Raw genomic sequence first — 144,179 nt, 5'->3', positions numbered from 1 at the left:
GACAAAAAGAGCGCAGACATTTTCACTTACCTTCTATTCATCCAGCTGTCACTTCATCCCTCCATCCACACCTCCCTCCGCTCTTCACTTCCTCCGGCTTCAATGCCACGCTGTGTGACAGATTGCTTCTGGGTTTAAGGGCCCGCACCGAGGTTCTACCGAGGCGACATGGGGCAACTCTCTGAGGAACTGTAAATGACTTCACCTCAAACACACCCACCTTTAGCCTGGTCCTGAACCCCTGCCAAGCCTCACTGATGACTTGTTACACCTCAAGTTAGTTTGCCAAAACCCTTCATCTCAATCTCACCCAGCCTCGCCAGCCATGGGAAATCCATGTTGTAAATTGAAAAAGGTCCCGAGAGAACCGAGTGGCTGGCTAGATTAGCTTTTTCACACGGCTGAACAAAAAAGTGACAAGGCTGTGCTGGACTGGGAATGGATCCTTCCCCACAACAGCTGCTGGTGCCGCGAAAGACAATAGCTGACTCTCAAATTGTTTCACCTAAACATCAGGAAATTTGTGACAAGTAGACAATGCAAAAAAAAAACAAATACACAATTAAAAATCTAACCCCAGTGTACCAGAATCTCTAGTCATTTTTTTTTTTACATCTGGCAGTAGCAAGAGGGGCACATCCATGTGCTTTTACCTACTGTAGCTGTCTGCAAACCTGTAGCCATACAGTGGAAATGTGTAGCCATGCAGTAAATATTAGAATGAGAACCAGAGACCAGCACCATGGCACCACAGCCTGTAGTGTGAGGGCTTTCAAGCGGTTTATCTCCCTGCCTGCTCTCCTGTTCAAAGACTTGCACGGTCCAGCCTTCACACGCAACCTTAGTTTGAGCGATACATACTGAGCAAAATTCAATTTCAAGGCCATGAGAATAGGAGAAAAATAGCATCGAGTACGTTTTGAATACATGGAAAAAAAGCACTAGACAAGCACTTGATTTGTGTTTATCTTTCAAGTGATGTTTAATTGCTTTTGAGGATGTTTAAGCTTCCCAGAATTTCTTTGGAGTTGCCCCAAAGGACAAGATTACTGGTCGCTGATACATGTAAGCAACCAGAGAGCATCATCAGTCTTCAGATTCCACTCTGCAGTTACAGTTATTTATTCTGGATGACCCCTCCTTCATACAAGGCCTCTCTACTTGTATAGCTGACTGGGTAAGAACTGCATTTACACTGGGCAGTAAGCTGCATCAGTTGAAATCCTCTCACACTCCCTCGCTGGATGAGTGGCATGTTATGTTCAGCAAAATTGCAGCTTATGAAAAGCTATCATTCAACCAAATTAGATAGGTTCCTTCTAAAATGGAAAAGGCTGAACTTTTGTCATTCTCTTTATTTGCTGAGTGGAAAATGTCCCTTATTGCCACAGCGTACAGCTTTTTTAAAAAAAAAATCCTCAACCCTAATACATTGAGATTAATGGGTGAATAATGTATATTGTATATGACTACTGACATATTTAGGCTGCATGCTGCATATAGCTGTCGTTCAGGCTGAAACTTTGATTAGTATTTATCTCAGCATGCTTCACCCCCTCCGAATTTAACGCCGTTCTCTTCTAACCACCACTTCAATTAGCATATAAAGCAGGGCCATCCCATCGCTGCAAGTATGTCAATCATTCCCTCTAGGCATCTACTGAAAATGAATACATGGGTACACATGCAAATTATTCAAGAAGATCACATCTAAATCATCATTTAACTGCTGCCAAAGGGTTAAAAATGCATATTATGTGTGTTGTAAGTGTAACCACATTCACACAGATGCAAGCAAAGCCACACAAATTTAAATACATCAATATTATGACAATTAAAAGTTTGCGTGCGCATGCGCATGGCCAATATTAGTACAATTAGTACAATCCTACACTTATGCCAGGCTTCAATAATGGTCTCACACACACAAACACACACACACACACACACAAACACACAAAGTGGCCCGCTCCATCAGCAAACGCTCCAGTGCCTACCTTGGCAGAGTGAGTAAGTAACTCGCAGTGACTGAAATTCAAATGAGACGTCTAGCTTTTTCCAGGCATTTAAATGAGGTGAAGTATTGGTAGTCAATGCTGGCTAATGATCACGGCGCTAGCTTAAGACATTTAAAGGAAAAAGAAGTGAAGTGCAGGTCTTACTAATGATGCTGATGCTGCAAATGTTGAGACCTTGGAACATGGCTGTTTACATTTCAAATTCTGGGAGAAAGATACAAATCTGAGTGTAACAGGTGTAACATTAGCAGCAGTACAGAATATTAACGCTATCAAGAATAGGAGGTTAGGGCAGCTTAATGATTAGAGAGGCAGAATGTCACCAGTGTAAATCCCCAGACTGCCCGGGACATCTGGGCAGAAGACGTGAAGGATACACTCTCTCCCCTCCGTCAGCAGCTGGCATTGCGGTGCCCTTGAGCCAGGCTCTTATCACCTCACTACTTCAGTGGAGCCGCTCATTCCTAGGTGGTAATCCTCTCTCTGCCAGCAGCTACCCCTCCAGGTAATTAAGTGAGAATGTGACCTTAGCCGATGTGCCTGGTTAAAGGAGGGTTTAGATTCCCCTTAGTGGGAGTCCTTCAAGCCATTTGCCTGACAGCACAGTAGACACTCACTGCACCTGCCCATTAAGTTAATTCAAAAGAGCACACTTGGATTAGACAAAGGATAATATTTGTACCAGAGGAGTGAGATTACTATATCTCTGTTGTCATGTGAAAACCTTGTAACTCATTTTCATGTCTTAACTCCAACTGAAGGATTACATGCTCCTCTATGGGCTGAAGAAATTATACAATACTTGGGTTTGTGAAACCTTTCCAAAACCCCATTGGATTTTTCTTCCACCCTGAAAGGCTGACATTTTGGAGATACAAGGTTTCCCCGACAGCGACGATATCTTGGAAGTTATTTTACAACCTTTGAGACTTTTTTAATTCCTTGTAAAATGAGCCACATGCCACGCGGAGCAGTTAAGATAAACGAACGTGTGTTCAAATCGATTCTGGGCCTAGTAAAGCTGTACATGGTTCGGAGTTTGACGGCGACCGTTGAGGCTGTTGGCTGTGATTTTTAAACAGCCAATATCTGGATGGAAGGGATTGAAGGAAGGGAGTGACGGAGGGCTGCCCAGAGGCCAGAGGAAAAAAGGAGTGATAGCGAGGTATGGACTCGCTTCAGCAAAGGGGAGCGTTTTGTATGCGTGTCTTTGGGGAACGGCGCGCTAGATAGCGTTTAGGGCTTAGGGCTCAAGTGCGGATGGGCTGTGCTTTTTCGCGATGCATTTGGAAAAAGTAGTCCGCACAGTATACGTCCAGAGGTGTGAGCCAGCCTGCGTTGCTGTATTGTGTGCTGCTGTCTTGTTCCACTACCACAGTTTGTGTGTTAATGATGAAAACTCTTCTGTCTGAGCCAAAGCACAGTACCTGCACACTGCGCTCAATGTGTTGTGCCGAGGTAAACATCTCCCCCAACACAACACAAGCATCGTTTATCCTGCCAACTCGCTGCCAGGTTGACGCGCCTGCTCGTTAAAACGGATTGAGTGTGTGTGTGTGTGCGTGTGTGTGTGCGTAAGTGTACCATTGGAGCTAAAGACAAGCTGACAGCAACTAGCAAATGTGAATTAGCTGCTGAATAGAGTGAAATGAGTACAGGTTTAATTTTATGGTTGTTCCCTTGCTTTGTTTACAGGAGACAGAGAGAGAGACAGAAGAGAGAGACACGCGCACACACACACACACACACACACACACAAACCCCCCCCCCCCCCCACACACACACACACACACACACACACACAGTAAGAGCTCTGTGTGTGTTCCTCCTGACAGGCAAACAGGAAATGGTGGCTTGTGTAAGTAATTGGGCTCAGGTGCTCATCCATGGACAGGAGCATGACTTGGGTTTTCCCCACCCCACCACTCCACACACACACACACACACACACACGCACACACAAAGACAGCCAAATACACACAAGCACACACACATTTCCATCTTAGCTCCATTCTTTCCGAGTCTCTCCTACCCTTCCCCTTCTCCCTATCACTCTCTCTCTCCCTCTCTCTCGCTTCCCATTGTGCTCGCCTTAAGCCTGCCTCTGTCCATCTCGTTCACAAGGCACATGTCTTTTCTCCCCCTCTTCCTCATCCTCTTCATCCTCGGCAATCTCTTTCTTCCCCCCCAGACTCAAAGGAGAGTCTGAAAAAAAAAAAAAAAAAAAAAAGACAGAGAGAGTGAAAAAAGACAGAGAGAGTGAAAAAAGACAGCGGTGGACAAAGGCGGAGTCGTGTAATAATAAATATGGATGAGATGGCGCTGTGAAGGTTTGGACTGCTTGAGCTTCCACATGAGAGGGAGAGGAGGGGAGGGAGAGAACGAGGGAGGAAAAAACAGAGAATAGAGTGAGAGTGAGAAGTGCGTCTGGTACATGGTGTGCGCATCAGGAGTCTACTGGTTGAGTGAGAGAAGGGAGATAGGAAGGAAGGATGGAAAAAAAAGAAAGACAATCAAACTAAATAGGAGCACAACTTTTGTTTGCACGACTCCCTTTGTGCTGAGAGAGGCAAGGGAATAAGGGAAGAACGAAAACCAGATCCGGGTGGAATTTCAGCTAGAAGCAACGCATTACGTAACATCGATAACCACTCATCTCCTGAAACATAGTGATGAGACATTTCATTCAAGGGTAATGGAAGCGGAGAGATGTAGTCCCAAATGGAATTACGTCCAAATCACTTTTCTCACTTCATCTGCTCCCTTCACTCAATCTCATTTTCCTCTACGGCAGCAGGGGAGGGGCAAACTGTGCCAACTAACTAATGGGAGAAGATTACTCTGCAATGAATTACAAAAACTCAATCTCATCTTCTCGTTTCTACTCTCTCTCTCTCTCTCTCTGCCTCCCTCCCTCACATCCGTCACATTACTTCTCCCCAAGGTTCTTGACAATGAGAGAGCATAACGCATAGTTAGTGCCTGGGTTTAACACAGTTATGCTGAATTCAGGACGAGACAAAAAGCCGACTGGAAAAGCCGTCGAACAACGGGAGCAAGGCCCCCCGCGAACGAATCCAGATTCTTCTCCAGTCTACTGAAAGATTCAGCAGTCAAGTCTGAATGGGAGACGGAAAAAGACAGAAGGGAGGTTCTGCAAAGGTTACGCTGTCCCCCGCATTGATTCAGCTTTAGGGGGAGTTGTAAGGAGTTGCCTGTGAATTGCTCGGCTTATCTACCGCGGCGCAGCGTGGGCACTCGTCTGTGTCAGAGTATCTGTCTGTCTCTCTCGCTCTCTCTTTATCTCTCTGCGTCTCTGTCTCGCCCTCTCTTGTCTTTCTCTCTCTTTATCCCTCTGTGTCTCTCAGTCTCTCTTTCTCGCTCCGTCTTCCACTTTATGCATCATACAGTCTCTTATCGCAGTCGCTCACTGACACTTCCCCTCATTTGCAAACCGCACAATGGAGGAAGGAAGGAAGGAAGGCAGGACGAGTGTGTGGGAGCGTGTGTGTGTGTGTGTGTGTGTGTGTGTGTGTGTGTGTGTCTTAAAACTAATGATACTCTCCATTGCGATACTCAGCATCACTAGGGAGTCAACACATTGTCAGTGGAAAGATTACTTCCAACCAGCAACCTGTACAATATGTAACGTGTAAAACGTCAACAAGACCAGTGCACATGCTCAGAATACATCAATTAAAGGTGTGAAAAGGCTTATATAAAGACAGAATTCTCAACATTATGAGGAATGCATTGCACACGTTCTACCAGAAAGTGGAACAGTAAACCGGACTTCCTCACCTCTAACTGGCCTTGCAATGACCTTTTTGACCTCACAGCAGGCAGGCAGCCAGCGCCAGGCTCATCCTGTGACACACACACACACACACACACACACACACACACAGATTGTGGTATTTTCAAAGGTTATATTGATTGACAGAGAAGGCAGTAGCAGGGAATAATGACTCTAGAGGTTGGCTCTGCAGGAGGTCTAAGTACTGACATTTTAACAGACAAAAGCTTAGCTCTCAGATGCAAAGAGAGTGGACATAAACACACACATTCATGCAGACATAAATGGACATGCATGCAGATTCTCTTCCCCTCCTGCATGTACACACACATACACACACACACACATTCACACATGCCACACACCACAAGTGCACAGCTGCAGAGAGGAAAATAACTTAATCCTCTGCGCTGCACCATGAGAATTTATGAGAGCCAAATTGCTCCTGCCTCTCAAAACACCAAAACAAACCTGAGAGCATCCACATGCAAATGCAAACATCTGCAGAGTCCAAGGATACATAAAACTGCCTCATCAATATGTAAAACTGAGAGTAGCTCTGTAAAAGACGCACTCAACTAGTATGAGGGAATTTAATCTGCTTGATTCCATGTTTTCACAGGAATAAGCATGCACTTGTTATCTGGACTCGTTCCATGGGAGAATGGGAAGTCATGGTGGGAGAGGCCAAAAAGTTTTTCAATTAAGCACCCGTGAATAATTGAGTCCAATCACTTTTAATTTACATATTCAAATACTGGCATTATGTTGGCACAAGCTCAGCTCATCTAATAGGATTAGCAGCTCAGTCTAAGGCATCCTCACTTGTGAAAGATAAAGGCACAATCAAATGAGTGGGTTTCCCCTTTATCTGCTCGCCTCCAAAACCCCGAAAATTGACTTGACACCGCCCAAAAGGTGCGTTTCATTTGCCTGTGAACTCAGAGGATCACTCACTTGTTCGGCGTTAATTTCACAGGCTTTGTTGTTGATCACTGGCAAAAAGGAAAAAGAAAAGAGAATGACTTTCCGGATGATGAAAGGAAAAAAGAAAATTCTCCCTCTCTCTTTCTCTCTCTCTCTGTCTCTCTCCCTCTCTCTCTCTCTAATGGCCTTTATGAATTATTTAATCTGTGTTAAACAAGATGTAAAGTTTAATTAACTCGGGCTGCCCCTGCCGAGATGGGAAATTAAACTTTTCTACGACTTCCTCTTTTGTCTTCTCTTAGTCGAGCTCAGATTTTCCCCCGGGGGGTTAAACCTCGTCCCACATGCTGTAACGATGAGACAGAGGACAAACAACTATACAGCTCCATGTGCTGTGTCTCACTTCCCGCCCTGTGCAACACAGAACTGACTTCACCACAGTTCAAAGTTACACAAAGGCATATAAAAAAAACGGCAAAATTTTGCTGGAGGGTCAAAAGACGTCCATTAACTTTATAATCTCATTTAGAGCGTGGCCAGAAGAAAGCATGTGTGAAAATGACACTGCGCTTATACTGGATCTGTCTTAAATTGGATCCACAGATGTAGTGCACCAGCAAATCCACAAACACTGTAGTAGATGAAAAATTATGATTACTCTGTAATGTCTATTTACTTGTACTCTGGGAAGTAGCAGAGTCACCAATTTCGCCTTCCAGAAAAATCCAAGGTTAATAAACCGCGTCTCTAATTCTTTGTGCAGGGATTGCAGGCTTTAAGAGTGGGTCCACAGGTTCAGCTGGTGATTAGGTTCCTGGAGGGTGGGTTCCCCCGGGACGGAGGCAGAGAGGCGGGGAGGGAGGGGAGACAGGTCGGGGACGGAGGAGCTGGAGCCCGGGCTGGTTTTTATGACAGTGTACAGCACATTGGAGAGTGGGTGGAATGATGGGGAAAAGATGTCTGGTAAAGGTCAGTGGTCATGTTTAAGTACAGTACAAGCTATTGCACTTAGACCACTAAACCGGCAGAATGTCCCTAATGATTCTCTATTATCTAAAAAAAAAATGCAATTAAGCTACCGAATCAATATTCCGAGCACAAACATGTGCTTGATCATAGGACCCGTTGTAAAAAGCTCAGTGATTTCAATGACAGACAAAGGCCACTAAAATCGCTTAATCCAGATGGGCCATTCATGCTTTACCTCATTCATTCATTGTCTGCAATCACTCACCACTCCATCGTGCAGGCTGGCACGTGGTGTGGACTTTGGGGGATTTTACACCACTCGTCAACAGTGTGACACTCAGCTCATTGGGACATACAGTGAGGGGAGCCGCCTACCATCCAATCAAATCATTCAAAGCATGATCTACTGTAGGAACCATGGCATTGTATAATCATGCTCTATTGGAGTGTGTGTGTGTGTGTGTGTGTGTCTCCAATCCAATCCTTGTTGTTAAAGAAATACACCAAGTTTTGGGGAAATTGGCTCATTGATCAACTTACGACCATTAAGTAATGAGAACATAGATTCATATGAGAACATAGAACCAAAATCATTCAATGCACACTGCTTCGGGGAATTATGGTATGCACTGTTTAGGCGGCGCAGAGCCCTAAGAGCCCTGCATAAGGAAAATATAGTGTGCGCTCATACACCAGGCAGTACGGTAGAAGTCAAACAAACAGTCAAACAAGTCAAACAAACTTATTGGAGGTTGGTGCGCTGTACATCCACATACCAGGAAGTAGCTTGGTGATTTTCTATGTCAACGCATGAATTAAATATCCTGTTAAGCGATTTTTTTAGTAACAACAACACTGTGCTACGTCATCGTAGTTTCACTCACTCCAATCATGCATAACCCCCCCCTCCCCTCCCCCCCTTCATCCCTCCCACCGAGCACCAACAAAGTGCTAGTGCTCTTGTTCAGAATATCCTCTGTTCCCTCACGCGTCAATGGAGATGTTCCAGTGAGAAACACAGGGGAGATTTTAAACCACATCAAAGAGGGAAGTGAAGTGCGGCTCCTCTCCACAAACAGAGGAAAATAATATTCGAGTTATTTATATTGAGTATTGGAAGTGTCTTTCCTCGCAGCTAATTCAATTTCCCAGGCTTGGTCTCCAGGTCCTGATAAACATAACAACGCATTCAGAGGCATTAAGAAACACTCATTACACGCTTTCCTCTACTTCCCTCACTGTCTGGTTCTGGCCTTCAAAGACAGAGAGACAGAGAGAGACAGAAAGGGAAGGATTTTATGATAATGAGAGGAAGGAAGTGAGAGAAGAGGAGAAAGAGAGAGGGATGACAACGGGGAGAGAGGATAAGAAGGGCGCTGTCAGTGTCTTGTCGCTCGTCCAATCTTATTTTCGGCAGCGGTAATTATTTTTCATTAGCGCTCATCACAGTCCTGTGATTCACAGCCCTGCGCTACCTCTCCTTTCCTGTCCTCCACTCAAATCCTCTCTTCGCCTCTCTCCACTCCTTGCCCTTTTCCCCTTCTTCCTTCATTGTCATTGTCTCCCCCCCCTTCCCTCTCTCCCACCCTTTCCCACTCATTCTGCAGCCAAATTTAATCAACACATAACAAACTCCAAACTCTCCCGTGGGAGAAAAAAAATAACTGGTACAGAGCAGCCTTTTAATTATCCACATAGAGATGTCCAGAAATAACACAACATAAATTTGTCAGCTTATGTTTGTGTGGGAGTCCCCACACTCAAGTTATACAGAGACCCTATGGCACGCAGCTATTAGGTGAGACTGAACAACAGAGAAGAAGCCACAGTCTATATGGAGCAAAACCCGTCAGAGGAAAGTAGTTGGAAAACTTCTAAACAAGAAGCCAAGTGAGAAGGCAAACACATGAGAAATGGCAAGCCAAGAACCCAATCACAGCCACATGCGGAGCCATCCATAGTGATAAATGGCACTGGATATGAGTACAATAGCACAGTGATAGCAAAAACTACTGCAGCCACTAGATTCAGCCACTGTTCACCCATTCCCTTGCACCAACACATAGAGGCATGATGCCACGTTTTACATTTTTTACACTTTATGAATTTAACTGCCACTCTTATCTAAAGTCGTAGGTGCAAAAGTAGAAGAGGTTTAATTCTAAGCTTACCAAAATTGCAAACAATTGTCAATAGTAAGGAGTGCCAGCAATATTCCAGCAACCATAGAATGATCTTGTAAGAGAAAAGTGCTACAAATCAAATAAAATGAGAGCTAAGGAGAGAGGCAGATGGGTTTTGTTAGAGCTTTTAAAGTAAGTAGAGGAGAGGGCATGGAATTTAATAGGGAGGGAGGAAGGTGATGTGAGGGTGCCTCTATAAAGTTTTCTCAGCCTTTAATGGAAGACGGGGTGTGACTGCTGTATTGATGGGAGAGGGAAGGTCATCCTACCATTGAGGAGCCTGGAGGGAGAAGATTCTTTACACTCCATTTTATCACTATGCCGCCATAGTGATAGTGATTATAGTCAAGCAATAACTGATTACAATCATAATAACACATGATTGCAATCCAATGATGGCCACAGCCAGTGAGCTGTGCCTTGATACGAGAAACATATGCAACATAATGAGAACACTGGGAGGTACCTAACATGATCTACCAGCCGGCCAGGTCACCTGCGGCTCAGCTAGGTGTAGATACTAGCGACTCACAGCAAATCGTCCCTGAACACTCAGCTCCACTTCCATTTAATCATCTCTCAGGCCAAATGACACCTACACTGAGAGAACACCTTCATAATATTGAGTTGAAACCCCTTTTGCACAAACCCTGTCCTCATTATCTACATCTTCCCCTCCTGAGCGAAATGGATTTAGAGTAAAAGATGAAGGCTTTCACGTGGATTCACCCCGGCAGTCAATTTCACGGAAAGATGATATGATAAGAAAGAAAATACCTGCAGAGGATCAGTGTGCAGGCTGGCATGCAGAGTTGGGCTTGGAATAATGTGAGTTAGAAATAGTTTTGCAGTAGTGCTGAATCTACTGTATGACTACGTTTAATCTTTGCTCGACTGTAGGCTAATGGTTCTCAAAGTGAGGTTTGTGGACCCCTAGCAGTCCTGGATTTTAGGCAGTACCCCCACAAAGTGAAGTAATGTTTTATCTCACTATCATTTAATCTTTAATTTAGTCCAGTGAAGAAATGTATTTACAGAGTGGGTATTCTTATCATGATTTCATCTCACTATCAGTATCTCCCTGCTTTGCTTCCACTCTCAGATGGGGCTCACTTGTATTTGGATGTCCTGAAAAAAGTTCAGCAACCCCCGAGTAAATTGAGCAAAGATGATGTGATGAAGCGAACTCCTGAGCAAATGGAGCACAGATGATACTACAGCACATGGGAAAACCATGCTATTTTATCACATATCTAATTGCTAGTCGATTGTTTGGGAGCGCTGCAGGCTACAACACTGCTAGACCAGAGCCAAAGCTAGCTGACTGTCTCAATTATTTTTATCATTCATTAAGCATGAAGAGTCATCAAATATGGATGGGTTATTGGGCAGGGTTGTACAAACAAAACAAGCATTGCTTGCTACTCATATTAAAAATGTGTTCATATACTGTAGATAACAAGTCAGCCTGGGAAAGAGAGAAAGAGAGAGAGAGAGAGAGAGAGAGAGAGAGAGAGAGAGAGAGAGAGAGATAGAGAGACTGAGGAAGGGAGAAAGAGTCAGCACAGTATAACTGGACTTAGTTACTCTGTGTGTGTGTGTGTGTGTGTGTGTGTGTGTGCATGCACGTATTCATGTGTGCATATATTTGTTTGCATGTATTCTGTTTGTAGCAATCTCTACAACAGACGAGTGTGCCTACCAGATCATTAAAACACACCTGCACCAAATTATTTCCGTTGCCCAATCTCCGTGGGTCCCCTATGAGCCTAACGCACATTGTAAAGCATTTCCTTGGAGACGCCCTGGCTCCATAGAAACAGACCAAGATCATCCAACCATTATGGCTGAAACTAAACTCCCAGACAATGTTTCCTTCTCTGGAACTTGTTCATTAGAATGTCACAAAGACTAGAACTTATTCATTAAAATGTGACAAAGAAAACCCAATTAAGAAGTGGAAACAGTAAAAATGTGGCTTCCTTAGTGCTTTCACAAAATGTCAATGAAGGCTATGCTTGTATGAATGTATGTTATGGGTGTCATTCATGCTAGGAAGGATGAATGCTTCCACAAATCCTGTGCCTGCCTGCATTCTTACAAGTTGAGTGAGTTTAACGCTTCAGCTGTGTTCCATCAACAGCGCCATAAAACACAAAGGAACAGGTTTACTGAGATGAACTGAGCCTCTTCTTACAGAAAAAAAGAAATCTCTCGGTGAAACTCGCCGCCCGGGCCCGTCTCGTCTTGCGTCAGCTCCGTCTTTCTCATCGCCGGGTTTAATATCATTTTAGTATTACATCCACACGAGACACAAATAGAGAGGGAATGAGCGAGATACAGTCTAGCAGAGAAGATTAAAGGGGTATATCTCCTGATTTGAAAGAGAGAGAGTGAAAGACATCAGAGCGCAGCATCAGTATTACCAATTACACCCCCAGGCCCCTCATTTCCTCATCACAGCGCTAATGAAGACGAATGCGTAGCCGGTGTGTGTGTGTGCGCGCCAGCTTGTGTGTGTGTATGTGTGTACAGGCACATATGTTCAATGTGTAGGTGAACTTGTATGTATGTGTTCACATTTATAAATTGTACCTGTTTGTTTGTACACAGAACAACATATGGTTGTGTTTGCCAGTGTCTTTGCATGTTAGTGTCAATTTGTGCACATTTCCATGCGCATTTACAAACTGTCTGCGCTCCACTTCTCTGTCTATGCATGTGTATGTGTGTGTGTGTGACTACATATTGTTCATTTCCTGTATGCATATGTGTGCACCTTTGCTGTGCTGCATAACAAAGCAGTATTCATTGTGAACAACAAGCAGCACTTCCTCTTAATAAGCTACCACACTGACACAACAGTAGCCCTGAGGGAGACGTATGAGCGCAACATATTGGGAAGCTATTAAATGTTTAGACAACACAAACAACAAAATGTCAGCTCAGCTCTATGGTTAGGGTGTCATGGCTGCTGCAAGGTTGACTTAATTCTTATTAGTTTACTGCTAATCTCATGTAGCCACACCTCCGGCGTCTGGAGAAATGTAAACACAACAATTGGAGAGGAAAGGGCAGCGACGCTGGGCTTTTGTGATAATTCAAACCAGGCAAAGTTCGCTAGGGCAGAACCTGGCACTAGTGCTCACTTGTTTACTGTCATAGGAACAAGGAAGTTGCTACAGTTAGCTAGCTAGCAAAACAAAACCTTTGGTGAGGAATGGACAAGAGACAACAAATGGCTCAATCAACAGTAAAAACGGCATCTAATCACAGCAACAAAGTGTATTCTTCAGACAAAAAGAACAAGCATAACCTTTTGCAAGAGAGAGAGAGAGAGAGAGAGAGAGAGAGAGAGAGAGAGAGAGAGAGAGAGAGACAGACAGAGAGAGAGAGAGAGACAGAGGGAGTGCAATGAACACACTAAACTAAATTACAGTGCTTGTTGGTTGTGGGAAATTGGCCTTGATTATAGCATATCCAATATCATAAATAAACCAATTGAATCCTTCTAGGAGACTGATCTGTTATGGTACATTTACATGCTCCAGATGGCTAGTCATAAATAAATAACATCAAAACGTAAAACAGCCTGTCGGTGTGACAGAGCGATCGGGTTTGTAACCTCATCATTCACTGGCAGCAACATGGAGGGAAAGCGGCCAAAGGTAATGGCAAACATAACCAGGAACTAATGAAGGGGCGGGCACTGAGAAACACAGATATAATATGAACCATAATATCCGGACTGCTGGAGACCAGATGCACCTGGGTGGATGTTCCCTTCACACAGAGGTCTGAGGAAAGTACACAGGTAAAGGACACACACACACACACACACACAGAAACATATCGCAGCGACGAACATGCATGTAGGTTATAGAAGAGACAAATAGCATGTGCACACACACACAGGCGCACACACAGGTACACACACTCAACTGTAATAATTTGCAGGTCCTCATAAAGCCCCTAGGGAGCAATATAACAGCTGATTAAACCAGCTTTCAGCCCCTATAAAGACACACAGCTAATTTATGACAGCCATCATCACCGTCAGGTAGCCATTACACACACACACACACACACACACACACTCTCTCTCTCTCTCTCTCTCTCTCTCTCTCTCTCTCTCTCTCTCTCTCTCTCTCTCTTATGCACAGCAGCTAAATAGAGCAAACACAGATAAAGACACTATATTAGTGTCAGGTTATTACCAGATAGGCAGTAAAGTCTGCAAATAAACTTTACAAACTAACCTTTATTCAGCACCTTTGTATGTTAAACTGATTAATGGGCTGCCGACACCCCAAGAATACAGCCTAGTTTCTTCAACCATCTTTGGAAAAATGATGTTAGACAGGCTTCATTTTTCTCTGTGGGTTTTAAAACATAAACACAATTTGTCTACCTTGGCTATGGAACATTTTGCATTTCATTTCAACTTATCTCAGGCAGCGTAGCGTAGTCATCGCACACTTCAAACTTAAATGACCTGACTCCACTCAAAAGCGCAGCGCCATGAAACTGCTGGAGGCAACTTCAGTGTAAGCACTTTAGTAACCCCTAAAAAATCCCTAAAACCCCTTTCATAGCTGGTGCGCTGTGACAGTGAAAAGGTGGTTACGGCGGTGTGATGTCTCATCCCATCCAATATCAATTTGCAGCAGCCGCCTGGGTGATGATGCACGATTGCGTTGATGACTTTACAGTGGGGGGGGAGGATGTGCGTAGGTGTAGATTTATCTCAATGTACTGTGGTCCTGATACACACACACACACACACACACACACACACACACACACACACACACACGCACACACGTTTGACTTACTATATTTGTGAGGACTACATTGACTACATTCATTCCCTGACCTCTACCCCTAACCTTAACCCCTTTCACTACATGTCTTATCTTAATCATCATTAACCTAATTCTAATTCTAACCCTAAACCCAAGTCCTAACCCTAAAATAGTGCCTTAAAGAAGAAGAACCGGTAAAATGTCCTCACTTTGGATGATTTTCCTCATTTTTCTATGGGAGGTAGGGTTGTCATGATACTAGAATTTCTAACTTTGATACAATACCCAGGAAAATATCGATATGTGATACCATTTTCGATACCACGGGAGAAAAAGATGAATTTTAACATGAAAACAATATTTTTTAAAAAAAGATTGAATTAATTAAAACAATATTTTAAAGTTGTCTGAGATCAAACAACACATTTTTGGTTGACAGGTGTCGATCGCCGTCATGATTTGCTCTTTTTTATTGAGGGGAGTGAGCTTATACTGCACAAGCATGTGAAACATCATATTGCCTCCTGGCCTCTGCAGCAGAGACTGTAAAGCAACTAAGCAAAAAACACAGACACAGAGACCCAAACTAGTCCCTTAATATCCAAGTGGTGCTCACTGCAGAGCCAAATGGGTAGAGCTTGACCTAGTCCAGCTCCACCTCTAGGTCCAGCTGCACCCCAGGTCAGGTCCAGCCCCACCCCAAGTCACTCATACAACTTGGTAGCGCTAGTTCAGTGAGCACCACTTGGAAAGATGCAAGTGGTGCTCACTGCAGAGCCAAATTGGTAACCTAGGTCAAACTTTATTACATTAATTAATCAGATATGATTGAGATTAATTCACAAATAGCGTACATCTTAATGCAATGGAAAAAAGAAGGCAGGGGTGCACACATAGTAATCTCTCACATTGCCTACATGTAAATCTAGTCGTTTGTCACAGAAACGATGCTGAACATGCTGGTGGTATCATGAAAAATATTAGAGAAAAGTAAGGTAATATTAGCTATGCCAGCATCTAAAGTTCCATGCAAGTCTTATGGTTACTTTGACCTAACCTTTGCGCATCAACAATAAACTTAACAATACATTTTTTCCCATTAGGTTAAAGTACGATCTGACGAAGGGCTTGCATTAACGTTAACAGCCAGTGGGTGGCGCTTGACTAGGTCCAGACTTGCATTAACGAGAGGGGTGGAGCTGGACTAGGTCCAGAGAGGTGGAGCTGGACATTGGCTCTGCAGTGAGCAGCCTCTCTTAATATCCGGCAACGCAGGGGGAAATCCCGATGCAAACGAGACAGACGGACGGACAGACAGACAGACGAACGCTTCTCCATAACGTAGGCCCGATAAAACTCAATGAAAACTTTGCACTTACACAGCAGATTACCCTGCTAGTCATCAGCCTATCAGAACACTTTTAGCTTGTTGAAGCAACAGATACCCACCAATGATAGGGAAAAATCAGCAGGGCTAGAGTTAGTGGATTATTATTGACAGAATGATTTTAATCGGACATTTCAACGTCCGGTCGAGCCTACTGACCGGGCCCGGACAATGCATCTGAAAACCGGGCATCTGGCAAACTATTTGATAACGTTAGCTAGCTCTGTAGCTAACATTTGGTTTGCTAGCTAAACTAAAACGGATGATGTGCAGGGTACGTTAACGTTTGTGATAAATGTTTAATGTTTCAGTGATGTTGAAACGGGAGCTTTCGCTAACCTCTCGAAATTCTTTATACAGACTGGTGTGTCGGTCCTTAAGGTGCTTCGCCAAGTTTGACGTGTTACCCCCCTTCGTCGGCACCATTGCAACAACCCAGCTGACTGCTACTAGTGAGAGGAGGGGCTGTGGGCAGCGGTGCAGGGTGTGTGTGTGTGTGGCTAGTGGAGGCGGAGAAATAATATGTTTGATTTTTCATTAAGAGAAAGCACTGCTGGTATCGATACTGTTGCAAATGAGTATTGTATCGGTTTCATATTTTTAGTATCGATACTTATCAAAGTATCGATACTTTTGACAACCCTAATGTGAGGACATATAGTTCCTTATAAAGAACCACACACATGAACCTCCTTCAGGACATGCTCAGTTGTGTCCATGGCATGGCCAGGTTTTGTGGGGATAAATGAGATATTGTGTGGTGGGTGTTGTCTTTGTTGGATTGATGAGACCATTGTCACAGCCCTCCCACTCTGTTGACAACCTCAGAGCGGCCTGACAGCTAGAAACATGGACACATGATGCTGTTGTGTAGCAGTCGGCTCATGATGACTGACAAGCCTGTCACATCTGCAGGAAAAAAAACACACATTCCTGCAGGTGAACACACACATGACACTTTGTTTTTCCCTCAGTTTGGTCAACACAGAGGATGCATTTTATTTGTGGCAACAGCAGGGAAGCCATGTCCCTCCACCCCTCCTCACCCAAAGTGCTCCCCTCCACACACTCAGTCTCACATACTCCCACCTAGTCACCCACAAACACACACAAACACACACACATCTATAGGCAGTCACACTCATGAGCGTCAGCAACATAGCTCATTTCAAACAGTACGACAGCAGCAATGCAATATAATTCACGCTACATTTGCCTTAAATTTCCACTGTGATGGAAATCAGAGACTTTTCCATTTCAGCCCACAGAGAACAATCCTCTGCTGGACTGAGCGGGATGCAAGTCAGCAACAATATGACACAGTGCCACCACTTACACTGCAGCTTGCAAAGCTAATGCAAAACAGCGGCTGTGGAACGGTTGTATTTTACATATTTTAATAAGTCTCTGAATGCTTTGGATGAGACGTCAAAATATTTTCCTGTGCCCAACAAATCAGCTTTGATAAAGTGCCATATAGGCCAGTGATGATGTATGGGAAGATTCCTGGAAAAAAAACAAAACTGTTTCCTAGTTATCATTTCCTAATTATAAGTCAAGTCACTCAAACATGACATACACAGAAATACACACACACATAACAGGCACAGATACACACACACATGCATGAATACACGCACCTTCATACACATACAGAGACACACACACACACACACACACACACACACACACACACACTCTTTAATCAGCATCTTCTCGGATGAATGGAATGATCAGTGAGTGGAAAGCTGGAGCAGCAGCAGAATATGAGACTCAACCAAGAATGTGTCTTATATTGGCATTCATAGGCTGGGGCTGCTCCATGAAAGGCCTCCACACACACACACACGCACACACACGCACACACACGCACACACACGCACACACACGCACACACACGCACACACACGCACACACTCTGTGATCCACAGACAGGATTTGATACAGTTTGTTTTTACCCATTTTATTCTTGTAATTGCCTGCTCTATTCTGATATATCCCTATTTTTCATGTCATTTTTATCGCTGACAGGTTTTTATTTATCGTGGTCTTAGTTTATAGTGTTTATAATGTGCTTTGCAACATTGTTTTCTAAAAGTGCTATACTAGTAATGCATATTACTCTTATTAATAAACTGTAATATTCCATAACATTTTCATATAGGTAAATGTCCATTTTGCTACTTTCTATTGCTGATTGATTTAACACAATAGTGATTCAACCTGTACCCAGTTCATGAAAGCTTTTACATTTGCTTTTCTAAACTCCAGCAAGTGCAGTGCAGAAACACCACAGGAAAGACCGCTTAGCAAAAAGATAAAAAAGAACACAGATTTTGAGGATTACCATTTTAATATTACTGTGTGACCCGGAGCCTTGTTTTTAACGTCTCCGGCGGTCTGAAATGAAGAGTTTCAAAACTGATACCTAATCTCCCCGAATCATTTCCTGCGTGAAAATGAAACACATGAATCATCTTAAGACCTTTGCTTGAGCAGCAGTTTTCCTTCTGAAAGTAGAATGTATTGAACTGTATTTTTTTAAATAATGGCTAATGAATTTCAAACGCTCCAAAATGGATACGTTTTGGAATGAAACCCTCCAAATGCATTGTGGGACTTTCCTCAGGGGGATGTCATTTCCAAAGCGCAGGAGTAATAGAGCAATGGCGTTGATGGGGAAACAATGGGTTGATGGCTTATTTGAGAAATCTGCGACTGTTAGCGCCCTGCTGAGATAAACCCACACTCAACACACTGAGAATCATATCCACCACCTGCTTTATAGGACTCACTCTAATGTCTCTCCCACTATCAGCAGTTTATCCCCGATTCCTCACTTTGTCTCTACATCCTTATCTATCTCACTCTCATATTCTCCTTCTCTGCATCTCCAGTCGTCTGTCTCCCTCTCTCAGTCTTCTAATAATGTCATTCCGCTGGGAGTAGATAAGTGTGGCTGTCATGATAAGGAGCCGGGAGAGGGAACGATGCAATCTGTCCCCATCTCCTCCCACTGTCTCAGCGGCTCTGATCCACCGGTGGATAGGAACGTCAGCTCCACTGATGTGCGGCGTACAGTCTGCCTGCTATCTGTGATCTACGGAGGATGCGGCCTCTCATCTAGACGCTGATGTTATCCCCCCCCCCCCCCCCCCCCCCCTCGCTTATCCCCAGTCTGTCTAATCGCAGTGTGGTTGGAGAATGAAAGGATTTACGATGGCGGTCAATGGAACTCTTCGAGGGGGTTTTTGCGATATAACATGTGACATGCTTCTGCTGTCGAGCGTGACCCTCGTAACTCGACTTGTTGTGTCCTCAGGGTGCATGAAACTTGGTCAGAAAATACAGGATTGTGTAGCTAAAAATAACTTATTCCACTTTGAAGATGCACCGTTTGCATCCAGTAGCAGTGATGTGCACGATTCCAAACCTAATTAGTTATTGATCTAATTATGTTGATATAGATTCAGCCACTTTTCTCGTATTGATTAATCTTGTCTATCTGAAACGCATTGTTTTGCTTGAAAGTGCTTATGTGACACATCTTGTATGCCAGACATACTAAAGCAGATGGCCCAAAGAAATTGCAATCATTATTATTAACTCACTCACATTACAACTGATTATGTCTTCTAAATTGTTACTTCTTATAAGCAAAAGCCTTAAGATAACTAATAACTTCAACAATGTCTTGCTAAAACTTGCTATTGTGTGTCTTGTGCTTTGTTCTGCCTTGTGTTTGCCTTACATCATTCTGCTACGATTGATTGTTGATCAGTTAGATCTAATTAGGCTCATTCTCAGTCCTTTGAGACATGCTTGTGATAATGGGCTATATAAATAAATGAACGTGAACGGGAAACTGAAATGCAATCAAATTCTAATACAATCCAAAGAGTAGGATGGTACAATGTAGCTTATATTTCTTGGCAAAAAACGATGTTTCGGAAAGAAAAACACAACACTGAAGGCATTAAAAAAGTTCCCCTCACCCTCCTGACTTTTTAAAAATACATGTCTCTGCTCTGACCCGTCCTGCTCAAACTTGGGCCGGCTATATATATTTAACACACAACTTTGCCTCAAGTTTTCCGAGAGGTCCATCGTTCCCTCGCTCCATCTCTCATTCCGTTTGGACTACCGGCTAAGAAAGCTTTCTGCCTGCCTGCCCTCCTTTTTGGACGACCAGCGGGCCCCGCGCCACCTGCTCTCACCACCTCTGACACCGCGCCTTATTCATCTATTTGTGGTGGAGGTATTATTTTATTTATTGGGGCTTGAAATTGAAGTGCATTGCCAGATCAGAGATTTGATCCCCTGTTCCTGACGTGTCCTGGGAAAGGCCAACAAATCTTGTCATCGATTGGATGACAGCTGCTCCGGGGATAATTGCTTTCAAAGAGGTCGGTGTCCCGCTTCACTTTCCCTCTCTCTCTCTCTCTCTCTCTCCTTAAAAGAGAGCAGAACCTCAACTTATAACATCTCTCGCTCACTTTTCCTCTCTTTTTCTGGGTCCCTGAGTCTGTGATACCTTGATACCAAGCCAGGTATGCAGCTATGGACACTTATGCTTCCTCCTCTCTCTAGACCTCTCTCAACTGTCCTCTTCTGTTTTTCTCCACCTCTCTTTCCCCATTTTGATCCCGTCTTCACACACACACACACTCTCCCATCTGTTTCTCTCTTTCTCTCGCTCCCTCTCTTTCTCCCCTGTCCTAGAGTACCGGTACCACGCAGATGGTGACAGTACAAGCTCCAACTTTAACAGTCTCTCTCTCTCTCTCCAGTGTGTTTTAATGGTCTGGCAAGCACTCTTCCTATATCTTTTCTTTCTCTTTTCCTCCCTCCCTCCCTCCCTCCGCTTCTCCGGCAGCCAGAGGAGAATAATGTAATTTGCCGTAGCCTTATGTAGGTGGTCAGTGTAGTGCAGCGGCTCCAGCCTTAAAGGAACAGTTCACCCCAAAATGAAAAGTCTGTCATTAGCTGCTCACTCCCACATCAGTCTCATCCGGTCTCATCTATTGGCTGGTGAGTTGTAAACAGATGTCGTTTCAGTAGAAGTAGTTACTGTTTACTCTACCTAGAATAACACGCCATAATGAGGGAAATACAGGCCTTCTGGAATCACAGTGCAATCGTTTGGCTACAAAACACTTGGATTATGCCGCAGGAGTATTTAAGAGAAATTTGATGGATGTTTTCACGCCCTTTTTGGACCTCAAAACAACCAGGCCCCATTCACTGTAATCATTCTGGAGAAAGTTGGCCTAACTTAGCGGTCGTAAAACTTCAATGGAGTTTCGGGCTGACATGGCGATGAATAGATAATGACAGAATTTTCATTTTGGAGTTAACAATCGCTCTCTTTTCCTTCTCCTCCCTTGCCTTTCTTTACGATCCTCCTTTCGTTCCCACCTCCGCTCAGCTGCTCTTCAGAGGCTCGGCACACCGCACACCGCCACGCGACGGGGCCTCTGGCAGCAGACTGCAGGAGAACAGACAAGAGTCCCTGAGGAAGCCCCTCGCCGAGCCCGACATGAGCCAGCCTTTTAGCTGTTCAGTGTTTTTTAATCTCCCCACGGGCCCGTGTTTCATTCCTCTTTTCTCCTGCTATCTCCCACCATCTGTTTTATCTGGAGAGCACTGATATCAGCTCTAGCTAAGGCGATATCTCGTCAGTGGAAGCGGAATTTGTTCACAGTGGGAGATTTGACCGCAGATTTGAGCAGGGTAATTATTTGTGCATGTTTTTCGTAAAACCCACAGCTGACAAAGGAGCTGCATGCCCCTTTAAAAGTCTCCTGTTTCCAGCATCTCTGTCATACCTGCTGTTATTCATTCTCTACTCATCATATACCCCCCCTGTACTGTCACTGATATACTATGACTGTGAAAATACAAGCAATATACATTCTGAATACAGGTGAAAAATTGCACTTGGAGCTTATCAGGATTTCAAACCAGCTTTGCAGGTGTTTATGGGTTGGGAGGAATAGAAAAAAAACAACATACTCTTAGTGTCAAGAGAGTATATAAATCCAGGGCCAGGCACAACTGTGAGCCAAATATAAAATGCTTTTATTTGGAGGGCAAAGATATATATATATATATTGATATATATTTATAAAAAACACCACCTATCTAGCGTTTTTACACCCTGAGGAAGGCGCAAGCTTAAACGTGTAGGTGCTCTATAGAAGTATATTTTGTCACTGTTTTGTTTTATATCCACTCTGAATACAAAAAAAAGTGAGTGATCTGTCCACTTCCGAGGCTGTAAAAGTCTGGCTAGATATTTAAAGTGCTTTTTTTTTCAATATTCGAAACCATAACTCAACCCTGTGTGTTTTCCACTCGCGCCGGTGATTGATATCTTTCTTTTGGCGCCGTCTCTGTTCTGTACTGTTCTCCATCTTCTGCCTCTCATCTCCCTGCTATTGTTTGGCTGTCAGATATCAGACTGCGAGATGAGAGATGGTGACGCTCTCTGTGTGTCTGGATCTAAGAGAACAGGGAACGCTGTGGCGCACGTTTTACATCAAAGTGTCACACACACACACACACAATCACACTCACTTATATCGGGAGAATGCAAGAGAGAGGGAAATAGAGGAAGGCAGAGAGAGAATAAAAACGTGTACAAGAGCTCTTTCGGTAGCCTATCATTACTTACAAAGCAAACACAGTGTCAGTGCTGCAGCATATAATTCCAGTGGGCCCGCAGCCGCATGTGTGCTTGTATGTTTGTACATTGGATGACATTGAGACGGAGCATGCTGATCTGTAAACTCCAGAGTAATTAAGGAGCCCACTGTGCGTCGCAGGGACGTGAAAGGGAGGAGAGGGAGACAAAAAAAAAAGAGGGATGAGAAGGAGGAGAGGAGGCAATGAGGAAGCAGTGTTTAATTAGACTCATACGGCGGAGTGGCCAGGTCCTGCGGGACCAGCCAGTCCCTCATAAACTCTTATACCAATTACCCCTCTGCTGCGAGAAGGAAGGAGGGATGGAGCAAAAACAAAGGATGGTAAAAGTGACTGGGAGATTGAAGGTTTAATATCTTTGTTTGTTGAGAGCAAGAACAACTGGGAGGCGTGTCCTGGCGGCTCAGGCACACGTCACGGTCCCACGACATCCCGGGCGCGGAAGAACATTTGCCAAGTTTTATTATCTCATTAAATTCGCAGGTTCATAATGAATATATCACCAGGTGTGGTTGTAACTTCTTGTCCCCCTTCTCTGCCTTTGGGGATTTTTCAAACGTCTCAAACATCTTGCTTTTATGCGATCATTACAAAATAGCGCTTTTATTACGGTGAAAAAAAAAACACTTAACGCAAGAGTGGAGCGGAAAGGAGCGTGGACCGGCGGAGCCCCAGAGAGGACGGGTAAATTGTGCCGTGCCGACAGTTCCAGGTGGTTAGCTGTGAGTTAAGGTCTGTGCTGCTCCGATACGGGCCGGGCAGCGCTCAGCATCCATCTGGCAGCCAAGCGCTCACAGATGGAGGGGGCTGACTGGCCGTGCAGGCTCTGGGGCCGCCGTTCCTGGATGTCCTGGAGCCTTTTGAAATGGTGTGACTCCGAAATCACACCGTGACTGAGACTGGGAGGGGGTGGGAAGGGGGGCGACAAGGGAGCAGGAGTGAGGGACCGGTGCTGGGAACGGATCCAGATGCCCCGAGCACCGTCCTGGTGTGTTGTCCTTCTCTCTCTCTCTCTCTCTCTCTCTCTCTCTCTCTCTCTCACTCTCTCTCTCCTGCAATCTTTCTCAGCAGTGTCTCTCACCTGATTGCAATCTCTCTCTCACACAAGTACAGGTCTCTTTCCAAGCAGGTATCTCTCTCTGTTCAGGTCCAGAAATCTACACATAGCACCTATAACAACCCAGGCATCCTATCCTTTCCCTCTCACACAGACACACACACACACACACACACACACACACACACACACACACACACACACACTGATCTTCTTCTCTCTGCTCATCCTTTCTAATCTCCCTTGTCTTCTCCAATCCTGGATTCTGTTGGTGCCACAGACAGGCTCCATTTCTACACAATTCTAGTTGATTCCTTCCATACTTCCACACCTTCCTTACTTTTACCTCTCTCTTTTCTCCTCTCTCATTTCTTCACCCATTCCCTTTACGACCTAGTTTGACAGACTAGGAAGGGATGAATGAAATGAGGAATGAAGGAAGGGAGAGATGAGAGGAGGAAGGAAAGAAGGATGGAAACAAAAAAGGAAGCAACAAAGTTACAAAGGAAGTATGGAAAGAAGGAAAGAAAGAAGGAGCGAAGGGAGGAGGAGGGAAGGAAGGGAGGAAGGATGAATGAAAAGGAGAAAGGAAGGAAGGACAGAAGTTGGAAAGGAAGCATGGAAAAAATAAGTAAGAGGATAGGGAGGAGGGGGAAGGGGGGGAGAAAGGAAGGATTGAAAGAAGGAAGGAAGTAAAAGGAGAGATGAGAGAAGGAGGATAGGGAGGAGGAAGGAAGAAGGGGGAAGGAAGGAAGGAAAGAAGGAAAGGAAAGAAGGGGGAAGGAATGAATGAAAGGAGGACAGTGAAAGGAGGGGAGACATGAAAGAAGCAAGGAAGGAAGTAGGGGGCAGTAAGGAAGAAATAAAGTTAAAGAAGGAAGGATGAAACAAGAAGGCAAGGACATCAAGATGGAAGGAAGTTATAAAGGAAGCATGCAAAGAAAGAATGAAAGAAAGAAGGAGGAAAGGGATGAGGAGGAAGGAAGGAAGGAGGGGAGGAACGAAAGGAGGGAAAGGAAGATGGTAAGGGAAGGAAGGAGGGGGAGTGAAAGAACTGAGGAAGGAAAGGAAAGAAAGTCAGGGGAATGAAGAAAGGAATATGTCCTCCCCTCCAGCCACCTCTCTCTCTCTCTCTCTCTCTCTCTCTCTCTCTCTCTCCCTGTCCAGTCCAGTATAAAGAGACTTGTTGGTGGCTGCTGCAACAGATTGTCATCACAAGCCATCGCCAGGGGAGATGGTGGCCACTCTGCGTGACTGATAACAAAAACGTCGCTCACACACGCACACACACACACGCACAGACACACACGGACACACACACACACACACACACACACACACACACGCACAGACACACACGGACACACACACACACACACACGGATGCATGCACACCAAGTGTACAGGCACTTGGCCTTCGAAAAGAAAAAGACAAGGAGAGCGGAGGAGAGACAGAGTGCAACCGAGAGTGGAGAGCAGCAGGAAGCGGCGGAGAACGCGAGGTGACAGAGGGCGGTTACCCTGGCAACCAGACCTCTGGTGACAGCCGCCCAATCAGTGGGCGGACAGTCAGACACCCAGGGTGATTCCCCAGAGTCGTGGGCTCCTTCTCCCAGCAGCTCACTGGAACTATTTTACATTAGTGATAAATGTGGTTTTTCACATCAGCCCTCAGTGGGATCTTGGCAAAGAGAACAATGCACACTTCGTTTAGCTGCCACAAACTAGCTTTGCACCCACCTTTAGCCGCCTACCTGCATGGGTGGTGTGAGTCTTCCAGTTCACACGTTAAATAAGGACAGAGCTCTCTCCAAAGACACATAAGCTACACTTCAGTCTGGTATAAATGAGGCCAGTGGCATGATCCTCTTTGTTCCACAGTAAGCAAATAAGACCAAGAAAATCCTATTGGTTTTAAGAAATGAGGCTCAGGTCGAGCGTGTGCAGTCAAACTCCCACAATCCCCAGCGGGCGCGGTCCACTGGGAATCACAGCATCGCCTGAGCACGGATCAATGGAAGCCTCTGATTGGTTGGAAGCAGGAGGTCAGTCTGATTTCTAGGTGTTCGCAGTTCTGGGGATTAAAACGAGCGGATTCAAATGAGCTGACAGTGCAGATGCATGAAGGGAAGCATTAAACAGTGCTAAGTAAAGGTCAAAGAAGAAGAACGCTAAACAAGATGGCTTCCCCATAGGTTGGATGTTCGAACATTCCTGTCAGAAATCTGTATGGCTCTTGTCAACCTCGCTAAGGCCCCTGATGGCTTTTTTCTGACCATCTCAATGGCTAAACTACGGTCCTGGTCATAACTGGACTAACCAGGTTTGAAGGACACATGGGCCGGGCTCGTGGCCGTGGTAACCGTCTCTCTTGACAGCGGGCGGGTCAGCGGTCCTGGCCCTGAGTGACAGGCCATTTGCCAAATGAGTATCATCCAGATCCCCCTAATGGGGTCAATGCTGACGGGGTCAACACTACGTCACGCAACATCCATCATCTGGGTGTGTGGAAAAGAGTGTGTAAATGTGGGTGTATGTGACTGAGGAAAAGATGATGTTAGTGTGTGGAGAGAAGCGAGGCGTTAAGGAGAGGGAGAGAGAAAGTTCAAGGTTTTGATGCAAGATGCTCTGTTTGTGTGTGTGCACAACAGTCCAGCATGCAAACACAAGTAAGTTAAAGTGTCATTTTTCTCTCTTTGCATTGTGCTTTTCTCAGTCCGGCTCTCCCCAGCACAAAGCAGCTCACCTCGCCCTTTCTCTTTCTTCTACCAGCAGATCATATCTAATATCTCCTCCTTTCAGCTGCTCTCTCCCTCTCCATTTCCTCTCCTCTGCTGCCTTTGTGTCTCAGGCACACTGTAGTCATTAGGCCAAGGAGATATCTGATGGCAAGCATAGTGCCACAGAGCACACACACACACACACACACACACACACACACACACACAGCCTGACCCACAAATGTTCTTAGTGGCACTCAGCAAACACACGCATGCATAATAGTAACATTAAGACACTGGCTAGAGATGCATACCCTTGTCCAACCATCCACACACACACACACACACACAGACACACACTCATGCAGGTAACCCAACACACATGGCCTACCTCATGCCGCAAGTCATTTGCATGAATCTTACTGTTTTACTACTTAAAAAGCTACAAAAGTCTACCTGTCTCCCTACAAAATGTGACAACACAGGCACCAAAAATACATGATAAAGTTATCAGTAAGCAAGCAGATACAGTTCTTGTCAAATGTCACTGCAGCAGCGCGGAGATTAAACTATGCATGGAACTCTGTCATTACTTCTCCCGCTAATACTGTTAATGCCTTTCAGCGCTTTCCTCTCCATCATCCAATCACACACTCCAGCACCCCATCATCTGCAATTTTACTCCGTGTGAAGTGTGTACACGAATTTCACACTCACACAGACACGAGCCATATGTCCTATATTATGCGCACCCATGTACATAGAGACATTACACGTGGTACACTGCGCACACACACACACACACATACATCCTGGTGCGTGATCCCATAGAGGGGGGATGTGAGCAGGATGGTCTGGTTTGATGTGCTGTCAGATTAAGGATTACCAAGGAGCCCCATTAAAACTTCCAGCAGCACAGTTCCACTTTCCTCCCCCCCATCAGCTATTTGCGAAACCTGTCAGAGAGAAGGAGAGGGAATCAGAGAGAGGGCAAAAATAGGATAGAAAGAGTAACGAGAGGAGAGGGACGGACGGTGGGCGAAGTAAGGCCTAGGAACGGATAGAATTACGAAGAAAAAGAGAGAGGAAAGTGCAATGAAAGTAGTGGAGTAGAAGGCGGGGAGAGAAAGGCCGGCGGATAACCAGCATGTTGTCGGCCTTGATTTACCGAAGTGTGTATTCAGCCATGAATGGGCCCGATACCTCAGCTCCTTCCATTCAGCCAGAGTGAGCCAACACTGCCCTCTACAGGCTGGAGTGGGAACTTCTCATTAGTGTCCTGACTAACAGCCTCTATCTCCAAAAACACAGCTCAGAAGGAAAAAGTGGTCCTTGATAGTGAGGCATTTCAAACATTTTTTTTCCAAATACTGCAAACACCAAATTAAAGTCTGAGAAAGTCGCCCTTTTAAGGCTGCTAAAAGTAAAAAATAGTCACTAAAAGGAAAAACAGTCAGTAGCTAGACATAGCTCTTCAAGCCATAATGGCCCGTTAGGTACCAGCATGTCTCCTGTTTTTATTGTTGTGCTGCAGCTTGATGGATAAGTAATACACTCCTTTGTCATAATGTTAGTTTCTTTTTGGGCCTTAGCAACAATAACCAAAGATACAAGACTAGAATTAGTAGGCAATAGCACTTTTGTTACTGTTGGGAATCTGACATTAGATGGTAGTCTAGGGAGAACACACCAATAATAGTCGACCATTTATTCTGTGAATTTACGTGTGTGTGTGTGTGTGTGTTAAAGCTGTAATTCTTCTACATTTACTGCACTTGGTGAGACTTGGTGTAAAAGTGAAAGTGAGTCGATAAGCCAACACAAAGTGTTGACACCAAGGACACACTGTCCTACCTGGCAAGTGTTCACAGTTCCCCAGCCCCACCCCCCAACACCCACTCACACACACACACACACACACACACACAAACACACACACACACACACACACACACTGAAGACTACTGCATTCAGTGACCTTTTTAAGACCTTGGCTGGGTAAGGGAAGCATAGCAAAAACAGTGCTGACCGAAGGCATTGCTGGGAATGGGAAAACTGTCCTTGTGCAGGATTGGGCGGAGGGCAAACCTAATCAGAGTTTACATCCCATTTTAACCCTTCAATTTGAAGATGTGAGCCTGGAGTAAGAGGGACACGTCAGTCTCAAGGAGCTTGTCCAGCTGTATTTCCCTGATATCAAAAAGACAGATCATAGCACTGCTTTCAGGACAAGGCGACTCATCCAGGTCAAGGTTTTGTTTTGACATGACAGTGGATGTGATGCGGATAAACATCTTCCTGTACAACCTGTTCAATCCACCCAGTCCAACCTGTAGCAACTAATCAAATCAATTGAGTGTGTTGACACAGATATGAGGATTCAATGACCAGAACCAGGAAGTGCATATTCACAAGGAAAGTAAACAAGTAAGAACCTGGTAGACGGGATTGTCCAACACATCAACAGTCCCATAAGCAAGTACCGTGTGAACGACATGTTTCATACCACTATTCTGTTGGACGGCTGCCATCTTGGCGAAGAGGATTCCGGCTGAGTATGGGAATGTGCGGAAAGTCCCTACAGCCCTGATGTGGTATTCACATAGTTCCCTGTGACTCAAATCACCATCAGAAATGAGAAGCACCAGGAAACTACAGAGAAAGCGGAGCTCATTTGCACCCCGGGGAAACTTTCCAACTGTGCGAGCGAGCTGACAGCGTGCAGCATTGATGTTAGTCAAAATCCAGAGCTTTGAGGCTTGTGTACACAGATCTATAAACAAGAAAGCACATGAACGCTACAAGAAAATGTTTTTGCCTCGCATGCAGGGGCATCCAGAAGTTTTTTGGTACCTTGAAGCCTACATTCATCATCGTTGTCTAAATATGAATCACATTGTGCTGATGAGGCAGAACGGTAGAAAGTTGGTCCTAATGGATCAAAGTCCCCCGAGTTCAAAGTTCAAAGTAAACAGTGTTCAAACCAGAGTAAGAGTTTATTAGAGTTAGTTCCTCATAAGATCTTCTCCCTGCCCTTCACAATACATCCTTTGATACCATGAACCATATTTTTTAAGGTGCTGATGAATGCTTGGACCACTTTCTCTGCTTCCTTCTTAGCTTCTCCTTTGAATTCCAACCAGAGATTTGGGGCCTATTCCCACACAGCTGCTGTGACTCTCTAGAGTCTAATGTGAAGGAACAATATGGATAGGTTGAAGGGAAAATCTTGACTGGATGTCTGTAGAGGACAGTCAACTCGGTCCTTGGTAAAAATGTAATAATGTAATAATTCATCAGTCAAATTCTCTTTTTAGGAGTTGCTAGGCAAGTTTGACTTGATGACTATCAGAGAATCTGAATCTTCACATTTCCTACTTATATTTCCCACTGAGCAGTTACAGGGGGCTTTCCAATGCCCTGTGTAATCCATTCTTTCCATGAGATTCTCACCTTGTCAGTCTGGTGGGCTGCAGCTCAAGAAGAGCCTCTTTGCAGTGCGGTCTTCATTCTGAGCTCAGTCATCTACTGCCCCCTGGTGGACCTGCATCCCCGCTGCAGCGTCCTCAGGTGTAAGACCTGTGTAGAGACTGAGTTAGAGTGACATAATGTGTGCGCTACCATGATTTCATCCATGATTGCCGGGCTTGGAATGAAATATCTGACGCTAATCTATAATACGCTTGAAATGAGATTTAAATGAGCCTGAAATATTGTTGCTGCCACTGTGGTCTACATTATCATTATTACTATCACTGCTCTCATAATACCACCTTTATTACTCTGCCATCAACAGCTCATTATGAAAACCATTATGTTTTCCCTCTTTCATCACCCTCTCTCCCTGCAGGCGGTCTGGGGTTGGAGTGACAGAGTCGAGCTGTTGAGCCAGGCATGTCTCTCATCCTGCAGCCAGGCCAGTACAGGATGAAATCTGGAGGAACTGCAGGACAGAACAGCCTGCAGGTCTCAGGCCTCATAGTGATCTGCACAGCTACACTCTCCTCACACTAGAAACTGAAAAGTCCGGTGTGAGTGCATCTATAATTCATTGACCTTTTTACTCCATTCAAAATAAATTAAAGCCATTTCTCATGCTCCATCATGCTTTAATCATATCTCGTGAGAGGGAAGTTTAAAACATCTTTCAACACATTTATTCAGATGCATCCAAACTTTTGTCATTAGAGTCTTTCATAAAGTGTGAAGTCCCTTATGAGTCCCTTTATGAACAGCATCAATAAATTCTGTTGAATCATTTTAGCTTCCTGGGGAAGAGCTACTGTTTTGTTTAAATATGGAAGGACATGGTCTGTGAAATTGATGCACTTTTCCAACTGAATGGAGACAAAGGAACTTCGAATATGTGTCCAGAGTCCTGAGGTCCACTTTGTCCATCTGACAGAGCTGCTCACTGCTGGACTGGAGGTACAACATCAATGAAAATACAGAATCCTGCAAGGCTCTCAAAGTGTGGCATGAATCAGATGTGTGTCCTAATGGAGGCATGGTGATTTATTCATGGAACTATAGCCCACCTGGATTTCATCTTCAACTCATTTGCAATTTGTTGTCGAGGTAAACTTGATGTTAAAAATAATGATGAGTCAATTTATTCTGGACACAGCTTCTACTTATAATTCAGCAGTTGCACATTCCTAATATTAAGTTCCCTGCTCTGAAACTGTTGTAATGCATCAAGGGCCTCCAAGTCCTGGAGAACATCCTCAAACTGCACCTGATCTACCACAATAACACCGTTTTGTCTTTGGTAAAATATTGCCACATCACACAGGATCACGGCTGACTTTATCACACATGGTCAGAAAATAGTTTTTGTGTAAATCTAGCTGAAAACTCTGTTTGGGGTTCGGTTTTACAGATAGAAATTCTGCCGAGTCCAAGACAAATATTTGCTTTTACATCAAAGATTGTCATAGGGGAAAAATATTAGTCTTGGGCCAATACACAGTTCTCTGCTTGTTCAAATCCTCTTTTCAATCTTTGAAATAGAACAGATAATCTACTACTGGTTTTTTGGGTTGGTTTTTTTTTTACAGCAATGTCCTTATCTTTACTGGCCACATGGTTCAGCCAGCAACAAACAAAAGTTATTTAATAGGACAGAGAGCTTTTACACCAGACAAATAACAATCAATCAAATCAATTCTAATAATAACTTTCGAGTGGCACTGGAGTTCCTGTGTCAAGAGAGTGTTTTATAAAAGGTAGATACTAAAAAGAATAACTTAAGTAAATGTAAATCACACCTGATACTTAAAGTCTTTAAAATAAAATCTCCAACCAAAATGGCATCCAAACAAAATGACAACTCAGGTTCTGATGGGTAATGATAGTTCCAAAAACTGTTTTCCATTTCAGCATTGCAGCTTTTATTTCAATAAAATCTGAACCTTTGTCACTGGTCTGCATGTTATTCCTTTGGTTTCTTTAGTTTCTCCAACTTCTAGCACACTAAAAGAAAATGTGCTCATTAACTCCCCACAGTGATGGCTAATAAACTGCTCACATAAAGGCCTGCGAGAAGCTGTGAAGGCTCAGGAGATTACTACACCTTACATAACGCCGTCATTAATCTGAGACTGGTATCTAGTGACTGGAAATGAGCGAGCAGGTAGGGGTTCAGTGTTCAGCGGTGCTCAGGGACACATGGCTGTTTATAGACACCACACTGGCTGTTGTGCAAGTCACTAACAACTACACCACAGATGGCTTCACTTGATAACCATCACACCATGTCAGCTGGTTTACATAAAAAGGCTGTAAAAAAAGAAATGTGGTTGAAAACTGTTTGCTAGTGGCGTTTTCCAACCTGCTTCCAAAATCTTCAATTAAAGTCGAACACTGGAGTTCCTGCATCAAGAGTCGAGGTGAGCGCTTTAAAACATGGCTACTTAAAAAGAATAAATCCAAAATTACCATTCAAATTTACAAACTACAGCAACTGATACTACAAGTCAGTCAAAATAAAATCACCAACCAAAATGACATCAAAGCACACAAATACACCAATCAAAATGACAATGAGCACTAATCAAATGACGTCCAAGAATACCAACCACGATAACACCGAAAACAAAAGCACCAAAAGAAAAAGACATTCTAATGGACAAAAACTGTCAAACAAAATGACATCTAAATAAAACAAATGGGTGGGGACGGTTGGTTTCTATTTGTAAGGCCTGTAATCATTGTAGCAAAACAGAGCTGTGTTTAGCTCTGATGGGTCATGAATAAAGCCAAAATATAGATAGGTTTTCAAATCAATTATTGATCGTATCTCAAACATGGCAATTTGCAGTGTCATGGTAAATGACTTCCCCAAATATTCTCATGATTTTGTTGTGTGTGTGTTTCTCCCCACACTCCCCTTGTCTCCGTCTCCCGCGGTGGTGAGATGCAACATTCCTTTAAGTTTAGTCAAAATTCGATCAGCGGTGTCCATAGTCACTGGAAATATATTTTCTAGAAGGGTAGAGATGTGGGCTGTCATCTGCAAATTAGACAAGACGGAAGTATTTTGGATGGGAAGTGATTTGTGGATCAGTCATGCGATGCAGGCGGCTTCACTTCCCTGTACATCACTGTGTTATGCCATCAGCCCCCTCCCCTCCTGTGTTTGCGGCCCAGAGACGGACGTGTGTGAGCTAAAACCACCTGCGTGACTCACGGGTCAGGGGGCAACGGCTTAATCAGAGGAACCACGCGCCAGACAGCGAGCGCTGCGGTACGGGGTTTTACAGATGACTTTTAAAGGCTATTCTGTAACTTTAAATTGGCTCCGGGGAAACCTGGCGGCCAGTGTGGCATCAGATAATGGGGATTTTAATAAGGGAGAGGAGAAATGTCTCCATTCTCCTTAATCACGCTCTGATTCTCTGCACTCCCACAGTGCAGAACATGGAGGAGAGGAGAGAAGGAAACCAAGGCTGAGCAAATGTGAGATATCCGTTCTCCTCTACAAATCACGGAAATGGCCTAGTTCACAATTATATTTTCTAATATAATGACTATTTATCAATGCAAATGATGCATTAACTCCCCCACTGATTGAACTGACTCAGCTACTCATTTCTATTCATCATATACTATAGCTCGTCTGCTCTTTTACAGTCGAAGATCTTCATATTTTAATTAAAATATCAATAAAGTCAACCTCTGAGACCTAACTTCACACAGAGGAGAAAAACCATCACATCACAAACTGCTGAAAGATCAGCGCCCCCTGCTGGAGCACACCACCAAGACTTTACATCCCCCATTCAGGTCTGATTGAGTAGCATCTGTCTAAAATGCAGGACTTGGACTATGACATATCCAAAGGAGTCACCATCTAACAGAGTAAGGGTCAGATAGCAAAGCCAGGAACTAAAGCTCCACCACAGGACTGGTTTCCTCGGTCCGAAAGGTTTCTCCTACTGGGGGAGGAGAGTGGAAATCTGCTAGTCAGCCCAGGAGCTTGAGAGTGTTCCTGCGCTGGCCCACTTGTCTTTATTTGTTTATTTCAGAGAGCCATGTATACATTCCCCTTCACCTTTACAGACCGCTCTATCCAGGACTGCTCTCTCATGGCTCACACTCTTCTGCTTCCCTCTGTAAGATTGAATTATCTCAGTCAATGAGTGGAAAATCATGAAAAACAGTTTCTTTGGGGAACAACTCGACACACATTATAAATCACACCGTGTTCAGTGACTTGAGAAACTACCTTGCAGCATTCTCTCAAGTCTGTTATGTATGGATCCCAGGAAGACCAGCTGACTCCTATGGCATCAGCTAATATCCTTTAAACTAGAAGTCACAATAAATCACTCAACTGTGAATTTTCAATTGTCTTTTTGTTTTGCACAGAATACAGTAAAATTTAGTCTCAATGTCCTAGATTTCATAGAAAAGTAAAACTGATGGTAAATAAAGCTATTTTCGTTTCAAACTAGAGTCATGCACTATATACTGTATGATTCAGATAGGAGAAACATGGTAAATCATGTTGTTTATAGTCTGTGTATATTCAGCCTCCATCACAATAAGCTGCGCTGATGTTGTGCCATTTGTAGGCTGCCACTGTTTGTTGCACCCCATTATATTTAAATTTATTGGACTTCATTGTCTGTGCCATCTATTGTATCCGCGCCAAGGGTTTTTGGCAGTGTGTTCTTGTTGAAAGTGAAGACAGGGGGAACCTCTGCGCTTCATGAAATTATGTTATTTTCCCATTAGTTTCTATCAATCACATGAATGCCAAAAACTGTATAACAAGATGCTTTTTAATCAGGCATGTCAACAGGATGGTTTGTGTTTGCTCGTTCTTGTAGAAGCTGAGTTGATTTGAAAGCTGGTAGGTGGCATTTAGCTTTATTGGGAAGCATTTAAATTACTGGCAAAAGGTCAGTCAACAAAAATAGCCTTTATTGATAGGTAAAATGATATTAAGGCAAACATAATCCTGAGACTGAGAGACAGGCTGAATAAGTGAACGAGTGAATATTTTTGATTTTGGCTGTATGTTCGTGTTCAACACATTTGTAAAAAAGAAAATGCATAGTGTGTCAACAATGGATATCAGAAATGATTGGCACTGTCTCTGGCTGCATCACCAGACTTCACATCCTCTGATTTGGAGCTCTGTTGGAACACACACACACACACACACACACACACAGTAAATATACTATAGCTATATATTGTATGCTTTAAACTGTGTCTAATGCATGTAAAAGAGATAAGTTACTTTTTGCTGTGTGTTAATTTCTGAACCTGTGTCCTTTATCTTCATATGGAAAAGTTTGTTGCTGCAGAAATGTTCAAATACAATCTTGATCTTTTACATTTTCATCTCTACTAATGTTGCTGATGAACTTCAGGTCAGTACTGATCCCTGAATGTGAACCTGATCTTCTTCCTCTACCTTAGACTTGAAGAGGAGGTTGATGACGCCCTTGGAGCGTCTGTCTGCGGTCCGGTCGGAGGTCAGACAGACGGACATGCTCTTACTGTCCCTCCTGGCTCTGGGGGTGTCCGCCTCCTCGGCCCCCCCCACCACCGACAAGGACAGACCTATGGACGGAAATGAGTGTTGGTATACTGTACAGTGAAACCTCCGTTCATTCCAAGTCCATCCAGACCAATATTTCATTGCTGCTTGAGCTCTCACAGCTGTTCCACTGTTGTACAGCGTGTTTTTTTGCAACGCTGGTGGCACTTTGTGTATGCACAGTAAATCCCCCGGAGCCTGTAGTCAGCTTTGCTAATCAGAGGTAATGTATTAACACGACAGTGAATGCTGGCTCAGCTGGTTTGGTCCAAGATGGCGGCGTGCCAGCGGAGAATCAGTGAATTAAGGTCGGCTGCTAGGTTTTGAAACGTTAGTTCATTTAATTGAGATAATGAAATGTAAAACATCAAATTGTAGGCCAGTTCTGAAAAATGACTACTGAGGAGATTACTCACTTATTTTCCCACTTACATTAGATTTGCTTTAGTTTGTGTTGGGGCAAGCCACTATTGCAACATTCCCCTGAGATATTTTTTACTAAGCTTCAAAGACATGTTCCCACATTGGCCTGTGGTGTGTGTGTGTGTGTGTGTGTCTGTGTTGTGGGAGGGCTGCTGTTGGACAAAAACCTTTCTTTATATAGTCAGTTTTGTGGGCCCTTGGGTCATTAAGTTAAACTTAATCAGAATATGAATGATGTAAACATCCATTTCAAATACCAAAAAAAGAAAAATCAGAAATCAGAGTTACAATGTTTGCATTTGACAGCAGCGGTGTGTGTGTTTGTGTGTGTGTTTGTCACCTGTGATAGCAGGCAGGGATCTGGAGTTGGCGCTGGTCAAAGACACATTTCCTTGGTTGGGCTCAGCGAGGTTGGTGTCACTGCGGAACTCCTGTTTCTTAGACAGCTAGAGGGAGACAGAGATCACAAGCTCACACTCACTAGCCTGGGCTTACAGTCAGAGTCACAATCAGTATGATCAGCAAGGACAATAAAGAGGACAGGAATATGGGTTCAGTCATATGGAAGGGAAGAATCTCAACATTAATGCTTCCACAAATATTCAAAACTGTATCACTGTATACGTCCTTCCAGTTTCTCTCACTTTCTCTCTCACCCATTTTCAGTCCAATTTGCCATCTCTCTCCCTTTTCGTCATACTTCCCTCCCTCCCTCCCTCCCTCCCTCCCTCCCTCCCTCTCCATCCCACTGTCTCCCTCCCTCCCTCCCGCTCTCACCCGCTTGCAGTCCAGCGTGCTCGTCCTCTCTCTCTCCTCGGTGATGAAGATCATGCTGCTCCTCTTCTTCTTCTTCTTGCTCTTCCTCAGTCTGACCTCCCCGTCGGCCACCATCACCACCCCCTCCTCCGCCGCGCTTACGCTCAAGCTGCCACTGGAGCGCTGCAGGGTGGGGGTGCGGGGGGACGGGGAGTCCGGGGGGAGGTCCCTGGGAGGAGGGATGGAGGGAGGGAGGGAGGGAGGAAGGGAGAAGAAGTAGGAAATAGAGGAAGAGAGTCCAATGGTGATTATCAAAAATCAAGAACGGCAAGTTAATACAATAGCAAAAGGTTGTGGCCAGAGGACTGTATATGGGTGGGTCAGGAAACAGTGTGTGTGTGTGTGTGTGTGTTACCTGTCTGCGTGGGACCTGGTGGGAGTCCCACATTCGGACCCCTGCAGCGAGGAGATGGAGATGATGGACTGACGGATGGAGCGCAGCATGGAACGAGGACGAGTGGACTTCCTCTCATCCATGTCCGGCTAGGAGCGAGGGATGAGAGACGGACAAGAAAGTGAGAGAGAGAGAGAGAGAGAGAGAGAGAGAGGGTGAGAGAGAGAGAAAGACAGAGGCGGACAATACAATATGTCAAAGGAAAGTTCTGGAGAATAAGAAAATTCTTATAGCAGATAGTGAAAGTGAATGGAGCTTCTATCTAAAGCAAAGACATCATCATCATTATGGGAGAATTACAGGAGAAACAGAATGCATTAGAGCATGCAAGAATGGCAAAAGTTTCTACAACATAGACCATAACACCATCACTCCTATTCATCATTAGTGTAATCTCTCCTGACCGGGGAGACCCGAGTTACAAGATAATGACCATATTTAGCCCCAATTAGCTCGTCCAAACCCAGTTCTGGTTGCGGAGGCGGATCTGGGTACAAATCCCAAATCAAAGCTTTTCTCAAAGGCTTTCGCGGAGCACTTTGATCTTAAAATTTGGCCCGGGTCAGCTCATTTGCACTTTAATTACTGTGTGTGTCCAGCCTTGCAGGAGAGAACATGTGTAGGATTACGGAGAGGCGCCACATTTCAGTAAACTCTCATCCCCCTCTTTCTCCCCAGCTTCTCTCACTCTCTCTCTCTCTCTCTCTGTGTTCTTACCAGCTCTCTCACTCCATACTCCTTCTCCACTTTTTTCTTCAGCTGTTTGAAACACTCCTCCATGCGCTCATGGAACGGACGCAGGTCGTCGGTCACTCTCTTCCCGTGGAGGGAGATCCCCCCACCTAGTAATGGGATCTATAAATACAAAGGTTCTGTGTTATTGCGTGTATTTATGGTCAGTGTAAAGCTTATGGTGGGATTAGGCATGCAGCGGTGAGTGCTAAGTTATGTTTAGGTGTCTGAGGACGGATGTAAGTCAGTAGAACGTCCTCACAAACATAAAACAAGAACGTACAGTGTGTGTGTGCATGTGTGTGTGTGTGTGTGTGTTCAGTACCTGCCATGCGATGAGGTCTTTGAGGCGCAGCAGTTTATCTCTGTCCTCCGGGTGCTGCTGAACGTACTCCTCGGTGAAGAACGCCTGGCACAGAGGAAATATTAAAAACGACTTTAATAAATGACGGCTATAATTTTCACCTGCTCAGGCAGTTTGTAAATTAATAACTGAATTTTCCACCTGCATATGCAGTTTTAAAGCGCTCTGATCTCATCCTACGTGGGATACGGTTACATTGAATGGCGTTTGAGGGGTGAACAGTAATGATATTTAGGCTTATGAAGAGACCAGACTAACCGTTTCATTGCATTTAATGTCATTTGGACGGCAGAATTAGACTTTGATCATGAAGTGCCTGAGTAGGTGATATGGATATATGATATTAACAGGATTAAAGTCAAGACATCGGGAGAGATGAGGAGTCTCAGAGAAAGGAGACGCATCTTTAGCTCAAGCGACTTTATCCATTTCAAAGTCTAGGGTCAAAGATTCTTCACAGGAAAATGAAAAGCATCGAATTTAGATGGTGAATCATTGTCTTACAGCTATCAGAGGAGTATATAGTGCCTGTCAAAACTCCACACACACACACACACACCGACAAGGACTGTTTTCACTTCACTAAAATGGAGGTCATTGAGAAATACTCAAAGAAAGTCAAAGGAAGTGCAAACTCGAGATGGATGCTGTAAACATGATGGAATGGGTAGTTTTGTGTGACCTCTACCCTTCTTACACTATCATAAAATAAAACAAATATGATGTATTTTCAGCAATAAAACCAGTCGGGACAGTCAGTCTTTTGACATAGTTTAACAAGGAGGCAAATAAAGGCCCACTATCAAAGATTTACATGATATTCATTAAGCTCATGTTCATCTTTTATTATATTTAATAGTACAGTGTAGATTAGTCAACAGCAAAAAAGACCAAATTCACTATCCAAAAACTTCTGTATATCATTATGTGGAGCTATGAGGCGGGTGTGTCCTTGACCTCTGACCTTTTCATACTTGGCAAAGCCGCCCATGACGGCCGGGTCCACGATGCCGTTGAGCAGCATGGAGAGGGGGTTGATGGGAAGGCTCCAGTCGGCCTGGTATTGGTTAATCATGGTCAGAATCTTCTCATTGGTGGACTCCATGGTCTCTATGGCGTTCTCCAGTGGAGACAGGGTGGTCTGGGGGGGGCAGAGGGAAGGAGAACGGGAGTGAAGAGGATAGAGGAAGGGCAGAAGGGAGAGGTGTGAGAGATCGGGAAGGGAAGACGGAGAAAAATATAGGAAGGAGGTAGTGAGTCAGTAGAGGTGAGACAGGGAGGACTTTACACTGGAGGCACTAACTCACATCTAAGGCGGTAGATACAGGTCAAACAACAGACTGAGAGACAGACATGGAGGTAGACACACTCACACCAACTTACATGTTTCATGTCAGTGGCCTCAAACCAGCGCAGGATCCCTGGCAGCTTATAGACGGTGGTGAAGGTTGTGCGCTCGATCCACATAGACTAAAGCAGAGGGATGGGAAGAGAAAACAGAGGGATAACAGTTAAAAAGCATACATGTGAATACTTTGACCAGAATCTCATAACTCATCTTATATTAGAATCCGCGACCTTACCAGGTACTTATTTCAGAATCTGATACTTCATCTCATGCCTTAAATCTAATATCTTATATGGGTTCTGAATGGGTCTCATTGGCCCTATTGCCATAACTCTTGCTCTATCCATTTGAAAACTTAAATTGAAGGCAGTAACTCACAACAAACTCATTGTTGGGGTCCACAGGTCCTTTCCTCACAGGTCTGGAGTAGTGGAAGCGCTGCACGTAGTTGGACTTGTAGAAGCTACACATGGCGCGGGGAGAGGGGGACGGAGACGGAGGAGAAAGGCAAACAACGGAGGCAAAGAGGGAGAAGAGGAGAGAAATCATTTACTACGAGAGGGGGAAATGGCAAAAATATGACATAAGGCTGTTTAGAGCCACACCAATATTTAACTTGATGGAAACTGTATGAAGTAAACGGAGAGATTTGTTGGCACTGACTTGATAATCTGGTCAGGGACAGGTTTGTTCTTGAGGCGCGGGGGGATCTCGAGGACAGGCTGCACTGTGAAACACTGGATATCTGGTGCAGCGGGCTCAGGAAGACAGCATCGCTACAGAACCACATGATGGAGAATATCGCTCCATCCCCGTCTGTGTGTGTGTGCAAAGCCTCTGTGTGCTTAAGGGACGTGTCCATGTTCAAGAGATTGGGCTTTAAGCATGTTTACTTGTGTGTGTGTACCTTTGTTGTTGTGGGTTGGCTAGTGTTGCTTTTGTTTGTCTGTGGACATATTATGCAAATGCAAAGACTGGCAAATCCTCTGCAATATTAATACATGCTTCTGAAACATTTAAAAGGGAATCTGCAGATTTCAGAAAGACATGTTGAGATCTTTTAATACTGCCGTCAGTTGAATTTAAGACCATTTTAATGTTTAGGGACATGACATCCAGTAACTTACTGTGACCAACTGTAAGTGGCAGTAATATAATACAGCTTATGAAAATGCAATCAACACTGCTGCCAGTCACATTGTTTGTCACGCCATTTGCCTTATTTTGTTTGCTTTACCTTCCAACTCTGCCTTCAAAAAATAAACTTGTCACAACAAACATGGTGAAAAAATGAATACATCTAATAAGGGACCAATAAAATAAATACATAATATAACTTTTTAAGGCCTTAAAATTAGATAATTTACTTTAAGACTTTTTGTGTGTGTGTGTGTGTGTGTGTGTTCTGAAGGATACACTGCAGCGGGGAGTGCCTGATGTCGTCCCCTGGCATGGTGGTGGTGTTGAGGCGCACGGCGCTGGGGAACTGGCTCATCAGCTGGTTCTGGAAGTCCTCCCTGCGCTCATACTCCTTACCGCGGTGGATAAACACCTTGTTCTGAACCCATGGGAAAATGGACTGGAGTTAATAATATTTATAAAACAATGAAGTGGTACTTTATCCTGTCATCGCCATAGGGGAATTATTTTTCCACTTGATGTCCTCCGACAGAACAGTCCCACTAGAGCTGCTAGGGATCCATGTCTTGCTCAAGGGAAATGCTTGCCAACAAGGGGGCCTGAAGTTGGGTCGTCCACTTGAAAGAGAGTAGCCCTACTCACTACGTTATCCTAAAAAAGTGTGTCTGTAGTGTGTGTGTATCTGTCTGTCTTAGCAACACATAAGCTGTGTATTTTATACTCATTACCACAGCAGATTAACACACCCGATAACTGAGACAGCTATAAACACTGGAATATTCCATTTCTGCTGCTGAAATCCACAGATCCAGTTTTCCCTGATGGTACTTTATGTCCCATTCCTTCAACTATCTAGTTGGTGTGTTCAGGAACATCTCCACTGCTACAATTTTTCATGTCTCAGCCTCATTGCTTACAATGGAAAAAAAGGATTCTTGGACCCCACTGTGAAAGGAAGGGAGTCATTGTCAATTTGTGTGTATAATCAGTCTGTGTGTTTCTGTGTTTCCTATGTTTCCTATTCTAAGAAAAGTGTGATATTCTTAAAAAGAGATTTTGTCTTGTCTGACTCTCCATTCCCCACAAACAGTGATCATCATACAAACCCTGAGGAAGGGAGGGTAGCCCTGTCCATAGTAGCCCACTGCAAAGTAGTCTGGCTTAGGCCTCAAGATCTTCATGATGTTCTCATAGAACTTAGCCTGCTTCTCCTGCAGAGAGAGAGAGAGAGAGAGGGGGAGAGAGAGAGAGAGAGATATGAGGGGAGATTTTCAGTTATGCACTGTGCAGCCATAGCAGTTTTATCAGCCAGTGCCAATGACAATGCCACCCTCAGCAGAATGCTGGGCCTTTGAGGGTGATAGATTGAGAAAAAGATAAAGCGCACACCATCCAAGGGTAATGTCTGTCATTTATATAACCACATAAATTCAGCATTAGCGAGACAACCGCTGCCGAACACATATAGTGTGAGAGAAAGATTTTCCCATTGTTGGGAAGTGTGTAATTCTCTCTGGGGACGGGAAAAGAATAGTTGAGTGAAGGGGAGACAGAGGAGAGGATGGTGCCGAACCAGAAGTTGAGATTTGGGTATGGAGGGAATCACTCCTGATCACTCAAAGCGAGAGATGAAGGAATCAGAAAGAGTGATTGAGAGGACAAAGTAAGAGGAGTCAGAGAGAGTTTGAAGCTGCTCATGATTGGCATAAAGAAAGCACATATTCGGGGTCATATGGTAATTAGGGAATCCAAAACTAGAACTGGATTTGAAAAAATAAAAAAAAGGATCTTAAGTGTCAAGGAATTGTTCATTTTGAAGCATGGGTGACTGGAACTGGGTGCAAAATAGTGGTGTGCTGAATTTTTGGTAATGTTTGAGTACAGATGACTAATTTAGTGTAAAAACTGCATATTAGGAACAAAATACAATTTATGAAGGTATGACCAAACCCACCAATCTGACCGGTGTCATTTAATCAACACCAAGGAAATAATCTGGCTGTAGGTGGCAATAGATCTCTCAAATTTATTGAGGGTTCAGTAAACGAGGCTGCACTGGAATTGAGCTACGATGCTGCAATCAACAACATTAATAGATCGCCTGAATTCTCGTCCTTTTCTTCAAACTTTCCCTCGAACTCGAGCAAAAGTCCATGCGGGGAGCTCAGGGGAGAAGGCAGCGAAAAGTAAATGTGAAATCATAATTAATGTGTGGATAAATATGGACGTTTGAGTTTGTCATGCATTACCAATCTCTTGCTGAGCAGCTCGTAGTCAAAGATCTCGTTCTCATACTGTTCAGCCAGCTCCTTACACAGAGTAATGGCCTCCTCCCACATCTACACACACACACACACACACACACACACACCAAGGAAAAGAAACAAAAGTGAACTTCATTACACCATCTGCTAATAAATCCACAGCTGTCATGGCGGAAATTCATCTTGTGAATCGTCTCTGTTTTCAGCTCTCTGGAGAGTGGAGGGAAATATCTCTATCACTGCTACAGAGAATAGAACGTGCTCATGGAGAATAACAAATGAATATGATGCTTTCATATACTGCGCAGGCAGTATGACAGCGCGTACGCAACATCATCTATTCCTTAAAAGGTACAGAATCGGAAAGTGGAAAAATTTTGAACTAAGTTTGTGCAACACATATTGATTTCATGGGCTTTTGTTTTGCCCTAAGTCGAGGATTTATTTTGCCTACAGTGTTTTGCTCTGTTTACCTTTTGCTGCACGTAATTTAGAAAGCTGTGTCAATACACCATTAGCAAAATCATATCTTAACTGTCCTGCCAAATACTTTTCACAGCTAAAGTAAATCATTTCTCCAGAGTGTCTACGACCCATTTTTGGGTCCTGATCAACACTTGAAAAACCACCACATTACTTACCGTAGGCAGTGTCTAGGAAAGAGAAACTAATACATTTCAGAGGAACTAACTTCAGAATGTAGCATCCATTTATTCTAACCATGTATGTACGACACAGTGTAAAGGCACGCTGACCTTGCCCTTGTCAAAGTAGTCGATGATGGTGTCGTAGAGCGTTTCTTTCAGCTGCCGCTGGGTTTGGGAGCCGTGGAACTCGAACTGGGGGCTGCACCCATCATCTGACCACTGGGATGGAGAGGGGAAGGAAGAGAGAGAGATACGGAGGGAAGGACAGAGAGAGTACAATACAAGTGAGATACGAGTGGGAGTTTAGACGATTTAATATTGTTGAAACAAACAAAAGAAAAGAAAAGAAAAAAAACAGCACGCCGCCTGCTTTTTGCTGTCCCATTTGTCATTGTGTTGAAACAGATCTTAAGATTAGGGGAGGTGAAGGACTTAAAAGTGAACTGACAGAGTTTTTCCTTTGTTATAATAAATCAATATTAGCACATACGCTTGCCTTACACATAGAGACCCAGCAGTGCACAAAAACAGACAGTACAATGCCCATTCATCACAGAAATTAGATAATAGTTCATCCAATTATTATATGAAATTACACAAAATTCGCTTAGAAACCACAACAATAGAAGGACATAATGAAATCCTACACTGAATTCAGCAGCCAGATGCTAACTGGGATGAATGTTATTTGCAGATCTTTTCCTTTCATTTGTGGATGGTACATTCTGCATGCGGGGATTGTGTGATAGGTCACTGGTGATCTTTTTATGCTCCTTCTGTTGTTGAATAATAAAAAAAAAAAAAAAAAATTCATATACAAATTGTCCCGCAGCCAATGCAGCAAAAATGATTTTAGGCCATAATGACGGCTGAATGCTGTTGTAGACTGTCTAATTGCTGGAACTGTGCTAGCTGCTTAGGCTAGTGGGGAAGAGGATTACAGCATGCTGTGTGTTCCAGCTGGCTCTTTCCATTAGTGTGAACTGGGCATGGCGGGGCTGACAGTGGAGATGAATGGCGACTATAAAAGCTGTTAGAGTTCAACTGCTTTGATGTAATGATACTAGATAGGAAAGAGAGAGAGAGGGGAGAGAGAGAGAGAGAGAGAGAGAGAGAGAGAGAGAGAGAGAGAGAGCAAGAGATGCCCCGATTCCACTGTCCCTCTCTGTGAGCCTCTAAGTGTCCCATAAAAGAGATGAAGAGAAAAGTGAGGTCAAACGCACACACACACCGACACAGATACACACTGACACACGCGCGACAAGACACATGTATGGCACAGACACTCGCACACACACACACATTGCATCAATCACCATAGTGATCCGGCCACAGTGGCCGATGCCATGCAATAAACCAGCCTCAGAGCTTCATCATTTTGGAGGCCGGCGTCGTAGCGACCATTTATCAACCAATAAAAAACTCCCACAGACAAGTGATCAGGCAGACAGGAGGCCGGCACCGGGTCCAGCGTTAAACGACCCTATTCACAATCTCATTTAGTGCATGGGTGTGTGTGTGTGTGTGTGTGTGTGTGTCCTACCTTGAGCAGGCGAGAGTGGAGCAGCAAGGTGTACGCTGCCTCTGTGTAGTTCTCTCCATCCAGGTGAAGGTCCCTCAACTTGTACAGGTATCTGTATCCACACACACACACACACACACAAGGTCATAGAGGTGAAATTAATTGAATATGCAGCTCACACACTTCCCCACTAGATGCCACTGTTACACAACTTGAACAGCACACTGAACTGCATTGGCAATCACAATATTATGCCAACCAACAGTGGCAGAAGGCCTGCAAATGGAACATTTATCCCTAGTGTCTCACCCCCCCCCTCTCTCTATCTCTCTCTCTCTCACACACACACACACAGGCATTTTCATACACTCATACATACCATCAGATGTGCACACAAAATGGAAAAGTCATCCCTGCTGTCACACACACACACATACCCGCATATGCACACACAAACAACTGCACAAAAATAAGAATTCACCAAGCGTGTTCCTATGAATAAACCATTGCGGTATGACTGATGGCATGGCAAAGTGATGTGTTCATGTCTGCCTGATGTTTCGGAACCCATGGATGTTTTATAAGCCTGCCGGGGAGGAAAACAGGAACAATCGAACCCTAGCGAACCAAACTGACTTTTACCCTTTTACACTGTTTCTGTTTTTAGCTTTGATCTTTCTGTCTGTCTCCATCTCCGCTCTGTCTGACTAAAACTTTTTTGCCACGGAGGGCCCGAGGCTGGAATTTCCCATTATACATCGATTATTTATGAAACAAGAAAACAATGGCTCCTAGGTGTTTTTAAATGAGCATTTATCTGTCTGTCTGTGCGGAGTGGAAGCGTCGTCGGGTCAATCAGTCATTCTGTCAGTCTAAACGTTGAATGTTCGCGTCGTGCCTCGGCCTCGCTTTCTCATTCGCACCTCGTCTCGTCTCCTCCTATCTCTTTCCTCTCACTTTTAACCCACTCAATCACAGTCACATGTCATCCTGGCTGCAGATCCTGCTTTCCAGCTCCATCGGTTATGACAATCCCGAGTGCTGTTGACAGTGTGAATTAAGAAAAAAGCAAACATTCCGTCCCTCTCAGTCCTGCTTCCCCAACTCTTGTTTCATCGCTCTCTGCCTCCATCTACTTATTGACTTTCGTTGTTTGACTAACCCCTCGACTCTTATCTACTCATCTCTCTCTCTCTCCCTCTCCCTCTCCTCTCTCACCGTCTCTGTCACCTCTCTCTCCCTCGCTCCCCTCCTCCACTTCCCTGCCTGACCCAGTCTTTTTTTCACCAGCGCCGGTGGTCTTCAACAGCCAGAGGCAACTGGAAGAGAGCCGCTTCACTCCTCTACACCTGGGAGCTATGCCACTCTGCCATGGTGCGGTTTTGTTCAAATCCACTCTGTTCTTTATGGAGAACTATATAATTAATACAATGAAATAAAAGTTGGAGTATTGCGAAAATTTCATTTTAACACCTTAGCTGCAACTTTAATCTCCCATAATTCTCCTCATATGCAAATTAGTTTTGATTACATCACACAACTGCTTGCTGTGATATGGTGGAACATATAGCAATATAGCTAAATCTGTTTATGACTGTAAGACAACACATACTCTGGCATTTTATGATAAAGCACATTGTTGTATAAGCAGTGCTTCTATGTATGTTCGTAATATGCTGTAAGCGGTTCAGTTATTAACATTAATTAGCAAGTCAAGAAGCCTAACATTAGTGTATTCTCCATAGAAGAGATGAAGGCAGCTGATCAACTAGGGAGCCAGAGAGCAGAGATCCCATTCAAACAAACTGATAACTAATTATGTCTAAAAATGCGCTGTGGGTCTGGACAGAATCTCTACTTGTTTTTCAACCAGCCCTTCCCTCCCTCCTCTCTCTCTCTCTCTCTCTCTCTCTCTCCTGCCATCTTACTGTCTCCCTCTATCTCTCCACCTCTCTCGCTCCCATCATCTCCCTCTTTTCTCCCTGCTCTCCCTCCTTCTCTTCATGCACATGTTGCAGTCAGACCAAGGGCTGATCCTGTGGATTTTGACATTAATTCAGCAGGACTCATATAATCCCTTGTCAGATTATGGAACCACGCACGCATGCATGTACACACATTGAGGCACACACACATGCATATACACACAAAGCATAGGCATACACTGTCTGAATGTACAATATGTGGAGACTCAGTACATACATACCTGATATACATTCCTTCGCGATTGATGTCCTTGTAAAAGTTCTGAAAAAAGAGAAGTTGTGTTAGTGGGAGTCTTTGTGTGTATGTTGTGTGTGCGTGAAAGAGAGTGAGAGAGAGAGAGAGAGAGAGAGAGAGAGAGAGAGAGAGAGATAGAGAAGGAGAAAGAGAGAAAGAAATTATTTTCAGAGTGAGGCTTGTGGAATGGTTGTAAGTTTTGTGTGTTTGTGGCTGTGCTCTTGAGTGTATGTCTGTGTGTGTGTGTGTGTATGTGTGTGTTTGTGTGTGTGTGTGTGTGTGTGGTATAGTGTATGCCTCAGACTGCAGGGTGCGTATGTGTGGGAGTGTGTGCATGCGCATGTGCTAGTGAAGCAGCACAAATTCCCAGTTTAATGAAGTTTAATGACATCTTCTGAGAACGGAGGAGTGGAACGACCTGATGTAACCCCACCTCCCATCACCAGCATGAGCCAACAGACACAGGAACACACACACACACACACACAAATATATAAAAAACAAGCTCAATTACTGTGATCCACTCAGTGAGGACAAAACATATGCATATTAAAATGGTGTTGCTTTATATTTTGCAAAGAACAGACACCCCATTGTTTGTATCAATGCATTTTAAAGACACTTCAGTAGCAGCCTTTGATACCGTCCTTTGAATTAGACAACTCTCGGCTACTGTGCATCATCCCTAACTGACCCATTAGACCACAGTGGCAACTGCTTCAAAATCCCCATTACAGCCATCACACAGCAATATAGTGTGAATAATTTACCATCCGATATGTAGGAAGTGATGCCTACAATGGCAGCGGGCTTCTGTGAGCAGCTGAATGAATCCCTGGAAAGCCAAAGTCATACTGGAAAGCCTTTAGCCTGAGGTTAGCGGATGAGAGGGCATGCCAGACTGTTGTGTGTCTGTGTGTATGCATGTGCGTGTGTGCCACACGTGCATACGCCTGCACGCGTGTGCCACACGTGTGTTTCTGTGTGCTTCTGCAAGAGGAAGCATAGCAAGTACATGTGTAATTGTGTGTGGGTGCGTGTGCGTGTGTGTCCACGTATGTGTGTATTCCCTCGCTGAGCCTAGCCTGGGGTGCATGGATAAGAAAGCATGCTAAAGCCTGCCAGCCCGCAGTAGGGATTTTTAGTTATCCAAACAACTGAGAGAGAATAGCTAATGGGCAGCTACCAAAGTCTACAGGCTAAACACCCCTGCCATGCGCCAGGAGCCCATCTTCCTCTGGGGAGACCAACCCATCACAGGCTGCAAAACACAAACTCACATCTGCTTATCATTAATTGACCCTCCTAAACGGTTATGTCTCAGAAATGTCTTCAAAAATAAACATTCTAGGAAGGAATTCGAAGAAAACAAAAAAAAAAAGCAGAGATTCAACAAGGAAGAGTATGGAGGATGAATTATGGGATTTGATCTGCGGTGGAGATGATCTTATGGTGGCTATGTGATCCGTTACTAAATCTAAGAATAACGTGGGGGAGAATCTGATTAGGAGATCACATAAAAGAAAGGATGTGGAACAGACAGGGGCTGATGCAACCCTGTGCAAACAGTCACACACCAGACACAAGGATGAATCTTTTCCTTTAGATCAATCAGCACGAAAATTAAAAGGGGAAAAAAGGGAAAAAAGGGAAAAAAAAGAACTTGGCATGAAAGACAAGATATAAAATCAGTGTTTCATAATGAATCACTCTTCAATCAGTTTGGCTCCTTTGGTAGGGGTGAGATTATTGATCGAGATCTGTATGGACCAAACTCGCATAGAAGGTCTGTTCTAGGAATAATCTTTTAATTATGAATGAGATTATTGATGTGTGTGTGTGTGTGTGTGTGAGATCAGCTCCTCTACTCTGTGAAGTCTGATAGTACAACTACAAAGTAGATGAAACACAAGGTTAGTGCCAATAAATGTAAATCCACGGTGAAGCATTTCAGATGCAGAGCATATGGGAGTTTGTGGAGCGGCACCTGAGAGCGTTTTCCACCGCCATCAACAAAATATGTTAATGTTCCCCCAATACATGCAGAATGTATGCGATGGCAAATTGTTTGTTTTGGTCGTGTGTTAAGACACCTGCTGTATATTTCCTATGCTGGCATTTGGTATTTTCCCTTTGGATACTGCGAGGAGAGCTCAGCTGGCTCATTGTTGTGCATTTCCCAGGAGGAGGGACTTACCAGAAGATTGACGGTGCAGCTCATGCGGTTGTTGCGGCTGTCGTCGCTCATCACGGTGCGGTAGTCGAGGAGACGGACGAGGAGGCCCTTCACCAGGGCCACGAAGTGCTCCACCTCCGGCCTCAGCGACAGCTTCTCGGCCGCACACTCCAGCAGGCTGGCAGATAGGATCGAGAAGTTAACAAGCGCGGCCGAGAGGATTCTGTACTGATATTCAACCCCTTCAATTTTGACAAGTTCGGTGAAAGTATCGCTGAAGTTGACATCACAAAATGTGTAATGTTGTTTGTCAAGATTGAAGTTTTTCTTTTAAAAGAGAGCAGGCAGTCCACTCTCCTAAGTATTTTTACTTCATTCACATGATAGGAAAGCCCATGTGCGTCCAGATATGGTGGTTTGATCCGTATTTGTATCATTTTGTACAGTGCTTTTGCAATGCAATCATTTTAACTATTAGGTATTGGTGTGTAAATTAAGTATTATTTATAGGGATGGGATGCGCCAAAAATGTGCCAATATGTGTCATGGGGCAGAAAAATGAATCGCAATATTAGCTACATTTTATTCTGCTGTAGTAATCACAAATGAGACAGCTTGACCATCACAATTCTCTCTCCATCAAGCTCTCCATCGATATTATATTATTTGCACTTTGTAATGACATTTTTAAATTGTTGTTTACATCGCTAGAAAGATTTGTGGTTCAGAAATAAACATAATTCTGCACGAGTTGTTGTCATTGAACTTCTATTCATTACATCGCATCGTGGTTGTATCGAATTGTGAACCTCATATCGTATAACAAACTGTGTTGTGAGATAAGCATCTCGTCCCATCCCTAATTATTTCATATTATATCAAGCATTACTGGCTGCTGTGAAATGGGTGAAGGTATCATTGTGGTGGATACTAATACTCGGCTTACATGGTTTCCAGCAGTTGCATGTATCGCTCATCCCCTCCTCCGCCCTCCACCTCATGGTCCAACTTCAGAATGATCTCGTTCTCAAACTACAGAGAAAAAGAGAGAGAGGGGGAGAGAAAGGGCAGAGGGAGATGAGAAAGCAAAAAAGGGGTAGAAGAGAAGGAGGGATCAATTATGCAAGCATAATTAAGGTGGCTTTTTTACTTTTATGTGCAATGTCACAGGTAATCGATGGGTGAGCGCCTTTTAAGTGTATGCCAGTGTTTGTGTGCAAGTGTGTTTGTGTGTGTGTGCACAGTCATCAAAAGTGTATGTACATCCATCGCTGTTAGTTATGTGTATGGCTGTATTTGTGCATGTGTGTCTATGCATGTGAATTCTTCTATGGGTGTGTCAGTGCACGTTTGTGACCGAGTAACGTATTCCTGCATGTTTCTATGTGTGTGTGTGTGTGTGTATGAGAGTGTGTCTCTGTGAATCTTTACCTTGTGGAAGTTCCCGGAGTGTGTGTGTTCGCAGGTGATCATGTCGAAGAAGATGGGGATGGTGGCCCTCCTCAGCTCCTCCTCTGGGATCAGAGTCATCTCCAGGATGGGACCCACCATGCCAGGGATGAAACAGATCTTGTGGCTGCCTGCAAGACACACACACACACACACACACACACACACACAGATATGTGCGAACATGCACACAAAAACATGTGACTATCCTTATCCAAACAGAGAAGCAGCGAACCAGCCACATTTGCATGAACTAGATTGTTTTCTTACCGAGTTTGTACCACATGTCACGTATGGCAAAACCAATGAGTCTCCTCATATCTCCATACCTGAGACAGAGAGAGACACAGAGAGAGAGAGAGAGAGAGAGAGAAAGAGAGAGAGAGAGAGAGAGATACAGGAACAGACAAAAAGAGAGAAAGAAATCAACTCCTTGGTTTAGGACCAATGTCTCGATCAATAATGTTAATCTCTCTCTCTAAAAGTGAATGGCCCGATGGGAAAGATGATGCTGCACTAATCTGCCCCAACTAAATTGAATGTCTATCCATAGGCAGCACACAGTTTTAATAGGAGGTGGGTGGGTAAACAATAACGCTGAGGCCACAATAGAAATCACTGAGCGTTTCATTAGAGCAAGGGAGAGTAGGTGAGCTAAATAAGGAGCGATTATATCGCCTTTCTCTCACTTGGCTAGGATCTTGTTCCTCTTGGTCGGCGAGAAATGCTGAAGCTGCAAAGACTCCTGGGTAATAAACGCCACCGCCAAGTGGAAATAGTTATTCCACAACTAGAGAGGAAGGAAAAGAGAGGAAACGGATGATGGTAGATGCAAGTGACAGAATGGGGAACCATGTTAAGCAGCACAGGCAATAAATGGGCAATGTCAGTATGAGGTAGACCTTGTATTTAGAGACACACACACACACACACATACTGACCTGCACTTCAAAGTCGTCGTTATTTAGGAACTTGCGGTTCATAGTGTCAGCATATGTATTGATGGCTCTCAGGAACACTCTAATGGACACACACACACACACACACACACACACACACACACACACACACACACACACACACCAAATATGCAAACCAAGTAATGTAGCACTGAATCAAGTGAAATGGAAATGAATGCTGATGATATAGCACCAGAATCAAATGATGCAAAAAATAACTTGCTCATACAGTCGTTGGACCGTCGATGAATTATTAATAAAAACAAAACCACTTTTGGGTAAAAAAAAAGAAAGAAAGTAATGTCTAGGCATTAAAAGATGGGAATTTCAAATGGTTCACAAATGCTATTTTCCTGCTGTGACAGCTGCTGCAGTTCCATAGCTGTGTCTGCTGCTACTTCAGGCAAGACTGTCTGGATTGCTTTGGATTCAAAACTTCTGTCAAAGTGATAGAATAAGGCATTACATGATAATTTAGCACAGTATGGATAGTGTGCAGGTGTGAGAGGAAGTTTAGCTGCGTAGTGAGCTTGCTCCCAATCTGTTTCTGCCCCAACACTATCTATCCGTCATTGCTATCCCCGAGCCAATTGCCGTTCCCTCTCCCTCTGCTCCTTCTCTCATTTTCTTTTCAGTGGAGAGTTTCTCTCTCTCTCTATCTGCCCATCGCTCCCCTCACCCCAGTCTACAGCCTCTCGTTATCATCCTCTCTGTCTCTTCCTCCGCCTCATTCTCACTTTCTCCCGTCTGCCTTCCTCTCTCTCGCTCTGTCGCTGTCTGACACAGCTTTAGCCACTTGATAGCTCTGTCAGTTGCGTGCGCACCACACACACACACACACACACACACACACACACACACACCTACCCACCTACACGTACAGAAACACACAGGCACATACAAACACACATGCACGCACATATACACACACAGATAACCTGCTCTCCATCACAAACACACGCATAGCTTTCCCTCCTCCACTTCCCTACACACACACACACATCCGGTCACATCAGCCTTTTTTTTCGTCGTCCCAGCCTTGATCCCAGCTTTACTATCTCTCTGACTTATCCCCGCCCGGGTGTGTGTGGATGCACAAGTCACTGCAGACATCAACAATCCTTTAAAGGGCAAAACCGCCATGCCTTGTGGGCCCGACAGAAGGTCACTCCTGCCTTAATATGACTTCATAACACATCAGACTTTGATAAACACAGCGGGGAAGTTGAGACCCACGGAGGTTAGAGAAGTGGGCTTGGGACCAAGAGGTTGGTGGTTCAAAATTCTGGACCGACTGGGAAATTCTGGGTGGGCAAACTGCAGTAGAAGACTGGTTGTACTGGGAATCTCCAAGGTGTGAATGTGTTTAACTGTATGAGGGCTGAAAACCAGCATGCATGTTCAGTCAAACTTCCCTGGAAACATAAAGTTGAGAAAATGTCATAAATAGTTTGGCAGTGTAAGAATGCTTGTATCACGCCACTAGAGCTTCTTAAAATGAAGATTTAACGCAACTGATGAATTTAAGTGGACAAGCCTTGTTGGATTGCCTGTCAGATTTCTGTACTTGTAAGAGGACAGAAATTAGAAAAAAAAAGGAAAACATTTTATAAAGTTATTAGGCGCTCGTAACTTTTTTAAATAGTTCTGACAGCAGTGTAGAAATTGTCTAGCAAATTACCTCATGTCTGGACTGCAATCAACAACTGTCAACAGAATAGAATATGGATGGCATGAATGGATGGCAGCCCTGTAGGGTGTGTGTAGTGTGTGTGTGTGTGTGTGTGTGCATTATGGTACCTGTTTTGTACCATGATCATGGCCATCCAATCAGAGGGATAGACATGCTTCCCTATCAGGTCCTTGAAGAGCAGGAAGGTCTCCATCAGGAAGTCCTGCAGTAAAAAAACACAAGGCAAGGAGGATGTTCATATGTGATGGTGTGATAAGAGAGCTGGTGAGGAAGACAGCTACTACTTGCTATGCATTTGTAACTTGTTGATGTATTAACATATATGTACTGTATATTGTGTATTTGACACAGGTCTGGAGGCGTGTGTGTGTGTGTGTGTATATATATATGTGTGCACTTACCACTAGATCGGAGGTGCCAGTGAAGGTTTCTATGTATGTAGAGTAGTGACGGTCGTCCATCTGACTGAGGATAGCTGTCATACAGGCTACCACCCTGGACTAAAGAGAGAGAGAGTGACAGACAGACAGAGAGAGAGGGAGGGTTGGGGGTGTGGGGGATGGGGGGGGTAGGAGATGGCGACAACACCATTACATTTTGGGCATTGAGCAGCCGCTCTTATCCTGAGTGGCATACATTACAAGCCTTGGAAATTAAATCTCCCAAGGTAATTTGTTGCTGCACCATGTCTCTCTCGGCCTGCCTTAAAAAAAGTAGCGTAGAAACGATTCAGACAGTTCTGTGACCTGCGGACCTGTGCCACAGTCTAAATGGTAAGACTGAACATTTGAGCATGACCAGCATCACATATTTCCTATGGGACATGGGACAAGAAGGCAGTTCCCACAAACAAGGAAAATGGTTAAGAGATAGTGTTATTTTTAAAGGTGCTATGTGTATTTACATCAATAAATCATTACCACATTGGTTTTGAGAGATTGGTATAATTAGCGACCATTACCAAGAAGACTGGCAGCCTCTGTTGGCATCAACACGACATTTTACATTGTGTGCCACCAGGTGGGATTTCAAAGAAATTATTGACGGCACAAAACGACATCGCTTTATGGCACAAAACAGGAAGAGGTCACTGTTCTTCCAGCACAAACAGAGCTAAAGCTTTCAGTGTTTCTGGCAATGGCAGATGGAGGAAGGACTGAAAGGCAGATGGAAAAATCACTTCCAACATGTTTATCCTCTTCAGAAAAGCGGAAAAAAAAGAGAAAACACCAGAGAGGGGGACAAGTGACAACATCCTTGTTGCAACAGAATTGTTTCCAAACTGGCCTGTTTCCAAAACAGCTTTGGAAACAGTTTTGAACTCATATCAGAAAGATATGTATGTCCTGATTTCACAAAACGATGCAGGCAGCAGCTATGGACGACTACAAACGTCGTCTCAACGTTCATGTTGGTGCTGTATTTACACAAGTTTTCAACACTGCAGACTGTCATATCAACATCTATTCAATTGCTGGTAGGCTACCAGTCATCTCGACTATGGTCTCATTTGTTTCCAGTAAATTATACCAATTTATCACAATTAATTTGACAATGACATATTGATGTTTAACATGCTACACGTAGCACCTTTATAATAGAAGTACTGGGTAAAACCAGGGAGTATAGAAAGAAAGAAAGAGAGCTGGAGGAAGAGGGTAGGCAAAAAAAACCAACCTTCAACGCATTTCAAGAGAAATTACAGCTAAGCGTGTGTGAAAACTACTTATGCCGAGGAAAACTCCCTGAGCTGGATTAAAACAGGAAATCCGTGGAGATGTTAACGCTAACCTCTCCAGATCCAGAGGGGGGGGCAAGAGGTGAAAAGAGAGAGGGAAGGAAAGAGGGGCAGTAGAGGAGAATTGAGCAGAGCAGAAGAGGACAAAACTGAACAGACATGACCAGAAGTGGACAGGATAGGGGAATAGAAGCGGACGCGAGATCGATGGAGGGCGTGATTTGTAGGCGTGACGCATCAAACCGGCATCAGCGCGGACGCCGCCGAGGTGGCGTGGACGGCGAGGCAGTCGATATTTCTCAGACTTCATACAGGATCCTCGTTCCTGAGACCGGCGAGCGAGGACATTGTGTTCAGCCCGCTGCCGGCCCTATTCATCAACCTCCAATCACGGCAGAACATCGCTTCCTTCTCTTCTCCCCTTATTGTTAAGCACTGTTTCCCACCCTCCCTCCATCCCTCCATCCCTCCATGCCCTCCATCTGTTTGTCTGATGTTGCTCTCTCAGTCACTTCTCTCCGTGAACACTCTTGTGTCTGTAAAATTACCTATTTCTCCTCCCAGCAAACCTTTCTCTAATGTCTCTCTGTGACTCTCTCACTCTTCCTCTAGCTCTCTCTCTCTCTCTCTCTCTCTCTCTGGGTTCTTTTCTTTCCATCTCTGCTTGGTGGCAGAAGAGGGGAAGATGAGAGAGAGAGAGAGAGATGGAGGGAGGAAAAGATAGAGAGGTGATGGATGGCTAATTGAAGATGAAAGATGAACTGCATCTGAATTTTTGACGGCTCTCCTCTGATCAAAATGGGCAGTGTGAGTGAGTGTGTGTGCGTGTGTGTGTGTGTATGTGTGTGTGTGTTTGTCCTTGCCTGCATTCTAATCGAAACACATATGTTCACTAATACATACCTTCTGTGCATCATTTTTAAAGCTAAGTTAAAGTCACACATACACACACACACACACACACACACACACACACACACACACACACACACACACACACACACACACACACACACAGATTGATATTCCGCGGATGCAAGCAGCCCTCATGTGTTTAGTGAGACTGGAGTCGCCTGAAGGGTTAGTCTTTAACAATCTCCAGTCAAACACTGGCTTCCTCTGACAAAACCACACACACACACACACATAGTACTCTGATACACTCTCACAACAGTCTATCAGACATATTTGAAGATTTCTCTCTCGCACTCTCTCTCACACAATCACACAGACTCTCAATCTCTCTCTCTCTCTCTCTCCTCCCCCTCCTCACACAGTCATTTTCTGTCAGTAATCTGCATTACATAAATTTCTAATTGGGAGAGTGTGTGTGTGTACGAGAGCTCGGCGCACCGCAGGTTTCGCCCCCCCTGGGTGGAGCATGACACCAGAGACCCTGTCAACACACTCCCCTCTTTAATCTCTCTTCCCCTCTTTTCCCTCTCTTCCCTCCCCTCTTTTCCCTCTCGCTTCCTGATCACGCGGTTTCGTCCCCGAACGGGCGGGGAGATCTATTTAGTGTGACGCCGCTGCCCGCCCCGCTGCCTTTTGTCGGGGGATAAAACATTCACGTATAATCACAAATGCATGTACAGTGCATGTGAGGAGCTCCATTCCCAAATGAGATATCAAACTCTGACAGAATTACAGCCTGGGAGAGTCGTCCTGTAGGGAGAACATGTATTTTGTTGTAATACACCAGTAACTCATGTGTACGACATGCTATTGTTATGATAACATTTATAATGACATATAAAACATGCACTTAAGATGCATTAAAAGTGATGGAGAAGTTTTAACATACATATACAATACAAATCCTTTCATCAGATGGACTATAAAGTCTATATCATCCCTCAACATCCCTCCATACTGACATCAATATAGCCCTTTCTTTTTTTATTCATTAGGTTTTGTCATAATATGGCTTTTAGAAGTAACTAAAGAACTAAACACCCCTTCCATCCCAATAGAGCCCTTTCGCTCTCAATATCCTCCTTGTCGACTGTTTCTTGCTAAACTGACACCTTGCATCACACTGTCACAGCAGGCAAAGCCTCGGTGTCCCATCCCGAGGTTTTACCTAAAATAAAACTTGACTAAGGAATCTCTATCCATCATGCCTCATCAAAAGCCTGATTAAACCAAGTATGTCTTCATCGATTAGCGTTAATTTACTTGTTCACAGGAATAATGAAACAGTGCATGTGACATAATGAAAGTCAGTGCACGAATACGCCGTAACGAGGGAACAAGGTCAATTCTGTCCGGACCTGAGGCCGCCTTGTGTCTCGTGCCCTCCATGTAGTAAATTGTGTTCTTGCAAAAAATGTGTTTATTTCTCCTGCAGCCACTCCCAGGCTCTGTACAAATTGCTGGTATGAAAGGAAAACTCTGTACAGAAAATTGGTAGTTTTTGTTAGAATTGTTGGCTTTCTGAAGACTTTTATTGACATAATAGCTTTTAGAGAATGAAATCATACACATCTATGTGGACAGAAACACACATGCACACACACACACACACACACACACACACACAGCCAGTGATTTCAAACAGTTAAAAAAATCTGCTATGAGCAAAGATGACAATGGCTGATCAGAAATAGGATTAAAAACAGAGTAACACACACACACACACACACACAAACAAACTACTCTACAGTTACGTACTTTCTGGTTTACTTGTATCCACTGTGTGTGTGTGTGTGGGGGTGTGTGTGTGTGGTAGATGGTGTTTAAAGAGATTGAGAGCATAAGTCCTCAGAGAAGACCAATTACACTGAAGTAGGGCGATACATGTGATCTCCACCCCATCGCACACACACACACACACACACACAAACACAAATACACAAACACACGCTCAAATATCTGACCAACTGTTTGCAGCCTCACACACAATTGTGCTTCAACACACAAGACATATGCATATGGTATGACACGCAAAGGCATATGGAAAGCATATGTCCCTTGCATATATTAATGAATTGACAAATAGAGTGTGTGTGTGTGTGTATGTGTGTGTGTGTGTGAGAGAGAGAGAGAGAGAGAGAGAGAGAGAGAGAGAGAGAGAGAGAGAGAGAGGGAGAGCGCTCTGGGCTTGTTCAGGCAAAGGTCTTATGCAACAGTGAAGAGATTACTGAAAAAGCAGGACACAGATGCTGGCGAGGTCTGGGATTTCTCTCCCTTCCTCTTCCTCTTCTCTCATTCTCTCTCCCTCCATTCATCCATCCATTTTCTCACTCTTCCTTCGTTTCACAAAGCCAAATTGAAGACCTTTTTAATGCTACTTGGAAATGGATTTAAGACCACTTTAAAAACCATAATAAAGACACAAAAAGGTAGCAAAACGCTGACAATATGTTTGGCATATTACAGCACATTAACCCTGTTCTGTATTATTTGAGTCGACATGCATGTGGGTAATATACTGTAATACATAAGAAAATAAAACTGAAACTACTGCTGGTCCGATTCAGATCTTTTGCTTAAACTACATACTGTAATAAATGGCATTTGCCTTAATTTCCCACTCTGCGTCATCTACATAATCACTGAAGGTAAAGAACCTATTAAAACCTCTAATTTCATAGATGCATCAAAATGAAAAAATCTAAACTTAATTGAAAATAAACCTGCATAATGGTGAAAAAATGAAGACCTCCAATTACTGTATTTAAGACATTTTAGTACTTTCTAAGGCTTTCAATTTAGATAATTTGGAGAGCTTGGTATATTTCTTTAAGATTTATTCAGACTTTTCAAGGACCAGCAGACAAACAAGATGCTCAAACAGAGAAAATGGGCCCACACACATGAACAAGCGCGTTTCAATCAACAGCACAGCGGAATACCAAAGCGCCCGCGCATTCAGATCCACCCAAATACTTCCAAAACCGGTCCACGAATGTCTCGCTGCTCATCCTTTAAGTCTGTCTCTATCTAAGCCTTCCTCTCCTCTCCCCTCCTCTCCTCTCTCTTCTTCTGTCGTTCCTTTTTGTGGCGTCCCCCCCAGGTGAGAAGTCATTACGCCGCACTCATCTGTGATTTTCCATTTTTTTTCTTTTTCTTTTTTTTTAAATAGAACATCTAAAAAAAACAGTCTCATTGGAAACCCGCGGCGTCACGCGCTGTACCAACACAGACACACGCTCCTCTTCCCCCTCTCTGTGTCTAATACACACACACACACACACACACACACACACACAAACTAAACTACACATACAAACACATTTCCAACACCTGGGGGCTGCGGTGGGTACTGGAAGGGGGATGAAAGAGAGAGATGGATTGTGCGGAGGTGTAATTAGACTGTCTGTAAGTGTGTGTGTGTGTGTCAGAGAGAGACAGACACAGACAAACTATGTGTGCCTGTGTGCACGCATGTCAGTGTGTGTGTGTGTGTGTGTGTGTGTGTACGTGCATGCGTGTTCACTGTTCAGAAGGCAGATCAATGCGTCCTCAGCCTCTCATCTCTGTCAAGTACAAAGAGACACAAGAGTCGCAACAAACAAGAAAGACAAAGGAAGAGGAGGAGGGATGGATGGATGGGCAGGTACAAGGAGGAGAGAAAATGAGTGTAGATGAGAAAGAATAGCAAAGAAGAGAAAGACAATCAGAAAACAATCGGGCAGTGGAAAGAGGTAGAGAAAGACAAACAGAGAACGAGAGCCAGAAAAAGAGAAAAAAAAAATCATTTACAGGGGAATCTCACTGTCCTCAACTTTGTCTTCCACTCAGAGGTTGCACTCCTCCGTCGCCCCTCCTCCTCCTCCTCCTCCTCCTCTTCCTTGCCAATGATATGCTTCTCTTGTCATCGCCCTCCCCTTCAAAATCAAATTACTGGGAGCTTACAGCCGGCGAACACAATTCACGGCCGGGGAAGCTTGTGTGTGCGTGCATGTGTGCTTTTGTGTGCATGCGTATATAATCTTAGAGACCCTATGAGTTGCATTGCACTCTAGATGTTTATGTAACCTACACACACACACACACACACACACACACAGAAACCCTTTTGCTCATCTCATTAGAGGTCAATTGAAACTCGACACAAGGTGAGTCGACAACTTTGCAGCGGCGCATACATCACCAGTTATTTTCAGATGGGGGTCAGGACACTCGCATGGACACTTTATCAAGGGACCGCACACACACACACACACACACACACACACACACACACAGGTATTTGCGCGTTAGCATTATTCATACACACACAGACACACACTTTGATGTGTGCACACTTACCAATAGTCACAACTCAAAAAACAATTACATAAGCAAACAGGCACAAGGACGCACCTGTTTGTATTACTGTACTTGTGAGGACCTTCACATTCATTCATTTCATAACCCCTAAACCTCACCTCTCCACTACATGTCTAATTTTAACCTTTATCTTAACCTAAACCTAATCCTAATCTTAACCCTAAACCCAAGCCCTAAATCCTAAACCGGCCCCTTAAAGAAGAGAGGATCAGCGAATTGCCTCACTTTGGAGGATTTTCCTCCAAAGCGCCCACCCACACACACACACACACACACACACACGCTGCCATTTCACAGTGCGCAGAATCATGACGAAATTAATCACAAACACACAACTCCAACCGTGCACAAAAGACGAAGCTTCCCTAATTAAGCATAATTAGGACCTGTTATCATATGTGGTTTAATCTCATTTTCTTTTCATTTCATCTAATTTTCTTTTCATTTGCCTCTACAATGAAGCAGCGCCACTCTCAGCTCTCATGAATGAGAGAACGTCAGAGAGAGAAAGGAACAGAGAGAGAGAGAAAGAAAGAGAGAGGGGGGGGGGGCTGGCTAATAAATAGCCCAACACAGGAGATGAGGGAGCCAGAAGTGAGTGTGAGAGATGGAGGGATGGGGGGAAAAAAAAGAAAAGCAGAGGAAAAATGGCGTGAGGAGGGTAAAGTGGGGCAGGAAAGCAGAAGGACAGCAACAAAAAAAAGTCCGAAGGGGAAGAGGAGGTGAAGCTACAAGGGAGCGAGAGAGACAGAACAAGAGGGATAGAGAGAGAGAGAGAGAGAGAGAGAGAGAGAGGGGGGGGGGGGGGGGGCAATGGAAGCCAGTGTTCACACAGAGAGACAAAGATATAAATAAATTGAGTGATAGAAGCAAGTCTCTGTGAGTGTGTGTGTGTGTGTGTGTGTGTGTGTTGGTGTGTGTGTGTATCTTGGCTCGACTCCCGGGAGCAGACACTTCTATGCTGCCAAAGTTGCGATGGGTCTTCCACCGTGCCTGGGCCACCGCACACACACACACACACACAAACACACACACACACACACACACACACACACACAAACACACACACACACAAAACCAGGACATGCCACAGGATTAAACATCAAGAAAGAGGCAGAAAAGGGGAAAGAGACTGAGAGAGAGAGAGGGAGGGAGAGAAAGAGAGAGCAAATGAGAGAGAGAGAGAGAGAGAGAGAGAGAGAGAGAGAGAGGGGGGGGAGGGAGAGAGGGTGAGGGTTAACAGGGGTGAGAAAATGTGGGAGGTAAAGAGAGAGAGGGAGAGAGGAGGGGGTAGAGAGATAGATCAGAGAAGGACAGCGAGAGAGGGAGGGATACACCATGAGAGAGAGAGAGAGAGAGAGAGAGAGAGAGAGAGTGAGAGAGAGGAGGGAGGGAGGATCATTGGGCTCCGCGAGCGTGCGAGGATCAGCAGCAACAGAATGAGACGGAGAGATAGAGAGAGGTAAAGAAGAAGAGGAGAGTGCTACTGGGGACTAAGGACTATCACAGACGAGAGAAAGAAGAGAGAGAGAGAGAAGGAGAATGAGGGAGAGGAGGAGAGGAAAGCAACGAGAAGCATGCAGATGAAAGAGGGGGATAAGAAGAGGTAAGTGACTGAGTGAGCAATGAAGGACAGTTGTTAGCAAATATTAGTGTGTGCGTGTGTGTGTGTGTGTGTGTGTGTGTGTGAGTACATTATTGACAGCGTAAGTGCATGAAGCGTTTGCTTGGGGCAAAAGCTGCTACATTAAGAGCATCAAGGGGAATCTCTCTAACCCGTTAGTCCACAGCTACTTTTAGATTTTAGATTGAACTCACTGGCCAGAGTCTGAATGGAGGTGATGGTGATGCTATGGAGTCAGCCGCCCAGATAGCAAAATCCTAAGGTTCCAACCACCGGACCACACACACACACACACACACACACACACACACACACGCAGTCTGGGTGCCTGTGATTCATTCTTCAGTAGCTGTTGTTAAAGTCTGCACATCTCAACTTCAGCACTGCTGTTTATAGCAATTTATCTGTGTGTGTGTGTGTGTGTGTGTGTGTGTGTGTGTGTGTATGTGTATCTATATCTGGTTTACAAAGTAGTCTGATCTTAGCAATGCAACTACGTGTGTGTGTGTGTGTGGGGGGGGCAGGTGAGTAATCCTATCCATCTGTCACTGTACGCTTTGATGCAGAGTGTGTGTGTGTGTGTGCATGTGTGTGTGTGTGTGTGTGTTTTCTCATGCAATATTAATTATAACTTTTGGCTTCAACAAGTATTCAAAACCCTAATGTCATTTTGTGTGTGTGTGTGTGTGTGTGTGTGTGTGTGTGTTTTCTCATGCAATATTAATTATAACTTTTGGCTTCAACAACAACTATTCAAAACCCTAATGTCAATTTTTGTGTGTGTGTGTGTGTGTGTGTGTGTGTTGGCTGACTGCTATTAAAAGCCTTTGAACCAGTCGTCATAACAGCCCATGTAGCTTTTAATATGGGATTATATTGCAAAAACCCTTCTCTTATACACTAATGCTGCCTCTGTGCATTTGTGTATGTGTGTGTGTATGTGTGTGTGTGCACATGGAAATGTGTGTGCATATATCTACATCTGAGACAGTGTACATGTATCTGTCTAGGTCACTTAACATTTATATAACCTCACTAGTCAGTTAAGAACATAATTCTTATTTAAAACGACAGCCTGTGCGTATGTATGGTTGTGTATATGTGTGCAGGTGTGTATGTGAGTGTGAGTGTGTGTGTGTGTGTGTGTGTGTGTTCCTTCACACCAGCCACATTGTGTCCCACAGTCCCTGCCTTTCACCAGCACAGTCACGCACTCCAACAGGTAAACAACTGGGAAAGGCAAACATCTCTGCCTCTCTTTCTTTCTCTTGTCACTCTATCAATCTGTCTAGTTAGTGCGGAGGCTTACGGGGTCACCAGCTGGGCCTCCATCTTTTTTGTGACAAACGATGTATCCAATAAGAAAAGCTGAATGGAAATGAAAAAATCCAATAAAAAAACCCCTCAAAAATGTCCTTTTTTGCGCTAGCTTGAAGCAGAAGAAAAACTGTTGATAAAGAAATGATGTTGTGATATAAACCGGCCTGATGAATAGTTCAGTCTCATTGCACAACAGTTGAGACGTGGCTTTGGGTGCTCCCAGAAACATCATAGCATATCAAAGAATGATTTATGGCATTAAAGAACAAGAACAACTTGCCCAACAGTAATCAAATCACTAAAGATTCTTTCCATTTTTCTTGTGGATGTTTGTTTTTTCACATTCAAGAAGCCTATTTATTTGCTTCAACTCAGCTGATGGATCACATCTAATATGGATTTTATTTTTTGCGTCATTTCAAATGTTTGCGTGAAATTCGCTTGACAGTTGGATGGAAACATGTCTACTGATGCACACACACATATACACACACACACATGCTCACAGACCATAGGGACAGAGGAGAGAAAGAGGTAATTTAGAGAGGTATAATGCAAATTGGAAACCTAATCAATAGGTTATGACATTATACTGCATTGACTTTAACCGCATCCCTTTCCTCCAGAGAACGGACAGATGATGGAGATGAAGAGAAATAAAGGTTAAAGAAGATAGGCAGTGAGAGGGAAGGCAGAGGAAAAGGAATGTTACTTGTGTGTGTGTGCTTGTACATGCATAGGTGTGTGTGTGTGTGTGTGTGTGTGTCAGTGACACCTAGCACCAGCGCCGCTAACCAGACAGATTGAACGAGTGATGAGAAAGAGACGAGATCCGGAGAAAGGCGAAGGGGCCAGAAAGTCAGAAGGGCGGAAAGATGGATGAGGGGAGAGAGGGAGAGAGGGCAGCGGGGGCAACACGATGGAGAGATCAGAGGAGGAGAGATAGATCGGGGGTTAATGATGGAGAGATTGGACGGGACGGGGGGACAGAATGAGTGATATGGCAGGGAAGGGAGAGATGAGATGATAGGAGAGGACGGAGAGAGAGGAGACAGTAATCGGGAGGACAGGGACGGGGCAAAAAGGAGGGAGAGAACGGGACGGGAGGAGGAGATGGGGAGGTGAGACGAGGATGAGAAGAGAAGAAGAAAAGGCTAACGCAGAAAGAGAAAGAGCAAGAGAGAGAGGGAGAGAGCATGTAGTCTGAACACGAACATGAAATCCAGAGTATATCACACTCCATTAGCCATACTGATAAGGCCTGTGTGTGTGTGTGTGTGTGTGTGTGTGTGTGGGAACATGCATCTCTTGCCCCTCCTCCCCTAACTGAGAAAGTTTGTCTCCCCCTGGTTGGCTTACAGGATCTAGTTTTCCAGTTTTCTCATATTTGCTTTGGATTATCACGTAATTTGGTTGCAAATATCTTATAAATATTCAGTTTCACATTGTCTTCCATCTGCCGTTAATCTAACACACATTCCCTGGCCAGTCCCCAAACAAATGCATTAATCTGGATAAGACGTATTTGTCGAAAATACAGTCTGTGTCTATATTTCAGGGTTACAGCTACCTGAATGCTTTGTGAATAAGCACCGACCATAAAACCCGGCAGCAATTTACTTGTTGTTTCTTCGGGGGCCCATTGACTGGAATGAGGCGCATTGCTTTTCGGGCACTTCATTCCGCGCGGCAGTGAAAAGGCTGTCTACTCCAGGCGAGTCCACCCCACAAGTCTAATGAAGAATCAAGTAATCCTCCCACACGCTCCTTCTCCGTTCGTCTGACTTCTCTAAATACCACACACGCACACACACACACAACAAAATGGGCAGATGCGCGTATGTACGTACACACAGATGGGGCGTCCGGGGACAGGGGGGGCGATGCTGCTGGCTAACAGGATATTCCCCTATCAGTGCAGAACCAGTGTGGCTTCGGGGCGTCTCCTGGCTGAAACCGGGACCTGTCTACCTTCGAATATGACCCCTGAAGCGAGGCCCCCTCTGTCAGCTTTAACAAAAGAAGCCAAACCTCAAGGTCCCGAACCTTCTTAACTCCCAAACACTTCTGCTGGACTACCTTAGAGAATCGACGAATCACTTTGTTCTGGTCTCTGCTGGTTTCAGGTCTTCGGTGAGGTTAATGTTAGGGGTTAAGTTAAATTCTTCAACTTTTGTCGGTTTTTCTTCAGGATTTAAGCTTTAGCAGATGGTACACAGTGGAGAGCTGGAGGTATATTTAAGAGAGAGAGAGAGAGGATGAGATGGCAAAGGTGGAAAACCACAAAATCACTGATACACATTACACAGCACACCTTAACTCTCTCTCCCCTATTTGCACTATTCCCACTGCTCAAAACACTTTATATGGTGTGTGTGTGTGTGTGTGTGAGTGTGTGTGTCTCCTCCACTGCCAAAAGATAAACTTACAACCAGTTCCAATGTTGCAACTTGCCCAGAAAGCAACGACTCCCAGTAGCCCAACTGGCTGGCTGGATGAGACACTTGACTGAGATTCATAATATCAGTGAAACGCACACAATCTGCCCCGAACAATACGGTGCGACGAGAACCTGACATGAATTATGCTGCGCTGGCTCAGACGTTTGGACTTTTGTGATACGAACATTAGCCTCCGTGGCTTCTGGCTCATCGGCAGAAATGCTGATTAAAGTGCATTGTGCCTGAAAAACACAGTTGCGCCCAATTAAAACGCACAACAAAGTGGGCTAGGCTTAGTGTGGCATCGCTAAGCACGCTGCAGAAACAGCTGAACAGGATTCTTAGTTGTTTTGATGCTTGTTACTGCCCGCTTTCTGCTGTCGGAGGCGCCGGGATTTATGCGCTACAATGACCCTTAAAAATGGATGAAACTATCGACCAATTAAGGAAAGGGAAGAAAATATTTAGGTATTATACACACATACATTTGCAATGCAGCATGCAAGCATTGGACATCTGCAGACATGCGGTATTACTTAACAAGCAGAAATGAACCAAATAAAAAATGTAAAGCGTGGAAAAAAGATTCCAGCACTGGCACTGATACTGTCACAGAACTAGGCACAAAATGGATTTCTCCGACACTAATTCTCCTCACTGTACTTTTTAATGTCCAACATATATATATATATCTTTATTTTGCATTAGAGCTAAATCACAGGGTGACTTCTATTTTCCAAAGAGCCAAGAGATGAGCTTCAATAATTTGGCTACGAGTTTCGTTTTTGTTTACAGTGTTGTGACAGTTTGACGTTTACAGTTTCAGCGGCTTGTGAAAATCGGAGCGTAGGAGTAGCGGTAATGAAATACAAAGTTGACAGCAACAACCACAAACTACAATAGAGAACATCCAAGTCCACTGTTTGTTTTTTTTTGCTTCGAACACAGAAAAGTGGACAAGGCCTCTGGGGGGGCGACGGAGGAAAAAGTTGACTACACTACCCAAAATGCAGTGTGTGCGCGCCCCGTCTCGAGGGGCCAATAAACTGCAGCGTCCCGTCCTGTTCTGACCGTGAGTGGGCGAGAGAGGGAGGGAGAGAGAGAGAGAGAGAGAGAGAGAGAGAAGCAGTTTGATTACAGTGCGGTAAAGCGAATCTCGCTCTCCCTAACACACACACAGGCGCCGTCAATCGGCGGTTGAAAAATGAGGCTCACCTTGAAACGACAGGGGACTCGATTCGCTGGAGCATTCAGCGCTCTGTTACCACTGCAAAGGCGTGGGTGCGCACTCATTCACACACACACACACACACACACACACAAGGCCTCGCTCAGGCTTGCATTTCAGACACTTCTCGTGCGTCCCGAACCCGCCGACTGGTAAATTGAACCCATAGCATGTAAAAACAGATTTCATAAAAAGCTGCGCCCTGTCAAGAAACTCCCTGTAGTGTTTAAAGGGTGTGTGTGTGTTTACGTGTGCGTGTGTGTGGTAACAGATGCTCAAGCAGACTTGCAGTGCGTATTGATTGCTGGGAGGCAATGTGTGCAGCTCTCCTGGTCTCTCTCTCTCTCTCTGTCTTTTAATGTCTCTCTCTTTCCTCCTCTCTCTCTCTCTTCCAGTTTTCCCTCTCTTTACTCCTTCATAAACTCTTTCTATCAGGCACTTTTGGAGATTTCAACTTAGGCAACTGCGCCTCCACATCTCTTCTTTTCCTCTGACACACATATACACACACACACACACACACACACACCACTTTCATCTTGTCCGTGATCCTTCTCCTCCCTCTGTTCTCTCCCCTTATCCCTCTACCACCTTTCTTCTCCTCCCTTTGCCGCTGTCTCTCGTGTTCTCCTCTTTCTTCGCCTCCCTTCATCCCCCAGCCTACCGCTTCACCTCCCCTTCTCCTCCTCATTCATTTTGCACAGCCAGAGGTGTGATGTGGGCGAGAGACTAAGATTAAATATAGAGACAGAGGGAGGGGAGAGAGAGAGAGAGAGAGAGAGAGAGAGAGACACACACGGCAAATCAAAGACAGCATGATGGAAAAGGGAGAGGTGAGAGGAAAGAGGCAACAACATAAGTAACGATGAAAGACGGGAGAGGCGAGGGGAGGGTATAGACAGAGCGAGAGAGACAGACAGAGTAAGAGAGAGAGAAAGAGAGAAAAGGGGAAAGAGAGGAAGGGAGGTGAAGAGAGAAAGAGGTGTGAGTAATAGAAAGTGATTTCTGGGGACGCAGTGTGTCGTTCTACCTGAGAGGCTGTGGGTCAGAGGTGAAGATTGAGACTTGAGATGGCACTGGCTTTCAGAGCAGGCAGGTTGACCACACACACACACACAGGTGGTGAGAGAGTGAGAGAGAGAGAGAGAGAGAGAGAAAGAGAGAGAGAATGGAGAGGCTTTGTTGTTGCAGCAGGTGCTTGGGCGTCTGGTGTGACTGTCGGTGGAAAGACAAATGCTTGGAAATGATGCAGTGAAATTACCTTCAATTGACTTAGTCTGAATCCCAAGGCAAACTGTTAGACAACACATACGCACACTCAAACACACACTCCTACATATGCACGCACATCTGCAGTCCTCGCTCTCTCTCTCGTTGTCGCACACACACACACACAAATGCACACACACACATATACTCTCTTGTTCTCTCTCTTAAGAAAAATATCACCATCACCAGCAATTTCTTTTCACAAACAAAACATTTCAGTCCATTTCTCATCCATCTTGTGAATGCGATCTGCCTCGCAAATAGATTTCAAACACACACACACACACACACACACCACAGTTGCCTACACACAAAGTTAGAAGGATGTGTTACTTAACTCCAAGTCAAGACCTGAGCGGCCCACTCCAGGACAATGGTTACCACAGTTACCATGGTAACCAATCATAAACAGTCTTGGCCGTCAATCATGTGTGACCCCCCGATTCACACACTCGCTCCCAAGCAATGTAACAGTCCTTGAGCCAGACACCCTGTCAGATATTTACTGTATATAAATAGCAGCCATATGTCATTGAAGCAGGCATCCTTTGATCCACCGTGCCTCACAGAAAGCCCCACTGTCTGTCAGGGAAGTTCTCCAGCCATATTGTTTGCCGGGAACTCCACAGTATTGTGCGAAGCAACATTTACTCTTGCCTCAGCTAACATGTAGAAACTTTCGTATAATAGCGCTGCACACCGTGTCTTTGCTAATTTTAAACTCCCCCTAATTCTAAACTCCGGCCCATCGGCAGGCCCACCGGCATAATCAACTTTGTTCACATCAGCCTCACTCAGTTTTAATATTTTATGATGTTAAATGAAAACTGAAACTCCAAAGAATCTAATAATATTAATTATGCTTGAAGGCAGGGACATGGGGATATAAAAGCTAAAATATAAATCTTTCATGCTGATCATGCTGCCGAAACAGCTGATAGAAAATCAGTCAATATAGGTCAAACAGAGCATTGGTATGAGGACATGTGTACATGACCCTATACAGTAAGCATCTGTGCTGATCTCTCTCTCTCACACACACACACACACACACACACACACACACACACACACACACACACACACACACACACACACAGAAGTGATTTTTCACTGACTGATGAAAAGATAACATCTTTGTGAAGACAGGTGAAAAACAAACCTTTGATTGGAGACAGATTGGAGATTTGAGTCTGCAGATTGAAGCCTTGGACTATCCCACATGGGCAAACTGATATTTTGTGTCTGGTCCCTTTATCATTTGCCTTAAGCTATTTGCAATCCTACCATGGCTACAGTATATGACTTTTTATTTCTAGGTCAGGCTCCAGTGGAACATTACCCTAAATTCAAGCTGATTTTCAACAGTCTACCATCAAAACATGAGTCTTGCCACTTGTTCAAGAAACATTTCAATGCAATAGACTAGGGCTGCAGCTATCGATTATTTTAGTAATCGAGTATTCTACCGATTATTCCATCGATTAATCGAGTAATCGGATAAGAAATACTTTTGCTTTATTAAAGAGCAATAGTAAATATACAAAAGAGAAAAGCTGTCCGCACGAAGCTGTCCATACGACACTGTGATTTACTGAAAACGAGGTGAAATGATAATTATTATTGATATTTATTACTAGGCCTAAATATCATACAAGTTCATAAGACTGGCTAATGTACATTTATTTGCTATGTTGAAGGGTTGCCCTACACCTGCTGACCCTACTCACTGCAATCAAACTAAACTGAATATACCTGCTGTATTGGACTGGTGCATTTTAGGCTCCAATTGCTACTTACACCACCTGATATTTTGCTTTCTGGGGTATTTTATGCATCACTGTGAGGGGAGTAGGTGTGTGTGTGTGTGGGTGTGTGTGTGTGTGTGTGTGTGTATGTGTGTGACTATCATAATAATAACATGAATGAAGCTCAGGCTTTCACAAATTGACTGCAGCATTTTATTTTCTGTGGTTATTTTCTTGAGCAAAACTTAGCTAACTTAGGGACATCATAACTAGCCACCATATTGATTTACGTTCTTAGCTAGCCATTACATATAGCCATAATTAACGTGCATTCTTTACTAGCCTTCATCTCATCCCGTTTTAATATTAAGTGCTGACTCCGCCCACCCGGCCAGTTTCGGCGTACGCCGGTAGCAATTACAAGTGGACCCTATCCTACAGTCCCTGCTCTCAGCGGAGGGAAGGAGCTACGCTGTGTGTGGGAAGCGCTGCGACCGTCAGACCCCTCTGGATTAGACAAGCAAGTAGAGAAAACCGGCATCAGCCGAACCAATTTATTGCCAAATGCTTTGGGATTCAACACATTAACATTGCTTCCCATGGTCAGAAAAAGTCGGCAGATTTGTCGCTAGTCGCTTTTGAGAAATAAAGTCGCCAGGGGGGTCTGAAAAGTCGCTAAGTCTAGCGACAAAGTCGCCAAGTTGGCAACGCTGGATCCGAAACTTTGGACACTTTCTGTCGTTTTCTCTGGCCTGTCTCTTCTCTTCGCCCCTCGCTATTTTCTCTCTCTTTTTCCAGCGCGTTGTGCAACAGTAATAATCATCCGTGCGAAACACTGAGTGTGTATATAGTTATATGGATTAAACGAAGCAATGATTTTTAGTAATCGAGTTACTCGAGTTTCTCGAGGAATCGTTTCAGCCCTACAATAGACATACTTGCGTATGTTTACAGAACCTCCATTCACATTCTTATCTATCCTACTTTTCTTTGACATATCATATTACTATTTGCTCCTGCACTGGCCCAGTTTCCCCACAGGGATCATTACAGTTTCATCTAATTGTGGTGGAAATTTCCATCTCAATACAGGTTTGTGGATCCCGTCAGAGCGGAGAAACAACTCCTGTTGGGATCCTGCCGACAACGCCAAATTGTGGTGATAATAAATCACGTAATAATAAAAAGAGAATTGGAGATTGAGAGATGTCTTTCTGTTGATCTCACCAGAAAGACAAGTCTCACGTTCCAGTCAGCCTGGTTCTTTTCGGACTCTCGCAGTGAACCAGCACCGGGCTCAGCGCATCGGGAGGTTCCCCTTCTCCACCCACCCTTGGTGGGGAGGTACGGGATCCGCAGGAGATTTTACTCTCCGGACCCTTAACGCTGAGCCGCCACTGCTTCACATGGAGATCAATCATGAAGGATTCTTAGAAGGAGCACAGATTCTTCCCGGTGGTCTTACCCCGCCGCGTAGGCAGGCCTCACAGCCCTTATAGGACTTGTCAAATGTTCCCTCAGAACAATACACAGATCAGCTAAGCAATTACAATTTAAAACTTCAAGAAATCCTTCAATTCTCAATACAGGTTTGTGGATCCCGTTAGAGCGAAGAAACTACTTGCCAACTCCTGTTGGGATCCTGCCGACAACGCCAAATTGTGGTGGAAATTTCCGTAATAATAAAAAGAGACTTGGAGATTGAGAGACGTCTTTCTTTTGATCTTTAATGCTTGCAAGCAGGCCAATGTCTACACAATGAGTGTGTGAAACAAAGAGCGAAACAATGAGCTTTGTCCACCCTTCTTATAATCATGTAGTAGAAACAGCTGAGTCATGAGAAGTCCGGCACATTCTTATACTTCAAACATTCTACAATTAGGGTGCATCTGTGCAAGACAAAGATACTGTAAACGGGCTAGACTTTCCAGGGTCATCTTCACACAGTAGCCATTGTCTCAAGCCAGTGGAAATGTACAGAGAGCATGAGAACAGACAACATAGAAATAAGACAGACATAGAGAAATAGAATGGTATAATATAATTTCCACTACACTAATCTATTTATCTTGTTCCCTTTTCATCAGCTCATCACAGTGTCTCTTATTCTGTGAACTCTAACCTGTAAGTCAGTTCTCAACTGATCTCATTGGTTCAAATGCCCAATTCTGTCCCTTGCCAAGCAATCCAGAAATTTTGACCGAGCAAACTACAAAACCAGCTGATATGAACTATGAAACTTTGATATCAGCTAACCAGGCATATACAATTGACTTTGCCTTTGAAGTAATTACACAAAAAGTGAAAAATGTGTGGGTAACATAACTGACCAGCTATCAAGTTGCAGCCAAAAAAAAACAATGCACAGAAAAGTGGGGTAGATGGGCAGGAACAATGTGGCAGAGCTCAGCATTATGCTGAACTCATTAGACAGATTTCCTAACTACTTCCGTGAGAGATGTCAGGGCATGATGTATCATCAGTTTACATACTGCTGTGGGAGGCAAACATAACATCATTTGAAATGTGTCATACTGTGTCATCACATATAAAAAGACTGCAACTAGATCACTAGTCCTAATTTCATAAGCTTTATGCACATAGGCCCTGGGGTGTGTGAGACTAGCAACTTTATAGAGACATATGCTATTATCCTTAAGACTTGTTTCTATTCCTTCCAGAGAAACTGTTAGATGAGATTGAGAGTTCTGTCCCACCGACTCCCACCGACCCACTGGTGTAATAAGGGGTTGATAGAGTTCTATTGATTTGGTCAGTGTGTGCATTCAGTAGCGGTCGAAGCTTTTATATGGTGCTTTGCCTGCCTAATGTCAGCGTCTACTTGCCTATCTGACCATTTATTCCCTGTCTCCCACTTTCCTTTGGTCTTTCTTTCTCTGTCATCCTCTGCCTCTCTCTCTTTCTCTCTCTCTCCAGAGCAAACCAGAAATGGACAGAGAATCTATTGGACTGTCATCATCTGCGGGCCATTGGTCAGAAACTAAGCAAAGCCTTGACACTGATGTCCAATCAGGAGTAGTTAAACTAGTGAGGAAGGTCTTTTATGGAAGGACATTGAGACTTTATAGCCTCTGAACTAATGAAGCTTCAACCATTGGTTACTTTCATTGGCTATTGAGTTTCTATCTCAAGCCACCACACACAAACTCACTGACACTGCCCCACACACACATTTGGATAAACAAAAGCTGGAATCCTTTCCCTTTTCTATTGGACATAATCCTGCAGACCTCGGCTGATGTCACCTGCTGCCCCCGTCCCTTTCAGCTCCCCAGGGGGCTGAGCCAATCTGCCGAGGAGTATGGGCAGGAGGGTGGCTGATCCCACCAATCCAGTGCCTGCACTGGGGGTGCCCCTGGCAGGGGGGCGATGGGGCCCGCTGTGCAGTGTGGGGGTGCAGACCTCTCCCGGACTCCGGACACTACCCTCCATCAAACGACACGGCAGCCAACCGACCAGCGCGCAACGTCAGCTCACCAACGCAACAGACAAAACCATGACGACAGAGACGGGGGGCGTTATCGGCAGTGACAGCAAAGGTTTGCCAGTGTCCAAGGAGACGTCTCAGAACGAGATCAACAGCCTGACGCAGGACGACATGGGGTCACAGGGGTCAGGCAGCGGGGTGTACTGCCAGATCAAAGCTATACGGACAAATCCCAAGGACACGCGGGGCAAAAGGACAGCTCGATATACAAACGGCAGCGTGGTGGCCTCGGACGCGGTGGGAGGGGTTTCCAGCGAGGCCGCCGAGGGGAGGGAGCCGGTCCGAGAGAGGAGGAGGGTCCAGTCCCTACGAGGGGAGAGCCATCGCTCGGCGTTAAAGACGGGGAGCGTTTGTACGACCGTGCACGCCACCCCGCCTCGGCCCTGTCGCGTGATGACCACCTCCCCGCCCCGCCTCTGTGGGACATGCGGGAGGAGGCAGTCGCAGCTCACACCCTGCACGGGCGCATGCCGCAGGCGGGCAGCCACTCAAATAACAGCCAGCCAGACTTTACCCAATCCTTCCCGGAAACAGTCTGTGGCCCCAAACCAGTCGAGAAAAGACTCCCCCCTCCTGAACTCCCAATCCTACACCAAGAACACCCCCACGGCACATGGATCCGTTAAGACCACTCAGATACCGCAAGCGTCACACACTATACCAAAAACACACAGTTCACATTCAAACCACACATCGCACACTCACAGCAAAACAAAAGATTCAAAGCAACAAACAAGGCCCCATTCTGCAGACTTTACTCACTACAAGGATTCAGCCACACAAACAACAGACACACACGTACACAACACAGACAAGACCGCAGGTACCACACAAGCGCAACGAACGCACACGCCGTCCGCAGAAGTGACGGAGCTGTATTCAACCGACAAACACAAGCACGCCTCCGTTAAAATCCAACACACGGAGCAGCTCGCTAACGAACGCACACACCATCACCGACAGTTGTCATTCCACGTCGCCGCCAAACCTCTACCCTCTGCCCTTCTCATCGACTCGAAATCCAGCGTCACCCCGCCTCTCCCGCCAAAAAACTCCCCAAAACCCGCTCGTTCCAAACCGGCCACGCCCGTAGCGCAAACCAAACACACCCAGCAAACCGCAAACCCCTCCCAGCAAACGTCCTCGGAAGCGGTCAAGCTTGAGGACTCTACAAAACAGCCGAGCGCGTCGTCGGACGCCGGCCGCGCTCTGCCTTGCACGACTCACTCCAACGCACAATGTAACGGGGCTCCGGCGGGTTTGTTGGGGGGACATGCGGGGGGCGCGCCGGACGGGCTGGAGGGGCGGTTGCAGAGCGTGGAGGAGAACCTGCTGTCCAACCAGGAGAAGATCAAAGTGCTCCTCAACGTCATTCAAGACCTGGAGAAGAGCAAGGCCCTCAGCGAAGGGTGAGATGTGCAACACGGGGGCGAGGGAGGGAGGGAGGGAGGGAGGGGGAGAGGGAGGGAGGGAGGGAATTAGGAGAGAGATGGCGAGGTGGGGGGGTGGAAGAATGTGAGAGGAGAAAGAAGAAATGAAAGATGGGAATGAGAAAGGGAGGGAATAGATGGACATCAAACGGAGAAAAAGAGGGATATAGAGACCAAGAGAGATATAGAGAGAGAGATAGCGACTAAGATAAAGATGAAGAGACGAAGATGGAGAAAATGGAGAGATAGAGGTGCTCACTGCAAGAGCGAGAGAGAATGATAGAGAGAGAGAGAGAGAGAGAGAGAGAGAGAGAGAAAGAGAGAGGGAAAGAGAGAAAGAGAGAATCAAGGGAAGTGTGTGAACAGAGTATGTTTGAGTTTTTACTGCTATATATACTGACAAGCTTTCAACTCCAGGTAATAGATTTTAAATGTCAGGCCTGTAGAGTATTGCTGTAGTGTGCGTGTGCGCGTGTGTGTCTGTCTGTGTGTGTGTGTGTGTCCCAAACCTGCGGGGATATATGATACCTGCAAGCCTATAGTCAATAGCAGCTTCTCTTATCTCCCCTGTCCTCTCATCTAACATGCTCTATAGGGCCTGTAGTCCCCAAGGTAACAATATCCCTTAGAGACACACTCCCATCACTAGTCTCTCTCTCTTTTATCCTTATTCATCTTCTCCTGTCCCTCTCGCCTCCTTTGTTCCTCTCCTCCTCATACATCCCAATTGGCTTCCCTTATTCGTTTCATTTCCATCACCTCCCCTCCCCTTTCTCCGCAGCTTTTCACTCCGCTTCCAGCTATTCATCCCACCCTCCACCTACTCGCTTGCTCCCCTCTTTCCTCCATTCTTAATTAATGCCTTCTCTCTCTCTCTCTCTCTCTCTCTCTCTCTGTACCTCCAGGTATGAATCATGTCTCCCACTACAAACCGACTGCGAATCTCTCCTCCGCTCCAGCCTCTCGCTCTTTTTCGTCCTCTGCCCTCTCGCCATCTTTCGATCTCCGCCTGTCTCTCCTCTGACAACCTGTCCATCACTCTCCGTCGCTCTCATCCGTTCGCCGTCACTCTGTTTTGTTTCCCCCCCCTTCTATCTCTCTCCGTTCATCTGCCTGTCCATCTCTCTCATCCCCTCCCATCCTCCTCCTCCTCCTCTTGCTCCTCCTCACCCTTTCACCTCTACTGTCTCTGGTTCTTCTCCCTCGGTTTATACCTTGTTATTTTTTTCCTCACACCTCACCTTTCCTCCGCTCCACACCTCTTCCAACCTCTCACCCCATCTTTTCTCGCTTCCTTCGCTTCTGAACAAAAAACACATCTCTCTCTCTACATGTACATCTCCACCTCCCCCCTCTCTACATGTCTTTACTCCCTCCATCACTCTCATCCCTCCTTCTCTGTGTCCAGGGTTGACAGATCTCTCTAATACCAGACTAATCCCTATCAGATTACCATTGAGGATATGCAATTAATGTTTCAGCAGCGCGGCAAGGCTCCTACGCTCAGTATACACACGGTCACGTCCTGTGTGTGTGTGTCTGTGTGTGTGTAAGATTATGTATTCACATTCCTCTGTGTTTGTGTGTTTGTGAGGATGCTTATGTCTTATGCTTGGTTTGTGAGTAAAAAGAGAGAGAAAAAGCGAGACTAAGAGACAGAGAGAAAAGAAAGGAAGAGACAGAAATTGAGAGATGGAGAGATATTGACATAAAAAGAGAAATAAATAAGAGAGAGAGAACCAGTGAGTGCGAGGGATTGCATGTATTTGATGCTGTGCCAGAAATGAAAGAACTCTAAGTGGGCCGCTGCGATGAAAGTGTCGGCTGGGCTAAAAGGTTGCCGCTGCGCTTGGCTCCATGTTTTCTCTCTCTCCTGAAGCGAATACTTGTCTTCTCTTGTTGTTGTTGCCTTTGATAAGGACTGGTAGGGGGAAAAAAATGATGACAGTCGCACGGTCTCTCTCTCCGTGTAATTAAAATGTCTATTTTATCAACATAAATCAGCTAGTCCCTCATCAGCACGCAGTTCAGATGAGGGCCAGCCAAAATATCTTGGCAAAATAAATCTTTTTAATTACATGGCAGCCAGCATGAGCCTGTCAGAATGTTTTTTTTTATCTCGCTTTATTCTCCAACAATCTGCATTTTCTTTAGCTCTGTAGTAGTTTTGAATCTTGATAACATTGTTGGCATGTTTGATCTGCAGCATGTGTAATTGTTGTGATGCACACCCAAAAACAAAAAAATTTTCAACACATCCGTTTATAATGAGGGACAATGAGACAAGGTCATTTTCAATGAAACCTGTGTTTATAATAACGTGTGTCATCACATGTTTTGCTACTGACTATTTGGGTCAAATAGTAGCTGCAAATAATGCTTAGCAATTGTTTTAACCTACTTGGAATGCCAGATGGGAGGGGTTTACCCCATCAGGAGGACTATTCAAATAGTGTCAGGTAAGTTTACAGAAAAGCAGACTGAATTGACTCTCAGTAGTTTCCTGTTGCTGTCTTAACTTTCTGGCACCCATTATACAGTCCAATATGGTAAATGGCTGCAGTGCCAAAATTCAACGAGTCCACCCATCCCCACCGTCTGGCATCTTAAAGGAAAAATCCACCTTCTGCTCTTACGTTATACTGTATATCATCAATCTGTGATGTTAAGTGCATTTGTTAATTTTGTTTTGAGTTATTTTGTGATGTAATGTTTTAATTTAGATTTTTGGTGTACCCACTTTCCTCAACCTGCAACTTCTACTTCACTTTAGTGGTTTCCTACATTTCCCAGAATGCCTTTGGACAACCCCCGATAATGCGCCTGACATTGTTGCATTCAGTATGTATAGATCGAGAAAGCAACAACGTTAGCGATAGTCATAGCCTAATAAGAGTAAAAGAGTGAGAAATGTTCAAGTCAAGAAGAGGCTAGAATCACACCCCATTGTGTTCTGGTCAACTGAGGCTGCTGCCGGTGGAGAAATTGGTCTCTCTGCTTCTTCTATGATTGATTTCTCCCTGCATGATTGTTGAATGTTGGTGCAAACAAAAAAGAGAGTCCAAAGACGCCCTCGCTCTTTGATTCTGAGGGACTGACACCAAAACCTGAGGTTTCCCGTTGATGTTTTAGATAGCTGGAATGTTTCTGGTATCAAATTCCATTTTAGCTGCTCTGCAAACATTTTGCAAAGACATCACATTGCTTACATTTGGCCAGTTATTCGCAGGAATAAGAAAAATATCCCACCAAACAAACAAAATGGGCCCAGAAATGCAAGATACATCACCAATAGCTGATTATTAACAATATTAAAGTGTTTAAGGGTGGATCTTTCCTTTATGGACTAACATGAAAAATAAAATGAAGGATGAAGTGTTTTCAGTCAAAGTCATCCTTTAAGAGTGTGTGTGTGAATGTTTTGCGTTTGTTGTTTCTGCAGTCGCTGCTCGTACAGAACTGGTCAGGACATTAACAACTGTCCCACCTGCCAAAAGACAGCCTGCATCATCTACAGGTAACCTGATCAAGATAATGAGCTTACTGCATTACATAACGCACCACTGAAGACTCATCACTGCCTGAAGTGTAATAAACAGCCCCAAAACTTCTCCTAGCTCACATGCCCGGTAAACCGTATGCCTTTTGCAGGCTGGAAAACATTCCCTCTCTCATTGTTGTTCTTTGCTTTCCTAGCTCTTATCATTTATTTACCACATCCTTCTTTCTCCCACACAGCTTTTACCTCATTTTTCCCCCCCTATCCCTTCCTTTCTTCCTCTCTTTCTTCCTGGCATCCCACTGTCTGCTTCTCTTTCTCTCACTCCGATAATTGTATTATTCATATATCATAATAGCCATATCAATACAAAAACCCAGGGATTAAAAGTCATCCAACTCATCTATATCCAAATGAATGCATATTCGACATAACGGAAACAGAATGCTCTCTCTCCAAGAAAGTTATTTATACATAAAAGAATGTTCTGTGCCCACAAACAAATTAATTCCGCACCTAAATGAGCTGTATTTCCTGCTCCAGACGCCCCTTGTGTGTGCGTGACCTAAATACGTAATTGCGTTCTTAGATCCTCTGACACATGCACAGCAGCGCCCTCACGTCCCGATACCACGCGCTTTAAGCCTCCCATCACCTCCGTCCCATCCCTCGCTCGTTCTCGTCTTTCCATTATGTAAATCGCTCCATCTTCTCATGCCGCGGCTGCCCCATCTCGCTTTCTATTATTTCTCTAACTTTCAATCACACTCCTTTTCCTCTATGCATCCGCCGCTCGTGCCGTGTGTCAATTGCCAGAGCTATAATCATTTCTAGCGTTTCTCTTTGGCCTGTTTACATGCGGGGGAAATGCAGGTTTCCATACAGCATGTGGCTTCAAAGAGAGCCCTAGCAGAAAAGAGATATGTTGCAAACGGGAACAGTCTGGCTTCGAAATCTGCTTTTAGTCCTCCGCTGCTTTTCAAGTGTTTATGTGCCAGACCAAAGCCAGACTTGAAGCTAAATTCTGCTTGTTTACAATCGTATAAAAATCTCCCTTGCAGGCCACAAGGGATAAAGACACGTTTTACAGGGCCTTTATCTCTCCAATTCTCTCCTAACACACTCCCAACTCCCAAACATCTTCTCTCCTGCATCTTTCGTTCCCATCCCTCCGTCGTTTCATCTCTCCGTCTCTCGGCCCCTGTACTTTTTATCCCCCCCCCCGATCTTAATTAACACAGCGGGATCCTTAGCCCAGTAAAATAGTAATGAACACCGTGGGGAAAGGACAGACACCCATACATATGTACACACATGCAAGCGAACACACCCATCCACCTATACACACACACACACACACACACACACGCAGATGAAGGCAGGGAAGCACACACACAAAGAAAACACACTTATTCACACACACTCGTCACAGACTCCAATCAGTGGAAATATGAGGTACCATAGAAAGCTCTGCACTAACTTCCAGGAGTGCTGAAAGCATCACACATCCATTCATGGTTCACTTCAGCAGGAAAACACAATGTTGCCAGAAATACATCTCCTCTGCTTTTGTAAATCACAGAGGTCAATGGAAATGTTATGTGACTTTATTGTACGCTTGCATACATTCAGGCACACAATAATTAAATGTGTGGGCATGCACAGTAGGTGTGCTCAGACGTGGATTTGGATTCTATCCATTTAATCAGATTTCCATGGCTCCAGCATTGCCTTAACCTCTCATCTTTGTTCTTCCTTCATCTTGCTTCAGAAAGCCATATGTAAGACTTTTTTAAGACATTTTTAATGATACCTGGAGTTGAATCTTGAAAGATACATTTAAAAAGAACCAAAAAGCTGGCAAAACCACACTTGACCACAGCTTCTGAAAGTTCTGAAACTATAAATTGATTAAGGGACAAAGTCTAACTGTAATGCAGATGAAAACAAGACTAAGAGTCCAACAGCCCCGCGACATTGAATTTTGTGGAAGCGTTCCTGCCCGGAATCACCAAAAGTGGTGAACAGGGCGACCGACCAACATTGTGATCCACAGAGCCCCGCCTGTTGCAGGGCTAAAAACACGGTTTGCATTTTTACTACTAACCTTGCTCTGTATTAATCTAAGAGGGAACACGCAGCACAAAGAAATCTGTTATTACATAGTGAAAAATAAGACCTCTAATAACTGTATTTAAGACATTTTAATGAGGCTTTAAATAGACTTTAGATAGTTTCAGACTTTTTCAGACCTTGTAAGGACCCGCGGCAACCCTGATCTCAAGAGTATGTAGCCACTGCTCTCATCATTATCATCCCTCTCTCCCTTCTTCTCTTCGCAGTTTCAGGGATTTTCTTTCCTGTTCCACATTCCCTCTCTCTCTCTCTATTGCTCTGCACACACACAAATATAATTATGCATATACACACACATACAAATTAATCCAAAGACAAAGGGAAATCCTTTTATATAAGACACACACGTGCATGCATACATTACATGCATATACACACACACCCACACAAATGAGCAAACAAACATCACATGTTATGTGAAGCGTGATAATGATTTGGAATAATTTGCAAAAGGTGCTGCATAATCTTTCTTATTTTATGGATGTCAGCATATCTTTCCTACTAATACATTATACACTCAAATGAAAACACACAAATATACACACAGCCACGCATGTTGACTCACAAACACACAGAAATCAGACCATCAAACACTCCGAGAGAGCTCCATTTGTTTGATGGTGCAGTAACGGCCTTATCGCGGCCTCAGTGGGAATGCTGGGTAGAGAGAGGGAAGAGTGGGATGGGTGATAGGGAAAGAGAGAGAGAGAGGGACACGCGAGCAGAGGATAAATAATGCGTGGGATGGCAATATCCGTCCTAATGATTTGCGATGAAAAAGGAGGTTTTGATGTGGGCTGGCCCGCCTGGAGATGTTTTGCCATTGTCAATCCTAATTAATCCGCATGTTGAGAGACAAGGAGGAGAGAAACTTTTGACAGCCCCTCTGCTTTCCGTCCAAACACCGGTACGCAAACACACCGAGAGACATATGCTGGCACGTATCCACACGTCACACTCAAGGGCGTTCGCTCTCTGCTCTTGCTCACACTCACACCTAAGCAAACACACTAAGAAATACATGAATACACGTCGTTATGCACCACACACACACACATACATGCATGCTAGCACACATCCACGCATGCATATATACATTTGTCTTACTCTACTTCTGAAGACCCTCCAGTGAATGCAATCATCCACTAACCACTAACCTTAACCCGTATCCGAACCTAAACCCAATCCTAATTCTAATCTTAACCCTAAACCCAAGTCCTAAACCTAAAATAGCCCCTTGAAGAAAAGAGGGCCGGACAACATGACCTCACTTTGCGAACACTGTCCACACTGAAGGTCTAAAACTCTAAAACTGGTTCTCACAAGGATAGAAGTACAAACACACATGCACACACACACACACACCCACACACGCTTCTGCAAAGATGCTGAAGACGGCAGCCTGCAGAATGAATTAAGAGTAGCAGCTTTTCCCACTGGGCCGTAATCCCACGAACAATAGCGAGAGAAAGGTAGATAGGTGTAGGGAGGTGTAGAGAGAGAGAGAGAGAGAGAGAGAGATAGCAATAGAGGATTGAGAGAGGGGGAGATAGAAAGCTGGGAAAGAAGAGAGTGGGTAGAGGGAGACATAGAGACGGGATAGAGAGGGAACGAGGAAGGGTGGAAAACAGGGAGTTTTAAATCCTCCATCCTAAAACAGGACAGACTGTAAATTGAGCGAATGTAGGACAGGTGCACCACTTTATCATTATATATATACTGTGTGTGTGTTTGCGTGAGTGCGAAAATCTGTATGTGTATGTGTAGTAGCAGTGCTTCTCCTTTATCATTTATTCATGGCAGCCCTCTCTCCCCTCCTCTGTGCCTACCAGAGCTTTTACTTCCTTCTCTATCCACTCGCTCCCTCCTTCCCTGTCCTCTTTCCCGGAGAGCCGAGACCTTTCTGCACCCCCCACCCCCTCCTCCTTCAATGCTCCCCATCGTCCCTGGTGGCGCTCCTCTTCTCCTCCCTCACATCCCTCTGTCTTCTCTCTTTGTGTTTCCCTCCCTTCTTCCGCAGTGACCTCTCTGCCCCGTTTTATTAGAGCCTTACTTTCTTTCACTCGCCCATCCCTCCATCTCTCACAAGAGACTCGTTTTCTTTCCTCTCTCTCCCTCCACAGCTCCCCGTGCGTTCCCTTTCCCCCTCACTCGGCCGTGGGCTTGTTGTGGAAGATGCACACGCTGGATGTCAGGGGAGAGTCTATCTGTGTGTGTGTGTGTGTGTGTGTGTGTGTGTTTGTGTTGGGATGCTGGGGGAGGAGTGGGGTGTGTCGGGGGTGGTTGTCCCTCCTCTCCTTGCCTCATCATGTGCCTCATTAACTCCAGATGCTGGGCCCTATGCAACTCCACCCCTATATTCTACAAAACACACACACACACAGTCTCTCTCACACACACAGCGTTACCAAAGGCAAGAGAGACTCAAAGTCTACTACACTATGACCTGCAGCGGTGGACACTTCAGAGAGATGGTGAGAGAGAGAGAGAAAGAGAGAGGGAGAGAGACGAGAGGCGTAGCGAAGGGAAAGAGAGCAGCCAAGAGGGTCTGCTTTGAACACATCAGAGGAGTAAAAAAAAGTTCCTCCCTCGCTCTTCCTTTTAGCTCCTCCACTTTGCAAACGACTCCCTCTCCTCTCCTCTCCTCTCCTCCTGGACGCTCTCTCTCTCTCTCTCTTTTTCATTCTCATCCCGCTCCTCTCATCTCTCCAGCCTGTGATCTATTGGTGCATGAAGCGCAAGAATGCTACGGACGTGAAATGAGTGCTGAGTCGAGGCCTGCGTTAAAGCGCACGCACGCGTGTGTGTGTGTGTGTGTGTTTTTGTGTGGGTGTGTGTGTGCTGGAGGTGCGCACGAGCTAAGGACACAACATGATTTTACATCTCCATATAAAACTGCGTTATGAGTAGGTACAACCTCTCTTCAAGGAGTTGTCAGCATTTTATGACTGCATTTTAATGGCACTAAAACTCCCTCACCTTTTTTCTCATTCCCTCCATTTCTGCACTTGTCCTCCCCTCCCTCTGCTCCCTCTCTCTCTCTCTACCCCCCACATCTCATCTCTTTTTTGTGCAAAATGTGCTTTATAAATAAATTTGCCTTGATTTGACACTATAACCCAACCTCTCTACACGGCTCCCTCTCGCTCCTCCCTCCTCCCTGTTCCCTTTCTCTCTCTCTCTCTCTCCCCCCTCGTAGCGTGGAGCATGATTTCCGACAGCAGGAGGGACGCTTCCAGGGGGTGATGGAGGCCCTGGAGGGAGAGTATGATGTACCAGCACCCACCGTGACCAAGCCCATGCCAGCCCCTTCCTCCTCCACCCGCCCCAGCACCAAGGCACGTGTCAAGAAGCTCCGCAAGAAGTGCTTCTGGTGGCTCTAGACTGGGGGAAACAACAAAAAACAAAACAACGGCTCCACTGGTCAGCAAATGCATATAGGTGGCCATGTTTCAGGAGATCCCGGGCCCCCAAAACTTCTAGGGTAAAGCATCTCTCCCGTGGCACTATGGGCGCGCAAGTATGTGCTCAAGTATGTGTCATACCTATCAGGTGGGCCACGTTTTCCCAGCAGCACCCCAGTAAATGGGATTTCTGTCCACGGAAATCCCTGCCACTTCTGTCCTCGACTCTGAAAATGTAAACCAGTGGAGCAGCTGGAACAAGAGAAAAGGGAGGAAATGGAGGAAGAGAGGACCAAAGGAACCGCTGGACTTTCCTCCCAGACGCGTTTGAGAAGGTCGAAGGGGGAGATGGAGGGAGAGATCACCCTGATGTTGACTTTAGCAGCCGATGAGACATCACAATTTTTGAGGGAAAGTTACTTTTGAAGGATACTACTACTTTCCCTTAATTGTTTAACAGAGAGATGAAGCACTGAAGCTATGGCTGGCTGGCTGGCAGTTGGCTGATTGGCTCTCTAGACAGATGGGACGGAGTGATGGATGAATGGATTGACTCCAAGATGGATTCATGCCTACAGCTGGAGAATGTACCTTTCCACAACAACTGTGGTGAAATTGCAGCAATAAGCAGGGAAATTGGAATGTTTTTAAACATCCAAGGAATTCAACATCCGATCGCAAAACCGTGTCTTTGGATGACTTGGCAACATAAATTTTAATGTGCGACAGTTGGAAGCGCAAAGAGGATATGAGTGAAAAATAGACCGGTGAGCTCCAGAGGAACAATGACGAAGCTCATTGGATGGATATCAGGGTTTTGGAGAGCACAATGGGGATTGTATTAAGAATATATTAACAACTTTGCATTTGAAGGAGAGACGATCTGATAGGCAGCTCATCAAAGACTGACGGGCCATGTCGGCCAGTTACGAATTCTGTCAAGCTTGATTGACAGAGTGATTGATCCTCTCTTTTATTACCATTCAAAACGGCAGTGTTAATGCTGTAAGCTCAATCTTGCTCCAAGGATTTTCACACACACACACACACACACAAATATACAGCCACAAACAAGCACGCACTTACAAACTCTAACACACACAAACACTTGCACACAAATATACACTGAGTCACATGCAATTAGACACGCACACATATACACACACACACACACACACACACACACACACGTACACCCATTCAAGCACACACACACATAATCATATTGCACAATGCTTAGTGCACAGCAGTTTAGGATGTAACCACTAGTGTCACAGCCGGCTACTTCAACTCTACACTGCTATTGGCTCACAAGTTTCCACCAATTAGAATTTGCAATTTGCCTCCTGGATGACACCATATTTACTATTTAACCAGTCCATATCCAAACTGCCCTGTCCCTGCATTTTTATATGCTGTCCCGTAACAGTGTGTGAGCTCCCACGATGCCCCTCTCTTCCTGTTCTTCCTCATGCTGTGTTGTTGCAGCTGTCTCATTGGGATGTACAATAAAAGTGTGTATTTTAAACAGAACGCACTCCGTTGTTGGCATACTTTGTGCTGCAGACAGAAACTGCGTGGCAGACGGTGGAATGGGACAGATTATAGAACAGAATAAAATAGAAAGAGAAAGAGAGGGCGGCCCTTCTTACTCATTCACTTTTATCTCCGTTGGAACAGTAGACATGGAGAGGAAAGGGCACAGGAGAGGAGGTTCTGGCAGGATTTCATTTTCGGTTAGCGTGCACGCCTTCAAAGGCGAGACTCTTGACCAAAGCACCATCTCGGGGGCTGATGCAATGCTTGACCAATCTGTCTGTGTAAGTGTTTAATCAGTCAAAGCTGCCTGCTCGCTACTTACGATGAGGGCGTGCTCCCGACCCATTGTGATGACTGTCTGGTTGATGATCCTCAGCAGAGACACCACAATGTCCTGGACATGCTGGAACGTTTCTCCCTGAGAGAGAGACACACAGAGGGAGAGAGAGAGAGAGAGAGAGAGAGAGAGAGAGAGAGAATGATGGAGAAAGAGGGAAAGATGGGGGCAGAGAGAGAAAAATAGATATTCAAAGATGAACAGAAAGATTGTTAGTCAGATTCCTCAGGTGTACACACACACACACACACACACACAAACACACTCAGACGCAGATCAACTCATGTCCTATTCATGTAGCGTCCACTCAGGCGTATTATTGGCACCGCTTCCAGGAACATCTCAGTACTTTCTCTCGGAAAACTTTGGAGACTCGTCAGATTTTGTTTGTGTACCGTTTCCCCCTCGTTTGAACCCTTCACCCTGCGAAGACAGCCAAACGCGCACACGGAGCAAAAACCAGGCCGCTGGATGGATAGACGCTGATCGAAATGAAACGAGAAAGAGAATCAAGTTTTCCGAATCTCAAATTCAGAGTCTGCACACTTTTCAGAAAAGTGGGCTCGCCAGAATATTCAATTAATCGTCTTCAGCGTGGACATTTCGACCGCGAGGGCTTTCCACGCGTCAATGTGGATTTTTGTGAACTCGGTGCAGACTTTCTTTCCTGTTCCTATCTTTTCCTTTCCTTTGAAGATACTTTTCTGCCATGTTTCTTTTCCTCCACCTGCCTTGAGGGAATCAAGGGGGACTAGATATATTTAACAGTCTGTCTGTCTTTGTGCCGACCTGCCCTGAGTCATATTGCTGTCTGGTTACAGGGTATCTGCAGGTCTAAGTCTTTTTTAGACATTTTTAATGCTATCTGGAATTGAATTTAGACCAATTTAAAAACCAGAATACAGAGACAAAGTTTGCAAAACCAGACTATTTTCCGATTGAACATAGTTAATGAAAGTTCTTAAAGTACAGATGGATATTGTACTACTAACCTTGCTCTGTGAAATGAGTGAACATGCGGCGCAAAGAAACCTGTCATTACATGGTGAGAAAAAATAAGACCTCTAATAACTGTATTTAAGACATTTTAATATTTTTTTAAGGCCTTAAATTATGATTCAATTTAAATACAATTTGTTATTAAGACTTTTTAAGAACCTGTGGATACCCTGGGTTAAGATAAATTAGGTCTGGATAACGAAATGTGAAAATAGGAAGCCCTCTCACAAGCACACATATGTATGTACACATGTAGAGGTATACCTCCATGCACACACACACACACACCCACCCACACACACACACACACACACACACATACATACACACAGACAGGTCTGGCACTATGCCATAGTGAAGCCAGTCAATGGAGGCTGACTCAGACTTGCCTGGAGGTAATCACACACTAAAGAAGCATCTGCTACATCCTAGCACACCTTAACTCACATTGGCCCTGCTGGGTACATCTCTGTGTGTAAAACCTCCTTAGCATACGCTGACCCAAATGTCTGTATATGTATGTGTGTGTGTGTGTGTGTGTGTCCCTATGTGAACTGATCAGCAAAGCAGAAAAACCGAGAGGGAGAGTTCCAAAAATAGCAGGAGCAGGTAATAAGGATACCAGTGCAAAGTTGGAAACACACGTCTGTGTGTGTGTGTGTGTGTGTATCTGCCCTGGCATGATAGTGGACGGTTTGAAGGGCCTGATGAGAATCAGGTAGGCATGATTAAACCACATTAGAGGAACTGAGTCACAGCCACTGGGCACTGAGGCGGTAAACAACTGTGTGTGTGTGTGTGTGTGTGTGTCATCACACATGTCATTTCCATCTCAGACACACTCACTCTGTCAAACACGCACACACACATTCACACACAGTTAGGTGGAGGAGCAGCTGTTGATCCTAAATAAGTATAAATCAGTTTGGCACACCGCAGGTATTTTGGTCTCCTGGAAAGAGTTTCTCAGACAGTTTTCTCAGCAGGAAGACGACACTAGAGACAATGCTCTCTCTCCCACAGCACACACACACACACACACACACACACACGGAAGTCTATACTCGATTCATTTATTTGAAACTGTAGCCTGGCTTGTTTATCATCTCTCCTGGCAACAGCATACAAAACAGAACCACAGAAAATGTTGTTTTGGGGGTGAAATTGGGGAAAAAGTGAGTGAGCCCTGGCAAGCCGTGTCTCTCTATCTGTCTTTCTCCCACAGTCTCTCCCTTCATCACACACACACACACACTGTAAAAAGTCACTCATAAATTCAGCACAACCTCTCCAACAGACAACAGCATCTGTCCATCGTCTCCTCTTCCCTTCTTTCTCCCTCTCTCTCCCTCATTCTGCATCTCTCTCTTTCTCTTTCTAGTTCAGAGACATCTGTGGTGTGACAAGTTAATCAGGTATCTTCCAAATCCCAAAGGCGACCTCCTCGCCGCCGGCGCGCCACGGAGACTTCGGAGAGAGGGAGCAACAAAGAGAGGGAGGGACGGATGGAGGGATAGGGGAAAAAGAAAAGAGAGGGGGGGGAATTGGAAAGGAGGTGAGGTGAAAACTCTCTCCCCCTCCTTCCCCTTGCAGAGACCGCCGTCTCTCCCAACTCCCTCTCTTGTTTTCTTCTAAAATCCCTCCATCCCTGTCAAAGATCTAAAAATGATTCACCTCTTTCTGTTTAGCTGCCGACTCTCTCCCTCCTGCCTTTCTTTGCGCCCTTTTTCATCCTCCCCGCGTCTCTCCGTGAGCAGTTTTTCATTTCCCTGGCCCTTTTCTTGCTCTTGTTCATTTCTCCCCCGACGCTCTCAAAACTAATCCTTCATAGTTTGCTCTTTCAGTCAGACGACATGTCTGTGTGTATTTATGTGTGTGTATGTGTGTGTGTGAGTGTGTGTAAGCCGGGTTAGATAAACAGAAGGGCTTTTCATCGGGAAACAACAGTGTCTGGGTTTAACAATAATCTGTGCGGTATAAAGAGCAAAAGCCTTGTAGAAATGTTGGGGTCAGAATTCTTATTAAACTATACTCCATGTACAGTCTAACAACACACACACACACACTAGACAAAGCAGTTTGTGCGTGTGTGTGTGTGTGTGTGTGTGTGTGTGTGTAGGTGTGTGCTTCTGTTGCTATACTTGAAAGAAGCACTTTGAGGATTGGAACTCAATATCAGAGCTTATTTAGGTAGAACTCACTTTGAAAGAGTCATTTTAGGGTTAGAGGTTAGTACAGGAACAAGTAGCAATGCAATGTGTACACGTGTGTGTGTGTGTGTCTGTGTGTGTGTGTGTGTGTGTGTGTGTGTGTGTGTGTTAGCTATGGACTGGAGTTTAAAATGGAATCTGACACTCATAGTCCAATACAAGGCTTTTGCTTTCTTTATATGGCTTCAGTGTGTGTGTGCTTGTTTATGTACTGTGTATCTGTATCTGTGTCTGTGCCTGTCATGTCCTCTCACCACCTGCCTCCGCCTTCTCTCGCTTTCTATTGACTGACGTAAATTCACCTCATCAAATTCACTCCACTCCATTCATTATTCCTCTCTCCTTGTCTCTCCACTCTTGGCTCATGCTTCATTAGCGCTATCCAAATAACTAAAGCCCAAAAAAAAAAAAAAAAAAAGCCATACCTTCACTTCAAAGGCTCGGCAGGCTGTCAACAAATTGCAAGAGCTATCAAGAAACCCTGGGTTGGATATTGATGATGTATTTGTTAAATGTGTGCGTGCGTGTGTGTGTATTTGTAACTGGATTTTGTTTCACTAGAGTAACACACAGCAGCAGGCATTAGCTTCTAATTGGTCAAGGGCTGCTTCCTTTGCACGATTGAACGACTGAAGGCAAAACAGCTTAAGGCTACGGACTTTCCTCTTTGGGAGGCGCGCTCCAGGAGGGTAGCACCGAGGTCGGGGAGAGCTCACAGGCTGACTGTGATGCTCACAGATAAAGGGCGTTTCTTCTCATTTAACAAGTGCAGTGGTGGGCTGGAAAATTCTCGTTTCCCCTTACACTTTCCTGAAAATCAATACTCTATAAGGGAGAGGCATTCTGTAACTTCAGCTCAGAAGAATGCCATCTCCAAAATCAACCTTCGTATCAGCCCCAGGGAATAGCCTTCTCTTCAGTCTCCGTGAAGTTCTATTGATTGGTCCGGCTCTACTGTAAGCATCCAGTGGATACTGTCTTGCTTATTTGGCTATGCATCCGTCCACATTGTTTCAGTCGGGGCGCATCTCAACAAGCGGCCTCTCTGTGCGATTCCTCTATCTCTGAGTATCCATCTCCATCAGTAAAGATAGACAAAGATTTTGAGTGATATTTCCCTTTGATAGAACATGTTCACTCTTCAGGATGCACTAATCCAGTGGATTAGTGCAAGTGGCCAATAGTGGTGGCTGACTGGTCATGAAGTCCAATGGAGGCATGTGTGCTAAAAGAATGAAAGTGCTCCACCAAAGTGAAATGGTGGTCTGCTGCCAGGTGTCTCACCACGTTGTCCCTGCTGAGGACTTCCAGGATGTTGTTGAGCAGCTCCAGGCTGTTCCTCCTTTCATCATGAGGCCCGTCAGCCATGCTGGCCAGCGCCCCGCTCAGCTCCCGCAGCATCATGGGTAACAGCACATCGCGGCACTCTGAGAGGGGAGAAAAGACTCGCGATCAAAGATCACAAAAACAAAGAAAAAACACACACAAACACACACAGTCACTGCTGACAGATGAAAATGTCTAACCTCAGAAAAAAAACTTCCCAACACCTGAGAAAAACTGTCTGGTATTCATTGATTTTCTCTCATTTTGGAAGCTATGCATTGGGTTATAAATTGGTTTCATGGAACAAAGTATAAGAAATGAATTTGTAGTTACATGATTTTCACACAACAGTACAATAGGTTTTTTTGTTCTTTGTGAGACGGGTGTTTTTTTCACCAAGTAATGTGAACAGGAGAGAATAAAGAGGAAATATAGTAGCAGAGTACATCAACCTTTTCCTTCAGGCAAGCACTTAACCATGAGAACGCTTCAGCAGGTTTAAATCAAAACACACAAACAGTCATGAGATGAATATCATAAGATTTGACCTTACTTTAATATCATTCTGCACTCGAAACAGCCTCAAAAAGCTAAACTTACACTCGGGACCCTTATGTGCATCAGTCAGTACTCCAGCCATGGAGACAGATTTACAGTTGTACACACACCGCCGTGAGTGATGATGCCACTGCACCCTGAAGAAGAAATGCAGCCCTAACCCCACACTGCATGATGGAGTATTATCAATCAAGCCTCTATTTACAGTTCCTCGCATGTCTGTTGCTCTGTCAGCCAGACAGTCAACACATCAATCACTACTATCCCACTTTCTCTCTCTCTCCCATCTCGCTCCGTTTCATCCCCCTCTTTAGTTGATTCATTAGTTAAGTCGGGAACACACATCATTAGCAATGCCATTAGTTAAAGTTTGAATCTGATTCATAAATGAAGAACACTATTGCTGCAAAATAATTTAATTGCCTAATGTAAATATATGTATAGTTAGATTTACAGGGGGCCTGCATTATTTTTATGTATTTATTTTTTTTTTTTTACAAATGATGCATAAATTATATATTTATAATTAACAGAGAGTGCTTAAACACTTGATAAATTATTTATGAACGTTAATGTTCAGGCCACTTGTCTGGAGGTTGTTGAAAGTCATTCTGGGAATTGTAGGCAATCACTAAGTGACAAGAAAAAAGTTAATTACAACACTTCATCACAAAATAATCAGTTTACTGTATGATATCTAACAGCGTAAGAGTCTCGGAGGGTGCATTTTTACTTTAACTTGTCCTAATCCTTTATGAATGTGCCATAAATGTGTTCAGAAATTGTTTGCTACTCATTCATAAAATAGTTTGCTCCCCCTTATCTCCAGTTACAACAAATCACAGTCTAATAAACATTTATAAAGGATAATAAGTCTGTTTCCATCAGGAATAAGGAAAGATAGAAATAATGATGCAGTGGCAGCAATTCGCTTTATTCACATGGCGGCCATGTTTTATGACCAACTCAGTCAAACTGTGTAAGATGGACTACAACTATTTTTTTATCAGTAGCAACTTTAAATAGCTAACATTACCTGATGGTAATGTTAGCTAGCAGACACAGCTAAAATAAAGAATTTGACTGTGAAATGGTTCCCACTTACACAATTTGACTGAGTTGGTTTGGAGATAAATATAATAGCATTCAGTAGCTGACTGCTAACATTAGCTAACGTCATAAACATCATAAGTTCCCTTCAATCTAGTTGCTGTTGCCTTTGATTTGGGCCTTTTTTGGACTGTTTGTAATGTAGGTTGCACTAACATCAACTATTAACATTGGGTAATGATGTACAAATGATGTACTAGCTATATCATTTTTTACTTATGAGTCAGATCTAAACTTTTAACTGTCATTGGGCTGCTAATGATGTACTACTCAGTTACAAATATTTATAATAACATAAGAAACCTATGATTGATATCAAGCATTAGCTCATAGATTATTAAGGTTTCTCTTTTCTCCTCTGTCTTCCTTGTCCTCCCCTAGTGACTCTCACCCCCCCCCCCCCCCCCCCCCCCCAACCCCCCGACCCCCCATCTCCTCTCTTCCTCTCCTCTCCTCCTCCACCACCCGTCTTTCTAGCCGCAGGTAGACGGAGCCCATTAAAAGCTCATTTGGGCTGATGCTCGTTAGTTCCATTATTAACTGAGCCAAGGCTATAGGCCTGCTGAGTAGACCCTCGTCACAACACTCACTCCATCACACACACACACACACACATGTACACACGTGTAGAGACAGAGAGACAGAGGAAATGCATGAGTCACAGAATGCCCTCAATCCCACACTGAGATGGAAGGGGGGAGGAGGACGAGGAGGAGCAGCAGGAGGATGAGGAGGAGGAGGAGGAGTACAAGTCTCCACAGGTAGAGGGAATGCAAAGGGAGCACAGCATAGAGAGGAAGGAGGGTTAAGTGAGAGATGGGGTAAAGACTGGATGACAAACAAGCAAGATAAAGGAAGTAGCAAGGCATAGAAATCTACTGTATGAAGACCAGAAGACAATAAAAGAGAGAGAGAGAGGGGGAAAAAGAATGATGTTCAACAGATGTCTTAGGGCACCCAGCTTTAATGAACCAAGATTGTTCTTGCCAATGTTCCCCTGAAAACTATCGTCTATCAGCATGAAGAAAGAACTGGAGAACATGAAACTGGGAGACTATCTGTTCATCCACTTGTGCCCCTTAGCAAGGTACAGGATGTGTTCTAGATGCTGTCAGTTTTGTATTTGAATAGTCACGCTGCTAAATCTGTTTTATCCGACGGAGCAGAAATTCATCATCCTCTCAGCTGGAGAAAACAATGGGCCTTGTTTTATAGCACTATTTTAGTGTATACAGGCCTGGGAAATGATCCAACTGCCTTCCGGTAACTGGGTGTACTATTAAACCTCCATTCCCTGGTGAAATGACCCCAAAACCACCTGCTTCTTTCTTTGTATTGATGTAAGAAAGGATCCCAGCTGATATTTCTTGGTGTTGGATAGTCGGGTGAGAGAAAATGAAATGGAGAGCAGGTGGAGGGGTGAAAAGGTGTCCTCTCACATGATGCCTTGTGTGCTTTTTGTTTACATAGTCTGAGTGTTTCATAGCGCAGGAGCCAAGAATAATGGAAAAAACTATCCACACTAGCAGTTTTCAAGGTCCAGGCCTACTTTGGCCCAATCTGAATATGCAGGCAAATGGAAGATTCGATTTACTGAAGCTGTTTTCATTAGATTACAGCATATTGGGTTGTTTTTCAACTTTAGAGAATTAGCATTAATGCAAATTCTGTCATTTTCTCGGTCTCCCTTGTGTTGTTTCACACCAGCTTTTACATACACAGTGCAAATCCCTCCCTCATGCAGAGAAATACTGAAAGCTAGACCTATATTAGACCAGTTGTGGCAAATATAGACACTTCAACAGATAAATATGAAAAAAAAAAAACAACAACTGAAATTGATGAGACAAAATCTAGACTACATTTTCAATCAAATGTATCAACTAAAACTAAACAAACACTAACAAAGTATAGCTAAAAATGTATCTAAAGCATTTGGGTCCACTATAACTGACACAAAAATCTAAAATTGCTGCTAAAATTAACATGGGTGAATGCATACATGGTTCTACTTTCACATGTACACCTGAGTTTGTATGTTCCATTTCCTCCTCAGGTGGGTATGCATGTGTGTGTGATTCAGGTGTTTGTTATGCATTATAGCCCATGAAGCACCACTGATTCAGCCATGCAGTGGAAGAAAGCCTGGCCAGCAGGCACTGACAGACAAATGGAAATCAAAGCCTCGAGGCAGACATAGGGATGCAGTTGAACATTTTCTAATCCAGCCCTCGCCGGGTGCACACATACACACACAAAGACACTGATATACACACAGGCATAGACACATGCACACACACACACACTCACGCGCACAGATGCAAAATTTACACCAACAGAGCTTCAAGTACTCATCTATATTCAATTCCAAATGCCTGTTTACTCTTGTTGTAATCTGTCTTTGATTATTCATGCCGACGTGTGTGCGTGTGTGTGTGTGCGTGTGTGTGTGTGTGTGTGTGTGTGTGTGTGTGTGTGTGCATATTTGCCCTTTTTGTTTTTGGGTTGGTGCTTTCCTATTGTGTGATTTGTAAGAGCAGGAATATATTTTGTGTGTGTGTGTGTGTGTGTGTGTGTCTGGCTGTCTGAGTGTGTGTATGTGTTTGTGTTACAGAGTTTGTTAGAGCGGACAGCCCCCAGCGCTGGCAGTCCAGCGTACAGAGAGCAGCAGCAGCGATGCCTCAGCAGCCGACTCATCCCTGCACCGCTCCATTTTTTTTCATTTGACGGCCAAACACAATAAACTATTGCACATGGTAATAAGATGCCATCTCAATTACTAAGAGCCATCTAAATCAGAGGCCTCTTCCTCTTTCGCCCCGTCCCTCTCTCCTCCATCCCTCCCTCTGGTTGTCATCCCTCGCTCACGGGAAGATAGAGCGGTAGAAGAGATGGTAATGAGGAGGTTTGGAGGCGCAGCGACAAGTAAATCTACGGGGCTGAGAGGCGGGCTGGGGCCAAGCCAACTATCTCCCCGCTTGTTGATGGCTAAATGTCTCTCTCAGCAGCTTTTTCATCTCTCCATGTCTCCTGTGTGTGTCTCCCCTTCCCTCTCTCTTTCTCTCTCTGTCCTTCATTTGTCTTCCTGCCTCCTCGCTCTATCCCCTGTGCCATCTTCAACCCTCATCTGAAATTTAAAGTGCTACCTTTCCTCTGTCTGTATTCAACCCGGCGCCTGTCTGTCCACGCCTCTGTCTCTTTGTCAGTCTGTTTGTCTCAGTGGTTTCATCCATCTCTCTCTTTCTCTCTCTCTCTCTCTCTCACCCCCTCTCCTTCGCAACCTGTGGACTTGTCCAAATGATGCTGCCACAGCTGCTGCTGCAGGATTCTTTCAATATGCTGACGGGAAATGGTTTAGTGGGCAAATATTTTTCCGACGTGTACTTAAAATGTACAAAAGAAAATCTCGCCTGTGTGAATGAGCACTCATCAGAAAAACTATACAAGAAGTCGTAGGATGATAAGTTATAGATGATGCAGTGCACCAGTGAGTGATATAGCAATAATACCTGAGAGTGCACTGTTCACTGTGAAGGTATAATGTTGATAAGACTTGGTACAAGGCACAGCCAATTACTGTCAACAGCACCAGTGCCAATAATGTGCCAATAATCACAGTAAAGGATTTCCTTGGGAATTATGGCTTTTATACAATGGTTACCAACACATGTGTACTGTCTGTACATATATAGTATATACATACATCCATACATCCATCAGTCCAGACTGAATTGACAATGTTTGTCATGTTCTGAATTTTCATGTTAACCATGTTATCACATGGTTATCATGTACTAGATACTGTTCATACTGTTCACGAAAGAAAGTGGGAGTTGGGAGTTAAGCTGGGAGTGAAGTTTTCACACCCAGCTGTAATTCTCAGTCACAGCTTTTACTCGGTCTTGTCCCCTACGTGTCACACAGTGTGTAAATTGCCATCATTCTCTTTCTTTCCACCTGTCTTGGCCAGTCTCTCTATGACTCACCCACTAATTGCTCCTCTCTCTCCCCCCTCCATCCCTTCCTTCCTCCCTGCTCCTTCTTCTGTACGACTATTAAATTGATTGATCAATTAGTCTGTTGGCAGCATTAGTTTTTACAGCTTTTTTGATCAATTCAACCAAAGGCAGATCAATACTAGACGATTGCTTTGTGGTAAAATATCTCATTGCTTTGATTGATGGGCACTCTTATTCCCGGATTCCTCTAATAGTGGAGTAATACTTCATGAAGCTGCTGGCTCTGGTTGAGCAAATGTCTGATCTTGGTTTTTTAAGTCCCACCTTGGTTGATATACCGAGCACAGCTGTGACAAATCAATCTGTGAATCTTTATTTATTGATTGTCGTATTATTTTCAATTTGTTCTTACTTTGAAAGTATTTGTTGTAGTATCTTCAACACTGTCTATTTGCTCTGTTCTAACTTGTCTTATGTCGTATTCTCTGCTGCTGTAATGACCCAGTTTCCACGTGGGGATCATTAAGCTTTAAACAGAATTGCAGCAAATGTTATTTTGAGGTAAACTGAGAGACATAATACAAAGGCCCTGCAGCGGAAAGCAGGCCATTGACTGCACCAAGCTGTTCACTTAGTTTCCCTTCCATCTGTAGTTATGTTAAACCACATCTATACCAAGGGAACTGACGGGTAACGGGTGGGGAAAGACTGACCGCTGTGTCCCTGTCCTGTCCTTGTCTGTATTCAGTCTCTGTCTGGATCACCCCACAGACAAAAGGATGGAACAGAATATAAATGAGATGGAAAGAGAGTGAGAGACAGAGGCATTTCCCAAAATGATTAAACTCCATTCACGTTGCTCCATTAGTCCTATCCATCCCTCCATTGTTCCATCCTTTCATCCACAACCTCCCAAACTGCTGCAACTGCAGACACTGAATGACAGCAACTACCCCTATTCTCTCTCTCTCTCTCTCTCTCTCTGTCTCTCTCTCTCTGTCCCTATCTCTCTCTAATTTTCCTTCTGGAACCATCAACCCACATCTGTATAGTAATCATGGCCTTTTTGGGTAGGGATGCAGAACAACATTCAAACATGATGAGTCAGATGAGGCAGATGAGTCCTTTGCTGTCACTACCAGGACACACACACACACACACACACACACACACACACACACACACACACACACATATAGGCTACCATTTCCTGGACCCAATTTACATTAATAATTGTAATTCAGGTGTGGCAGGCAGTTTCCGCTGGGTATTTGTGAGCGTGATCTCACCACAGTTACTATATGGCATGACATGAAACTTAATGTGATGTAACATAACCTAATGTAACTTAACGCAGCATAAAATAATATATTAGAGCAAGACAGGGCAGCAGGGGAGGGAGAGGAGAGGAGAGGAGAGGAGAGGAGAGGAGAGGAGAGGAGAGGAGAGGAAAGGAAAGGAAAGGAAAGGAAAGGAAAAGAAAGGAGAGGAGAGGAGAGGAGAAGAGAGGAAAAGAGAGGAAAAGAGAGCAGAAGAGAGGAGAGAACAAAACTAAACAGAGCAAGATAGTTCATAAGGGAACAGAGCGGAGCAGAACAGAGCAGAGCTGTGTGTGACAGCCGGAGGGGACACAGCAGTCATGATGATTATCCTGTTTTTATGATTCACATTTCTGCGACTGACTCTTAATATGGCCATATATATAAAGATTAAACCACAGCTATAGCATATGGGCATATGGAGGCTTACTGGACCACAGGCAACCTGTTACACACGCACACACGCACGCACACACACACACACACCCCGAGCAGCCGTAAAGCTGACAGCTTTGAAATTACAGCTCAACCAGTTGCTTTGAAATAGGCTGGGAGAAATACATAATAATAAACGCAATCCCCTTGTGGCGCATGCAAACACTTGCTTACCCTCAGGGTAACCCTAACACACATCTCCCATACCAGTTTTCAACACTGGCTTTTCACATCTGGTTTCAAAGGGAGATTTATTTAAAGTAAGATATTAAAACAGCCTGATCTCACTTTGAATCTAGATTTAGTCAGCATGGAGATAGCAGGTGAAATCTGGATTCAAAGCCAGATCCTGTTTTGTAATAACTTTCTACATCTAGAGCTCTCTTAGAAGCCAGATGTAGAAAAACCACACTCAGCATCATTATAGCTAGAGCCGAAGTCACCTGTCACTAATGCTGATTGGTACAGAACGTGGGGGCAGCTGAGATCACTCAGCACTGATTAAATCCTGACGATAATAACCGTACAGTACATCACTCATCCATATTCATCACCCATTGACATGCATCTGTTAAGTAATCACAGCAGGGGGAATATAGATGTGGGCGTGAACAATGTCAACAATACTGTATAATACGCTGCAGTGAAACGCAAGCAATTTAAGTAATGAGATTGTCTCTGTTTATACGGATTGATATGACTGATACGCTCAAAAAAACTCTTTTATGTATTGCTGGCAAATTCTATGAAGTAGGGATCCAGATAGCTTTTCAATCAACGTCTCCATTTATAACAGAATAGGGTTTCTTTATGGGTCATTTGTGGGTCATGTTACAGTGATAGCTATAACAGATAGCTGTAACAATTTATTTTACAAGAGTATTAGAGTAAAATGTATGGGCTTTCCCTCAATCTGTTTTATGTGTACTACAAGACGGAGACATGACTGAAGTCTTTTCTCCAGCTGTACAGATGGAGGAGGGGGAGAAGGGAGGCCTGGATGAGAAGATAGAAAGGGTTAGTGGATTGAATCAGGGCCTTTGACCAGCTTTGGGAAATGAGTGGGCAAACACTCATTGACAGACTCATCCTTCTGTCCCTCTGCTCTCCCTGGCGTTCTTTTTTTTCTTTATCAGTATTGATGCTCTCAATCTGTCACAGTGATTGCCTGACGGCATAATAATTTGCCTAAATTGAACCGTAATGCTCCTAGTAAATTTAATTTTGTCTCAAAACCAGATTAACCCATATGACAGGGTGCACGTGTGTGTGTGTGTGTGTGTGTGTGTGTGCGTGTGTGTGTGTGTGTATGTGTACAGTATGTGCTTGCCAAGACCCTTAATCCCAGGAGCGTATGCTGAATAAATCAGAGGAAAAAATCCAATCCCTTCAAACATCGCCCATGGATGCAACTGGTTCTGAGAAAGCCAAGCACATGGACAGGAAAAATCAGCAGGCTGGCCACATACACACACACCAACATGCAGTATGCTGCATTGACACAACAAAAAACACATGCCATTGTAACTCTCTCACACAGTCAGGTAAGTCATACCAACACATATACAAGCATTCTCAATGCAAATGGACAGAAACGCATTTTGTTGCATAACTCATCTCAAACCAGGGTTGGAGAGTAATGGATTACAGAAACCTGATTACAAAAAATGCCACCTAATAGTGTTACTGAGAAGTCAATCGACAGTAATCAGATTGCTAATCAGATTAGAATTCAATCAAATCTTAGTTGATTATTGTTTGGGTTACTCTGAAACATATTTTGAACAGTAAAATTATTTTAATTGTGGGATTGATGATATTAACACTTCAAAATCTATTCTATATAGTAATTGGGAATAACTGCCCCATTGTTACTCCATATCCTACATAGGATAATGTAATGCAACTTAATGTAAAAAGTGACTAAGAGTCTTGGACTAATAAAAAACAATTACATTGCAGTTTTTAGGAGGTAATCTATAATTGTCACAGATTTCAGATGCCCTCACTCTTACTCTCGGTCAAACACGCATGCACAAAAGCAAGTGATTCTCTGTCTCACATAGCCACACACACACACACACACACACACACACACACACCCCTTCCATCATCTCACCCAGACTGTCAGTGGCTTGACATTTGTCCCTAGAGAGTGAGGTTGGCAAGCCCGGTCAGGCAGACAGTCAGACAGACAGGTAGGGCTATTAAATATGTATTGCAGTGCAGTGATAGGACACCAGAGGCCATTAGCCGTTATAAATGTATAATTTAGCTCTCCTGCATATTTCAGCCTCCTGAACGAATGGCGCCCTGGCATACAAGCCCTCTGATTAGCATCCCAATGCTAAAATGCATCTCAATTAGAGTGAGTGTCAGCCCTCATTTGGCGAGGCAGGGATCGAGATGGAACGGGCGAATGTATAAATGAATGAATAAATAAATAAGCACTGGGCTGGAGGAGAGAAGAAGGGGGGGGGGGGGGGGGGGATGCAGGGCTAGGTATGGCTGACCAATGAGATGCCAGTCAGCTGATAGACTGATTGAGTCGGCCTTAAACTTTTATCACCTCTGGAGTGTTTAATATCAAAACAAGGCCGATCTCTCCCTTTCCCTCTCACAAACCTTCCTTTTTTTCTCGCTCTCCCCAAGCGATTTCGTTCTCTCTCCCGCTACCACCATCCACCTGTTCTCTCTCTCGTCTCTTTATCTGTCTCAAATCCCTTGTTCCCTCCTTCTCGACCAGCCTGTGCCTTTTCCCCATTCCTCTCTCATCCATCTTTCCCTCCCCTCTACTTATCCCCCTTGCCCGTGTCCCTCCTTTGCTAATCATTGTGCCATCGCTCTCTTTCTTATTTTCCCGATCTTCATTCCCCTCCTCTTCCCCTCTTTCTGTCTCCCTCCTTTGCTAATCATTTCTCTATCTTTCTCTCTCCCACCCCATCACCCGTCTTGTTCCCATCTCCTCCCCTCGGTCTCTCTGCTACCTCTGTCTCACTCCGTCTCTTTCTCTTTCTGCATTTGAAGTGTTTCATTCCAAAACGAGACCTCCACCCTTTCAAACAATGTTACACACTCTTGATTGCTGGCATGAATGCAAAACACATTATGGGTTACTGTTGAGGCTACAAGTCATCTTAGGACCTTTGCCTACAAAGTAGTTGGCGGACAGAGTCATCTGTGTTTTTTTACATGTTGACTGATGAATTTTTGCCAAAATGGATACACAATGTTTTGGCATGAAGCCCTTCATTCCTTCCCTCTCCATTCCCCTGCTTCCTGATCTCTCTTTTTCTCCCCATCGCTCCCCCTGTCATCCCCCCTCCCTCTCCTGTTCCTTTCATCTCTTTCTTCCCTGCCTGCCTCCTTCCCTGGTGACAGAGTGTGACTCTGAGCGCGGTGACAGCTGGCCAGCGGGGCCAGCCTGCCGTCTCGGCCCCCGGGGAATCAATCACCCGAGCCGGGATCGATACCGGAGGACCGGGCCCTGGACCGGCTACCGGCTTGGCTGGCAGCGACTGACTGATGAGCGGACCCACAGCTACACTGAGCAAAAAACAACATCCATAACCATCAACGGCAAAGACGACACACACCCCCTTTTAAGTATGCACCGCTGCATACGCACGCACATGCAAAAGTACACACACCAGATACAGCCTCATCAGTCACTCTGAAACAAATGCATGCATGTGTATGTTTGTGTGTGTGTGTGTGTGTGTGTGTGTGAATGCACACAAGCGCTGATGTCTGTGACTTATGTGCCTCTGTCTAGGTGCCACAGAATAGACCACGTCTGCATCCCATCTCAATCCCATTCATTCAGATTTCTGTCCTAAACCGAACACCGTCTACCGCACTCACTAACAGTCTATTGCCAATCCCTCAGTCAGCACTGTGGAGACCCGCTAACGGCCTTCCTTATCGAGTCCGCATTACACAGCAGCCCCGCATTAGCCCACTCTATCCATCACAGTGTGGCCCTCTGCAGGGGGAAAACCACCACTTATCAGCCCACTACAAGCTAATTAGACAGCCATAATAGGGCTGAACGGAACTAGGGGGTGGATTGTGATGGGTGGAGGGTGCTTGATCACTGATGTGTAGTGCACTTAAAAGGTATTATACAGTCAAAACCATGTTTTCCAGGCAATTAAATTCAATGTAGTCAAACTCATTTGAATGTAGAGTAGGCATAGTGTGAAAAGGCAGCATGACGGTGGAACTGCAGCCTTTCGAAAACATTCCCCTGTCTAATCTGCCTCAAGCGTGAGGTAATTTTTCCTATTCTCCTTTTCTAGACAGCGGGTATCACCTGCGACAGTAATTTGGATACCACTTATCTTCCTCCATATTCACCACCAACAGCCACTGAGGTCTGAATGGCGCACTCATTTTCTTTCCTATTTTTTTGCGATAAGGTTCATGGGCATTTTCAGTCTGGGCGGCCGTTGAATGCCAACACGACACACTCCGCATGGGATTTTTCTACGTAACAAGGACCAGAAACAGCCGCCAGATAGGCCACAGGCTGTTTGGATGAATATCTATTTTGGGTGGCGTTATTGTAACCTCAAGAATGTTTAATCATAGGAGATAGAGAGACTGAATGTAACCTTTACCCAGTGGAGTTAGTACATTAACAGGTGCCACTTGTGCTGATTGTAATAAGATGGTAGCCGACTGAGGTCCATTGCACTGATTGCAATGTCAGTGGGGGTGAACATAGCAGCACTGTAATTGTTAGTGTGCTACAGCAAAAATATAGAGAAAATGTTCTTTACTGTGATGTGGCTAGGGATAACGCGCTTATACCGATTACACCGAGTAATTTACAGTCAAAAAAATAAAGCTTTAAAAGCCATTTTCTATTTGGCTGATGCTTTTATCCCAAGTGCCTTACTGTACAATGAGTGAATACATTTTTGTTACGGATTGCCCCAGTGGGAATGGAACCATTACCCTTGCAGTATTACCGTCACACTCTATCCACTGGGCTATATAAAGATAACACCCTTAGAGCAGAGAGCACCCTCGCTGGTCATAAAGCATCGTGTGAACAGCATTCTGACCAGCCTACACACTGTAGACTGGAACTACACACTGTATAATACACCTTCTAGTGTGATCTTGACCCTTAAGTGAGATGCAGCTATTGCTCTGTAGGAATTCACACAAAGCATTGGCGATTGCTTTGGTACGGAGCGCTAGCCTCTGTGGCAGGTTCAACACGCACCTGAAATCTGCCATAGGTCAGCTGCTCAGTATCGAGGCCTCCAACTGGTGAAATTTACGCACCTTGTCTCTGGAAGAGTTGGCTGCTGACGATCTCGGTCATGGAGGCCACCTTCTGTTTCTGGAGTTTCTCCGGAGGGATACAGGTGTAGAAGTCATGCAGCAACTGACTGGAGAGAGAAAGACAGGGAGGGAGGAAAAGAGATGAGAGAGAGAACAGGGTTAAAAGGAAGGGAGGAAGGGATGAATGGAGGCAGGAATATGAGGGGTGTGTGTGTGTGTGTGTGTGTGTGTGTAATAATAATCAGTGAGATCAGCAGCAACAAGTTTTATGAAAACGCATTCAGCACAATAGATATTCAAAAATCCTTTTCCACAGATTATTGCACATAGTTATTGGATATTACCAATAAACCTAGGTGTAATTATGAACATATTTCTATTCTATAATGAAAAGATGAGATGAAAAAGAAAGTTCAACCACATATTACTGAATCAAGCTGTAAAAATGTAGAAGGTTATTGAACATGCAGCCACTGCAGTTAGTCATGTGCTAAAAGCAATGGTTGTATTAGAGCACAACGCAGACCTGAGCAGAGCAGAGCAGAGCAGAGCAGAGCATGCCTCATGAAAACAAATGAGCCCAAAGCCTAAACACACTTTAATGAAGACACAAGTTTGAGTCATCCTCCGCCCCAAATTCAATATCGGAATAATTAAACGGGCTCGTTGCAAGCCCTGACGCCGCTTAGAAAGATTGAATGCTCAGAGCGTGGCAAACCCTCTGTTTCTATTTCTCTGTCTGTCTCGCTCTTTGTCTCTGTCTCCTCGCATTAAGGCGTGCAGACTCGAGTAGCACTTTCATTAATTGTGCAAAAGAATGAAATGCACCACCTCTGCTCCCGAACTGAACAATAACAACAAGGTTCGTATGACTTCTGACGTGTGTAAGCTGGCGCCAGGACGCGCTGTGGCACGGTGGCCCGCCGCAGACTAGTAATCAGCCCCGCTAATCATCTGAGCGCCATCTAATTAAAACATAAAAATGTCAGCCTATGCCCTATGGACGCCCCGAAGGACGCACAGAGCAAATAAAATACATGCAGAGCTGACAGCGTCTGCGCTTGTACTGCCCTGTGAATCACACCGCAGGTGAGTAGAAGGTCTACTGATGCGACTGGAGGAGATGAGACAAAGCTTTGATGTCCACCTCATGCAGAGTAATTGTAATTCACATGGCTTGCTTTTGGAAACCGTGCCTGAGGCAACTCTGATCAGGAATGCAATGGGGACCTTGCGTTCAAGTTCAGATGGCGCGGGCATGTGTGTGCATATGTGTGTGTGTGTGTGTGTGTGTGTGTGTATGTCTGAGTGTGTGTAAACAGGAGCGGAAGACCAGTGTGAGTCCGTCTGTGTGTGTGTGTGTGTGTGTGTGAGATAGACAGACAGAAAATAAGAGTGTGCATGTCGATTTTAAACACGCTCCCTCTCATCACCTTTCTGTGTGTGTGTGTGTGTGTGTGTGTGTGTGTGTCTGCGGGGCAGCTGTTACAGATAGCACCTTTGTGACATTGTGTTGACACCTAGCCACTCTAGGGACTGAATTGGCAGATGCGGATGATCCGCCAACACAAATGGACACACACAATCACACAAAAACACACACAGGTCGCAGAAAGGTTAGGAGAGAAATTATGAGGGAGAGGGGGTTTGAAATGGAACCAGCCAAGTCAAGAAAACGTCAATTAACATCTTCTTTCAACAAAGTAATAAGGTTGTGAAAAGACAATGAATCACTGGTTGGCTGTGAAATTGCTAGAGGACAAATAAAGCGGCTGAAATGTCTCGTTTCCAGTCTGCTAACTCCCAGCGCGGTCCGGTACGTACACTGTGGTCATTACCCGAGCTAAATGCTAGATTGTATGTTAGATTCTGGGTCAAGCAGAGGTTAAATAAGCCATTTCGACTCATTTTGCTCTGGAGGAGGCCGAGCATCAAGCTAAGAGAGGAGGAAGTGGGTTTAAGAACAGGTTCAAATGGGCTTTGTTTGTCGGTTTCCCAGTGTGGTCAAAAGGTGGTGTGAGAAATTGCCAATTCACTCAGGGGCAGACAGAGGAGCTGCAGAGCGGGGTCAGTGTGTGTGTGTGTGTGTGTGTGTGTGTGTGTGCGTCGTTGTGTACATGTCAGTTTGATGACATTTTTATCCCCCCAATAGAGAAGGTAAGGCTCAACCAAAGTGGGAAGTTTGGGGGACAGTAAGACACTCTGAACACTGAACAAAGCATGCTGGGAAACTTGAGCTTAGCTGAAAGTGGCCACACATCCTGTCCGTCAAAGTCAGGAATAAGATTGAGATAGGGGCTAGTGTGTGTGTGTGTGTGTGTGTGTGTGTGTGTGTGTGTGTGTGTGTGTGTGTAAGGGTAAGCTCACCTGAGGAGTTTGGCGTCAAACACTTTCTCAACATCATGCAGGACTGTTGGCAGGTACTTCAGAGCGGCAACCTGACAAACACACACACACACACACACACACACAACCACACACACACACACGCAAACACCTCTAAATTACTGTTATTGTCTTGCAATCCAATGTAAGTTGTTGGTGAATAGGAGGTGACTTTGCCATCAAATAGACTCTCATCAGAAGTGTGAGAAAAGATTGCTTTTTTAAAAACAGTGTGTGTGTGTATGTGTGTGTGTGTGTGTGTGTGTGTGTGTGTGTGTGTGTGTGTGTGTGTGTGTGTGTGTGTGTGTGTGTGTGTGACTGTCTGGATCTCTGAACTTGTCTGTTTGTCTCTGTCTGTCTGTGTGTCTGTTTGTATACATGCTTTTGTGTGTGTGGTGGCAGACAGAGAGGACGACCCTAAGCAGCAGAATACTGATGTAGCCAGAGACAGAGATTGAGAGATCATGGACATCTGGAGGGAAGGGAGGAGGAAGAGGAGGAGGAAGGTTTACCTTGAACGTTGAGGGATGGGGCAAATTTAGGTGGATGAGCACGAGGAGGAAATGAGGAGGAAGATGAGAAACAGAATGAAGTTGGGGGAGGAATGGGTGTAAGAAGAGAAAAAGGACAAGGATAAGGATGAGAGGAAAGATGGGGAGGCGGAAGAGGAAGAGGAGGGATGCAAAGGAGATGGTGGAGGAGGATGGGAGCGGGGTGAGTGAGTGCAATTACCCTGAGCAGCAGAGTGGTGGTGTAGTCAGTCCTCATCAGGCTGTTGATGGACTCAAACAGCCTCCTCAGTGAATCCTCAAACTCCCCCTGCTCCTTCCCCTCGTACAGCCTGGAAATTAAAGGAAGTGGAAGAGACAATGACAGAATAGCAGAGAGAGAGAAAGAGAGAGAGAGAGAGAGAGAGAAAGCATTAGACGGTGTCAGAAAGCGTGACGTGAGACGGTTAGCAAAGGGAGAGGGAGGGAGAGATGGAGGAGGTGAATCAGGAGGGAATTGAAAGATGAGAAAACAACAGGAGAGATGCATAATCAATGAGAGAGGGAAGTGGAGAGAGAACAGGAGACAAAGAGTTAAAACAAGGATGAGACGAAGCTCAAGTCTGATGTAAATATCCAGTAAGAGCCTTATTTCTGCCTCTGTGTACGTGAAGTATTTGAGGATGCTTGAGTGTCGGGCAAAAAGCTATATTTCATAAAGGAAAACTGTTTTGTATTGACTCGGTACTATCCAATTTGCAGCTGAAACTATTTTGTCAGATATTAGAAATATTTTCTAAAGAGATTTGGTGGTATACTGCAAAATACATGAGGTGTGATGATTTTCTATACAGTGAGCTACACACACACACAAGTAAAATACTTTTATTTTGTCCGGACCCCAAGGCCATAACCAGCCATTTGATTTCCTCCTGCCACATTCTCTTTCCAACCTTTTATACATTTCAATGTATCCATGAAAATTAAGGCATGGCTCCACTGGAATCTAAATGATTCTGCAGTATGAAGAACATAATGAGTGCCAGCATGCGCTTTAATATATATTTTCACTTCAATATTTCAGTTCACATGAAGCTGTAAGAGTATGACACCAAAACAAAAGAGCTAAGAGAGCTAACCTAGTACACACTGATGATTCAATGCAGTATATTCAATCATAGTCAGTCTCAATGCAGTATTATGTTGACGAGGTAAAACCAAACAATGATAAATTGCTGACTGCTATGATTAGAACAAATCTCCTTGCACTAAAAAACAAACAAAATCCATATCACCATATAATCACACACACACACACACACACACACACACATCCCTTCACCATCCCTTCAGTCCGACTTCCTCGACCCCTAACAAACTTTCCCCTCATCCCTCTCTCCGCCCCTTTCCTTCCCCGTCTCCTCTCCTATCTCTCTGTGATTCAGTGGAGCTGTGCAGCTGTTAATTACAATAGAAGTTATGAGTGCTGGGGGGGAAGGATTAGCATGTGGCACACAGGGTATTTAGCATGTGGGGGGAGGGATTAGGCGGTAACACACAGAGGTATTATCACAGGGCCCTTCGCAGAATACAGTTATGATTACAGACGCATTGTCCCGCTTAATCCACCAGCCCTGTGTGTGCATGCACGTGTATACACACATGTGTATGTGTGTGTTAGAGTGAAGATGTCCGGATGTGTCAGGGTCGGAGGTGGTGTGATAACATCAGTTCGTATGGGCACTCACACACAGACACTCACATTCATGCACTCATACACAGACACACGTCTCACCAATGTAGCTGATCTGATAAAACTGTCTAAGTGTCCCATGGCTGTTCTCAGGACAGTATAGCATAGTACAGTCTGGAGAGTACTGCTTTAATCCAGCTCAGCAGAGGTATGTGGAACTAGAGATGACCATAGGCTGTTGCTACAACTCATCTCCACACACACACACACACACACACACACACACACACACACATACACACACACAAATACATAATGCTAGTTCAGCAAACTAATACTGGAGACAGATGGAGAGGAGACAGAGAGAGAAGCAGAAAAGGGGTTATATGGAGAAATGAAGAAAGAAAAGGGGAGTGGAAGAGAGAGAGAGATGGAAACTGAGGGAGAAAAAATGAGAAAAGGGGAGTGAGAGGCAAAGTATAGAGGGAAGAAGGCTATTTGTAATGGAGGGTGAGAGAAAAAAAATAAGAACAAGGCAAGAGTAAATACGTCACCCCCCACAAATGATGAAGTCCCTCGTCCAATCAGTAACAAATATGTCACCTTGTTCAAGAGCTGTAATTGTAGTTCCCCCCTCGGCCAATCAGTGCAATTTTGAATGCTGGATACTGAGCTTGACACACGGATGAGTCAACAAATGATCAAATGATGTAGTGCCCCTCCCCCCCATGACACTTAATTTCCCGATGTTTTGTCAAAATCCGACCAGTGGCGTCAGACATACTGTGTGTGACGGAGGGACGGACAATCCGGGACCGATCCGTAGCCCCTCTCTCCCAATTTCATCGTGGGGGACAAAAAGAGAGGGAGAGCTGGCGAGAAAGAGTTCAAAAGCAAGGGGCAGAAGGCGTGAAAGAAATGAAAAGAGAAGCAAAGTTCAGAGAGGAAGGGAGTTTTGAAGACGAGGGGAGCGGTGGAAGGAAAGAGGACGGGGGGGAGGAGAAGTTGGAGGAAAAATATGGAGCATAGCAGGTGCTCGGGGGGGAAGGAAAAAAGAAACGGAAACAACTGATGAACTAGACTACTGGGAAGTAAAAAAAGTTATGGGGCGTGAAGGAGAAAAAGAGGGTGAACGAAACAGCAAAATCCGGTGCACTGTACCCAAGATATTTTTGAAGTAAACATCACATACTCTTTAATAGACTTTGCATGAACACAAAGCCAGTTTGACAAGCTAATAAATCTTCTATGCCGCCTATTTAACTATTAATGACTGCCAGTCTTGACGGCGGAGCTGTACAGATGCACCTACAGCGCCAGTCACTCCCCTGAATACCTGATTGCCTCTTGGCATGACGAGTCCTTATAGGAGGGGAATTTCCAAACTTTAGATGCAGAGTAACTTTAAGTTTGTCTGCGGCAGGTAGTTGGGGGAATAGGAGAGGACGAGAGACAGAGGAGGAAAGAGGAAGAGAGGAGGAGAGTGAGATTTATCGGTTCAGCGATACCCAGGGGAGGCTGGCGACTGGAGCACAGTCAATCCAGGGGCACTGGAGCGATAATGTGATACGCACGCACACACACACACACACACACACACACAGAGGCACGCACACACACTCACACATAGTTCCAAGCACTCTTACATGTATGTGTGTGGGCTCGTGTACACGCACATGCCCACGCAATGATATATGTCTGAATGCACCACACACACACACACACACACACTCATCCACTACTGCATCCACACTTATGTGGCCGCACACACCATGAATAAATAAACAAACAAACCCGCCACATCAATAAACAAACACGCACAAATTTCCAAACAAACAAGGCCCACAAGGCCCGCAATGCCCTCTGGAAGATTAAACAGACAGATGACCAATGGGCTTCAAACAAACACACACACACACACCCCCGCCCCCACGCTACACACACACAACGAACCCCCTGACCCAATCCTACACACACTTATACACCCCCCCGCATACACACACTCCCCATACCTGTCACACCTCACACACACAGACACACCAATCCTACAGTATATACTCTCATGCGCACCTCGTGACGCATGAACATCCGATTCCACACACACTAGCACCCCGAACCCCCCTCCCCTCTCCACACACACACACACAGGTACTCCAAAACAATTGTGGTTCTCGTCTCTGATCTGTCAGCATCAAATTATGTGCTGCGGTTATAAATGGTGTTTACAGTTATCGTATGGCGCAGCTCCCGGCGTGGCGCGGCGATGTCATAAGTCTCCGCTGCCGTAACTTTGTGTCTGTCTGGTCTATCGATGGCTGCCTATTCAGCAGCCCTGCCCTGTCATTAGCTCTCATTTGGACGCTGCACTTCATCATCAATGCTTATTAGCGGCGTTAGTGCTGCAATCAGCAGCCTTTTCTCGCAGAGCTGTCAAAGACAATTACTCCGGCAATTCAGTGTCACTGGGCTATCAGTGTGCGCGCGTGTGTGTGTGCATCGCTGATAGTCTGCGTTTCTGCGTGTGTCTGACAGAAATTGGAAATCACTGCAAAAGTTGACAATCCTCGGTCTACAAAAGCTCACACACATGCACGCACACACACACACACACACACACACACATACTCACTGGGAGTAGAGCATGCGTGAGCGAACGATGAACTTGAAGATGTACTCGAGGGCTTTCAGGGTGCGGAGGATGGGCTCGCACTGTTCCCCCCGGCTGGACACATCCAGATACCTCTTCAACACTGACATCAGCTTCCTGGGAGAGAGAGATAGGGAGGAAGGAGGGGGATACAGAAGGAAAGAAGGAAAGAAAGAGAGAAAGAAAGAAGGAAAGAAAGGGGAAAAAGATCAAAATCAATCAACAAGTCAGACGTCTCCCACACCGTTTCTGATGCTCGTCAGGTTGGAAAGTTAATCACCAACTCCATTTTTCACTTCCACAGAGCAGAAAGAGCGAGTGAAACAGAGTGAGGGTGAGTGAATGAGAGAGAGAGAGAGAGAGAGAGAGAGAGAGGGGGAGAGCGGCAGAGAGGTGGCAGTGGAAAGACGACAAAATAGCATTTCACACCTCAACAGATGTACCTTTCACACCGCTCACAGACATTTCTATTCGCCCTCAGACGCATGTTAAAAGTGATTCTCCGACACACGCGTGCCCCGCAGGCATCTTTAGACACGCGCTCTGATATGGATTGTAGTGTGCCAAAGCAGCTGGAGCGTGCTGTGGGTGTCACAGAGTTCAGCCTAAGTTTATGACCCACCCGCGTTCGTCTGCGCCCTGCTCTCTCCCTCTGCATTATCTCAGTGGCATGCTATACCAGCATATTCATATCACATAAAACAATAGGCCAAGAGAGGGCTAAGCTTTTTGGCTTTGTGACTGTTTCCGTTTCCATGAAACGGCCGCAGGGGCTCACCCGCTAACTGGTTTAAAACTGCCCAATCCTCTTAAACAATAAAAGTCCCCTTAAAAAAAAGCTTGGGTTATAAAATGAACTCTAATCTGGCCTCACTGCCATGAGGGTGGCCCTGAAAATATTACCAACATTATTACCATTCAGTCTTCCCTGGTTTTGTTTTGATGCATGGCTGAAAGGCGGGCACGGGAGGATTTAGTTATTTAAAAAAAAAAAAAGCGCAAGCGATAGAGAGTTTAAAATGTAGTGAGGGGGAGTTAGAGAGTTTTACATAACAGCCTCTGGGCTGACAGGCGTTAAGCTGCGCTGACCCTCTTAAAGAGGGTGAACACCAACACACTGGCAGGAGAGGGAGGGAGGGGGAGACAGATGAATAGATGGAGGAAGGAACAGGGTGGAAGAGAGAGAGAAGTGGTTAAGGGAGATAGAGTGTAAGAGAGAGGTTGGGGCAAAGGAGGTTAAGAGGAAGAGGAGGAGGGGGGAGTGAGGGAGGGGAGTGGGAGGAGGGTAAGGAGGGAGGAAGGGGAAAAACAAGAAAAGAAGAAGGGGACAGCGAGAACAGGGACAGTCAGAAATGTTTTTCATCTCTCTGATTGAAGCTCCGGCAATGCAAACAAACGTTTTCTCTCGCGGCCATAAAATCCATCGGAGTGAAGTGGAGTAAATTAACTTAACGGAGAGAAAGAACCAGTTAAGAAAAGCGGGGGGACGGGGTGGGGGGTGTACGTTTGAGTGCTTTAGCTGTTATTCCACAGAGGGGCAGGGTTAAAACTCTGACTAGCCTGGAGTACAGTAAAGTAGCGCACTCTAATCCTGTTCAGCCAAGCGCTCCGCAGGCCTAAACACACACAAACACACACACACTGACCTCCGGTGGCAGCTGGATACACTGCAGTGGTCCACAGCCTGTCAGTCACTTAACTTTTGATTTTCAGGTCAAATTTCAAATCACCATTACAGGTTTAAAGTCTTGTATTCCTCTGATGTAGAGCATGGCATTAACACTGCCTGGGTTGCGGGTTAGATTAGCACCGGGGCCAGCCGTGCTAATGCTAATGTATGCACTTCTGGTACTTGAGGGTGCTCTGTGTAAAAGCGTCCACCAAACATATGCCATGCTAAATGGAGTCTTACACATCCTTGCACGTCCCTAAGGTCAGAAGTGAATTAGACACTCTGCTGCCATTTCATGGAGCTGAGTGTAAAATGATTTAAACCTAAAAGAGCCGGTCTCTCAGTGAGTTTAAACTGATGATGAAGCGATGAAGGATCTTGTGGCAGATTCAACAAGGAGCTGTCTTTGCTTTGTTTAAGATTTAAATAGGCTCGGCTCATGCATCAGCATGCTGATTTGCTACTGGACTGTCGCCCTTTGGACTGTCGCACTTTTGAAGCACAAAATTACTATGATCACTCTTTTATGTGACTGATAAATTTATACTTTATACATTGTTGTATGCTGCTTGTCTGCAACTTTTAAGTTTCTCTTGATGCTCTTAGGCAGAACTCAGTTAAGTGAGTCAATTTAAATGTCTCTGATTTGGTCAGACCCATACTAAGGGTCTATAGGAACTAGAGTTGTCGTTTATAGGACAGGATCTGATGGTGAAAACAGAGACTTCCGTGTGTCATTCAGGAAACTCAGAGATAACTTTATTCAATCAGATAGGGGGAAGTGAGTTGTCAGGCAGGAAGTGACCTACTTGTAGGCCAGTGTGGCGCTGAAGTGCTGCTTGATGTAGGCCTCCAACACCGTGTTGAAGTGCTGGAACTTTCTGTCAGCGATCAGACCTATGATGTAGATCTGAGAGAGAGAGAGAGAGAGAGAGAGAGAGAGAGCAGGTTACATGTTAACCTAGCAGTAGACACCTACAAGGCAGATGAGAAGGAGGTTAGATGGAGTGATCGACAGCTGGGCGTGTCTATTTGGAAGGAGATGGACAGGCAGACAGAAAGATGTCAGACTAGGCACATGCAGAGACAGACTAACAAGAAATCAGCTCAGCAGATGCATCCATTGACAAGGTATAAACACACAGAATCAAACACACAAGCATTTGCTGGGTAAACACACACACACACACACACACAACACAAACACACTCACCAGGGCGTCGAAGACGAGGATGTCGTAGTCGTCAGTCTGAGAGTGCTCCATCATGATGTTGAACAGGGCGTCCAGAGTGTCCTGCAGAAACTACACACACACATACCACCAAAGGAGAGGGCCGGTGAGAATGCACATATACCCGTCTGCACACACACACACACACACACACCTGTATGCACACACACTGACCTTGACCACCTCCTCTCCGTCGATGATTTTGAGTTTCTCCAGGTTTTCTTTGAGCAGTTCAGGTCGAGTCCTCCACTTGAGCAGCCCCAGCAGGCCCACTGGAGAGGACACACACACACACACACACACAAACTGTCTGTCTGCCCATAGATTGGGAGTGAATGCTGACCAAGGTGTTGGAAATGTGTTCTTAGTTGCCTGACCTATTTTCTGTATTGTAACTTGTCAGAGTTTGTCCTTGAACACGTGGGAATGTGTGTCTCTTTCTCAGTGTTGCATTGTGTGCATGCAGGTTGTTGAACTGAACTGAATTGAATTGAATCTGGGCACACTGGACAAATTCCGATATATAATGTAAAAACATTTGACAAGAAGTCCATATTTGTTACATTTTTATCAAAATGTAACATTACATTTTCTGTTTGTCAGTTTCATCTCAACAACAAAAGTAATAACTGCGATGATTCATTAGACCAATAGTCCCTGTTCCCCTGGTTAGTGAGACTTGAACATTTAAACCCACTGTTTCTGCCATTAATTCTGCTACAGTTTGACATGGGACAGATTGCCGTGTCTCTGTAGTGCTGCCTGCTTGAAGCTCACTGCTTTCCCTGTCCAATAATTTCTTCCTCACCAAGCCAAGCCGCACATCTGGTGGGTGGCCCCAAACAACAGCGCGTGCGTGTGCATGTGTGTGTGCGCATGTGTGTGTGTGCGCGGTACAGGTGATTAATACTGCAGGATAATGTTCATTATAGTGATGGACTGGCTTCCTCAGTAACAGCTGTTACACTGCACCTGTGTCAGACGCGCCTTACTGTCTGGAGCGTACGTGTGTGTTTGTGTGTGTGTATGTGCTTGTGTGTGTGTGTGTGTGTATCTGCTTACGCGGCTGCCTGCCAGAGTGTGTAGGACAAAATGACGACACTCCCCACTAATAAAACCGATGTATTCTCAATTCTCCCCGTCCTTTCTTTACTTCCCCGCGACCATAACACAAACACACATGTGGTGATGCTTTTGGGGACATTCTACTAATTTACATTCCGTTGACTCACCATCGCATGGCTAAACTCATCCCTCCCCCTAACCTAGCCTAGCCCTTCAGCTAATTCTAATCCTAGCTCTACCCATAGCCCCAAACCTGAAAATAACAGTTTCCCTAATGAGGTCAGGAAAATGTTCCCCGCATTTCACCAACCATTTATTTTGGTTTTCTATTCTTATGGAGAAATTTGAATTCCTCAGCCATTTAGCCAGAGACATGACAACAGTGTGCACACTGGACCAGTAGAGTTTGCAGACCGGAAAAGGGACTTTCTCAGCACTATTTGTCCTCTGGCAATTTCACAGCCAACCAATAATTCACTGTCTTGGCATGACCTTATTACTTTGTTGAAAGAAGATGTTAATTAATGTTTTTTTGACTTGTCAGGTTTAATTTCTAACACTCTCTTCCTCATAATTTCAGCCCTAACCTTTCTTCAACCTGTGTGTATATGTGTGTGTATATGTGTGAGTCTGCGCGTGTGTGTGTGTATGGATTGTCCCGCCCTGCCAATTCAGTCCCCAGAGTGGCTAGGTGTCAACACAATGTCAGAAAGGGGTTATCTGTAACACCTGCCACACACACACACACACACACACACACACACACACACTCTCTCTCGTACCATTCTGGGTGAGCTTGGTGGAGCAGACCAGGGTGGAGATGATGAAGCTGTCCCTGGAGCTGACCGACAGGCCTCCCCCGCTCCCGGACACGTTGCTGGAGCTGCGGCTCAGCGCCGCCCCCTTGTGGAGGTCGCCGTGGTGACGGGTGGAGGGCAGCGATAAGTAGCAGTTCACATCCTCCATACGCTTGCTGTCACCCTGAGGGGCGAGGGAGAGGGCAAGGTGAGCGAATCGTTTTCTGATTTTTTAAACTGAATAAGTTTGAGATACTGATAATGCCACATAGTCAGGTTTCCTTGACGACAGGGCGGGTGCTCAGCAGCTCTGGCACTAGCGTTGGGACAGGAATTCGGTTTCTTGTGTTTAGTCAAACTGTTTTGAAATATGGAAGTAGGAGACAGAAGGAAAATAGGGTTCAATGGGTTGATATCGATACAGATATTCTTGTTCTGAAGCTGTCGATAGCTGATAATTTGTTTTGTTTAAATCTGACCAAAACTACAAGTATTTAGTGTATCCCCCAGAATTTTACTGTTGTCACGGTGTCTCTGACACAATATTTAGACCATGAGACACTAAAGCTCTCCACTGAAACACAAACTAATGAGATTCTTTTAGGTTTAGTAGCTCTTTAAGGCAGGGTGACCCCCACTTGTAACTTTGCGGGGACGGGGAAGGGGGGGAGAAAATAAGACCACAAATAAAAACAAGAACAACTATTTGTATACCACATGTCTTTGCAAAGTTACAAAGAGCTGAAAAGATTCAGAGTCAACATATAGGATAAAAGGAAAGAGAGACAATTCTGGCGTCTTGTTTTTATTTTATTTTTTTCGTTTTTTTTACCAGTTTGGATTATACAACCATACTTTCACTCTTGACAACTGTATATTCTTCCCTACATGCGTATCACATCTTCACGTCTTAGCTTCAATCAGGCTTGAAACTTCGACCTCATCCTCCTCAACGCCAAACCAATAAGCAATAACGAGTTGAGTGGGTGGAAAAACAGGGAGTAAGAGGGAGGCCATGAGGAGCACAGAGATCGAGAGGGATGGAGGGATAACGAGAGATAATCGAGAAAGAGGGCACAGGGGGACCATCCGTTTGGTCTGTGAGTGAATCACGAGTAATTAATCTTCATTGCGTTTGGCATTTAATCAATAGGGGGATTCAATCTTAGCTCTGGCTCATTTGGCAGGAAATCTATTTTGCTTCACTCAACCTGTCTGGGTGGCAATAATCTCCCATCCAGACCCAGTACACATTTGGGTCTGCTCTCACTTAGGTTACAGTTGGATAGACACCTTCAAATTATTTCCCTGGTATTCAAACTTTTTCCAACTACTGTAATAGTTTATGTACCTTAAATTGACTCTGTTTTGGGCATCTAAATCAGTATTCTACAGTGTTTTATAAGCCTACCACACACTGCAATGACTTGATAAGGGTTTGGCAAGGTAACACGGATGAAAACATTTGATATCTATTTCTCCAGAATAACTTGAGGACCGGCTTTAGGCTTTGGTACAGTTATGATCTTTCCCTCTTCTCCATTCATTCATGTCTGCCCTTGAACGGTGAATCAAAAGAAAACTTGTTAACAGCCTGTGTTATTATGGAGATAAATCCAAAGAGTGCCTTACTTTTGTAAAAGATATAAAATATAAAATAGAATTTCACAGTGCCTGTAGTGAGTTTCATCTTTTGACAAAACAATTATGCTGTGGAAAATGTCCCTTTAGCCCCTTGTATTGTGTGACCTCCTTAAACACAATTTCATAAAAAGAAAAACAAGTAGAGACCAAGGCAACTCCTCATTAAAGTATCAAAAGGCAGCAGAACACACCAGTACTGCTCCTGTATCTGCTTTCTACTTTTCTCTACAATTAATTTGATATCTAATAAGATATTCTAAATAGAGTTTGGTTGTTCAATGCAAAACTCTTTGACCCTACAAAAACTATCATCTGTGACCGTTTCAGAATAAAAGGCCTACTCCACCATTCACTGCACTTGTCCTTGAGCATCTGTATGTCAATGAAAGCCCTGCTTGATGATCTGCTATCCAGCGGTACGGTGGTTTTAATCTGCCACTAGGGAGCACTGACGATGAAATTGTGGTGACAGTGAATAAGCTTTACTCCCACTGTTAAATGAATCAGGTCTTCAGCGAAACCAAATTCCACTCAGTTACCCCGCGTTTGATTAGTTTTGAGCGGATTCTTTGGAGAACACGGAGCTCATTCGTGATTTCATCTGTGTTGTTTCTGAGAGACTTACGCTCCCGGTTCTGACCTTGAAGACCACGAGGTCGTGCGGCCCGTCCTGGAGAACTGTCCCATCCTCCTTCATCAGACGCACGAAGGCCATGGCGAAGTTCTTCTCGCTCTTATCCTTGGCTGGAGATGAAGGGGACGGACGGGGACACAGAGGGGAGGGGGGGGAGGGGTGGGGGAGAGACACAAAGCAGGAAAACAGGGAGGGAGGAGGGAGGGATGAATGAGAAAATTGGGACACGGGAGGGAGAGATAAGCGAACGGAGACGGGAGTAAAAGGAGGAAGAGACGTCGTGTTGCTGATTTACATAACCAAATGTGCGTAATGATGCCTTGGGTCATTTTCCAAATTGCTTCCAATCATCCGGCCCCTTTCGGAGTCGTGTTATTGTCGGGGGATCAGAAGAGAGGAGGTGAGAGTTTTGATGGATGGAGTGAACAGGCTGACAGAGGAAGAAGAGCGTTTGGTACTCACACTCCTGGGAAGAGCGGTGTCTGAACATGAAGCGTAAATGGATCCTCTGCATTTCTTCCAGAGGGATTGCCACCTGGAGGACATCTCATGTTATTACAGCACATAAAATCCCATCTATTTTATTATTATATTAAAGGGATAGCTCGGCATCGTGAGGTTTAGTTTCTTACCTTTTTCCTTCACCAGACTTTCAATTTGCCTAAATAGATCTGTCGAACCTCAGCAGAAACTAGCTTGCAGTGCCTCAAGATTTAAATGAGGAACGTAAACATAACAACATAATAACCAGACATCTTCTGGGAAACTGAAGGCTGTTAGCGTCCTTAAAAATAAGGAACTAAAATTCTACCAGCAACTATTTCTGAGACGTTTGTGCTGTCACAGGCTCTTAAGCACACTCTCTCACACACACACACACACACACACTCACACACCTTAAACGTCTCCATCCAGCGGGGCTGTTTGATTTGGTAGTAGATGACAGATCTGTACTCATTGGCCGCCTTATCCCCTGCTCCCAGGCAGATGGAGTTCTAGGAAGGAGGAAGAGAGAGAAAAAGAGGAACAGTAAGTGTCATATTGGGCTAGAAGACTTTCTGTGTGTGTGTATGTGTGCGTGTATGCATGTCTGAGACGGATTTTCGTTTTTGGTGTAAAGCCAGCGTGTGTGTGCGCCGGACTATGAGAGGGTGAGTAAGCGCTTGATCGGTGCCGTGCTTGCTCACTGGCCCGTGCCGCCTTAATCTTTTAAACACCGCACGCACACACACACACACACACTTTCCACCTGCACACGCCTCCCTGACAGCCCCACACACACACACACACACACACACACACACACCGATCCCCCTTCACACACACACATGATGCCCCCCTCCCTCCTCCTCTGCCTCAACTCTTCACACGCTCTCCTGTTCACCTGTATGGCCTTGCCCTCCTCGTCGCACACCCACATGATGATCTCCACGTTCTTCTGCGTGGTCTTGTTGTACTTGTCGAAGTCGCCGCTCTGCAGGGTGAGGTAGATGTCGTTCCGGACGTCTCCCGGCATGATGATCTCCGGGAAGCCCAGCTTGCGGGCCACTACTGTGCTGCGGTCCACCAGGTGTGGGTATTCCTTTCGGATCTGGACGATGTCCCCTACCAGCGTCTTCATGGTCACCCACAGACCTGGAGGGAGGGGGGGTGGCAGAGGGTGTGTGTTAGGGTTCGACAAGTATTCAGTGTTTCCCTCAAGAATTTTATCCTTGTCAGGGTGGAAAAGCATCTAAACCATCATGGGACACTAAAACTCTCCACTGAAACCCAGACTAATGAAATTCTTTCAGGGTTAATAGCTCTTTAAGGCAGGGCGACCCACTGCACCTATTCAAGGAGGAGAAACTCTGGGATACATTACTGCCTCACTTCACAAAAAACATTATTGAACAAGTAAATAAATAAATAAAATGTGCAAAGAAATACAATTGCATTGCAGGTTGTTCTTAATGTAGATGGGGTCAAAGAGGAACCTCCATCATATCAGAAGCAGACCACATGACTGGCGATATCCAATATTTAATAAAAGGCCAGTATCGACCCCAAGTGTGTATATTACTGCTATGATAATAGCAAAAGGACTCTGGTCAACATGAAGGGTCTAACTCAGTTCAGCGTTTATAGGACATTCCCACCTATGTGAACTGCTTCCTAAATGGGATGGAGTATACTGCATACTTTAATATTCCTGGGTCGTGTTTGTGAAAGAGGTATAACAGAGGGGAGGGGAGGAGACAAAGAAAGGAAGGGCACAGGGTAATATTATAATAGACACAGATTTATTCTTCAAGAATCTGGGCTATAACCCTCCAGCAGAGTTTTCATGGTCACCTACACATGATAGGAGAAAATATAAGACGAGAAAGGGAGGGATGGACAGAAAAAGAGGGAAAAAAGGTGAGCTATTTTAGGGAAATAGGTGGGGAAATCTATGTCACAAACCAAGACTTGCATGGCCACCCACATACCTGTGGGGAATGGTGTATGTGTGTGTGTGTGTGTGTGTGTGTGTGTGTCTGTATGTGTGTGATTGGGTGGCAGGGGCAACTGAAAGAGAGAGGAAGAGATTAAGGGTGAGTAATGTTAAGAAGGGACCTCCGGGTGGCCTAAGGTGCTCCCTTCCATATCTACTCCTCCGGGTGCTCCTTTCATATCTATGTCCGGGGCCTTCAGGGGGCGAGAGGAGAGATAAAAGCTGCGCGATGTGCCGGTGCGGTCCAACATGTGGGGTTTGCTCTCTATGTGGAACAAGGCAGCGTCACCCATAGGGGCTGTCAGAGTTAGCCATAAACATGAGGTAGTGTGCGGGGAAAAGGGACGCTGGCGAGGGAGAAATAAAGGGTAAGTAATATGAAAACACTCCGCTCAAGGGCACGCGTAATCCATCAGGATAATGTTCTTCGTCCTCACCCGCAGTGCAGAGAGGAGAGGGGAGGGAGGGGAGGGGGTATGGCCATTTCATCTGACCACAAAACAGTGCAGTGTGTACAATCCAGTAGGTGCCCTCAGTGTCATGCCTCGCCCGCTGGGATACAGAGAGCGTCGGCTGCGTGTGTGGAAAAGTACCTTGGCCTCCGCTGTCTCCGCGAGATGACGTCACTTTGTTCAGCAAGGAGTGGAGGAAGTCGTTCTCAGCCACTACCCTGTAGCCAAACACACACACACACACACACACACACACACATGCGTATGCGTGCCAAACACGCACACACACCGAAATGCGTTCAATCTTAAAATCATGCAGATGCTCAAATTTTCAGGCACACAAATTTGCAATAACGCTGTTTTAATTACAGGGATAATCTGTCACGGGGATTTAAGTTTGGAACTAGAGAGATGCAGTAAGAGAATGAGAGGAGGGAGAGAGGGAGGAGGAGGAGGAGTGATAGAAGAGGAAAATAGGACATACGGATAGAAGGGAATGAAATGCTGCTTCTCCTCGTCGCACTCAGTCTTGCCTTTGATGATATCGCTGATGTCCATCACTGCCGAGAAGAGCAAAACAAATGTGTCTGTGATGACAATATCAAAGAAAATGCTACCATTTCTGATGTAAAATCACATCAATCAAAGACAGCCGCTGAGATCGTTCTGTATATATATCTGAGGCTCTCTATCACACATCAGTCTAGATCTTTTGCAAAACAGCAGTTGATAGCTGATTTATGATGAGGTAATATATGATGATATATGAGCAACTTTTTTCAGCCAATGGGGCAGCAGTAGCCTTGAGGCCCTGAGACCCAATGGCAGGTGATATCCCAGTTTTGTAGGTATAAAAGTGGACTATATATCATTTAATAGCATTTGGGGGTATAGGTTTTGTTGATATGAGAGCTAAACCCTGGTCATGGCATTTGACTTTTAAAACACACAAAAAGTAGTTCCTGCTGTTGTAGGCAGTTGTACTTGGAAAAAGAGCAAGTGTGCTTAGTCCAATTTCCCTGGATAAAGGTTAAAATAATACAAAATAAATAAAAAATGTGACCTATTACTTTCAGCAGCTGACAAATCAGACAATATAACAGTAACCTTTACAGAACAAAAGTAAAAATGATTGAATAAGCTGCTAATGGACATAATTACTGGCAAACTTGCCAAGCTACATTGCCTTACTCTATTGCCAATGTACCATAGCCTTTTGGGAAGGGCTAAGAAAAATGATATAGGTAAAGGGTGAGGATGAAAAACAATTATTTTGATCATCAATCTGGTTTAACTCAACCAAGTACAATAGATCCTTTGCACAGCCATTTAATTGGCAAACAACAGCATTTTATTTGAGCAGAAAGCAACCGTTTCATGGCTCCTCCACTAATACCTGCCACCCCAAACGGCCGCCTCAGGCCCTGAGTGCACTTCTTGGTGTGTGTCTCCTTCAGATCCATCCTGCCCACCCTCACTATCTGACAGATCAGATAAATCTTCTCCCTGTTCAGGTCTTTGTTCCCCAAGTCCTGGTAGACAGAGAGAGAGAGAGAGAGAGGGAGAGGGAGGGGTGCAGAGGTAAAGGGAAGGAGAAGAAGAGGGAAAGGGAGATGAAGGAGAGAGAGGGAAGGAGAGAGAGGAGAGAGAGGGAAGGAGTGAGGGAGGAAGGGAAGGAGAGAAAGAGGGAAGGTTAGAAGAAAACGGAGGCAGACACAGAATGAGAAAACAACTGATTAAGACAAAGAGGCTGGGGAAAATGTCATGGGAGTGCACCGGCCATTTCAATGCAATCTCCTTGAAGACGGTATGACTCCACGCATTCATTTTCAGTGCTTATCATGCTAAGAAACAGTGTGACAGTGCCCTCTGGTGGCGACTTACCGTAAAGACAACCTTCAGGTTGTTGAGCATGTCGATCTCCTTGGGGAAACCTTTGCTGCCCCAGCGCACCAAGTAGTTCTCACTGCACAGAGGATGTGAAAGAGTTAACAGACATCCTCATACTGTTCTGTAAAGCTGCACTAGGCAAGACTTTCATATAAAAATGCACCCTGTCTTTTCAACCTAAATCTCTTTTGTCAGGTATGGACACTTGGAATCAAAACCCAAGAGTGAAACACAAACTGTCTCCTAATCAGCGAGTCAGCGTTCCCTCCAGATAAAGCTGAATGCACCAACATTAAATCTTTTGCCTCTCTTATAATAGTTATAAAGCATCACAGACTGGCCAGGTTGAGAGACGTGAGCATGCTGTGTGCAGTTTCCCGCTGTCAATTACATGATTTCTAGGAAACTGAAGTTCAAATGTTTCAAACAGTTACTTCTCGCTGCCATTTGGAGCCATTTGGAGAAGGTGCGAAGTCTCCTAGTGCAGCTTTAAACTTTTATAATAATCCACATAAAAAATTCTAGCCACAGGTGGCATAATCCATTGGCTGTGTCTCGATCCTTCTATTCCTGACAGCCTTTTCAACGACATACAACCATGTACCAGAGGCTGACAGACAGATAGATGGGTAGACAGATAGGTAGATAGACAGATAGGTAGATAGACAGATAGACAGATAGACGGACACATATCAGTCTCTGAGGGTACAGTGGGGTGAATCAAAGCCTGGCAAAGCTGACACCATCCTAAAATAACCCTGTCAAAACACCCCACTGTCTGCCAGTTTGTCACATAAACAGGCCGACAGAGAGAGGCACAGATAGATAAAGTGAGGGGGGGGGAGCGACAGAAAGAAGCAAAGAACAAAAGAAAGAACCACACAATCAACCAAGCAAAAAAGCCAACAAAACAAGACTGTGAGAGGCAAAGAAGGAGAATGAGACAGACACAAGATGGACGGGAAGAAAGTAAAAGGCTATCAACTAGTGGTGGATATAGATTGAGAAAAAGATGATTGATCCGAGTCTATCTTAATGCTCCCAGCTGCAGTGGCTGAGACTCAGATATACACAGTATGACAGTGAGTGACAGGCCTTGGCATCACTACTGTCAGGCACCACATAGCGCTGTCAGTCAGCATCTGTTGCCCTATAATTTGTGTTTCTGCATTGTTATTTTTCAACAAAACAGTGTTCTAATTTAATGGGGTGCCGTGATGGAGGAGAGAGGACAAATGAGCAAACAAGAGGGAGAGAGGAAGGGCTTTCAGAGATGGAGGGATGGAGGAGAGAGGACATGATATTTGGACAGCAACACATTTTCTTCAGGCTGGTGGTTTTGTACTTGGATGGTAGAACCATACAATGACTATGGCATTACAAGTATGCATGGTTAACTTAAATTCAAGGGTATTTCCATCCATTTCAGAAGGACAGGAAAAAAATGACAGTCTTTTTGCGCATGGTCCCCACCTAAAATAAGGGTTACCCACATTTTCATTTACAGTACTATCAAACCAATGTAAGCTATATGAAGATATGGTCTTAAGAAAAATTGTTAAATAGTTTTTCTGAAAACAAAATTGATTTTTTGTTTATATTGGTGTTTTTTTTTTGTCTTACGATGATCACCAATTAGAGTTCACAGTTTACCCACCTTTTTTATTTACCACCACATCACTGGACACTACACACCAAAAGTGATTTCTTTTAACTGTTCTTCCCACATGTATGAAAAAAGCAACATACATTTTACATTTTAGTCATTTAAGCTAACACCCTAATCTAGAGTGATTTAAAACATCCAAATGTACCACAGTCCAAATACTGTTGGGGCTCACTGTATGAGGCCAGGGGTCGGATTAAAAGAAAAGATAAGAGAGGAAGACTTGAAGGGGCGACACCTGATGATGGTCTGTTTGATGGGGTCGTAGAGGGACATGAAGAGCTCCGAGTCCTCTCCGATGCGGCAGACGAAGTTCCTGACGAAGACGTAGAGGCTGTGGGTGGGAGAGGACTGGATCCGCGCTGAGATCCCCGAGTGGTCTGTCTGGACGTTGGACTGCAGAAGGACAATAACTTTACTACAATCCAGGTGGGAAACAAACGGCAGCCACAGGCACTTTGGCAGGAAACTAGCCATCATGTCAAGGTCCTATTCTCTTCAAAAAAAACATCTAGTTGGCTGGTAAAATAGTGGGATAACATTGGGATCTACCAGCTACTGTGTCCAGTGGACAAAAAGGTTCGTTTCTCACCCGGATGGTGGGTTTGTAAGGGAGGAGAAAATCACTGAATAAGAAAATCATAGAGAATAATTTTCCCTTCATTTATGGATGAATGATGAATTGTACATGAGACAGGGGAGAGTATCAGTTAAATAATTTATATGGAAGAGGATTCTTGTCAGATTTGGTTATAAGTAATAATCCATGACATTTTCATATAAATAAATATTCATTTTGCGACCCCCATATCCCCAATTGATATAACACAATAGTTATTCCACCCATACCCAGTTCATGAAAGCTTTCACATTTGCTATTCTAAACACCTAGAAGTAGGGGGCGGCTTCCAGGGAAAAGTCCTGAAAACAGCAGTGTACTTGAAATAAATAGAAGAAGAACTGGGTAGTTAGCATGAACGGCAATGGACACCATGGCTAAACAGACAGAGAAAAGAGCTCCACCTACAGAAACTCAAACTTCAGCAACTGATTGGTGATCTCTGGGAAGTGTAGCACAGAAACACCACAGCAATGAGTGCTTAGCACCCAAGACGTTGCCAAAATAATATATATTTAAGAACTTGAGAATTACTACTTAAATGCATCTCATTACCATTAATATCCACCATCAAATCCACCTAGGAGTTCCTCTCTCTCCCCCCAAACCTTCGGCATTGCCTTATCTATATGTCTGCCCCCCCCCTACCTGCTCCTCTTTGATGCGTTCATTGATCTTGGCAGTGGCCTCCTCGTGAGCCCGGAACAGGCTGATGACACTGGCCCGCTCGGGCTCCAGGATGTTCCCATCCCGGTCCCGAACCACCTGGTCCAGCTCCAGGATCCTGGGGTGGGGAGGAGAGGAGAGGGGACAAGGGAGGGGATGGGTTGAGGAGAGGTTTGACGAAGAAAAGAGGGGGGAAGAAAAGGCGACAGGTGGAAGCGGATGTGCAGGAGGGAGGAAGAAGAGGAGAAGGGGAGGGAAGGTGAGGAGGGGAGGAAGACGACATCAAGGAGTAGAGGGTAAAGGAGGGGAAGGGGCAGGAGAGTGGGTGAGGATAGAGAGGGGGAGGGGCAGAAAACAAGGAGAAGGAGGGGATGGAGAAAAAGAATAAGGGGAGGAGATCAAATTGAGAAACTAATGGTTAGATAGATGTCAACAGGTAGTTGACAAGGCAGCAAAATAGCTTGTGTGACAGGGAGAAAACTGGTAGGGAAATCAGCCAGACTTTGAATAATGCTTATATTTGAAGTGTGAACATGTGGCTGGTTGTTTTGGAGCGGACATACTTGTTGCCGTAGTCGATCTTAGAGGTGACTTTCTGTTTGAGCTCCTTAAACTCATCGCTGGGCAAGGTGCCAGACAGCAGCTGGGAACGCCACTCTATCAGGTCCCACATCAGCCTCTGTACCTGCTTCACACGCGCCGCTTTATTGACCTGGAGGAGTAGACTCACAGTGTTACACACACAGACTCACACGCATGCACACACACACAGACACAAAGAGTTTTGTTGTTGTTGTTGTTTTTTTTACCACAAAGAGCTGCTTCCATATGCTGCCCCACTCCCTCAGTGTGGTGGTCACCTCCTTCACCAGGGGCATCTCTGCAGATAAGACAACCTCCTCATCTCTGTAGTTACACACACACACACACGGGCACAGACACACACACATTACAGTGACACCAAGGGAAAAAGCTGTTCGTTTTGGAGAGAGGTGAAGTCTCTTTTTCTCCACTCACCCTCGTTTTTCAATGATGACCTCCTTCAGCTGGACAAAACTGGCAGGGAACGCTCCCTAGAGAGGAATCAGGAGGAAAAAAAAGAGATCAATGGCAGCTCACTCTCCTCTCCATGAAAGCAGGTTATGTGAGTCCATCCCTACCTGTTGGGCCTTGTTCCTGGCCAGGTAGCCTTTGTACCATCCTGAGAGACAAAATACACAATTTACTAACAGAAAAACACACTGAACAAAGAGCACAAATTCTTCCCCAGAACTCATATAAACGTTTCACAATATAACCCAAGCCATACAATTTAGGCACTGGTATGGTATGGTATGGTATGGTATGGTATGGTATGGTATGGTGTAGTATAGTATAGTATAGTATAGTATAGTATGGTATAGTATAGTATAGTATAGTATAGTACAGTACAGTACAGTTGTCATTTTGAGAAAATGGATGTTAAAGTTTTCAGTTTTGTGCTTGGTGTACTTGATGTAGCTGGTATAAAAATGAATAAATTAACTATTTATAGTTGTTTTTGATGATTGTTTACTATATTTTAGGAAGCAGTTATAGAAGCAAATCTTTAAAAATATCTAAAAATTGACCAATCCAGACAAACTTGCCATTTTCACCAGAGGTACCTCAGCTTAAAGGTTATTCCACTTTTTAAAACGGGAGATAAACACAGCTTTACTAACTACAGACCAGTGTCTTTGCTTTCACAATTTTCCAAAGTGCTTGAAAAACTGTTTGTACAAAAATTAGATACTTTTATTGAAAAGAATAAATTGTTGAGTGAGAGTCAGTATGGCTTTCGGACAAATCGATCTACAGCTTTAGCATTAATGATAATAATGGAAGAAATTACAACAGCAATAGAAAGTAAGAAGTACACAATAGGGGTATTTATTGATTTAAAAAAAGCATTTGATACAATAGATCATACCATCTTAATTTCTAAATTACATACATATGGTGTGAGAGGAGTCCTAAACTGGTTAAGCAGCTATTTATTTAACAGACAACAATATGTACAGTTTGCTGGTAATACATCTGAGTGTATGAAGATTGAATATGGAGTCCCACAAGGCTCGGTCTTGGGGCCTAAACTTTTTATTTTGTATATCAATGACATATGTGAAGTGTCAAAGATATTGCAGTTTGTTTTGTTTGCAGATGACACACATTTTTTTAGTTCAGGAGATGAATTAAAAGCTTTAGCAGAAAGCATTGTAAATTAAATGGTCAAACTTAAAAGATGGTTTGATGAAAATAAGTTATCACTAAATTTGAACAAAACTAAGTTTATGGTTTTTGCTAATCAAAAAAAGGATGAAAAAGTTTTACTGTCTATAGATGGAGTTTATGTTGAAAGAGTATTTGAATTTAGATTTTTGGGTGTAATAATGGATGACAAACTGACATGGAAATCTCATATAGCATATGTAAAAACAAAGGTGTCTAAGAATATTTCTGTTTTGAACAAAGCAAGTGTTAGATTACAAGGCAATGCGAATTCTGTACTGTTCACTTATTTTGCCATATTTTAATTACTGTGTGGAAGTGGATTCAAGAGAACACACCAACAGACTGTTTATTAAGTCAGGACTAATGAAACTTAAAGATTTAGTTGAGTTACAGACATTATTAGTTATGTACAGGGCAAAAAGCAGAGTATTACCAGAACATTTACAAAAGTTGTTTGTTTTTAGTTCAGAGGACGAGGACCATAGAAGGAAATTTAATTTTAAGCATCAGTATGCAGAGACCACTTTAAAGCAGATGTGTATTTCAGTTGTTGGCGTCAAACTGTGGAATTCTCTACAGAATGATTTAAAGGGTTGTATAAATATCTTTCAGTTCAAGAAAATGTATAAAGAAAGAATAATTAGACTATATGAAGTTGTCAGGTAATGGGTTTCCTTAGTTGATGGTGAATTATAGTGTATGGCTTTTGATTCTTTTTTATTTCTCATGTTACTGTAAGTATTGGTTGTTAAGTAACTGTAATTGACAGACCATCTATTTCTATTGTTTATTTATGTTTTGAGTAAGGGGCAGGCAAAATAAGACTTTCTTCTCCCTGCTCCTTTTCGGTCATGGAATATGTAAATTGAGTTGTGTTTTGATTGTGAATTGCTTTTTTTTTTTTTTTTTTTTCTGGAGCTGTGCATTACCATGAGCGGAACAAATAAATAAATAAATAAATAAATAAATGGAGGTTCTGAATAAATGTTCAATCAAACAAATGAAAAACACATCAACAAGAGTTGCAAAATGGCATCACATAACATCAGTGACATGTTATATCTAATAATATGGTATAAGTCTTATGTTTAGTGATAATATGTTTTAGATGGGAAGTATTCCTCACCATCGCAGACCTCCTGGATGTGGACCATGTCTCCAACCTCCAGGGAAAGCTGCTTCTCTCCTTGGCCGGCAAAATTCCACTTCACTGGAAGACAGACAGAGAAATAACCAGAGTCTGAAGTCAGATGGTGATAAAGCAAACAAACGCTAGAGAAAAATGTGCTCAGACCACTTCAACATCGTTTTCCCGTATCTAGTGCCGGTGCCATGAACAAACTTACAAAAGAAAGCTGACTCATAGCTGTCTCCTTTTGGCTCCATTTCTAAACTCATCACAAGCAATACTTGACATATCAACAGTTGAATTTTTGGATCTACATATTGCATGTTACAGCTAATATCATATGTGTTTTATTCTTTTATGTAGTATCACACCAGAATGAGATGAACAGTAGACTTTCAGGTGCATAGAGTATTTAAAAGTACAAATCAGGGATAAATTCAGCTTCAAACAGAGGTATGAAATGAGACGTCCTGTTTCAAAATGGTCTGAAAGATTGGGCACTTAGAATTGGGCAGTTACACCTACAAAATGATTGCTTACATTAAAGTAAAAATCCTGTGATTAGCTATTTTAAGACCTGATTAAAAAAAAAAAATAGGGTCATCTCTTTACTAAACTATTATGTAATTGAATTTGTGACTTGCAGTTGCCATTTGCTTCTCAAAATGAATATTCACAATTTCAGAATGAATACATTCCTGCACAATCTTTGTCTCTGCAAGTCTTATCTTAACGTTACAAACAGTTTCTAGTTTCTTCAACAGGTCTCACTGCAGTGTTATACTGCACCCAGCTTCCTTCCTCCTCCACTTCCTGTGTTGTCGATCTAACAGACCAGGAAGATATGCAGCCTAGATACATAAACACCGCTTCACCAAGTATAATCACTCCTGTATTCTTGCTTGCTTTTGTATTTATTTATTCATTGTATGTATATATGTATTTTTTTATTGTAACCGACAATATCAACCTCAATTACTAGGGTATAAACTATAGCGCTATTGGGATGAGAAACATTAATACTATTGTCTAAAGTCATTTTCCACTACAAGAACTTGATAACGTATTTGAAGCAATTGTTTAATATGGATGTATTTTCTGCAGGCAGGCCAGTGAACCAGTCTGCTGTGAAAATCAATATGAGATGTGTGTCAGAAGTGATTTGAGTGTGTGTCTCTTTCGCATATCTAATGGAAACACATGCTGAGGCTCGGCCATATTCGTCCCTCGCGTACCAGACAACACACAGGTTGCACTTGCAGGCTTCTCGCAGTCTCCACTCGCCCTGCTCCTCGTGCAGAAATCGATCTCTCCACATCTAACGCTGTCATTTATTGAATATTTTGCGCGCTGCATGAAATGTGTCGTACGTGTTGATTGCCTGCTATCTGCCACTCACGTCTCCATTCGCTTGAGACACAGATTGCAAGCTCCCAATGATTTTATCCCGCACCCAATCCACTGTAAGTGTTGCGGGTTGTGTTGTATTGATGCTAAATGGTGAATATACTCCTTCAGTGGCATTAGCTCTGAGGTGAACATCTATCAGGCCGTTAGAACGCACCTGCCCACATCCTGTCAAACAGGAAATGATGGGCTCTCTTTCTCTATATTTGCAGCAAGGGTACTTTACTATCACACGCATATAAACACACACACACAAAGCATACATACAAACACATATGTGCACACACACACAGGTGCGGACAACTGACTTACCTACACCGTACCTCTCGGTACAGGTCCTTGTCCATGGAGCCATGATTGCATCTGTCTACAGACGCTCTAACTCCCTCTCTCGTCTTTCTGATTCTCTCCTCCTCCTTCTCTGTCTTCTTGGGTGTCTGCTCTACCTCTCACTTCTGCATTTTTTTTTCTCTAAATGAACGCAATAAGCCCGCCTCCCTCGCCTGTCTTCCTCTTCTGTCGCTCTTCTCTTCCTCCCCTCACGGGGCTATGGGGAAGTGGGTGAGTAGTGCAGGGTGGAGTCCTGTGCAGCACATGGGCCTGCGCAGTCTCCATTCTGTCCATTTGGACTCCGTGGAACACCTGCGCTCCATAACGTAATGTTAATTGAAACAACGATATGAGAATCTTATGGCTAAACGGTGAAGATATGCCAAGTAAGCATTTAGTAAAATCAAAAGGGCAAGTTCGTTGTCTGAATGCTGTGGCTGTGAAAGGACAGTATCGAAATATTTTGCCTTGGCTTCTTGTCAACATTAGATTGCACAAGTGCTACCTGATATACTGAATATCTTTTGGTGATATTCAGGAATACCTAGCTACATAAAAAATTACTGTAACTCTCTCTATTCCAGTCTCAGCCAAAACTCCCTCTGCTGTCTACAATTGGTGCAAAACACAGCCACTAGACTTTCAATCAAATCCCAGAGTCAGTGTCACACTACCCCCATTTTAGCCTCTTTACACTGATTGCATGTTCATTTTATTTTAATATTTTACTGATACCTTTTAAGGCACTGCACGGTCTGGCCTCCAGCTACATATCAGACCTTATAATCAGGGGGAGAACGCTCCTGGACTTTCCAAAGTCCAGGCTAAAGATGTGGTGACCGGGCTTTTGAGTCCCTGGGATCTGGAGGCCCTCCCTGAGGAGATCAGGCTAGCAAAATCTGTTTTATCTTTCAAATCTCTTCTTAAAAAGCACTTCTTCTGAACAGGTATTTTTATAATTGCCATTTTCTTATTTATTGTTTCATCTTGTGTTCTATTTTTATTTTTTGCACCTGTGTTTTGTATTTTTTTCTATTTTATTTTACTTGAATTTTTATTTCTACCTTGATTTTATTTATTCACTTGTGCTTTGCACTTAATTTTTCATGCGGTGTAGCATTTTGTAACATTTGTTTTAAAAGGTGCTATGGAAACAAAGTTTATTATTATTGAGAATAATAAACAGGACAGTTATCATTTTCTCAACTCATTTAGATAATGTAACCTTTTTAAAATGTGTCACATGCAGGATCACAGGAGCCCACCAGTACCAGCCAATGAATCTTGTTTATCATTTATTGGAGTAGCTTATATTTGTGTGGCTAACCTCATCTCTTCAGTCAGCAACATAGTGAAAGTCATGTGATGTATTTTATCACCCCACAGCACCACTTTTTCCCCTGTGTGCTCTCGACAGAGAAAGTAGAGATATGATGCTAGATCACAGTTTGCCCTCTATGTTGCCTTTCATAGCTATAACATCGATCTAGTCTCTCTTTAGATATAAGCTTGTCATCACTAAGCATGGGGATTTGGAGCCGATCAGCAACTCTCTGTACAGGCAAAACAACATCTGGACTCCAGATGTCGATTTCAGCAAGTACATGGAGGATAATGAGACCATTCAGGATGAGGTGGGTGTTAATTATTTGTGTGTGTGTGTGTGTGTGTGTGTGCGTGTGCGTGTGTGTGTGCGTGTGGTTCCAATTCAACGCTGTAATTCCTATCTGAGATTTCAAACAAACACACTCAAATTCACCTCCAACAGACATATTATTTCCCAGAACCCCTTTAGGATGTTGTTGCCAGGGTAACCAGCTTCCACCATATCCCCCATGCCAAGGACATCCCCAACATGGTAACCGTGGGCAACAACCATCCACAATATATGGTACCTTTTTAACCTTATTGTCTTGTCTTTTACTTTGGACCACACTTCTAAAGCACACATCTTTCCATCTCTCTAAAAGGTATATAAGATCTACCATAGGATAGACTTTTTTGGCTACAATTAGCTTAGCATACCAAAGTACTACCTCAGTCTTGTGCTGTTGGCCAAAGAGCAGATATGCTTGTCTGTAGATGACTTTATTAAGATATCCTTGCACCAGAACAGGAGTCACCTTTGATGTTTGTGTAGCTTTGTTTAATCCCATTTGTTTTGACCTGCTGAACTTGTATTTGTCCATCTCTGTCTTCTCTCCATTTACCTGTTAACATGCAGAGAAGTACCATAGGGACTGGATCTGGAGGCAGCCAGCAGTTGTTTACTTCCTTCTTCTTTGTTTCCTTGGCAACAGGCAGAGTGATGCCGACTGCCACAATCCCACTGCTAAAGACGAAGAAGTATAGAACGTAGCGCTATGTAGAAAGCTGCATACTACCATGTGTCATACAGGCTGGACTTAATAGACAGGAGTATAGAAAAAAATTTCTGTGGCAGTGACAAAGAATTATGCTGTATCGGTAATACTCTTTTACTCTCGGTAATACACTTTTTTTTTACATTTTTTTCACCACATCCCCATCAAGGACCCAAATGGAAATATGTTGTTACCCTTGACAACTGTTTCTCTATTTCTGTTACATGTGTAAGGCCTATAATTTAAATTACAAGACGCTGACAAAACATTTTTTTAGTCTTATTAACGGTCTGCCTCAAAAATATGTTTGGGATTTATGAGATAGGCTGAAAGATTGAAACATAAATTTTCCTACCATAATCACATGCAACTTGAAGCATAAATTCAAATAAACAGAAAGTTTAATGTAAAACAAAGGCTACATGATGACTGAGTACATTCTCGGAGGGCACTTTGTGCGTGGCAGGACAAAGGGTCATGTGCATAATATCTCCCTTTCGACCTTACCTGCGCACGTGCCTGCCTGATATCTATTAAAATAACAAGACGCCAATTGTCTCTTCAGCTGGTTCTCCACTATATGAGGGATCATGGAGTCACGTTCAGGCATCCAAACACTCCATGTGTTTCATCTGAAATGCATTCTTCACTCCTGGAGGGGGAGAAGAGAGGAAGAAGTAAGCACGGTAGTCATAGTTACAATCAATGTCTTGAAGCCACATTTTTAGGACTACCTGTTTTGCAGGTTGGTTATCTGCCAATGTTGCTATCAAAATTAACGGACATACCAATCAGAGCTGAAATTTATCAGCATTTGATTGGTGCTGTGGGGTGGCAAAATACATCACGAGTTGTATTATGCTGCTGACTGAAGAGATGAGGTTTCACCAAATACAAACTAATAGCTACCCCAAAAAATTATGCACAAGGTTTTTTTCTTGGCTGGTAATTTTCTGGTACTGGTGGACTACTGTGATCCTGCATGTCACATTTTAACAAGGTCACGTTAACTAAATTAGTTCAGAACATGATAACCGTCCTATTTGTTATGCTCAATGTCATATAACTTAGAAACTTAACTTTGTTGAACAATGGTACAACTGTAGCATGGCTGGACAGGTCCCTTGCAACAGCAGCAGGACAGACTCATCACCAGAAAGCTCCTGTTACAAAGACAGCTTTTCCTAAGTTGTTTGGGGCTGTAATAACACACTGACTTTAACACTGATATAGGCCCACTGTATAACATAGACATAATCATAGCTACATTTTGACTACTTGCCATGTGAAGTTCTCATCAATCAGCCACAGACTGATAATCACATGATAACCACTCTACACAAGATATTTAGGATAGGCTTATTTTGCTGGTCACCAGCCCACTGTGACACTCAAGTCTGATTCAGTGAAGCAGAAGTAGAGATAATTTACAACAGAAAATAGGCTAAATGTAATAGGACCATAACAACCTATTCACATGCAACTCTCTCAAGGGTAGCAAATGTGGATTAGCAATATTCCATAGACCTTGGTCCAAACATCATTTGAAATCCACCAAGCCACTTTTATGTAGCTAGACATTCCTGAATATCACCAGAAGACATATTCACCATATAGCAGCTACCACTTGTGTAATCTAATGTTGACAAGAAGCCAAGGCAAAATGATATCGCTGCATTGTACTTTCACAGAGACAGCAAACTTATTAAACTTGCACCTATGGGTCGCATGTAGCTAGCTAGCTAAGCTAACGTCATGCAGCTCAAGAACTAGTTAACTCGTTCATATTACCTACAAAATAAACGACCAGTCTTAAGGAAATGAATTGTACTGATGTCAACTGGTAAAAATATGTCTAACTGCTTAACTTAATCTCTGACAATATCTGTCAAAACTTAAGCAAAGTACATTGCTAAAGCCTTGGGGCTGGCCGTCCCGTCCTGCAACTCTTTCTTCCTTGGTGCTAACAGTGAAATCAAAGATTCTCTCTGGCGAAGAGATAGCCCACACCGACACTAGGAAGACTTCCCGCCTTTACCATGTTCAACTGGTGGAGTCACGAGGCACAAAGTGTGTCACAAATGAGAATAGAAACTTAAGCCATTCCACATGCATAATTTGATTCACTAAAGATGATTCAACAATTTAAATGTGTGTTTAGGCTCTGAAAATATGAATATAATATTCTATTAATAAATATGGGCTATATTTTTGTAAGTTTTGTAAGTTTTGTGAAATCCATTTGAACTTATTTGTGAAAACAAAACCTTTAATCACAAATCTGTGCCTCTTGTTGTAAATTACGTGACATTCATTTATATGATGGTTTACAGAACACAAGTAACAAATCACTTATTTGTGGGTGGTGTGATATAGTCAATTTGTGTTTCTGTTTTTGGATTCCACAATCTTAATACATATTTGTGGACTGTAGAATTCATTTATCTGTTTCATGTATATTTATATTTGTTTTATTGCATACATTTGTGATTAATGATACATTTGCTCCGTTTCAACTTTTTCCAAGATTTCATTACAGATGCCATTACTTTGCAAATCCACAAGAGGGTGGTAGAGATGTGAATTTATTGCCCTGGTAGCTCTACAGTAAATTGCCTCATCTTATCTTATCAAGATAGAGCATATTTTAAACAGAGGATTGACCTAGAATGAGACCTGTGGTTTGAATTCCCATAGTCAAAACATATATTACAATGCTAATGGCATTTGAGATACCACTGCCAACTGCCTCTCTACTCCATACCAACTTAAATGAATTATTATTTTCCCTATTCTACCTAGCATGGGAACTCTGGAGCCCAGAGGCGTCCAAGCCAAGGAACACCCAACTATGGTCTCAGCTATGACAGGCGTCAAACTCAAAGCCAAGTGACCTATGACACAGTAGACTGTAAGTCGGCAGAGCAGAGCATGTGTCCTCCTCCACCTCAGCCACCCATCACCATGCACTATGAAAATCCTGTTGTTATGGAAACGTGAGGGGGAGAGAGCTTGTCAGAGCACTATGGATTTCACACTGACAGAAAGTTCAGCTTAGACAGGTTAACAAGTAGGTGTATACATGGAGGTGTTACTTATAAATGAGTGATTGAGAGTTTGTGTGTATGAGAGACGGAGGGAGGGAGGGAGGGAGGGAGGGAGACAGACAGAGAGGGAAACAAAGAGAGAGAGAGAAGGACAGGGAGAGAGAGGAAAAGAGAAAGAGAGATATGTTATCACGCAGCTCTGTTTAGTGGAACAAAACTGGAACCTTGTTCTTGTGACTCACAAGGAGAAAAAAGGGTGGAGCTTAAAGGTGTGTGTAAGGTGGAAAGCAAGAAAACAAGAAAGAAAGAAAGAAAGGAAGCAGTTGAGATTGAGAGACACCTAGATGGCACTCAGTTGAGCGCATGCCTCCACCAAACCCATATGCTCTTTCTGGATACTTATGCACACACACACACACACACATACATAGATATACTGTATATATTTATCGTATTGTACATTTTTATACTTTATATACAGTCATATTTTTTTCTGTGCTTGTATATATGATTATTGACTATTTGGCTATTTGGCGTACCAAGCAAAATTCCTCGTATGTACATATGTACCTGACGAAAATATGTCTGACTCTGAATCTGAATCTGAATCTGAATCTGAATCTGAATCTGAATCTTTGGCCAATCGGTATGAAAAGTTAATCAGTTCTTCCTTGCCCCATGACCAACCTTTCCACAAAGTTTCGTGCAAATCCATTCATAATGTTTTGAGATTTTGCTAACAGACAAACAGACAGAATGGGGCGAAAACATAACCCCAGACTGTCCAGTTATATTGGTAAGAAAGAAAGAAAGAAAGAAAGAAAGAAAGAAAGAAAGAAAGAAAGAAAGAACAAACGTAACGACAGACAGATATAGCCAGAGACCGAGAGATACACAGATGGAGAAATCAAAAGAGACACCAAAAAAGGCAGAGAGACAGTCCGGGAGAAAGAAAGACGCACAAAGAGAGACACAGGAAGATAAACCCCGAGACCAACTGAGATATGGACAAGGCCACGGAAACTGAGACAGAGCCAAAGACAGACAGAGACCCGACAGATAAGGAACGGGGAGGCGAAGACGGACAAAAGGTATGGAAAGAGAGAAGTGATAATGAGTTATGGATGTTAGCCCGAAGCCCAGAAGATGGATTGACGTTGGGAAGGAAAGCGAGAGCCACCCCAGGAGCCAAAGCACATGAAAAATAGATAGGAAGGCACAGAAAGAGGCAGGGGGGGACAGAAATAGAGAAATGCGCCTGACCCATCGGGTCATTGACATCATTCTAGACCAACCGGTGCCAATTCTCAGAGATTCACTCAAAAGCTATTCACCCATGAAAGTCCGAGGAAATCCTACATTATTCAACTCTAAAGCCTGTAGAGGAGAGGAGCTGTGTGTATGTGTGTGTACGCTTCAACAGAGACCTGACAAGAACCAAACCCCCCCTCCCCCCTAGAAGTTTTCGGATTCATGCATAAATCCTACGTCTTCCTTTGTTCCTTCCTATTTTCCAGCGATGTCATTAGGGCCGAATGCGACAGGTTGCTTGGATCATACAGGTAGGTTAATATGGCCCGGTCTCCAAAGGCAGCAGTTTGCTAGGAGGATCCGCTTTATCACGGCTGGCAGCTGGCCCGAGCCGCGTGGAACACATGAAAAGAGAACGGAAGAGCTATTAAAATGATTAGAAAAAAAAGAAAAAAGAAAGAAAATTACCCTGGAGAGATAGGGGAGAATAATAGGAAGAATAGACAGAGAGAAAGAGAGGAAGAGGAAGAGAGAGAGAGAGAGTTGTGTGTGTGTGTGAGTCAGTGGTGCTCCCTCGCTCTCTCCTCTCTTTCCCATGCGCGCACACACACACACACACACGCACACACTTAATGATCGAGCCTGTGGTTCTCTAGTCTCTCAGGGAGCAGAGCAGAGTGGCGGAGCGTCACAGACGAGGCAGAGCAGCGCTGAGGTGAGTGGCAACAATATTCCTTCTGTACACTGGCTGAAATATATTCAATGTCACCAACTTTTAATTAGCTGTATATCAAAACCTATTAATTCCAGTTTAATGTAGTTTGTGGTCAGACAGCATAATTAACTCAGACACTTATAAGATTTGTTCTTACTGTACTCTGATTTATTAACAAAACATGAATGAAAGACAATCGAATTGCTTTCTTGTAAACACTCAAATGTTTGACAAACCCTTTATCTAATTAATGGCACAATCAATGAAAATGAAAGTGTAATTCTCCTTTTTCACTTGTCAACTTCAACTTTGCGGAGCATTTCTGCTTTTTTAGAGTTGCAATTTGTAGCGGCTAGACAGCAAAGCTGGGTGAAGGAAAGCGAGAGAGGCGATAGAGAAACAGTTTGTGGGGGGTGAGTGACACACGACCTCGGTCCTGAACCTGACTCAGACTCACAGCATCACAGGTTCCCGCTCTACACGTTTGTCGGCTCGGTCGTAGAGTGAGCATTCCTTGTGTTTTAACAGGATTTTGATGGACTTGGGTTTTGAAAACACTCATTGAATCGCGAGTCATTCCTGAGCCTGGTGTGAGCATGTGAACGCTGTACAATGACAAAATGACAAAGGGGTCATTTAATCAGTCCTGTGAATGAGGAAGTGAGATTAGAGAGTGTGTGTGTGTGTGTGTGTGTGTGTGTGTGTGTGCGTGTGTGTGCGTGCGCGTGTGTGTGTAATGAAACCAAGGAGCTGACTTATTTTTTACCTGTTGCTATGACTGCAATTGTTTCATATTTTCATATAATCAAACTTCTCCTTCTCTTATCTTTCTCTTTCATATCCCAAAATAAACACAACATGAATCTCCATAAAGCATTAAGTAGGTACCACATGTGATAGACAGACAGACAGATACAGTAGATAGACAGATAGATAGATAGACAGACAGAGAGATAGACAGATAGATAGATAGATAGATAGATAGATAGATAGATAGATAGATAGATAGTTTATTCACAATTACTTCTAAACATTTCAGATAGAATTCAGATTTTCTCATTCTGAAGAAAATAGACACCTTGAATCATCTGTCACTGAATTAAACGCAGTGCAAAAGGTCAGTCATTAGTGCTAATATGCGAGACTAATTTTCTCTGAAAACACAATGGGCATATTAGCCTTGCAAATTAGCAGAGGTTGATGGCTCATTATAATCAGAATAGCTGAAGTGTTATGGATTCTTTGGCTTGCTCACAGTCTGAACATCCATATGATCATGCATGTATCCCCCGCTGGTCCAGAATACTGAGAAGCAAAATCCAGTTTAAATCAGTTCAATTGTAAATAGTGGTTCACACACTCATTGCTTCGGTGTTTCTGCACTGCTCTTCCCAGAGATCACCTGTCAATCAAACAGTGTGTCCAGTACTGTCACGTCTTTTTCCTTGGATTTTCTGTTGATGCAGTTTGAGTTTCTGTAGGTGGCGCTCTTTTCTCCGTCTGTTCAGCCTATGGTGGCTATCGCTGCTCATGCTAACTACCCGGTTCTTCTTCTGTTTATTCCAAACAAACCGCTGTTGCTGCTGCTGGGGGAAAAAACGCATCACTTCCTGCGCGTCAGAGGATTTTTCCCGGGGAAAAACCTACCTGACACAGAACAGCCAATGTAAAAGCTTTCATGAACTGGGTATAGGTTGAATCACTAATGTGTGATGTCAATACAGAGTAACAAGATGGACACTTATTTTGATGAAAATGTTGCAATTATTTAAATATCGAAGGAGAAAAAGCATAACTCAGCAGCAGAACTGAATCTACAAAATGTGTGTCAACTGAAGCCGCTCTCAGCATGTAGAGTGTAGCTACAGGATGTGGTCAAGTGTCATGAGTTCAGGGGAAAGCATCTGGGGTGCTGAGCAGTTGATAACACAGTATGGTTAATTGACTGTCGTTACTTCAAAAGTGCTGATGTGGATGAGAAGATCCGATGAGATATTTCGAAGATTGCTTCAAGTTTCTGATTAGCCTTCCCGCATAGCTTGTACTACGTGCGTCTGTTGCTATCGGTAAGTTCCGTGGGTTTTGAGCCTCGTGTGTGTGCGCGTGTGTGTGTGTGTTTAATTACAAAGACATTCATTAAGCTGAGGCATTCTATACGGAAGCTGCAATGTTGACATAAAAGAGGTGTGGCAGGGTGAAGATTGGCATAATGAGGGCAATCTGCTATCCCCATGTGACCTGAGTATGTGTGTATGTGTGTGACTGTGTGTGTGTGTGTCACGCCAATGCATGTTGTGAGCGTCCATGTATATTTCATGCGCCTGATCCCCCCCCCCCCCCCCCCGTCTGTGTGCCTGTCTGTGTGCCTGTCTGTGGTCGCGTGTGTCTGTCGCTCGGCCCTGTTTCTTCTTCTTCACGCTTCGTCGAGATTCCACAGCTTGTGTCCGCTGGTTAGGACACAGAGCCGTTACCAAGCAACCCGCCATCCCAGACCACTTCCCTCCCTCTCAATTCCCTCTCACTGTCTCTCTGTCGAGGACAAGCGCAAAGACAAACAGGAAGACAGATGTGCACATACACACAGACACATACAGACAGCCCCCACCACCACCACCACACACACACACACATGCACACGCACACGCACACAAAATATAGACAGCTATAGATTGTTCTTGCAAGAGCAGAGGAAGTGAGTGAGACAAGTATTAGCCCCAGCTCGCTGCTCAATTGGATTATATTAGGATAAATTAAGCATGCAAATGCCTGATTGCATTATATTGCTCTGATGGACACTGTGCACAGGAACAAAATTTGTTTTCGACATTTCTAGGCCTATTCAATATTACAATCTGAACCTATGAAATGGTAATTTATGTAAGAGATTTCAGGTAAATGCCTGTAAGTGAAAACTTAGGCGTAAGCGTAGTCTCCTGAATAGACAGCAAAACTAGAATAAACAAACAAAAAGTTTAGTTTCCTGCCCTGCTTACAACTCAGTACAACTCCACCCAATATTCCACTGATTTGATGATGATTTCCAATTATTTTAATCCATTTCCTGGCTGTGTAAACATATTCAAACACACTGCTTTGCATATACAGTACACATGATTACTTTCCTTACTCATCGGGCTGAGAAAGAGCACCTATTCCTTAGACAGTTCTTTCTAAAAAGACACATCTGGTCGATAAAAAGGTCGCAGAATGAGCACTTGGTATTTGGAGAATCTCACAAATCAGGCAGCGCGTCTCAGCTGAGTGGTAAATAACATCATTACTCATCTCGGGGCTCAGGCCACGTCTGGCATTCAGCCACTGTTCCAACTTCTTTTCTGCCTGGCTTTCATCTCAACACCCAAATTGGGCTCTTTTCACCAGGCCACTTACTGCATAATGGAAGGTCTAGATGGGGCAGAATGAAGCCTATCCAGCCAATTTGCATCTTACTGGTGCTGAAAGATAGGATGCAAGGAAAGGAAGCTGTCGAGGAAACACGGGCCTCTGGGGACACTTTGGGAGGTTGTTTAAGTTCATCACTTTACATTTCCTCTCTCTTAAGTCCAGCTACTGCAGCATGTGCAAAGAGGCGCAAATTCACACACACACACACACACACACACACAGACACACACCCACGTACACACACTGGATGAAGCCTTTAAGCAGCGTCCACAAGACCACAAACCGACAGCACATATCTACATGCAACACTTTGTTGTCTCCTGGAAACATGAAACAGCATTCTCCTGTGAGAAAGCAGTAGAAAAAAGTAGAGCAGCACTCCTCTAGACATCCTGTGGAAAACACAGCACTCAGCAGTCATTACCAATCCATTACAGTCCTCAAAATCCATTACTAAGAAATGTGCTTAGTGTTGTCTGTCTGTGTGTGTGCGTGCGTAGACACACTCATCATTGTTTCTCGTCTGGGACAACTAATGAAAAGTTTATGAAACAAAACACAGATCGTGAATGTTGGTAAAAATAACACACCCTGGGTGAGCGATCCATCCTTCTCAACACTGATGGTGAGCAACTTTGCACGTGAGTTTGTGCTGCCAAAGTGTGATAGTAGCTTTGCATTGATAAAATGCAGATGCATTCAATTTAATCCTCAATACTTAATAAGTCAATGGGCCAAGATCATGTATCTTCATGGCCTGCGCCTGATTAATAGCGTTTTACCAAGAACACCGATGTTTATGCAAAAATATACACAGGAAACGAATATGTTTACGCTCTCACACACATACACCCTAACATGGGAACGGGACCCGAGTGCATGTAGCTAAAGGCAGACAGCAAGTGGCAGACTGTATGCATGTGCAAGTATTAAGACACACGCACACACACACACACACACACAAGTATATATTCTCTTGGGTCCCAGAGTTGAGGCCTCTTGCTGAAGCTCCCAAGGTTCTCTCAGTGCCTAGGCTTAGTGACCCATACTGCATGTCCATATGTGGACAGACCTCACCAGCTCATGTTGGCCGCGAGCCAAACTGCGTTCCTACTGTTTGTGTGAGTGACTGTGTGTGAGACAAAGAGAGAAAGTGACTGACAGTGAGTCGGACAGAGGTTGACCGCGACAGCAGTTGAAACGCGTTTTCTCAGAGAGTCGCTCTGTGGCTCTGTCACATATAAAACCTGAGCTGTCCTGTGCGTGTGAGAGTCGGGCTCCGTACGTTAGTGGCAGCGATATCAGTGTTTGCTCTAGATGAAGTTCAAAGCAGTGACTCCATGATGTAGGTCTGCGACAGAAATGTGTCCAGGGAACAAAGAGTTTGGAAGATTAGGAGAGTTGAAAGATTAGAGATGGGGCTCTGTATTCAGTAGACACCGTTTTAATTAAAGCCATTCTTTCTCTATTCTGTTCACTTTCACTTTTCACTTGCCTTGCCTTATTCTCTCGCTTTGTGTCTTTCTGTGAAGCCGCTCTGTCCATCTCTCTGTTTTTCTTTCGGAGGTGATAAGTGAGTGGCTCTGAACCAGTCTGGCACACGTCCCGATATCCATTACAGCGGTGGAAAATAGACGAGCAAACAATACCCACCACCCATTGACGCAAGCACATGCTCGCACACTTATGTGCACACACACGTGCGTACGCGCACCACACACACACACACACACACACACACACACACACTTATCAGCTAGTTATCCTCATTCCACCATGCACACATTAACAACCCACATGCCCACATGCCATTAATAAATGAGTTCACAGAGAACAAATAACACTCTGTGCAAGGTCTATTCATAAATTAAAATAAAACACTTGTGAGAATCATTTTATGTCAACATTGTTTAATTAAGGAGATATTATTTCTGATTTAATTCAAATGTAGCAGACAGCAGCTTGATCACTTTTGTAAGAGAAATCACATTTACTTGCCATGTGATTAAAATGTCTACCCATGTAAAAAATGACCACTATTATTGGGAGTTTTTGTTACACCTGTGTTCTTTACACCATCCATTTGTGCTCCAATCACATTTGACAAAGCAGATTTCATCATTTAAACCCAACCTTGTGATACCTGACTCATGATTTCCATTTGATACACAGAAGAATCTAACAGGATTTCTTATAAAGTTTTTCCACATTGATGTCATTAAAATGTTGAGCGTATTTAACAATATTCCAATTAAACAAGAAGTCCACAGTAAGTCTTAGCATTGTCTACAAGAGCTACAGTAGACTGCTGCCAAGCCACATGGTCACATGGTCACTGCTGCAGCTGGCTCTCCACAGTTGCACATCTTGTCCTTTGCTGAACAAATAATGAACCCACAGCATGCATGCTCATCTGCCTTGGTTTAGAGTTTTATTATAGTTTTATTGGAATTCCCATTAGCTGACTATTATGGCTCATCTTCATAGAGTCCAAAATGGCAGCGTTCTGAAAGTGGAAGGGAGCTTTACTCTTTCTTTTCATCAAAAATGTGTGTCCTGAAATTGCTGTATACAAGTTACAAACCTACATATACGTCTGAAAAACACCTGCATTAGAAAAGAAACCATAGCTAGTTTCACACATCCTAATACAAAATCCAATGTCATGAGTGCGACAGCTAAAACAAGTTTGGCCCCATGATTGCACTGAATTCTTTACCATCACAAATCATGCAAGCAAGGCACGAGTTTAGTTCAAAAAGAAAAACCAAGG

At 44.2% G+C, this 144,179-nt stretch overlaps 1 protein-coding gene across 2 annotated transcripts; it reads right to left on the bottom strand.

Annotated features, from left to right (window-relative positions):
• Positions 1-34,837: 34,837 nt before the first annotated feature.
• dock2 (dedicator of cytokinesis 2) lies at positions 34,838-130,742 on the bottom strand. Of its 2 annotated transcripts, none has more exons than XM_078288966.1 (51): positions 130,608-130,742; positions 128,886-128,969; positions 126,667-126,707; positions 126,524-126,579; positions 126,316-126,412; positions 126,070-126,218; positions 125,489-125,624; positions 124,460-124,617; positions 122,550-122,631; positions 122,062-122,197; positions 121,150-121,225; positions 120,807-120,883; positions 119,122-119,372; positions 118,634-118,732; positions 118,200-118,272; positions 117,729-117,847; positions 115,445-115,643; positions 113,772-113,869; positions 113,580-113,669; positions 113,176-113,276; positions 110,677-110,811; positions 106,599-106,707; positions 105,849-105,919; positions 103,482-103,588; positions 90,761-90,903; positions 86,253-86,348; positions 54,171-54,269; positions 53,877-53,971; positions 52,059-52,137; positions 51,807-51,907; positions 51,388-51,446; positions 51,100-51,248; positions 50,615-50,700; positions 49,690-49,846; positions 47,479-47,519; positions 45,294-45,384; positions 43,859-43,969; positions 43,089-43,178; positions 41,946-42,050; positions 41,116-41,257; positions 40,363-40,444; positions 40,078-40,162; positions 39,735-39,821; positions 39,316-39,492; positions 38,313-38,396; positions 37,973-38,110; positions 37,217-37,344; positions 36,823-37,030; positions 36,386-36,491; positions 35,497-35,645; positions 34,838-35,213 (listed from the first exon to the last, which is right to left on the bottom strand). In XM_078288966.1, exons 1-51 carry the CDS (start codon positions 130,648-130,650, stop codon positions 35,151-35,153), a joined length of 5,538 nt encoding a protein of 1,845 aa, XP_078145092.1. In that variant the 5' UTR covers positions 130,651-130,742; the 3' UTR covers positions 34,838-35,150. The 2 variants fall into 2 exon arrangements, with proteins under 2 accessions (XP_078145092.1, XP_078145093.1); XM_078288967.1 differs by having other exon boundaries at positions 117,744-117,847.
• Between the last annotated feature and the right edge of the window lie 13,437 nt (positions 130,743-144,179).

The sequence above is a fragment of the Centroberyx gerrardi genome, chromosome 16 (genome assembly GCF_048128805.1).
Source record: "Centroberyx gerrardi isolate f3 chromosome 16, fCenGer3.hap1.cur.20231027, whole genome shotgun sequence".
NCBI classification, from domain to species: domain Eukaryota; kingdom Metazoa; phylum Chordata; class Actinopteri; order Beryciformes; family Berycidae; genus Centroberyx; species Centroberyx gerrardi.
The sequence above is the reverse complement of the archived record's forward strand: the minus strand, read 5'-3'. Positions and strand labels throughout refer to the sequence as shown.

What these genes read in the sequence shown, in the direction of transcription:
- dock2 (XM_078288966.1), bottom strand. Translation starts at nt 130,650, where the DNA reads ATGGCTCCATGGACAAGGACCTGTACCGAGAGGTACGGTGTAG. An exon ending in GCTACCCTCCCTTCCTCAGG is followed by an intron (nt 41,258 to 41,945) that starts GTTTGTATGATG and finishes CCATGGGTTCAG; the next exon opens with AACAAGGTGTTTATCCACCG. An exon ending in GCACGCTGGACTGCAAGCGG is followed by an intron (nt 36,492 to 36,822) that starts GTGAGAGCGGGA and finishes GTCTCCCTCTAG; the next exon opens with CTGTCTAAGAAACAGGAGTT.